The 144,179-nt window shown below is 35.1% G+C and overlaps 12 protein-coding genes across 16 annotated transcripts; 8 read left to right on the plus strand and 4 right to left on the minus strand.

The window, feature by feature from the left end:
• The first annotated feature begins 16,753 nt into the window (after positions 1-16,753).
• Positions 16,754-19,412, plus strand: LOC108322853 (probable serine/threonine-protein kinase WNK11). The gene is made up of 3 exons (XM_017555125.2): positions 16,754-16,884; positions 17,514-18,017; positions 18,709-19,412. The coding sequence occupies exons 2-3, from the start codon at positions 17,514-17,516 to the stop codon at positions 19,108-19,110; spliced, it is 906 nt and encodes a 301-aa protein (XP_017410614.1). The 5' UTR covers positions 16,754-16,884; the 3' UTR covers positions 19,111-19,412.
• A 3,919-nt stretch (positions 19,413-23,331) lies between these two features.
• Positions 23,332-25,782, plus strand: LOC108322852 (probable inactive receptor kinase At5g53320). Its single transcript, XM_017555124.2, has 2 exons — positions 23,332-24,490; positions 25,001-25,782. Exons 1-2 carry the CDS (start codon positions 23,332-23,334, stop codon positions 25,660-25,662), a joined length of 1,821 nt encoding a protein of 606 aa, XP_017410613.1. The 3' UTR covers positions 25,663-25,782.
• Positions 25,783-31,724: 5,942 nt separating this feature from the next.
• Positions 31,725-36,056, plus strand: LOC108322856 (heterogeneous nuclear ribonucleoprotein 1). 2 transcript variants are annotated; one of them, XM_017555129.2, is made up of 4 exons: positions 31,725-32,601; positions 32,922-33,148; positions 33,403-34,606; positions 35,557-36,056. In XM_017555129.2, the coding sequence occupies exons 2-4, from the start codon at positions 32,927-32,929 to the stop codon at positions 35,568-35,570; spliced, it is 1,440 nt and encodes a 479-aa protein (XP_017410618.1). In that variant the 5' UTR covers positions 31,725-32,601; positions 32,922-32,926; the 3' UTR covers positions 35,571-36,056. The 2 variants fall into 2 exon arrangements, with proteins under 2 accessions (XP_017410618.1, XP_017410617.1); XM_017555128.2 differs by having other exon boundaries at positions 31,731-32,601; positions 32,927-33,148.
• Positions 36,057-42,497: 6,441 nt separating this feature from the next.
• On the minus strand, positions 42,498-45,290 carry LOC108322862 (uncharacterized). 3 transcript variants are annotated; one of them, XM_052880402.1, is made up of 2 exons: positions 44,872-45,290; positions 42,498-44,070 (listed from the first exon to the last, which is right to left on the minus strand). In XM_052880402.1, exon 2 carries the CDS (start codon positions 44,030-44,032, stop codon positions 42,734-42,736), a length of 1,299 nt encoding a protein of 432 aa, XP_052736362.1. In that variant the 5' UTR covers positions 44,033-44,070; positions 44,872-45,290; the 3' UTR covers positions 42,498-42,733. The 3 variants fall into 3 exon arrangements, with proteins under 3 accessions (XP_052736362.1, XP_052736363.1, XP_017410626.1); XM_052880403.1 differs by having other exon boundaries at positions 42,498-44,073; XM_017555137.2 differs by having other exon boundaries at positions 42,498-44,052; positions 44,872-45,289.
• Positions 45,291-60,690: 15,400 nt separating this feature from the next.
• LOC108322868 (kinesin-like protein KIN-12F) lies at positions 60,691-66,463 on the plus strand. The gene is made up of 16 exons (XM_017555144.2): positions 60,691-61,093; positions 61,221-61,358; positions 61,645-61,728; positions 61,824-61,949; positions 62,041-62,100; positions 62,183-62,236; positions 62,342-62,434; positions 62,529-62,624; positions 62,773-62,921; positions 63,158-63,307; positions 63,404-63,533; positions 63,625-64,641; positions 64,733-64,831; positions 64,912-65,025; positions 65,119-65,919; positions 66,036-66,463. The coding sequence occupies exons 1-16, from the start codon at positions 60,812-60,814 to the stop codon at positions 66,276-66,278; spliced, it is 3,636 nt and encodes a 1,211-aa protein (XP_017410633.1). The 5' UTR covers positions 60,691-60,811; the 3' UTR covers positions 66,279-66,463.
• A 1,574-nt stretch (positions 66,464-68,037) lies between these two features.
• LOC108322859 (chloroplastic import inner membrane translocase subunit TIM22-2) lies at positions 68,038-70,145 on the plus strand. The gene is made up of 5 exons (XM_017555133.2): positions 68,038-68,339; positions 68,878-68,942; positions 69,062-69,134; positions 69,216-69,269; positions 69,656-70,145. Exons 1-5 carry the CDS (start codon positions 68,174-68,176, stop codon positions 69,907-69,909), a joined length of 612 nt encoding a protein of 203 aa, XP_017410622.1. The 5' UTR covers positions 68,038-68,173; the 3' UTR covers positions 69,910-70,145.
• A 683-nt stretch (positions 70,146-70,828) lies between these two features.
• LOC108322860 (tubulin-folding cofactor A) lies at positions 70,829-72,874 on the plus strand. Its single transcript, XM_017555135.2, has 4 exons — positions 70,829-70,987; positions 71,284-71,447; positions 71,592-71,678; positions 72,408-72,874. The coding sequence occupies exons 2-4, from the start codon at positions 71,295-71,297 to the stop codon at positions 72,507-72,509; spliced, it is 342 nt and encodes a 113-aa protein (XP_017410624.1). The 5' UTR covers positions 70,829-70,987; positions 71,284-71,294; the 3' UTR covers positions 72,510-72,874.
• A 1,836-nt stretch (positions 72,875-74,710) lies between these two features.
• Positions 74,711-77,973, minus strand: LOC108322854 (pirin-like protein). The gene is made up of 6 exons (XM_017555126.2): positions 77,740-77,973; positions 77,520-77,569; positions 77,373-77,411; positions 77,235-77,263; positions 76,474-76,640; positions 74,711-75,436 (listed from the first exon to the last, which is right to left on the minus strand). Exons 1-6 carry the CDS (start codon positions 77,853-77,855, stop codon positions 74,932-74,934), a joined length of 906 nt encoding a protein of 301 aa, XP_017410615.1. The 5' UTR covers positions 77,856-77,973; the 3' UTR covers positions 74,711-74,931.
• A 4,139-nt stretch (positions 77,974-82,112) lies between these two features.
• LOC108322855 (glycerophosphodiester phosphodiesterase GDPDL1) lies at positions 82,113-88,579 on the minus strand. Its single transcript, XM_017555127.2, has 9 exons — positions 88,319-88,579; positions 87,326-87,619; positions 87,054-87,172; positions 86,463-86,964; positions 84,864-84,902; positions 84,420-84,704; positions 83,941-84,083; positions 82,861-83,350; positions 82,113-82,773 (listed from the first exon to the last, which is right to left on the minus strand). Exons 1-9 carry the CDS (start codon positions 88,425-88,427, stop codon positions 82,478-82,480), a joined length of 2,277 nt encoding a protein of 758 aa, XP_017410616.2. The 5' UTR covers positions 88,428-88,579; the 3' UTR covers positions 82,113-82,477.
• Positions 88,580-94,060: 5,481 nt separating this feature from the next.
• LOC108322850 (glycerophosphodiester phosphodiesterase GDPDL3) lies at positions 94,061-100,613 on the minus strand. Its single transcript, XM_017555121.2, has 9 exons — positions 100,346-100,613; positions 97,529-97,822; positions 97,257-97,375; positions 96,666-97,167; positions 96,341-96,379; positions 95,945-96,229; positions 95,485-95,627; positions 94,797-95,286; positions 94,061-94,708 (listed from the first exon to the last, which is right to left on the minus strand). Exons 1-9 carry the CDS (start codon positions 100,449-100,451, stop codon positions 94,413-94,415), a joined length of 2,274 nt encoding a protein of 757 aa, XP_017410610.2. The 5' UTR covers positions 100,452-100,613; the 3' UTR covers positions 94,061-94,412.
• A 2,784-nt stretch (positions 100,614-103,397) lies between these two features.
• Positions 103,398-106,993, plus strand: LOC108322851 (receptor-like protein 9DC3). Its single transcript, XM_052880405.1, has one exon. The coding sequence runs from the start codon at positions 103,439-103,441 to the stop codon at positions 106,124-106,126; it is 2,688 nt and encodes an 895-aa protein (XP_052736365.1). The 5' UTR covers positions 103,398-103,438; the 3' UTR covers positions 106,127-106,993.
• Positions 106,994-125,457: 18,464 nt separating this feature from the next.
• Positions 125,458-128,674, plus strand: LOC108318728 (receptor-like protein 9DC3). Of its 2 annotated transcripts, none has more exons than XM_052880406.1 (2): positions 125,458-125,879; positions 126,018-128,674. In XM_052880406.1, exons 1-2 carry the CDS (start codon positions 125,552-125,554, stop codon positions 128,495-128,497), a joined length of 2,808 nt encoding a protein of 935 aa, XP_052736366.1. In that variant the 5' UTR covers positions 125,458-125,551; the 3' UTR covers positions 128,498-128,674. The 2 variants fall into 2 exon arrangements, with proteins under 2 accessions (XP_052736366.1, XP_052736367.1); XM_052880407.1 differs by having other exon boundaries at positions 125,472-125,879; positions 127,131-128,674.
• The last annotated feature ends 15,505 nt before the right edge of the window (positions 128,675-144,179 follow it).

Genomic DNA, 144,179 nt, shown 5'->3' on the forward strand with positions numbered 1-144,179 from the left:
CAGCGACGGATCTTCCTCCCAGGCCTTGACTTTCCTCTTGATCCGGAGGGGTGGAGACCTACAAAAGATTCTCCGATGCCAAAGTCAGTTTCAAAGCAATGGCTTTTCTCAAGGGACAGCAATAAATGTGCATGCAATCTAACCTCTCTACCACTCACCGCGAACCTGTATTTATAGTTTTCGCTATGGGCTTGGGCTTAGTGAAAAGTTAATCACGGCCCAATCAGCCCAATAGCTCCTGATTTCAATCATGGCCCAATCAGCCCAATAGCTCTTAACTTCTACTTACCTCTGAACCAGGTCAGTTTACTTGAGCCATAATGATTAATGAATTGGCCGGTCAGTGGAATATGGGCGTTCGTCTTTCCTGTGGACGACTTGGGGCACTGAATTGGGCGGACGATCCTCTATGTGGTCGTCCGGCGCATTGTTGCGGCGGACGATCCCTTATGCGGATGTCCGGCACTTCGTCGGGTGGACGATCCTTACGCGGACGTCCGACATTTCGTTGGGCGGACGATCCCTTAAGCGGTCGCCCGGCCTTTAGTGGGGCGGACGATCCCTTATGTGGTCGCCCGGCATTTCGTTGGGCGGACGATCCCTTAAGCGGTCGCCCGCCTTTAGTGGGGCGGACGATCCCTTATGTGGTCGCCCGGCATTTCGTTGGGCGGACGATCCCTTATGTGGTCGCCCGGCACTTCGTGATATCTATTATTCTGTAGAACACTTTTTGTGAGCATGAAGAGTGCGACGCTATGTCGTGGTGATGGGATTCTTTGTGAGTTCTTCAGTTTCTCTTAGGTTTGTGGTCGGCATTTGGGCGGCCAAGACTTGGGCGATCGAGCATTTGTCTGGGGCGGATGTGACGTGGGCGTCCTTTGGGCGGCCCCGGTCGCCTCAGGGGCGTCCTCTGTACGGCGCCCGGATCTCCTGGTACACAAGCCCCCTAAGTCCTAGTGCACGTAGTGAACGTAGGATTTTTGGATGCAGCGAACTTTGGATCTGGAGCTCGCTATTGGGCTTTATCCAGTGGCCTTTTTGAATTCGAAAATTAAGCGGGAAAACATGTGGCGCGTTTCTATTGGCGAGAGGTGAAACGTCGCTCAATCTGCGGCGTTGATCGTGTCAAATCTAAACGGCCAGGATATTTCTAACGGTTACTAACTTCTCCCTATAAATAGTGGGTTTGGACGGGGTCATTTTCACTTATCTTCCTTACTTCAGAGCTCGAGATTCTTTTTCCCTCAGGTAATAAATGGCGTCTATGTCCGTTGAGTTTGTTTCTGGGTCGTCGGGCGGAGTCCGGGAGGGGTCGGCGTGTGGCGACAGCAGCGATTCTCTTAGCTCGGTTTCTTCTCACTTTTTGGGGGAGGCGGTTGGATCTTCTGGGGGGGATCCTGAGTCACCGGTCTCGGGGAACGACCGGATCTTCCACGGCGTGCCTCTGTTCCTGATCAAGGGCGGTGTTCGTGTAGTCGGGTCGCCCTTCGAGCCGGATGGTCAAGGGATTGTGGCGTCCGAGCTGGCTCCCGTTGTTCCCAGCCGGTATGCTTCCTGCTATGCTTACCGCAAGGATTTAGAGTGGAGGGTCCGCCGTATCCACATCGTCCGGGATATGGAAGATGCGAGGTTGATTCTTGCTGGGGTGACCTTATTAAATGAAAGGGTCTTTCATGATGGGCGGTCTAGTCCATATGATTTCTTCTTCATGTACGTAGCCTTCTTCACCCATCTTTTTATCCGGGTGCCTTTTACTCAGTTTCAAACGGCCGTTCTTCGGGCGGTTAATGTGGCTCCTACGCAGCTGCACCCTAATTCATGGGCGGCTATACAGGCGTTTGTAGCGATGTGTTCGGCAGTGGGTGTCACCCCGACTGTCCCGGTCTTCTTTTACTATTTCGAAGTCCGCCCTTCTGCTTCTGGCGGTTGGATATCTTTCACGTCTGTGCGGGACAGGACTCTTTTCCGCCCTTTCTCTGACTCCTTCAAAAATTTTAAACAACATTATTTTAAAATAATCGTTGCAAAAGCCGGTCTTCATGAATTTTCTGATGGTGAAGGGAGGCCGCTGTTCCCCTTCTATTGGACGAGGGATCCTCGGCGAATAAGGGCGTCTTCTCTCGGGGATTTGACATCAGCCGACCTAGAGGCCGTGCGCACCATTAACACCCTCCCCCGCCGGATATCCGCCCGTCACTTGGTTGAATGCCTTAGTCTTGAGGATTGTGGACCAAAGGCGTTCGGTATGGTCTTGTCACATTGGGTGTGTTTGTTTTTCGCATACTGACGTTAATTTTTCTGAATTTCTTTGTTTTTTGCAGAACTAATGACGACTCCGGGTCCTCGCAAATCCAACTTCCTCACCATCAGGAAGAAGTCTGGGGCGAGCTCGTCGACCGCCCGTCCAACCAGTGTTCCAAAAGTGCCGCGCCCGCCTCCTGTCGGCGCATCGACTGGACGGGTCCCTCCCACTGACAGGGTTGGAGGTTCAGGAGTGAAGATTTCGGGTTCCGGTCTCCCGCCCGAAGTGGCTGCCGTCCAGGTAGGTCCAACTTCCGGGGTGGCCAAGACTTCCGCGGATCCTACTCGAAAGAGAAAAGATCCCGCTGCTGAGGGACGTAAAGATAAAGAGGGTTCTTCGTCTCGGTCAGCTTCAAAGAAGGCCCGGAAGGATAAGGGCAAAGAGAAGGATCGGGAGAGGGTATTGGCCGTCCCCCTACCTGGTGGCGTTTTCAGCCCGGAGTTCAACATGAGCGACCGGGCAAAATTCCACATGAGCTCTTCTCAAAGGGCGCTCATCGAACCCCTCTCTGAGCTGGAGTTAACCAACGCCATGTTGGAGATGTCTACCCGGACGTCCGCTTTGGCCTGGTATCTCAGGAATTTTGCTGACCGCCCCGGAGTTGCGAAGGTCAGGGCCGAGCTCGACCGGGAGAAGAAAAACGCAGCCTCCCTTCAGTTGACCCTGGAGCAAATGGTCCTCAACCAAGATGAATATGATAAGAAGATTGAGCAGTTGGAGGCCGCTCTTGAGAAGGCCAAAAAGGAGGCCGCAGAAGGTTTGACAGCCGCCCGGAGCGAGCGAGAACGTATGGCGGAGGAGGGTCGCCAGCTGAAGGCGGAGGTTGCCCGCCTAAAGGAGGCCGAAGCCGAGCGCGTCAAGGCAAATGAGGAGCTCACTCTTGAAGTTGCCAAGGCCAAGGAACAAATTGTTGAGCTAGAGTCAACAATTCTGTTCGAACATGAGGAAGGGTTCAACAAAGCCCTTCGCCAAGTAACTCTTTTGGCGGGTGTCCAGGATCCGTTTTCTCTGGGCGTGGATATAGAGAAGGATGTTTTCGACGGCGTCCTCGTGGATCTGAATGCCGCCGAGGAAAACGAACCGCCTGTGGAGGCCGCCGCCGGGGGAGATAATTAGATTTTTCCTTTTTTGATGTGATGTGTATTTTGTTGCCGCCCGCCCCAGCCTCTCGGATTGTCCGGAAGTAGGCCGGGCGGTAGTTTTGTAAATCGGGGCGTGTTTTAGCGTCAATGATTAATACACAATTGTGTTCTCATTTTGCATCTCTTTTTGTATGTCTTTGCTATTACCAAGTTTTGATGAGAATCCGGCAGTGGTGGGAGGTTCTTTCCGTCGCCTAACCAAGGTGAAGGGTGTTCTCGCCGGAACTCTTTAATCAGCTTGGAGTTTGGTAGGGCGGACGGTTCCTTCGCTTCGCCGCCCAACCAAGCCGAGAGTCGTTCTCGTTGGAACGCTCTTTAATCAGCTTGGAGTTTGGTAGGGCGGACGGTTCCTTCGCTTCGTCGCCCAACCAAGCCGAGAGTCGTTCTCGTTGGAACGCTCTTTAATCAGCTTGGAGTTTGGTAGGGCGGACGGTTCCTTCGCTTCGTCGCCCAACCAAGCCGAGAGTCGTTCTCGTTGGAACGATCTTTAATCAGCTTGGAGTTTGGTAGGGCGGACGGTTCCTTCGCTTCGTCGCCCAACCAAGCCGAGAGTCGTTCTCGTTGGAACGCTCTTTAATCAGCTTGGAGTTTGGTAGGGCGGACGGTTCCTTCGCTTCGTCGCCCAACCAAGCCGAGAGTCGTTCTCGTTGGAACGCTCTTTAATCAGCTTGGAGTTTGGTAGGGCGGACGGTTCCTTCGCTTCGTCGCCCAACCAAGCCGAGAGTCGTTCTCGTTGGAACGCTCTTTAATCAGCTTGGAGTTTGGTAGGGCGGACGGTTCCTTCGCTTCGTCGCCCAACCAAGCCGAGAGTCGTTCTCGTTGGAACGCTCTTTAATCAGCTTGGAGTTTGGTAGGGCGGACGGTTCCTTCGCCCCGTTAGCCGAGTTGAGAACGATTTTTGATATCTGCAAAATAACGTTCGTAGAATAGGAACATCTTTTCATTCATCTTGGAAATAAGTTATACATGATTAACTGAAGTAAAATTTTAGATGCGTAGCGTTCCAAGTGTTGGGGACCGGATGTCCGTTCATGCGTTGTAACCTGTAAGCCCCGTTTCCCATGGTTTCCACCACGCGGAATGGCCCTTCCCACTTGGCTGCAAACTTCCCATGCGCTGGGTTCCGGCGGGCATCCCCGGCTTTTCGCCATACGAGATCTCCCTCCTGGAAGCTCCTTGGCCGGACCTTGGAGTTGTACTTTCTTTCAACCATGCGCCTGCACGCTTCGGCCCTCAATGCGGCCCGCTCTCGTCGTTCATCTAGGGAGTCCAATTCGATCCTCAGCTCTTGGTCGTTGAGGTTCAGGTCATCGACTTGACGTCTAAAGGACGGCTCCCCCAGTTCGACTGGTAACATAGCGTCAGTACCGTAGGTTAAGTTGAAAGGGGTTTCGCCAGTGGTTCCATGGGGCGTGCATCTGTACGCCCATAGGACCTCTGGCAACTCGTCAACCCATGCTCCCTTCTTTTCTCCCAGGCGCCGTTTAAGCTCCGAGACTATGGTCTTATTCATCGCTTCCGCTTGCCCATTCGTCTGGGGGTGTTCGACCGAACTGGTGACGTGCCTAACTCCCAACCCTTTGAAGAACTCGGCCAGTTTCTTGTCAATGAACTGTCGGCCGTTATCCGTGATGATCGACCGAGGGAGGCCGAAACGACATACCAATTTCCAACAAAACTTCTGTACTTGGGCGGCCGTAATGGTTGCCAGTGGCTCGGCTTCTACCCATTTCGTGAAGTAGTCCACCGCCACCAGGAGGAACTTCTTCTGCGCCTGCCCTAATGGGAACGGTCCAACGATATCCATACCCCATTGTGCGAACGGCCACGGGGAAGTCATTGAGTGGAGGGCGTGCGGCGGTAGGTGAGAGTTGTTGGAATGCTGTTGGCATCGGACGCATTTCTGGACGAACGTTTTTGTGTCGGCTTCAACAGTAGGCCAGTAATATCCGGCTCTCAATATTCGGGCTTTTAGAGCTCGTCATCCTGTGTGAAAACCACAAATGCCGTTATGGAGTTCGTCCATAACGTAAAGTGCCTCTGCCTCTCCCAAGCACTTAAGGAGAGGGGAGGGGAATCCTCTGCGGTACAGATCGTCCCCCACGCTGAGATAACGGGCGACCCTCTTAGCTTCGCCCGGACCTACCGTCTCCCCCTTATCCTGGCGGTTCATGATTTCCCGGATTCCTGCCCGCCAATCTTGTCCCCCGCCGGATATCGCCGAGCATTCCACGGAAGGCTGTAGTAGGACCTGCCGTACGACAGTAGTCAACTGCCCCTTCTCCTTTCCCGAACTAAGCTTGGACAACACGTCCGCCCGTGTGTTTTGTTCCCTGGGAATGTGTCGTATATCCAACTTATCGAACGCTTTCGCGAGGTCCGTTGCTCGCTGGAAGTACCTCAATAAACGCTCCTCTCGAACTTGGAAGTTGCCATTCATCTGACCAACCACCAGCTCTGAGTCCGTTCGGCAAGTGATTCTTCTGGCCCCCATGTCTTTTGCCAGCTCGAGGCCGGCCACCAAGGCCTCATATTCGGCCTGATTGTTAGACACCTTGAACTTGAAGATCAAGGAATGCTCCAATAAGAATCCGTTGGGGCCCTCGAGTACGATGCCGGCCCCGCTGACCGATCGACCGGACGCTCCGTCTACATACAAACTCCACTCGTCCTGGCTGGACGGCGGTAACTCGGCCGCGAAATCTGCTAAGTGCTGGCCCCTAACCGATCCTCTGGGCTCATACCGTAAACCGAACTCTGAAAGTTCGACCGCCCAGGAGACCATCCGTCCGGCCAAGTCCGGCTTCCTCAGGATCTTGGAAATAGGGAAGTCGGTCCTGACTATCACCTGATGACTTTGGAAGTAAGGACGGAGCCTTCGGGAGGCGTTCAACAAAGCTAAGGCCACCTTCTCCACCCGTTGGTATCGGGTTTCGGCGTCGAGGAGCGTGCGACTCACAAAATAGATTAGCCTCGGCTGAGGCCGTTCCTGCATTAGCACGGCACTAATGGTCGTCTCCGACACTCCCAGGAAGACGTGAAGATCTCCCCCTGGGACTGGGCGGTTCATTACTGGCGGGTTAACAAGGAGTGTTTTTACGTCCTGAAACGCCCGTTCGCACTCGTCGTCCCAGGTTGGGCCACCCCCTTTTTTCAATTTCCGGAGGACCGGCCTCATCCTGTCCGCCAGGTTGGGGATAAAACGGGACAAGGCGGTGAGGCGTCCGATCAGTCTTTGAATCTCTTTCAGGGTGGTCGGACTTGGCATTTGCAATATCGCTTCGCACTTGTCCGGGTTGGCCTCAATCCCCCGGGATGTTAGCATGAAGCCCAAGAACTTTCCGGCAGCTACCCCAAATGTACATTTGGCGGGGTTTAGGCGCATGCCGAACTTCCTTACTTGTCGAAACACCTCCTCAAGGTCTTTGAGGTGTCCTTCTCCATCCGCGGACCGAACGACCATGTCGTCGACGTATACGTCCATGCACCGGCCTATCTGGTCTCGGAAAATCCGGTCCATTAAACGCTGATACGTCGCCCCGGCATTCTTTAGGCCGAACGGCATGACCTCATAACAGAAGTTGGACTTCTCCGTTATGAACGCCGTCTTCTCGATGTCCGGCCCATACATGGGTATCTGGTTGTATCCGGAATATGCATCTAGAAAACTTAGTACCCGATGTCCAGAAGCGCCGTCCACCAGGGCGTCTATGCTGGGTAGGGGGTGTGAATCTTTCGGGCAGGCTTTGTTCAGGTCCGTGTAGTCTGTGCACATGCGCCACTTTCCATTGGCCTTTTTCACCATGACCACGTTAGCCAGCCATGTGGTGTATGTGACTTCCCGCACAAAGCCAGCCTTTTTTAGCTTTCCTACTTCCTCCTCTACAGCTTGTCGTTTTTCATCGCCCATTCTTCTCTTCTTTTGCGCGACTGGGTGGGCGTTCTGGAAAAGGGAGAGCTTGTGGCACATTACCGCGGGATGGATGCCCGGCATGTCTGCTGCCGTCCACGCAAATAGATCCCGGTTCTTCCAAAGTAATGCCCTTAGCTCCTTTTCCATTTCAGGGTTCATCTCCCTGGCGATGAGGGTGGTCTGGGCAGGTTCCCTCCCTATCGAAATAGGTTGGGTTTCTCCAATGGGCTCGAGACGGTCCTCGGTATTCATCCTCGGATCGAGGTCTGCCATAGCAACCTCGGAGCCGACCGCTCTTCTTTTTATAGGTCGGACGTGCAGCTTCAAACCTGCCGCATAGCATTCCCGGGCTGTCTTCTGGTCCGCCTGGACCGTGCAAATAGTTCCCTTTGTGGAGGGGTACTTCATCGTGAGGTGAGGGGTAGAGATGATTGCCCCAAACGCGTTTAGGCATGGTCTTCCGAGCAGCGCATTGTACGATGTGTTCGCCTCTATTATTAGGTACCGGACCCTCTTCTCTTCGCTAGAGCGTCCGGTTCCTAACCTTGTTCTCAGCTCCACGTACCCCCTTGTATCCACCCTTTCCCCCGCAAAGCCTACTATCTGCCCATCATAAGGAACGATGAGGTCCTCGGATATATCCATCTGCAAGAAGGTCTTCCAGTAGAGGATGTTGACCGAACTTCCCTGGTCAACCAGAACCTTGCTGACTCCATACCGCGCTATCTCTGCAGTGATGACCATTGGGTCGTCCTGGTCCGGATCAGGAGCGTGGAAGTCTTCATCCGAAAAGGTGATGGGTGGCATGGAGCGGCGAGGTTTGTCCGCTAAATGCACGGACTGGAGGGATCGGACATGGCGTTTTCGAGCGGAGGAGGACGATCCTCCCCCCGCGAATCCTCCGGAAATGGTGTTAATATGCCCTCTCAAGGGGCGTTCCCTGCTATGGCTTCGGCTTCGGTTCGGTCGCCTCCCCGAGCGGGGTTGCTCGACCTTCGCGCTCCTTGTCTTATCCTTTCGATAGGCCGGCCTCTGAGTAGGCCGACTGGTTGGTTGCGGGGGGTGCTCATCACGGACGTATTTTTTGAGCTTTCCTCCCCGGATGAGCTCCTCTATCTTGTCTCTGAGGGTCCAACACTCTTCAGTGTCATGACCCATATTTTTGTGGTATGCACAGTGTTTGCTTCGGTCAGCGTTCTTCGTTGTCGGGAACCCCTCTGGTTCCGGTATCAATTCTGCGTTTAGGGCTCCTCGCAAGATTTTTTCCCTTGAGGCGTTCAAAGGTGTATACTGTTGGAAACGAGGTCCCCTATTCTGTTCCCTGGGCCTAGGACCGGACGTTTTTTCCGTCAACCGACTGGGCTTATTAACGTCCGTTCTTTCTCCTCTGGACTCCTGGTTCTCTTTTTTGTAAGAGAGTTTCATTTCTTCCACCTGTATCTCGTCTGCCGCTCTCTCTCTCAACTCTTCCATAGTTTTGGGCGCTCGCCTACAGACGCTATCCTTGAACGGTCCCGGCTTTAGAGCCGGCAGGATGTAATGAAGGGCGAGCTCTGGGGTCAGGCTTTTCACGCGCCGGACGGTCTTCTGATACCGGTCCATGAACGATCGCAGCGGTTCGTCCTTCCCCTGTTTGAGAGTCATCAATTCGAATACGGTCAGGTCCTGGGTACTACTGGCTGCGAATTGTTTAATGAATAGCTGTTTTAATCCGGTAAAGTTTCCTATTGAATTGGCGGGGAGGGTGTTAAACCATTCTAAAGCTTCTTCCTCAAGTGAGAGCGAGAACGCTCGGCACCAAATGGAGTCATTGCCGGTCCGGAACGCCATGGCGTTCGAGAATGTCTGGATATGGGACGCCGGATCCGTCGTTCCGTTATACATTTTGAATTGCGGTGCCATGAATTGCTCCGAGATTTGGACATTCATTATGCTTTGGGTGAATGGAAGTAACAGGGTGGATGAAGGTTCGGACTTAACCACCATCCGCCCGTCCTCGGCAGCGCTTTCCGCGTGTACCGATTTAGCTTGGCTTTCTTCGGCCTCCGACCCGGAGGGCCTCCAAGTCCTATCGCCCTCGGTATTTGGGGGCGTGCGTTCTTCCACACCCTTTCCTTTATCCTTCACTCGTTCTCCCCCGTCCATTCGTCCGGTCTCCCGGGCTATCCGAGCTTCGCAGTCGGCCCTTACGGCCGCCATCTCTTCCTCATGACGTTGCTGCATCTCGTCCATTTTCTGTTGTAACATGCGCATCGTCTCAGCGGGGTCGTCCATGCTCATGTTTCTCGTGGTCACCATTGGGTTTTTCAAGTCACACGGCCCCACGGTGGGCGCCAGATGTTTCGGTCGTGTCGGGCCGTGCGGTTCTGAACCTTCCAGCTCTCCTACGATCTGGTCCCAGCGACGGATCTTCCTCCCAGGCCTTGACTTTCCTCTTGATCCGGAGGGGTGGAGACCTACAAAAGATTCTCCGATGCCAAAGTCAGTTTCAAAGCAATGGCTTTTCTCAAGGGACAGCAATAAATGTGCATGCAATCTAACCTCCCTACCACTCACCGTGAACCTGTATTTATAGTTTTCGCTATGGGCTTGGGCTTAGTGAAAAGTTAATCACAGCCCAATCAGCCCAATAGCTCCTGATTTCAATCATGGCCCAATCAGCCCAATAGCTCTTAACTTCTACTTACCTCTGAACCAGGTCAGTTTACTTAAGCCATAATGATTAATGAATTGGCCGGTCAGTGGAATATGGGCGTTCGTCTTTCCTGTGGACGACTTGGGGCACTGAATTGGGCGGACGATCCTCTATGTGGTCGTCCGGCGCATTGTTGCGGCGGACGATCCCTTATGCGGATGTCCGGCACTTCGTCGGGTGGACGATCCCTTAAGCGGTCGCCCGGCCTTTAGTGGGGCGGACGATCGCTTATGTGGTCGCCCGGCATTTCGTTGGGCGGACGATCCCTTATGTGGTCGCCCGGCCTTTCGTTGGGCGGACGATCCCTTATGTGGTCGCCCGGCCTTTCGTTGGGCGGACGATCCCTTATGTGGTCGCCCGGCACTTCGTGATATCTATTATTCTGTAGAACACTTTTTGTGAGCATGAAGAGTGCGACGCTATGTCGTGGTGATGGGATTCTTTGTGAGTTCTTCAGTTTCTCTTAGGTTTGTGGTCGGCATTTGGGCGGCCCCGGTCGCCTCAGGGGCGTCCTCTGTACGGCGCCCGGATCTCCTGGTACATTAAGTATGGAAATATTTAATTAAGAAGGATATCTTTTTGTATTATTTTTTAGAATATCTAAGTTTTCATATTTATTTTTCTCAATTTGTTCGTACTATTAGGTTAAATCAAATCTTTCTATATATAAAAGATACTCGTTCTTATATCACTCTTCACCTTGAATTGTTTGCGTGGTTGCATTGAGAAATTTGATTAACAATTGTATTAATAGTTAATAGTATAAATAAACAAGTAACAATATGTAAATGTAGGATTTTTTTAGTCTAATATAACTTGAGTTTAATATTATTTATTTATTTGGTAGATTAATATTTTTTTTTTCTCCTATCATCAGATTTCATTAGTTAAATAATATTGTTAAAAGTGTTTTACTTGTTCAATGAATTATCGAAAAAAGGTGATATAATGCATCGTTTGACTAAAAAAAACAATTAAAGAAAGCATCTACAAATAGTATATGGTTTGACTTATATAAAAAATTATTTATTTTAAACTTACTTATAAGGGAATTGTTTATTTTCAACTTATATTATAGCACACTACAACATCACATGGGATTCATTAGTTTACAATAACAAAGAATAACGAAAAGGGGAAAAAAGGCAAGCAAATATCAGTCTAAATAATAATCAATATCTTCATAATTAAATTGCACTAAAATTTATATTAAAAAAACAGTATTTTTATAACTAATATTTAATAAATATATTTCCTTCATTTTGAGAATAATTGTGGTAGTCTAAATTAGTACAAACGAATTTTTGAGATGTTAAAAATGGGGTTATATACAATTATTTAAGTATAAATGAGTGTATGACACAATTTATGAGTGTTAGAAGTTGAGAAAAATGTATCTAATAGAATAAGGGTGATACATGGTACAAATTCTACAGTTTTGGTGCTGTAAAATTATGTATACTCGCTCAACGACCCAGCTCGTTGAGTGAGAGATTAGGGGGTCTGAATCACTGTCTTTGTATTCGCACATCGAGCCGAGTCGCTAAGCGAGAGGTTAGGGGGTTTAGACCACTGTCTTTGTATTCGCACAATAAGTCGGGTTATTGAGTAAGAAGACTCTGTGGTCGCCCAATGAGCTTGGTCGTTGAGCGACTAGTCCAAGATTTGTTTTGTTCTTTCCATATTGATTCCTTGATAACTTTAAGTTATGTTTTGATTCATTGTGAATGATGTATAAGTATTTATGAGATTATATGATTATCAATGTTACGTGTTGTGATTCAAAGTGAAAGTATACAAGTTAAATTATGGTTTCAAATGGTATGGACGAAAACTCCAATGAGGAATTTCTCAATGGTGGTTTCAAATGTTGTAAGTATGAATATAGGAAGCTTAGTATTGGAGTTCATTCTGACATTCTAATTGTCACATATTCTCAAGTAGAGAAGAATAAGACATGTGGTGATAATAACAAGAGGTCCTAATCTAGGGACATTACCTTGGCTAAGGCGAGTGATAACGAACTAACATTGTGTGTGGTAGCTTGGTGCGGGCCAACTGTTTCACCACAATAAGTGCACGAACTATCATAACTCAATATTCATACTAATCCAAATGGTCAAGTAAAATGGTGCTCATACATAAAGTGTAGTTTGGGTTAATGTACTGTGTGTATCTTAGATTAATGTTTAACATGTATTAATATAACTTTATTTGTTTTTATTTTAGCTTACTTTTCTATCTGTGTTTGTGTGTATGTTTTCCTTTGTTTCCTCTCTTTGCAATAATTATTTGGTGAGTGTGAACAGAGGAATACGGGTCTCTTTGGAGTATGCTTTGGAAGGAGATGATGTGGATGTTGAGGTTGTTGGGTTTAGTTTTTGTAGATAATTGACTCTTAAGCTAGTATTGTATATAAAGTTTATCTTTATAGTTATTTTGAAGATGACTGTAAATAACTTTATACTTTTTCTTCGTGTTAACTATTATTGTTAATTAAATTGTGATGACTCTTTAATATAGTATTTTATTATATTTTTGGATGTTACATTATTAATTTCATGAAATTATAATATATAAAAAGATACAAATTAATCTTATAAAATTAAATTATATTTCAATTTATTTTACTTTAATAATTAAATATATATCAATTTTAGAATTATAATGAATTTATTCTAAATCCAATGAGATACAATTATTTTATACTTTATTTTCTAATATAAATGAAAAGGAAAAAATCACACACGCAATAATATAAGAATAGAAAGTAAAAAACAATGAAAGAATATACATACATACATATATACATACATATATATATATATATATATGTATGTATATTAATGTGTGGAAACTAGAAATACACATATTTATTTTAAATAAATAAGTAAGTATTATAATATCGTAAAAGAAAATGAAAATTAACTTATAGGTTTAATACTGTATTTCTTATCAAAACTTATCACACCCTATTTAATAATTTATTTATTTAAAAAAACCATTCTTATTTTAGTTTTATGATACTTTAATGACTCAAATAATATATTATTATTACAACTATTACTATTGATATAATAGTTTCTTTTTTTTGTATGCCACGTGAAATGTATATAGTTAAACTTCAACAATGAATTATTTTGTGAAAATGTTTTAAAAAATATATGTAATTCCTTAAAAACATATATATGATAAGATATTTTCTTAAATAAAGGGTGAACTGCATTTTTTTTCCTTGTTACTTTTGATTTGTGAATTTGGTTATTTGTTTTTTTTATTGCTTTATTTCTAAAATTTTAGAACTTTCTCTTAGAAATATTTACTTAATTTGTTTATATTAATTTTTAAGATTTATTTATTTATTTTAAAACTGTTTTATATAAAAACAAAAATATATCTAGTTATTTAGATTTAGAAAATAAATATCAAAATATTATAAATATTTAATATTCTATCATATTCTGTTTCATGCTTTATATACAAAATATTTAAATAAAATAAAAATAGCAAACTTTTTCATATTTCTTTTATAAATTATCAATTTTTTATTAATTTGATAGTTATAGTATTTTTTTATAAATTTTATGTAGACTTATTTTTTATTTTTAAATTTTAATTAATTAATTAAGCTAATTTCTATCGCACTTCAAATAAACATGTTAAGTTCACTACAATTCAATTCAGCAGAATTAAATGAGATACAATGCATAATTCAAAGAAGAGATTAAAATTGTAATTTTTTTTTAAAATTTTAAACAAAAACTGTAGAAACCAAAAAAATCAAAATTAAAAATGAGAAATTAAAGAAAATGTAGTTAAAATTATACAAAATAAAAATGATAACAGACATATCTCACTTTAACTGTTAACTTTATTTTCTGATTTCTCTTTATTTAGATTCCTATCACCACCAACAGAATGTGATTCCGAAGCCACAAGCAAACTGTGTTTGTTCTGTTTTTTTTTTTTTGTTTAATGTCTCGGTAGGTCCCTATTTTTGGCGTGAATTTCAAATAGGTCCCTTTTCTTTTAGGCGTCTCAATTGGGTTTTTTTTGTGTAAAATTGGAGCAATTAGGGATCTGCCGTCAAATTACACAAACTGCCGTTTAAGTTTGCTTACGTGTTATTAAAAATGATTTTGAATTAAGTTTTGTATTAAAAAATGGAGGGCAAAAACGGCAACCGTCCTTTCACAAGTTCCTTTCTCTCTCTTTCTATCTCTCTGTGTTTTTCGTGACGAGGTTCTTGATATTTCTTTCACTTGGAGCGAAACGTGCGAACACCTTTCGTTCAAGGTTTCGAGATTATTGCTTTGCTCGCTCGCGCATTGCTGGAAAATGAGAAACAACAGAACGAATTAATCCACGTGTTAGAGATGCTATCAGATATGGGTGCGATTTTTCTAATCTTAGGTTTGTTAATTGTGTAGATCCTTTTCATGAGGTGAAGAGCAAGCGGGAAAAGAAAAAAGAGGTGGACGATTTTTTTTGTTGGTTTCAGCTGTTCAGGATTGATTCCATGATATCTTAAAAACAAGAAGAAAGAATCTGTCTTTGATATTCAGATAATCAAATTATCAATTCGGTTATTCCTCCAGCACGCGCATCACAGAACCTCATTCTCCCACCCAACTTCAACTTCATCTTCCAACTATCAAAAACCCCAAAGCCATCTTCGTTTTTTTCCACACAGAGACAGAAAAATATTGGATAATCATCTTTCACACTGTTTCCTCTCTATTCTCACAACAGCCATTTCTCACCCGCACAGAAAAACACCTCCCTCAGTATCAATTCATCTTTCATTCTCTCCTTCATCATGTTCAACACCTGAAAAACAGAGAGGAACACCCAAAACAGAAAATAGATATGGGAACAATTGTCGACAGCAAATTCTAGCGAAGGAGGGCAATTGTCGGAGCTAGATTAATGGCAGTGTCGTGTGAAAAATGAAGGGGAAAGGGAGTTCCTCCTTGCCAGCAAAGAAGAGAACGTCGGAGAGAGAGGAGTGCACCGTCGGCGACGGTGGCTGGGAATTGCATCACTGGCACGACCTTGGCTCACGGCTCGCGGTGGATGGCCTCATCGAGGGCGGCATCGGCGTGGCACAGAGAGGGATCGGAGAAAGCGCTGGCGGACTCTGCTCGGGCTGACGAGGGCTCCGGCGGCACAAGCGGTGGTCGGTCTGGCAGAAGCGGCAGTGTGCGCGCAGTGGTGGCTGGAAGCAGTGGTGATGGCCTCCAGGACGCGGCGGCCTGTGTGCGTGAGCCGGCGGACGGGACGAACCCCTCCCTGGGGTTGCCGATTTCAAAGGGAGACGGGAGATAGGGAAGGTGGTGGCGCGGTGGCCGGTTTCGCGGCACGCAGGGAAGACGCCCCTTCATCGGAGTTCTGGGCTGGGAGAGGAGTCAAGAGATGGCGTGGTGGCTGGATTCGAAGAAAAGAAGAACCGCGCTTCCAATCGAAGAAAAAAAGAAGAAAAGGGTTTCCCAGTTTGCCTTTTTTGCCCTTGAAGAACAAATCCATTTTTTAATACAAAAATTAATTCAAAATCATTTTTAATAACACGTAGGCAAACTTAAACGGCCGTTTGTGTAATTTGACGGCAGACCCCTAATTGCTCCAATTTTACACAAAAAAGAACCCAATTGAGACGCCGAAAAGAAAAGGGACCTATTTGAAATTCACGTCGAAAATAGGGACCTACCGACACATTAAACCTTTTTTTTTAATGTTTTGTCCGAAAAACGAACCGCCACTCTCCTCTTTCCGGGAAAATAAAGACATGAAATCATCTCATCTGGACACGCTCCTTCGTCTTTGTCGGGTCCTCACGCGCTACCATTAACTCTCTACGCGTTGACCGATACACCAAACGAAAATCACAAAACTAAAAGAGCCTAATCGAAACGCAGTCGTTTCAAGCCAGTTAATTCCCAGGTTGCAGGATTTGACTCGGTTTTCAACACCAAACAAACATGATTAACACAAGCATTTAATGCTTATATAATAATTATATATAAATGTATATAATAAATGTCTTGAAAACATTTAATAGTACTTTTCTATGCTTCATAAATAAATAAATACAAAAAATATTTATTAGTTATATAAAAAATACTTTTCTAATAGAAAAACTGATTAATAGTTATATATATAATAAATACTTTTTCTATGCTTCATAAATGATAAATAGAATATCACAAAGATACAATTATAGAAAAAAAAAACCTATTATTCTCTATACATTATTATAATATCATGTACATCTCCCATGACTCATGCGATGACGATTAAAATTGAAGAAGAAATTAATTTGTTACCTTTGTTGATTATTTTCTAAATTCTTTAATTTTTGAAAGTCGTAAAATTTAAGCAATTTAAAATTGAGCTTGAAATCAGTAAATGCTACCGATTTTTATTTGCAAAATTTTAATACGCCATCTATTTAAAGAAAAATAAAGTTAATATTTTCACTAACTATATGGAATTTAAACAACGAAACAATTTGCTTTAAAATAATGAAAGATATCGATTTTTATATTACAACCAATTTAGTGCGTACACCACCCAATTAAAAAATGTAGAAAAAGTTGAATTCGAAAAAGGATAAAATATAAAAAAAAACCAATAATATTTTATAGTATGATTTAATTTGGAATTTAATTATTTCTATATAAATATTCTAACGTATACACGTCTCTGACCTCTCTCAATTTTTTTGTGAGAAGATTGTTGAGGTTGGAGCGTAGTCAGCTTCTCTTTTTCTGCCGAAAGCTGCAGAATTTCATGCTTTTTCTCCTCTGGGGTTGAGCAATCGGTTCTCTTCAGGGTATTTAGTCTTCTTCTTCTTTCATGCATTATATTCATTTACCATTCTTCTCTTATAGACACATACTCACGTAGTTCACCAGATTTGAAGCAGAAAGTTTTCTGTTGTACTTATGTCTGATAAACTATTGTATGATCTGTGTTCTCAATTTCAGGTAGTATTCATGTCACAGATACTTGGTTTTATTGACTTTGTTGGGTATTCAAGAGTTTTGACTGCATGTTAAGTAAAGATGAATCAGAATTATGAATATTTGGCTAAATTAAAAATCAATGACCAGGTTTAAAGATAAAAAAAAATGTTTTTGGTCGCTAATTTTAGGTTGTTGCATTTTACTGCCAGATTTTTTAAATTTTTTAGAAAATGTTTTATCACTGATTTAATTTTTTTTTGTTTATCCCGTGATATACCATGATTTCTCCAGTGTGGCACAACGAATTTGTTCTTCTTTGTTAATTTTGAGTTTATTTTTGTTTGAATTTTTTTATTCCATTTGACAACTTTAATGGGGTTGTTTTGTTATTATTCGTTTCCTTTTTCTCTTAGAAAATTCTGTGACACGCTGAGTTTGGCTTGATCTGATTTGATTTTGGTGTTGTGGAGTTTCTGATTAGTGTTGCATGTGACAGATGCCGTTTGTTAACCCTGACCCTTCAGACAAAGATTCTGAACCATTTGTTGAGACTGATCCAACTGGTCGCTATGGTAGATACAGTGAGTTGCTTGGTTGTGGTGCTGTGAAAAAAGTGTACCGTGCATTTGATCAGGAAGAAGGAATAGAGGTGGCTTGGAACCAAGTGAAGCTGAGGAATTTCTGTGATGACCCTACCATGGTGGATAGGCTATACTCTGAAGTGAGGTTGCTCAGAAGCTTGACCGACAAAAACATCATCGCACTTTACAGTGTCTGGAGGGATGACCAGCGCAACACTCTGAATTTCATCACTGAGGTTTGTACCAGTGGTGATTTGAGGGAGTATAGGAAGAGGCACAGGCATGTTTCCATGAAGGCCCTCAAGAAGTGGTCTAAGCAGATTTTAAAAGGGCTGAACTATCTGCACTTGCATGATCCCTGCATCATTCACAGAGATCTCAATTGCAGCAATGTGTTTGTCAATGGAAATACTGGCCAGGTGAACCCTTTTACTCAATCATTGTTTTTCCTTCAGTTATGTGTTTGATAGATTGACTAAGTGAAACTTGATACAAAAAATAAAAGCATGAAAATTTGAAGAATGGGTTTAATCTTTTTGTTTATTTATTAAATTGCCGTTGATTCGAAACGCTCGGTGTGACATTTAAGTCATTAACTCCAGCACGTTATTATGTCTCCTGTTTGCCTGACAAAAACAAACGAATTACATTGTTCATAGAATAAGAATTTGACGACTACTTTGTTTTCTATTGTTCTAAAGTTTTTGGTATTACTGTGTATATTGCTTTCCACCTAACATTTGTCTTTCTAAGCTTTTGATGTTTTATCAAGTTGTCCAATAACTTGTTGTTATGTTTTATAAAATCTTAATTTTCAAAATCTAACTTTTGAAAGGCGATAGGAGAGATGAAGATAAGATGGAAGAGAGTAAATAGGGGAATAAGTTAGGATGGCAGAAAGAACGTGAGCAATGGAAATTGAAAGTAAAACACCACGATAGTCTGGGGATATTTTGATTTAAATTATCTTTAGAAACTGTTCTTATAAAGCATTATTTTGAAACGGAATTCAAACACCAAAAGTAAACAAGCCTTTATCCACATATCAAACCAAAGACAATCTTAATTATACTTCTATAAGATTAATCTTTTTTTGTCCGTTGTTATCAGGTTAAGATTGGTGACTTGGGTTTGGCAGCAATTGTGGGCAGGAGCCATTGTGCTCACACGATTCTTGGGACACCAGAATTCATGGCTCCGGAGTTATATGATGAAGACTACACTGAGTTGGTGGACATTTATTCATTTGGGATGTGTTTACTGGAAATGGTGACACTGGAGATTCCTTACAGTGAATGTGACAATGTTGCAAAGATATACAAGAAGGTGTGCTCTGGAGTTAGACCTGCAGCCCTGAACAAGGTGAAAGATCCAGAGGTGAAGGCCTTCATTGAGAAGTGCCTTGCTCAGCCAAGAGCTAGACCTTCTGCAGCTGACCTTCTCGAAGATCCCTTCTTTGATGAGATTATTGATGATGACGAAAATGATGACTGTTCTTCTTCTCACCAGTAAAATTGTCCTCAGTCCTTACATTGAGACAATATGTTGATTTGATCTAGTGGTTTAGGGTTCCTTAATTTGATTCACCTACCTATTTAGTTTGCATATCAATTTGGGGCAGGCTAGAAACTGATTTTTTTTTTCCAATTTGGAAGCTGTGAAATTGGACAAGGGTTGGGTTTGGGTTTAGCCAGGGGAGGGTTTGATTGGGGATGTTGTCATTTTGTACATAGGAAAATTTACAGTTGTGCAGCATATACTGAATGATGATTTGATTTGATTTGACAATAAATGCTAAAAAATATGTAATCAGCAGTCAATAGATCCGTGATGAAATATCAGTACAATAGACGAAATTTTTAGGAAAGGTTTATAAAGAAAATTGTGTTTTGAAAAGGTGCGTCGTCTCATTTTGAACAAAGGAACATGTGTTAACGATTTCGTCCAAACCAAACATAATTTAACAATTCAAAAACTACTTTTGTTATATATTATATATATAAGTCTTCATCCATGAAAATGAAAGAAGAAAACAATTTGTACTTCTTATTTGATCACCTTGTGTATTGTTAAAAATGTTTATGCAATCATTTTATACAAGTTCATTCAAGTAAACTCCAAATTTACTAGCCTGAGGTTTCAAGTAATAAAACTTTGTAATCTGTTTGAATATCATGATAGTAGCACTCGAGTATCTGTGATATATTCCTTTCATTGTCACCTTCAATCAGGGAAATGAGATCTTGAAGCAACCAAAAACAGTGTGAAGGTGAAAAGGGTTTCATGTTTTGAGGGCAAAGAAAAAAGTGAAGTCAAGGGTTTGAACGCAATTTGAGCAGCAAGAAATGTGGTTGGATATAACAACTACAACAAGCAAAATGGGTTGTTCATATTTAAAAAATAGGAGCAAAAGTAAGCTTATAATGATGAAGAGGAGTGGTGTGGACAAAAGGGTATTTAGATAGAAAAACATGTATCATGCAACCCCACCATTTTTTGTTGGGGAATTATTGTAGTGACCCGTTGGTACATCTTTTTTCTTCTTAAAGCAAATCCAGATTTTGACATTGACTTTTCTATCAAACCATTGTACTTTGCAAATTGCTCATAACGTTAAAAAACACTACAAAAAAAAAAATTACCAGCTTAGACCACTGATGAAGATTTTCTCATTATTTATCTTCTCATATCAAAACAAGTCATATAAGAATTGTTTCAGTTTACAGGATTCATATTAAGTCCGTGATTTCTAATCTTAAAAGTTAGGTCAAAGTTCTATCTTCTATCCATTCTAGTTATCATTCCATCGAACTTGAGTGTTACGTGTAGAAAGTACCCGATGCTAAAGTCAATATTTGTCTCATAACGCTAGCAATCAATATAACCAACTATATGAATATCAAACCTATATTTATAGTTTTTGGAATAAACTTTTAATTATTACTAGCTTAATTACGATTGAAACGGTGATAATCTAAGTTATAGTTAATGTAATTGTTTTTAACGTTAATTCTATTTTTAGTCCGACCAATTGATTTACTGATCGGTTCATGTGAGATTGTAGATTAGACTGTTTAGTTCATAGTAGACCAAATGGTCATACTATACTATTCAATGATACTCATCAAAAGATGTACTCTTCTTATACAAAGAAAGTGATGAATTTGGAGAGAAAGATTGTCTTTGCATAACAAAATGAATCAATAAATGTGTCCATTTTAAGCATTTCTGCTACACTTTGAAACCAAACACGTTGCCCTTTGAAGCTGCATTTGAGTAGAACAAGCTGCAATCATAGGTGGAGGGTTTCTTCTGTGGTAAATGCTTAGATCGTTTTTAAATTTTTATTTACATAATGCTGTTTGACAAAACTAAACTTGGACAATAATTTAAGTAGGTATATGATTGTGTAATGTTGTTTTCCATTCATTTTTCTTTATCTGTATCCTTTTTTTTCGTAATTTAAATCATTTCACTTTATTTCTATTTGTTTTTCTTATTCTTCCACTCTCCACTTTCTATATGAGATGTTTTTGTACTTGTACTTGAACAATGTTTTTGCACAGTGGAAAGTCAAAGAATGTTTTATACCGAATGATTGGTTGTCATGTGGAGCATATATATTCATGGTATGCCAGTTGCTAGTTATTCTAACCAGGTGTTTGACAGCTATTTGCCAAATTGTTAAGAAAAAGAAATCATTTTATTTTCAATTATGAAACTTTTCAAATTTTACTCCAAAAAAAGATGAAAGTTTCAAAATTTTCATTCTCTCATATCTCTCTTTGCTCTCATATTAAATATTTAAAATCAAGTAATATTGATATTAAAATTCATTTCTAAATATATATGTTATAAATATAAAATAAAATAGTTGAATTTTGACTGGATAAGCTTTTATGTTATTGATTGTTTGACTAATTTATTGGGACTATGATATAAAATTGTTTGAACTTATCAATGATTTCAAGTACAAATAAATACACATATATATTATTTCTTATAATACTCTTATTCTTCTTGAATAAGATTATATGTAAAAGATATGTTTGTCTCCTAAAAAGATAGAGTGAGTGTTATTTTCTTTCAAAAAGTTGAAGATTGTGATCAGACTATTAAATTAAAATGTGGAATTAATTATTTTCTTTTAATTTATATTGATTTGAGGTACAACTTTTTATGCATGGTCATGACCACAGCCACCACAAACAATGTAAAAGTTAAAAAAATGGTTTAATGTAATCTACCTCTTAGGTCTTGTTCACTTGAATGGATTTGGAGGAGAGTAATTGAGGAGATTTGAGAGAATTTGAAGATAAATTTTGTTGTTGTTTATTTAAGTGAATTTGGAGGTAAACGATGGTGGATTTGGAAGTAAATTTTTTTAATCTATCACGTCAATCAAATCTTGCACTAATTCTCACAAACTTTACTTCCAAATTCATTCTCACTTACCTACAAATTCATTCAAATAAACAACAAAAAAATTTATCTTCAAATCCTCTCAAATCCCTTCAATTACTCTCCCCCAAATCCCTTCAAGTGAACGAGGCCTTAATCTTTTTAATCAGAAGTAAAGTATGTTTTCTGTAACTTAATCTTTTTTATTCTATTCATTTCCTTTTATTTACTGTCTTCTTGTCTCGTTTTTCCCAAACACGGCCTCCTTTTTTTTCTCTTTGTGTCCCATTTATTCCATCTATTGGACATGATCATCAAATTTAAAGGAAAGAAAGCAAAATAAATAAATATAAATATAGCCAAAAACATCTATGTAGGAAGACATTATGATGTCTACAAGCTTTCTAATTTTAATTTTTAGTTTTGTGTGTTTTTTTTTAAATCTGCACACCTAAATGTTACACAAATAAATAAAAATTATTCTTTCTTTCTATTATACGTAAAATGAATATATATATATATATATATATATATATATATATATATATATATGTGTGTGTGTGTGTGTGTGTGTAATGATTTGAGTTTGGGTTTTGACCATTGTCTCTTTAATATGTTTGGAAATATTTCTTAACATTAGAATAACTCATCTAATTATTTTACCTAATAAATGATGTTTTTAGTATATTAATTTGATTCCTAACATGTTTATGTGATAAAGAATTTCTTTTATATATATATATATATATATATATATATATATATATATGTATACGTATGTATGTAGGTATGTATATAGAAAAGTATGTATAATGAATCTAACTCAATGAAGATATACTATTTATATCAAGTAATTATTTACATATCATGTCTTTATTATCTGTCAATGGTAAAATTTTGTATAAATAATGTTTCTGTTTATGAGATCCATTTATACAATTGCCAAAATTCATATAAAAACTGTTTCAATATACAGTAGTTTAAATTTAAAACTCGAATTGTTTTTAGTTAAAATCTCAAACTAAACACAATGGAAATTTTAGAAGTGTCTGTAAAATCACCTCCTAATAAATTCTAAGGATAAATATGCTTCAGACAAGATTTATTCTGATATCTTGGAGTTTTGCTGTAAATTCCAATATACGTCCATTCATCAATTTTAATTTTATAGATTGCAAAAATAGTTATTAACGAGTGCAGCGATGAGTTCAAGTAATACAAGTATCTATCGGTAGCTTCTATGAAGAGATATGTCGTTATCCAATGCACAAATAGAGAAGCATGCAGCATTAGCACCATTCATTTTGACAGCAGATAAAGAAGAAGCTGAAAATGCAGAACACAAGAGGTTTTTCTATGTTGAGGCTATTTCTCTTTGCTATCCTCTTCTTTATCATAGAATGTGCAAGAGGTGAGTTATCAGAATCTGAGTCTTTCTTCAATTTCCTGAGAGCAGTTGATCCCCAAAACGTGCTTAACAAAACTACCTTGGTTGGATCACCATCACATTCGTGCTTGGTCAAGTTGAATGGTGTAAGATGTGACTCAAATGCTACTAGTATTGTACATATAAAGCTTGAGAACTTGAACCTCAGTGGCACAATTGATGCAGATTCACTATGCAGGCTCAAAAAGTTAAGAGTGGTGAGCTTGGCTAACAACAGCATCAGAGGAACCATTCCACCTTCGATTTTGCATTGTACAAGGTTGACACATTTGAATTTAACCAGCAATCAATTGAGTGGGAGGTTGTCAAAGGCCTTAACAAAATTGAAACATCTTAGGAACTTAGACATCTCCAATAACAACTTTTCTGGTATGATCCCAAGTAAACAACAATATAGGCGATTGGTTACTTATCATGTGACACCAAATGTTAAGTTGGAAAGCAATAGTACCAAAGAGGGGCTAAAAGAAAGTGACAAAAACACAATGCAGCCACCGACACCAGATTCTTTATCAGACAGTATTCCTGATAAAGCCACAAGGTCAAAGAAAGGGACAGAAACTTTGGTGGTGTTACTTTTGGGCACTGTGGTGCTTTTTTCATCCGTTTACTTTATGGTAAGAAAGACATTAGATTTAACTGAAAGGAGAGAGGTAGTTAAAGAGAATCATGATGTGTCAAAGGCTCCGTCTAAAGAAGTTCAAGAGGTGAACCAAAAGGAAGGAGATTCTAAGCTTGTTTTCTTTGTTGAAGATCGTGAAAGGTTCACAATGGAGGACCTGCTTCGAGCCAATGCTGATTTGAGGAATGAAGGCTTTTGCAGCAGCCTTTACAAGGTGAAGCTGGAGAACAATGATCACTATGCAGTCAAAAGATTGAAGAATTTGCAGGTTTCCTTGGAAGAATTTGGTGAAACATTGAGGAAGATTAGTAACTTGAAGCATCAAAATATCCTCCCCCTTGTTGGTTATCGTTCCACCAGTGAAGAAAAATTCGTCATTTACAAATATCAGAACAATGGCAGCCTGCTTAATCTGTTAAAGGGTATGTTTAGATTAAAATTTTTCATCAGTTCCAATACTCTTTATCACTTTCTCTGTGTTCACAAAATATGTGTTGCAAGTGTAAATGTGTAAACATGTTTCTGCCTTTATCATTTGCTCAACACTTGTTGAAACCTCACATTACAACAGTAATACAAGGAACACTGATGCTAAAAAGGAGAACATTGATTATATCATGATATAAAAGTCATTCAGCAGTTAATCAATCAGTACAAATTTTGCTAATCATTGCCTTTGAAATGTATCAAAAGTGGATAAAATTTATTAACAGCACTTCATTTATTACTCTCTTAAGCATATTATATATATTACCCTCCTGATAGTAGTTAATAAAGTCATTTTAAGTAAGAATCATCTAACACAGATAATGTAACAAGTTCTTACACTCTTATCCAATCAAGCATTATATTCTACAGTAAAAGTCATGTCATTGGTAGTACAAATTATAAAAATCAAACGTTTTAAGTAACTGATTTTGCTTTTGTAGCAGATTACATAGCAGGTAGAAAAGATTTCCCATGGAAACTGCGTCTGAATATAGCATGTGGAATTGCACGGGGTTTAGCCTTCATGTATAGGAAGTCAGATAAGAAGGAGGAGGTCATTCCTCATGGAAATCTGAAGCCATCAAACATCCTTCTAGATGAGAACAATGAGCCACTAATAAGTGAGCATGGTTTATCAAAATTCATGGACCCAAATAGAGGTTTTCTGTTTTCCTCTCAGGGATATACAGCTCCTGAAAAGAGCCTAACAGAAAAGGGTGATGTCTACAGCTTTGGAATGATTTTGCTTGAACTGCTAACTGGAAAAAGCATAGAGGTGAGCAGAATAGACCTTGCAAGATGGGTGAGGTCCATTGTGAGGGAGGAATGGACAGGGGAAGTCTTTGACAAGGAAGTTAGGGAGAATGAGCATCAATGGGCGTTTCCTCTTCTGAACATTGCCCTCTTGTGTGTGTCACGTTTCCAAGAAACTAGGCCAACCACTCTGGAGATTTTGCAGAGGATAGAGGAGGTCATGGATCAACATGAACAATATCAGGAACGTTTTGCTTCCAAATGCTGTTCCAGTGGATCCAACCGTGATGAATGTTGTTCACTGCACAAAATCATACCTGAAACATGGGATTCTCCAGGATCAAATTATTGATTTAACTTCATCAATGCTCCCTATAGCATATTCACCTACTTATATATCATAAAGGCATCATCATCATCATCATCTAGTACATGAACATGTGATCATGTGTAGTGGTCTGTTTATTATTTAGGAATTAAGCCTATGTTGTGGAACTATGCTTTTGACTCACAGGTGCGCATGTTATTGTAATCTTTTGTTAGGTATGAGCTTTGTTTAACTATATCTGCTATATAAATATAAATGTGTTAGAGTTTAAGCGTAAGTTTGAGTAGAAGTGAAAAGATTGAATATGATATAATGAATAATGATAAGCATGCCATGCGTTTGAAACTAGTTGGGTTGAATTTTGAAAATCAATGAGCGAGTGCGAATGATAATGGCTGCTACAAAAGAGAAAAGCAATGGAATAGTTAATTGGAGAGTAATTATTATGTCCGCTGGAGTCAGTTCAAGTGAAATTGCAAAACAGTGAAATTCTGAGCACATGAATTTGATCTTATTTGCCTTTTGGATACTTTTTATGAACATGTTTAGATTGGTGGAAGGAACAGAATACGATAAAGTATATGGGAAGATAACATTATAATAGAGCTAAATGAGTTGTAGATAAAAAATAGATTAAAATGTGTACCTTTTTATTTAAGTATTTTATAATAGAATGGAACATGATTAACTGTGAATTCTTTTTATTTTCACGTGTTGTTAACATCGTTAGGAAGTGAGTAGGTAGGTTAAGAAGTGGATTTAAGTCTAAATCAATCTCACAAAATCGACTTGTAAAATGAGATTTGTATCCACTTATATATTATAAATTGATCTTATTTCTAGTCAATACAAGACTTCTAATAATATATAAGTTCAAACATTCTTTTCTCTCTCTAACTCCTTCTCTAGTGACATAATTTTAATGAGATCACCTTCTTCAAATATAAAATCTTTATTTTTGTCTATTACATTGTCAAAGATGGATACATAAACTCAGTTGAAACTTTTGTATTCACTTTCAAAACCATTTGAAAACGATGTTGCCAAAAAATGACCACATTGTCTATATGTAAAAGAACATAAAGATTGAATTGTGTGAGAAGAAAAATTTAGGAACCAAATTACTAATTAAGTTTTTTTATCATATTAACAATTACAATAATTTTATTTAATAAAAATTAGGACCAAATTGAATAAAAAATAATATAAAAATCAAAACAAATAAAAATATAAGCATTAAATTATTAATTAAAATTTTGTTTATTTATTTTATACAATCTTATTCTTATCACACAAAAAATCAATATTATCGACAATCAAAATTCGTTAGTAATGCATAAAATTTGTTGATAAATTAAAATTTTTGATGACTTATTGATAATAAAAAATTCATCGATAAATTTTATTAAAGACAAAATTTGTCAATAATTACCAACAAAAAAATTCATCAATAAAATTCGTTGATAATTATTGACAAAAAATTCATCCGTAATTACTGAAAAAAAAATTATTCATAGTATTTACTTAAAGAAAAGGTTAATCAATTATTAAATGAGATTGAATAATAAAATGAGGTATTTATGTTATATTTATATATTTAAAACCTGAAACTTCTAAAAAATATGTATATATTAAAATATAATTATATGACATATTATTTAAGATTCCAAATATAATTAAAATATAATGGAATAATATATTTTTAATAATTTTTTTCATTTTTACGACTTTCAATATATTTAGATTTATATTCTAAAGAGATTTACACCTATAAAGTATGAGATGTACTCACAGTACTATCTTCACCATAAAACCTTAATACTTACATATTGTGGATTTTTTTTTTCTTATGTCTCTTAGTTTTCTCCTTTTTACTCATTTTCTACTCATATTTACATTATTAACAATAAGTAAATTAAAATATTGTAAAATAACCATTTCCATGCATATGACTGTGCAGCACGTGGAGTTTTAGTGCAAGAAAGTGAAGTACACATTACAAGTGATTTTAAATATGTTTTTTTGCTAAAAGTGTTTTTTGTAATTTTGTTTAAAAAATAGTTGTCACAAAGGATGTTTATTGCAAACAAAGGATAAACCTAACTTATAATAATTTATGTAATAACTTTTATACATGACGATTCTAGTTATTAATGGAGTCAAAAGTTGTCGTTTTGGTTTTAGGTTCCCAGGTGTTATTGTTTATAAATTGTGTTTGAGTTTTTCTAGTAAGCACTTCAAAATGTTCTTTGGTTAGGATGTTATCAACCTAGGCTTTTAATTGGAAATGATATAGGATAGGTTATGACATTCAGCCTGTAGCCAACTGTAAAAAGGTGAAGATTATTTAAGTGTGTTAACTTCCATATGTGAAATTATTTATTCATTATTTTATTAATATAATTTGCTTACAAATAGTCTAGATTTAATTTTTTAATCTATTCTAATATATATATACTTATACCAAAATTATAAGATTAAGATTAAAAAAGTTGTAAAAGAAAATTTATTTGCGAGTTATACAAGTCAACCTATAAGTCATTAAGAAAAAATGAAGATTGAATTATGTACTGTTTCGTATTGGATAAATTTGTTTCAAAATGTATTTATAGTTTATATTATGTTAATTAATATAAGTATTATTTAGATTTGTCATTAATTAAGTTTATTTTTGAGAAATTTTTCATCAATTCTCAACTTTATTTGATATTTTTAGATATTTGAAAGTTGTTATTTTAGTTATGTATATTTGGTATCTACTTAAAAAATTAGAAATTATCAAATTTATTATTAATACTAATTTAATTGAAAAAAATAAAGTTAGTATTTAACGTAGGCCTTGTCAATCGTCTTTATATTCACAAGCTTGCACTCATAAGAGGTTAACATGTATTAATTGAGTGAGTTCATTACTATTTGAAACATCGTGAGCAAATATTCTTCCATATTGAAACATCTTAATTATAAAAAAGCTTAATTTAAAATGCTTCCTATTATTTAAACTAGTAATAAAAGAAGAATTAACGGTAGGATTATAGTTCTGTGTTAATAATACGTAGATACGTTTAAAATTTAATATCTATAGAATTTTGGCTAAAACATTAGGAACAAAATCTAACTGTTTATTACAATTAATTAAATATTATATGCTTTATATTGTAGTTTTAATATAATTGATCTACGATAACAAGTTGAAAATTTCAATCCAGTAATAATTTTAAAAAATCTCAACACCAATTATTTATTTAACGATCTTTTATTAAATATATTTATGACAAAATATAAAAACTGATCCAAATGATAACAAAAGCTTTTACTTGATTTTAAATTTATATTAAAGTAAAAGTGAAAATAAAATATTATTTATTTGTTTATATTTAATGAAAATTTAATAAAATAATAAATTCTTCTACTAGGAAATACTTTTAATTATGATTTGATTCACACGAGTACATCATGAGACAATTAATTTACCTGTAATTTTTTTTTCAACCATTGTCCTACTAAAAATTAATCTTAAATGTTGACTCTGACACTAATTATTAAGAGTAAAAGAATGAAAAAATAAAATAAAATGAAAACTTAATTTTTTTGATTCACAATGTGTTATTTAAATACAACTAAGGATTATCATGGATATATTTATAGTTACAAAATCTTTCTACTTAAGAAAAAAATACTAAGGTGAAAATCACCGAAATTAAGAAAAACATGTTAGATCTACTATTCTAAGTATTAAAATTAATAAGTGTTATGTTATATATTTACATATTTAAAGAATTATTTTATTTTATGTTCTGGTACGAGGTTGAGTCACTTAATCTGCACATTTTTTATCGCTTTTGTTTGTCCGACCTTAATATTTGTCGGGTACCGTATATTCACGCCGTCCGGAGATCATCTAGTATATTTTAATTTTTAATTAAAAAAATATTGATGGATCTCTCAAATTAGTGGATCAAATCAAGATGAGTTAGATTAACTTTTTATTCAAAACTAGTAATAATATTATAAATTTAATATCTTTGGTTCTAGTATTAATAATTATTCAATAATTTTTTACTTAATATCTCTTAATACTTTATAGAAAGAATCAATATATTCCCTTTTATTATTAGATTAATGTTAATGTTGTTAGTTGCAGAATGATATATTTGTATGTTCCTATCTTTTTATCAAGTTATCATCTTTCTAGAAACAACAACATCAAATGCTTCCAAATCCTGAGGTCAAACTTGGCTTTCCCTCTGATATTTATTGGTCTTGGCAGTGTTGATTCTTTATAGACATGTTTCTGATCCACACATGTAGCAACTGCAGTTAAAAGGGAACAATCATGATTCAGTCTTATAATGTTTATTTTCATTTTCAAAACATATCATATTTTTCTTTTTTCAGAATTTCTTACAGGGAAGTTTTGAAAATGAGAAAAGGAAAAAGATGAATAATAATGATTAGAATGTACGTTATGATGGGTTTGTTTTGGAAAAAATCCAAGGTAATAGGTTATAGTGTAGTTGAGTTTCAGATTTTGTGAGTCTGCCTATGTCTTTTAGAGTAACTTTCAAGGTGTCTATACAAATTATGTGACCAACCACTCTTTCTTTTCCTTCATTTTTCAACTTTCTTTTAACTCATTCTTCATTCTTTGCTAATCTACTCTCTCTTATGTTGCTTTTTCTCCCAACAAAACTAAATCTATCAATTTCATCTACCTCTAATATTCTTTATAGTTAAATTAGCCAACAAAAATTTAAAATGATTACTTCATCGTCCTTTTTTAAAAATTACACGACAACATTGAGTGAAAAATAAATTAAAAAGATTAATCATTGTTTTAAATATAAAGGCAAAAAAATGTTATTAAACATAATTTTCTTTTTGTCTTTATATTTGGTAATTTTGAAAATTTTATTTTTTATTCTAAGTAAATATATTGAAAATATTAGGATACAAGTTTCACATTAGATAAAATAAATAAATTTATATATACATAAAATATTTTATTAGTAAGAAATTTTTTGGAGTAATACTTGAAAACATAGAAGATGGAGTTTGTTGAATTATTATTAACAAAAAAAAGAAAGGTTTTTGGTGTTGTTTTGGTATTGGGTGTTATTGTAATGACACAAACGTTGTTGGTTTTTGCTTTGTTTATAGGAATTACCCGTTGGATTGCATTGCACTTTCAGTTGGTTCCTCCATCAAAACTCATTCAATTTTTTTAAATTAAATAAACACATAAGTTGATGCTCCATCTACTCCCACCATAACCTAACATTTTTAATATTTTTTTTCACTTTGTATCCTTAAAAAACTTGTAAAAATGTGAGACATTTATGCTAATTTTGTCATTTGTTGGTATTAGCTTCAACCATGCGTAGTGTGATGTTAAAGCCGAATACAAATTTCAAGGACGAAAAATGCTTATGACCATAAATTTAAAACGTTTTGAATTTTGTGTGAAAAAGCCAAAGAAAAAAAAAAGACCTATAATTTGAAGCGTAACGTACATATTCTTATGGTTTTTCTATTTCCAATCCAATGATTTGCTTCCCAAACAAAAATAGTTAATGAGTTATAATTTTGTGTTCAATTTTAGCAAACTACGTTATCAAAATCCAAAACACGATTTTGTACCCAATAATCATGGAGTTTGTTTCTCTGCTTTTTTAAAGAAAAAAAAACTATTTCTTTTAATAAAATAAACAAATTGTATTTTTTTATATCTTCATTTTTTTTAAAGCGACTTCGTTTCCAACTCGAAACAACATTTTTTCTTTTTTACATTCTTAAAATAAAAATAATTTTTTATTATTTCAACCAATCTACTCACTACATTTTCTAATATTTTATCAAAATCATTAGAGTCGCGTACATGTTCCATATACATCTATATATATATAACATGCATTCCAATAATAATAATAATAATAATTACTGTAACAACAATCTATTCAACAACTCCACTGCATATCTACACACATTCAGATGAATTTGTTTTGTGCAAATCTATGTTATTATTTGATTAAAGAAAAAAACAGGTGGTGATTTACATTTTTTTCCTTTTATACATAGTTAAATGAATTGATTCATAAAAGAAAAAACATGATCTGTTGTCATTTGCTGGCTCCTCCAAATATTCTTGCACGATTTGCAGTGTGTGTCTCTCTCTATCTCTCTTTCTTTGTGTGTGTAGAAGTATTTATATATAAATTGTGAAGTGTTTGTTTGGCCATGTTTGCTTGAAATTGCATTTCTTTTGAATTAATTAAGGGTGGGTAGTGGAAGCAAGCAAGGAAGCAACAAGATAAGAAAGCAGAAGAGGAGAGGAGAGAGGATGATATGCCATGCCACATCCTCTGTTTTCATTCCCATTCTTAGTTTTCCCTTCCATTCAATTTTTCACATAACCTCTCATTATTATTATTAGTTTTACTTTCTTTTCTTTTCTTTCCATCACCAACCATTCATCTTTGAATGGTGAATTTCCTTCCCATCTGGGTTCCTTTCATATTCCTTTGATCTCTTCGCCTCTCACAATCCCTTCTTCTCTGATCCCAGAAGGAAAAAAAAAATAAAAAACATAAAAATTAAAAATTTTATAAAAAAAAAAAGTACAGACAGCTGTTTGCTTGGTTTCTCTCTTTGCTGGATTAGAAAGTTGTTGATTGGTGCTCCGAAGATCCGATTAGATCGAATTTGAGATATCCCACTTCGTTTCTGATTTAAGCACCAACTGGGTTCTGGCTGAGATTCAATATAAGGTGACCCTTCTTCACAGATTTATCTAATCTGCATTTCTGATCGCTCTGCTTCGTTTCTCTCTTTGCTGGATTAGATATTTTGGTTCAGCTTTTGATTGATGCTCCGAAGATCCGATTCTCTTAGATCGAATTTGGCATAACCCACTTCATATCTGATTGAAGCACCAACTGGGTTCTGTCTGGGATTCAAGATAAGGTGACCCTTCTTCACAGATTTATCTAATCTGCATTTATGATCGTTTTGTTTTGTTTTTGCTCGTCAAAAATTGAATCTTTCTGGGGATTGAGCTCAATTATGCATTATTCGTTGAGCTGTGCATTTAGCTTGGTTCTGGGGCTGGAGCTTTGGCCATGACTCAGTAATCTACAATCTAGATTGTGTGCGATGAAATTTCTAATTTTTATGTCGTATTGTTTTTGTTTTGGCATGAGAATTTTGATTCCGTAAGAGTGGTTGGATTGGATTTGTTTGATGAAATGAATGATTGATAGCTAACTGGGCATGGTTGGTGGCAGAACAGATGGAATCGGATCTTGGCAAGCTCTTCATTGGGGGAATTTCCTGGGACACTGATGAGGAACGTCTCAGAGAGTATTTTGGGAAATATGGAGAGGTAATAGAGGCTGTGATCATGAGAGATCGCACAACAGGTCGTGCTCGTGGTTTCGGGTTTGTTGTCTTTTCGGATCCTGTTGTTGCTGAAAGAGTCATCATGGATAAGCACATAATTGATGGCCGCACAGTGAGTTTTTTATTATAGATTTACTAAGCATTATGTCAATACATGTTATTTGGATGGGCAGTGATGGGACCTATCTAAATTTATGTTTGTGATGGAGATCATTGTGTCCCTACGTTTATATTTTCTACTATGTTGGTTTGATATATAAATCGTGTTCGTTTGGGCTCCATTCACCTGAATTTATGGCTGCATTGTATTAAGCATGGACTTATTTTGCTTATAGGACCCATATGTGTTGTGCTCTCAATTTTCAGGTTGAAGCTAAGAAAGCTGTTCCTAGGGACGATCAGATCACTGTAAACAGACAGTCTGGTACCATCCAAGGATCTCCAGGTCCTGGTCGCACCAAAAAGATTTTTGTTGGAGGTTTACCATCAACAATCACAGAGAGTGATTTTAAAAAGTACTTTGATCAGTTTGGTACAATTACTGATGTTGTTGTAATGTATGATCACAATACCCAGAGGCCGAGAGGTTTTGGCTTCATCACATATGATTCAGAAGAAGCCGTGGACAGAGTTCTCTATAAAACCTTTCATGAACTCAATGGAAAGATGGTTGAGGTCAAGAGGGCAGTTCCCAAAGAGCTTTCGCCTGGACCTAGCCGGAGCCCATTGGTAGGATATAACTATAGCCTGAATAGGACCGGTAGCTTACTAAATAGTTATGCTCAGGGTTTCAATATGAGTCCAATTGGAAATTATGGTGTCAAAATGGAAGGAAGGTTCAGTCCACTTACTAGTGCTAGAAGTGGGTTTACCCCATTTGGCTCCAATGGTTATGGAATGGGAGTGAATTTGGATTCAGGATTGAACCCAAGCTATGGAGGGACTTCTGGTTATGGTGGCAGTCTTGGATATGGTCGGATAAATCCCTTATACAATGGCAACCCAAACAGATATACCACTCCTATTGGCAATAGTGGGGGAAGTGGGAGAAGTGATGCTCTAATGAACTCGGCTTCTCGGAGTGTTTGGGGAAATGGGGGCCTGAACAGTGCTGCTGCCAATAATCCATCCAGCCCTGGCAATTACTTGGGATCCGGAAGTGGGGCTTTTGGTGTTTCAATTGGAAATAGTGGCCCAAATTGGGGTTCATCAGTTCCAACCCAGGGAGGAGGGGCTGCTTCTGGGTATAGTACTTGGGGTAACACTTATGAAGATGGGGATAACAGCATTGGTTTAGGAGGGGGAGGGTATGGAAGGAACAGCAGTCCAAGTGTGCCTCAATCCTCAACATTTACTGCACCAACTGGTGGTTATGAAGGATCTTATGGGGACTTGTACCGCAGTGGTTCAGTTTACAGTGATTCAACTTGGCAGTCTGCTGCTTCTGAAATAGATGCTTCTGGTTCGTTTGGTTATGGTGGGATTGGTGTTATAGCTTCAGATGATCCAGTAAAGAGTTCTGAAGGTTTCATTGGAAACTACAATGTAATAAGTAGACAAACTAATAGAGGTAAGATCTTTGGCTACAATTCTTGACTTCTGAAGACAATTAGGTCATAGTTTATATACACTGTCTGTTGTTTATTTCCATTTGTGTGTTTTTGACTTCTATATTTCAGAATAGGAATTTCACTGAAGGAAGTCGATAACCAAATTTGTTTACTTTTACTGTGCTGTTACATACGTTATTAAGCGTACAACCATCATGCTTGTAATTGTGATGTAGATAAAGATAATATGGAAGCATTATTTATGTCTTCTTTTAATTATAACCAAACACTCTAGGTTCTTCACTTTCTTGACATGGTCCTTTATTCCTGAATTCTCGATATTGTCCTGGTAAATTCTTACTGCAGTCTAAAGGTATAAATGGCCCATTTGGTTTGTTTGAGAAAACATTTTATGTTCTCCTTTCTTATTGTCACAAGTGATTGCTAAAATGTCACTTTAATTATGTTTTCGCTGATTTATTTAGGAAGTGGTGAAAACAAAACAACCGAGAAGTGCAAATATTTGAAAAAACGGGAATAAGTAAAAGCATGGCGTTTTCTGTTGTTTTTAGTGAAGAGAATAAAATATTCTCAAACCAAGCATGCCCTTAGCTTGCTGTATTAGTGTTTCTTGATCACTGCCATTTAACGATATTGGAATTTGATGTTTAATGTGAAGTTATACAAACTTGCAAGATGCTAGAGATGTAGGCATAGATCTCACTATTGGTAATTGTGTGTGTATGGTTAGTTTTTCAATAATTGGTATTTGACAGGTTCTGACTGTAGCAAAATACAGATGCAGATTGCACCCCTTTAATTCTTATGGAAAATGAGTTCTGATTATACTTTCTCGTGTTATATTATTGTTAAAGGGTTGGCATTTGAGCATTTCCATTGCATTTTTGACCTGTTCTGGTTCAAGTTCATTTTGTACTGATTTTCTTTTGCTGATGCCTACTTGTTTCAGGAATTGCTGCGTAGGAGATATGTTAATTGGATATGTTATGGTAACATTAGATCAAGGAAAACTGGTTAAAGAAAAGGAGGTATTGTGAAACCATACAGAAGCTAAATCAGTCAAAAGGGATTTTGTGTAAGGTTTGGGATTTTTGTTTTGTCTTTATTTTTCAAGGCTAGGATTCCTTTCATGGAATTTGATTGAGGTGTAACATCAGATTGCGGGATATACTCAGGAAGATTGGTTCCAGTAGTTTGATAGTGCAATGCTGGAGAGGTGCACCATCGTTAGTATGCTTAATGATAGTTTATTAATTTTTGAATTTTTTCTGCCACTGTAATGCTTGGCAAAGCTGTTTGTTCTTGTCACCATCTTTTTCATGGGACACGTTTCTGATCAAATTGTAAGTGAAGTTCAGTTTGATTTATCAGGTTTGATACATTAGAGGGGCACCCATCTTGGATCCCCCATCAAATAATTAGTTACTGGACAGATATTATTTTTTCTTAGTCTTTTCTTATACAACTTCATACCTTCCTTATTGTTACATTACATTCCAAATCTGCTTCCTACTGATATTATATTACCACTATCCATATCAGTTACTTTCCTGTTCTGTTTGGTTTTTGTAACTTTGTGGTGAAAACATTGAGCATGTTATAACATCCATTTATAGATCAAAATTGATTGGTTGAAAAAAGGGTGCTTTTTTCAAGATTCTTTTCTGGCATATGTTTGCCAATAGTAAATGGTAACTTGTAGTTTTTTGGTTGTTTCTCTCTTGCTGTTCCTTCCTAATAATAGCAATTCAGATTTGGATCTTGGATAGAATTTGTGTGTGGCCATGCTGACTCTTATCCTTATATGGATCAGGATTTGTCTTGTATCACTTTCGATTTTTCCCCTGAAAAAATCCCATTACAGTGTGGTCCTTTCTCTACAGACACACATAATTGTATGTGTGTGTGTGTATAGTTGTAGCTATTAAACAGCTTGCATTAACTTGGATATGAGCAATAATTAGTGTAATATTTGTTTAAAATATCATGATTAGTCCAGGCCATGCAAGCCTGTCTTGGAGATTTTAGACTATTGTGTCACATGCTAATCCATACAAATGCACATGCTTCAATTATGTTGAAGGTTGTGGTTGTAGAAATATGGTGGAATCTTTAATTTGAAGACAATAGCTTGTGGTAATGTTGGGTTTTAGACATCCTTGGATATTGAATTGGAAAGCAAAGCATGAATGAATGAGACTCCATGATTAGGATGTTTGAGATATTTAAATATGTGAGATACAAAACTGGTTTCAAAGTTACATGGGACATGTTTTTGTTTTTTCATTTTGAGACATTTTTTAACTTTTATATCATAAAATTAGGTTAACTTAAATGCATATTTTTACTTGATAAACAATGAAATATTGGCAATCTGTTATGATGATAATGTGTTAACTTTTATAAGTTAAATGTGTAATGAAAACTTAATATCAAATCTACAGTTCAACATTTACTGCGAATCTTAAACCTAAACTTGCACGTAAGATATTTCAACCCAAACATGAAGTTGTTGAAACTGGTTTCAAAGAAAACTAGGAGGTTGTTCAACACTTCAACTACTCCACTTTTACAGTTCAACATAGAATGTTTTTAATTTTATTACTGAAAACATAACACTAAATAAGCTTTCAGAAACTCTTTCAATTTTGCATTTAAAGATACTAATAGCAAAAGGATGTCACCAACACCATCTTCAGAATAGTGAAACACCATTATGGTTGTTTAAAAATCATATTACTCTCTAAAATATAGAATTATTTTCTTACTTTACAGATAAAAATTTGTGTCAAATTATTTTTTTCAATACCTAAATTAATGAATTTTTTTTTATCCTTAGAACTCCAATTTTTTTAAAGACTTAAATATCTTTTTACTAGTTTATAGATTTGTTTGTTTGTTTCAACTTAGTTATTGATATATACCACTTTCAATTCATTATAGGTAAAATATTATATAAAAGTACATAAACCTAACATACTGATATGATCATGCTCTTGGTGAATTTATACTTTAACATAAACTATTTACTCTTTATCTTTTTAGGATTAAATATGTGCCTTGGTGAATTTATACTTGAACATAAACTGTTTACTCTTATATCTTTTATGATTAAATATTTTTAATTTTTAAATTTTGATACATAATTAAAATTAACACTGATTAACAAGTCCAACAAAATCAATATCATTATATTAAAAGAATATATCCATTCATTTATTAAATTTGAAGACTAAATTGTATCAAAATTTGAAAAATAAAGGAATTCTAATTTAAACCATATTTAAATTTTCTTTTATTAAACTGTTAATTGAGATTGAATTAGCTTTGGCCATAATCTTAAAATATACAGTGAAAAGAAGCAAGAATTTCATATTCCAAGTTGGGCTGTACAATAGTAAGCTTTCATAGTCTGTGTCTGTCTTTGACAGCAAATGTGCTTGTTCCTTCCAAACTTATCATCACTTTGCAAGCAATCAAATTGCATGGTTGATGCCACAAATGAACTGTTACAACGAGTTTACAACTTTTTGCCACCCTTTGGTTCCTATTAGTCATCTTCATTCACATGGTCCCCATCCACAGGCCATAATTGTTCAAGCACTATTCTCAAATCAAACCAATTCTAGACGACAATTATAACATAAACAAAACCCAAATTGTCTAATGAAAAGAAGCTAAAGTTGAAATAGAACCTCATCAAACTTTAACTTTGATGTGCCACTTTCTCTATAAAGTTGTGACAGTAGCAATTTGACAATTTGACAGATAGAAAATATCTTATCATCGAATGAACAACAAACAACGGATAGGTAACGTGATCAAGGATATCACAGTGTTGAAAACGTTTTGAAAATGTTTAATGGCAGCAGCAGTGATAAATTGCTACTTTTAATATTATTTTTTGTCATTTTCCAAAAAAGCTTAAAACTATACAGAATTTAAAAAATCTATACCAATATATAAAGAAAATTTCTCCTTTTTTTCACACTTATTTTCTAATTTTACATTTTAAATAATTATTTTATTAATATTACCTTCTTCACAATTTAATGTTTTTTTAAATTTAACTATCTTTTAATTAAAACATTATCTACAAAATAAATAAAAACTACTTACAATAAAATTATAAAAATTGTTTATATTTCATTTTGTTATACTTTCAAATTTTAATTACAATTTTTATTAAAAATTATTTATATTTTATTGATATTAACTCATTTTTTTCACCTTTTACTAATTTAAAAAGGGTTAAATATGTTTTTAGTTCCTAAACTATCAAACAAGTTTGTTTTTAGTCTCTCTTTCAAAATAAGATACATTTTAGTCCTCATCCTTGTTGGAAGTCCCACATCAACTAGAGATAAGGCCAAATTAAAGTATATAAGTGGGTGCAGACCTCACCTTACAAGTCGGTTTTGTGGGGATGAGTTAGGCCTCAAGTCCACTTCTAACATGGTATCAGAGCTATGGTTAGAGTTGTTTGTTGGGCATATTGTTCCACCCATTATCGGGCCGCTATTGGACCACCCATTAATGTCTAATCTCACGCTCGAGATGTATATACCTCGGCGTGAGGGGGGTGTGTTGGAAGTCCCACATCGACTAGAGATAAGGCCAAATTAAAGTATATAACTGGGTGCAGACCTCACCTTACAAGCCGGTTTTGTGGGGATGAGTTAGGCCTCAAGTCCACTTCTAACAATCCTTAACGAAAGCTTAATTTTCCTCATCCTTAACGAAAGCTTAATTTTGATCCTCCAAAATCAACGGTGTTAAAAAAAAAGCTGACATGCCTAACATCTGAACACATGTTGACATCTTTTCTTTCTATCGTTTACACGTTGGATTTCTTTCTCTGTGAGACCAGCAGCACTCACCGAGCCAGCACCCATCGAACCAGCACCCCCTCTGGTCGGCCAAAGGTGTCTCCGGCAACGCCGCTCGTCGACAGACTCATAGTCAGCGACCGCGGAAGCCCTTCTTTTATGTCTTCTTCTTGTGTGCGAGAGAGAAACACCCTCACTCAACGTGATGCATTCTCTCGGCCAGCCATCGCCGGTGCCTCCGCAATGATCTTGGCCATAATCAACACTGCAAAACACTTTTGAAAGTGAACACTGTGGTTGTCTTCTGCTTGGTCTTGAACAGGCCGGAGAGATCAAAGTCTGATGACATGGAAGAGATGAACCGAACAGGCCGGAGAGAGCACAAGTTTTTCTTCGATTTACGTGTTTTATTGATTAGAGGTTTTCTTTGTGATTTCGAGTTTTCATGGCATTTGGCAAACCTCTGTTCCTGGCGGCGATGTTGTGCGGCCACTGAATTCAGTAGCGCGGAGTATGGCGGAAGAGTTTCTCGTTTTGCCGATGTCTACGGCGGTTCGTGGCGCGATGCCGATTTTCTGTACTGCGCCTGTCTCTAATGCTGGCTTGGTTGGAATGGGGTATGGGAATGTGACTTCGGGAGTTGGCGGTGGTGCTGCGACGTTGTGTGTGTGGCCTGCTATGCCAATTCATAACCACAATCCCTCTGTGAATCCTGCTGTTGGGTTTGTTCATGCTCCTAATTTTACCAATAGGGTTGGTGCTGTGGGTGGCAATGCTGTTAATGTTTCGAGTAGTTTTGTGGTTGTTACTCATGAGTTTTCTATGAATTTGGGGGGTAACTGGGTTGCATCGGTAATGGCTCGGATAGTATTAATTGTGAGTTTTAATGATTTGGCCCGTATAGTATAATGTGGTTATCAAATATCAACTCCCTGATGAGGATCTGGATGCATTGGTTTCAGTTTCCTGCCCTCTGTTGATGAAGCTTGGGAACCTTGGAATTGTCTAGACCTTCTAGCCCCCTTGATGAAGCTCCTTGTCCTATGACAGCTACCAAAATACATCTAATAACCTGTTTGATGTTCAACCATTTAGAACCATTAGAAGGGGCGACTTGCGCACGGTGGAAGTATTCGAGGTGGCGTCGGAGGTGATTGTGGTAGAGTCGGAGAGAGAAGAAGCGAGAGGATCGAGGAAAGATTAACCGTTTTTAGAAAAAAAAAATTACGTGTCACACCACCATTAGGCACGTTAACTTTTTTTTTTTAATGCAGTTTGACAGAGAGACTAAAAATAAATTCGCTTGATAGTTTAGGGACTAAAAACATATTTTCTATTTTGTGCACTCATAATTTTATAGTTTCAAAACTTTTATTTTTTTTCTAATAATTTTATTAATTATTCATTATTTTTAAATATTTTTAGCATCTCACTTTGCTTTATTGTTTATGAATCAAATTAACTAAATTTAGAAAATTATAAATAAAAAATATTTAAAAATGTGCGTGTTCAAAAAATATTTACAAATTAAATATTTGGTGGGTATGGAAATATTTTGGAACATGAAACAGCCAGATTGATAAATTTACTAAAAAAAAATATTCATTTTATTTATTTAGATAATTTTGAATAGAGTTGAAGTGTAAAAGAATATGTTAAAATATTTTAAAACAAAAGAAGAAAGTCACTGCATAGTTATACATGTTAAATTAATAAAAAGTTAAACAAAATGCACAATCAAACTGATAATTGATCATTCCTTTATTGCATTTCATTTTTTTTTTTACAAATTAGCCATCAAAAACACCTTTTTTAAGAGTTTGTAACTTGATATGACTATCAAAGAAGAGATAGTAATAAATTGTTCACCCTAAAACCTAAATTCTAAAGATATAATATCATATACTATATATTATATTAAAATATTAGTATATTAAAACTATTTCTTATAAATTACAATTTCACATTGCATTGAGTTCTGAATTGTACTTTTCAAGTTACCTGATCCAAAGAGTTGGACATTTAGATCTCTACAAGGAGGAATTCACACCTTTTTTCACCAACATTTCTCTCGTTACTGATGGCTTATTTTGAGTGAATTTAAGAAGATTTGAAAATAAATTTTTTTATTATTTATTTGAGTGAATTTGGAGATAAATGATAGTGAATTTGGAAATAAATTTTTTTAATTTATCACGTCAATACAATTCTATACTAATTCTCATAAATTTTATTTTCAAATTCATTCTCATTTACTTTAAATTTACTCAAATAAACGATAAAAAAAATTTATCTTCAAATTCCCTCTAAAGAACAATACCTACGGATTTCAAAATCAAAGCCTTGCTTGGTCCCAACTTCTGTTCAAATATTGAATCAGTTTTTATCTTTATCAGTTTCTTAATATTGGTTTACTGATCATATAAGCTCAGTCTAATTACATAAAAAAAATTGACATTATTCTCTGAAAAAAAATTTAACTTTAAGATAAGTTAACGAATCTTTGTCTTTATATAGTATTCAACTTTTTTATTTTATCTTACTTTTTTATTTTATCTTACGTGAGATTTAAATTTACACTTAAAATTCTAACACTGTCAACAAGAAATTTATGAAGGAACTTTGAAGGTATGGAGCAAGCTGAACTTGAAAAAACTAGGAATATATTTTCTGATGTTAAATTCTCTTATGATGAAATACCAAAAAGCTTCGGTTTTAGATTATATTTTGTTCACCCAGAATTTCTAACATAGTTGACATTCTGGAGTATTTACTTTACCTTAAGCACCATCATTCCAAGAATCCAAAGCTGTTGAAGTTGGATACAAAGGAGAAACAGATCGATGATGATTCTGTACGGAAATCTTGTTCGTGTGAAACAGACGAAAGCAAAATCATAGATGATTTGGCCCGCCATCAACTTTAGTATTGGCCATGTGAAACGTGGGACCATGTTATGTTACCACTCGTGATTATACACAGAATGAACCTTTTGATAGATGAATCCGCTTTCACAAAATGTTGACATCCAAATCAAAAAGAAACACAAGAAAATGAAGACTGAGACAGAAAAAGAAAAAGTTCATGTAGCAGTTAAGATAGGACCAGGCCTGTGAGAGTACAAAGTTAAGATTCCCTGTTGCCTATATCAGATCAAGAAGTACACAAGCTGAGAATCTCACTGGACAATGCATTATTTCATTCACTACTGATATCAGTTTCCTTTTTTTTTCTTTTTTTCATTCTAAAATCTAAGTCACCTGAAAGTATTCCCATGAACCAAAGCAGACTAAAAGTTCAGAAGAAAGCCCTGCTGCCGTAAAACACACGGGAGTTAGAGCTCTTTGGTGTCTGTATCTTCTGTTCGGAGCTTGAGTTTCCTGAACTAGTTGGTCCACTTTCAAAGTCCATAGGAAGCTTCATTTTCGCCAACGACTCTGTGAACTGCTGCATGCTTTTCATGTACATGTCGACTATGTCCTGCTGCACCACATTTGACTCAGGCTCGATGTTAACGGTCACAACAGGCTTAGGGAATGACTCCTTCACCACCCCATTTGAGGAATCAGTCTCACCATTGTTGTCCTCCCCATTTTTCTCTTTGTTGGCCGAAACTTGTTCCTGATTTGGAGACTTGGAAGCAGCAGCAACAGCAGCAGCAGCATCAGATGAGCCTGAGCTTGCAGCCACTGAAGGAGATGAAACTCCATCTGTTGACACACTTGTAGGTGGTGAATCAACCTTAGGAGGTTGTGCAGACTCAACACTGCATGCTGAGAAGCTCTCCACAAGCTGAACACCTGCTTCAGAACTCAGATTTTCAGTATCATTGGTGGTCAAGCTGGCAGAACACTGACTGTCCTCACATGGAATACTTAAGTATTCTGAAACCATCAAGTGGTCTTCATTTACAATTTTTGGATCCGGGAATTCAATCTTGTCTAAATCTCTGACCAGTGATTCGCAAGTTTCAGAGTCCTTGTCAGTGCCATTTGCAGCCAACTCAGTAGGCATTGCAGAAATTGCAATAACATCAGGCGAAGTGCCAGTGTATGCAAGAGACAACTGCACAAAACCGGCCGGTGAATGGAATAGATCAGTTGAGGAAAGAGAGAACTCTTTCTCTAGTTTGCCGTCCTTCATCAGCACTTCTGACAAAGGCACCAAAGCAAAGCCAAGCAATTGATCTTCAAGATAATTCTTCACCCTGCTCAGCATCCAGATTTCACATTTTACAGCAGAATCAACTGTCCTGACGCTTAGACGAAGATTCTCATTAAAGACAGGGTTCCTTCCTCCTCCATTGATGGTCTTGGTAGAGACGGTATTCTCGGGATTACTAGTCAGGCTAATTTTAGCATAAACATCTTGCTTGTGGTATATGCAGATGTTATGAATGTCCCTGGCCTGATGAATGTAAACATCAACAGCACCAATGAACTCCTCTGAGTTGGACCTGACAGCTTCCTTTCCATTGACTTCAATGTCCTTAGAGAAAGGACCCGAGCTTTGCTTGTAAATATCAGACTTGTACTTCTCAGCCTCACCCAAGACAGAGTTCTTGAATGGTGACACAACAGACTGTGGGGATTCCATGATATCAATAATTTGGGAACCTGACAGAACACAAAATACTTCTACAAAATCAAGTCAACCTATACAAAAAACTTCAACGTAAAACCACATGATTATTTGAACTTCAACCCAATACTCAACCAGAAATTGGATAGAATTAGCAAAACCAGGAAGAACACAAAATCCACAGTTCCATGAGCAAGACAACTAAACTCACCTTGAAAAAAGTAACCAGTTACAACCTTCGAAGGCTTAAGCAGATCCAAAATAGACAGATTTTCTAGTATGTTTGCACATAAAAAAATAAAAGCAAAGAAAGGCAACAGTCAAGCCCCAAATGTGAAAGAGAAATAGGAAGCTTCAATTTGAATTGCTCTTGAGCGTTGCCGTGTGAGCTGTTAACTCACGGGAAAGAGGTCAACTCAGAAACAGCAACCTCAGTTCAAACCTGACTTTTACACCTGAGAGCCGACAAATACGGAATTGAGAATCAAGGTGCACACAACTCAAGCAGAGAAAAACGAATTCCCAACAACCAGAACCCCAGCTTCAAAATTGAAACTTTACACTTTCTAGCGAGACACTAAAATACCCAGAACCGGCCAAAACTTAGAACCTATCAATAAGAATAAAGGGTAGTGCCAGATTTGACCAGATTCTAATAAAGCTACGAGCTTCTGTCTGCTGCTCTCGGCCCAAAAAACTACCACAAGAATCCAAGGGAGAGAAACAGTGAAAGCAAAACCAAAACCAAAACACAAAAACAGAAATTCAGAGACAAACAGGAGCCAAAACAAAACCAAAACACAAAGAAAAACTTTAATTAAAAACACGGATCACGTTGTTGTGGCTTCACATACCTGTCGTAGGTCCTCGGAGAATTAGTTAGCCTCCAAAGTTAAAATGTGCTATCTTTGTGGCTCTAAACCAGGACGAAGGACACCCACCGTGTTAGAGATGAGAAGGAAAAAAAAAACAAAACTAGCTTGTTTAAAGAAAGGGAAGGATGGTGTGAAAGGAAAAGGAGAAAACAGTGTGAATAATAGTGAAGAAAACAAAAATCTAGAGGTGATGATGTATGATGTAGTGTTATTGTGTCTGGTTTATGACTCTGTTGTGTGTATTTGGAGTATGTATATTCTGAGTATATATGAGTGACAACCTTGGTGGTATTCATACACAGACATTTATTGTAATTGTTGAAAGGATATTTTGTGGGGATAGAGAGTGAAAGGATAAGGTATGGAAATGGAAGGGATTTGCAGCAACCCCGCGCGACTGGCTCTGACAGACCAATGAGAGAAGATTTGTATGCATTTTGCAGTTGGAAGTGGGGTATGCTGCTTATGACTTTTTTCTTCTTTTTTCTCTTTCTCTCTAACACTGTCCCCACCTACGACTTTCACTCGCTGCAATTCTGTCATCTTCTTCCATTTCTTCATTGTTTATTTTTTGTTGAAAGAAAATATAAAAGTCTCATTTTGATGATAAAAAAGAAGATGCTGTGCAGAGAATGCATTGATGATTATCATTATGTGAGTCTAGAACATGAGAGTATTCCTGGCATGATACCAACGGTCGCCCACTTAAAGGGTAGAGCTTTTGCGCTTTAGTTCTAGAAATTTGCTCTTTTCCTTTGTTTTGCACCAAAGTTGTACCTTAAATCAAAGATTAATGATGGTGGGTTCTTCTGCCTTGTTTGAAAATGACTCTGAGACTTCCATTAAAAAAACAAACTTGAAGGTAGACAACAGGGATGTCATTGATTCACTGCTCAACAACCCCAAATTCTGTCTTTGAAATTTAAATAATACTTAAATGCTATGCATTCGTTTTATCACATTACCATAATTAATTGAGCTGACTCTTTGTCTCAGCAATGGGATTGTTTTCTCTTATTATTTTGACAAGTTGCTTGAAATAAAAATAAAAAAATAAATCTGTATTGTCTTCTCCCTTTGTCTGTTTCTCTTTTGCTTTTGATAAGGATGGGTGTGAGACCTGGTTAAGCACAACAAGGTGCTTTCATGTGTTTTGTTTTTCTACTTTTGCCTATCAATATCCTCTTTTTCTTCTTTCACATATAATACATGTCGTAATTTGCGCTACAAGATTTCATATTTTATACACTTCAATCAAAATTGTTGAATTATAAACCTATTTATAAACACTAAATTAATGATATATTTCAATTTCTTCTTTGATTATTACATGAACATATTCCTACTACCATGCAATACATTGTTGCAATTACAACAAAAATATTTATATTTACAAAAATATCTATATGTGTCTATGTTTTTCGGAGATGTATTGCCTTGATTTTTTCTTTTGTTGCTAATTTTATAATAAATATGTTCACTTTAAGCTGAACAGGGAGATTGATACGTAATAAACATTTTGACGCTCAAGTCATAAAAAAGTGTTTTTTACTTTGACACTAAACTCATATTTATAAGATCTAACATCACAATGTAATCAAATTTGATGATTGCCCATTAATGATTATTACTAGTTCCATTGATGACTCATTAATGACCTTTATTACTTAATAATTAACCTTAAATCTTCTCAATATGTGTCTTTACCGTTCGGTTCCCTTGCAGATCTACAGATAAACATTTGGTCTCTGGTAGAGTCGAACATCCCTATAATACAATACGTGTTTGATATTTATAAGTATTTATTATTATACATAAAAAATAAGTATTTTAATATTTGTTTAAAATTGTAACATCCCAATATCTCACATTGGATAATTCATAATTTATATATTGTAACATTACATTTACGGTAACATCCCGTAATTTCACACTTAAAATTTTAACAGTTGATATATTTTAAACTCAGATTTCAACTATAAACTTCTAAATATAATTTGAATTCTTCTAAATTATTCTTCTGTCTCTCACTTCATTGGCATTGGATCAGACGACATTCCTTCATCTGCTCCCGTATAACGAATTATACGATCATCGCACATACCCAAACAAAAACAAACACAAACAAGTAGGGTAAGCTAACATGCGACCAATCATTTATGAAACATGCATGCAAACCTCATATAATAATTATGTCATACATACTCATACTATCATACAACAATCACATCATACATACTCATCCATTACTTTGATACACATGGTAAAATGACATCACAAGACTTGTTACTTTATAACCCGACTCGTCCGGACTAGAATGATTACCGAGCTATGGCGGGTCTTGCACTCGTGGTGGCTTTTATGAAACTTGGCACTACCGCCTTATGAAACTTGGCACTACCGCCTTATGAAACTTTTATGAAACTTGGGCACTACCGCCCGGTGGAACTTTAGGCACTACCGCCTGGTGGAACTTTATGAAACTTGGGCACTACCGCCCGGTGGAACTTTAGGCACTACCGCCTGGCCACAGTCACGAGGTTAATCCGTTATCACTCACCTTGGATCTTATGGAAGCATCCAAGACTAGGACCTCCTGCTACTCCTCACCACATGGTTCAATCCTCTCTACATGAGAAGAAAGACCATTGGAGTTTCAGGATGACCCCCAAAACTGAGCTACCATGCAATCATTCTATACACCCCCAAATTACCACCATGTATCCTCTCCTTGAGGATCATGGAATTACGTTCATGAATCATACTATTACCTTGAAACTTAACCCAAGACATGAATAACCATATACCATCATATTATCACAGTGAATCTAACATATCTCATACATTCACATAAATAACATCATTATAGTTCACAATCATGTTCAGATGCATAAATTCAAATGTAATAAAATCCAATCATTTCAGAAATCATACAAACTGAATATATTCCAACAAGATATATTACACAATAATTTAATAATACATAATCTGTTCAATAGGATTTAAGTTAAAAACTTGTCGAGTAGACTTCCAGGAAAGAGAGGTGCGTCACAATGGACAACTTAAGTACCAAGTCTTTCCTTAGCCAAAGTGTTCCTCAACTAGTTTTTAACAAATTTCTTATTTACATATTCAAAATAACAGCATACAATATTTACACCGAATTTCAACATAGATAAACATACAGTAAGCATTAACAGCATTTACACAGAATTTCAATATATGAATAGTAATAAAACAATATTAAATCATAATATAAAAGCATAGAAATACTAAATCATAATATAAAAGCATAGAAAAGTTAGCTCCCCTACCTCTATTCCAGACTTAATCTCCTGCTCCGAATTTGTTTCCCCGAAAAACCCTTCAGAACCTCTACTCTTCTTGCAAGTAAAAATTTCTCCCTAACTCTTTCTTCTCTATTTCTCGATCTCTCACTTGATTCCTCTTTTCTTGGTGCAAAATACCCTTCCCTCCCATGGCTATTTATAGTAAAAAAATTTTACTATTCATTAATATTTTAATATTATTTATTATTTTAATATTATTTAAAAATAATATTTCAATCATTTTCTCACCAAATCTGATCCTAATTTCTACCTACTACTTTCTTCCATGCTAAGGAATCTTAATGCTGAAAATTTATTTTTACTATTTACTTTTTACTATTTACTATTTACTTTTTACTATTCAATTTAAAAAAATTTACTAAATAAGTTACCAAAAATTTGAACCTCTCCTTCTAAAATTACTATAATTTTATATCCAAAATTTACATTTTTCTATCCATAAAAAAAATTATTATTACTAATAAAATACTACAATTTACTACTATAAATATTTTTTTTTTTCATGGGTCTTACATTCTCCCCAACAACAAAAATTTTCGTCCTCGAAAATTCAATACATCAAGAAAATAGTTGAGGGTATAATTGCTTCATTTCTTCTTCTAACTCCCATGTAGAGTCATCTGTTCTCCTATCCCAAACTACCCTGACTAAATTGATAATTTTTTCTCTAAGTTCCTTTGTTTTAGTGTCTCTTATAGAAACAGGTTCGAATTTGAATATCTTCTATTTCTAAAATGTGGGAAGGATCAGGTAGATACTTTCTCAGTTAAGTAACATTAAAACTAAATTAATGTTGACTAATGTGCTTAAGAGAGATTTCCTCGTGCGAAGAGTTTCTCCCATGATTGAACTTACTAACAAGAAGATATCACTCTAACGATTTTCTCCTAAAATCAACATACGACTTCTACCCACTGAGATTCCTAAGTCATAATTGACTTAATAATAGACCCAAAATCTCCTCCTTTTACAAAAACTTTTTAATTTAAAATCTCATCACCTAAATATAAAATAATCAACCATTAACTTCCATACCAGATTTATGTAACCTAACCACTTATGCCAAATCATTACTTATAGCTCAAAACTTCCAATTTACCAACTTCCAACTTTGTACTCTAACCTATAATTCTAACTTTGTACTCTAACCTATATATATATATATATATATATATATATATATATATATATATATATATATATATATATATATATTTTTAAAGAAGGATGACCGGTACTGTGACAACAGTTTCGGTGGCAATGACCGAAACTGTAGCTACAGTGGGAAAATTTTGGCTATAAAAGGGCCAGTCCTCTGCGTCGAGTGACATTTCTGACTGCTCACTCTCTCTCTCTCTCATTTCTCTCCTCTGAACGTCTAGAATTTGCGCGGAGCCTCTGCTTCAGTGTGCCTTAGAAGCGTCTGAGATCTGCGTCAAGCTTCTGTAAGCCCTACTACTCTGGGTAAGTCCTCAGAACCTTGGATCTCCCTTTCCTTCTTTCCTCTTTAAGCTTTTCCGTTCTTCTTTATGCTTTCTCTCCTTTTCTTCCTTTCTTTGCTTTAAACTTTTCCGTGTTTCCCTTTCCTTATTCCCTTTAAATTTTCCGTTTGTTGTTCTTTCTGCCTTCATGTTGTTTTCTTCATTCCCTTATGCGTTCCAGTTTTTCTTTTAAGCTTTCATTTGCTTTCTTTTTTTTCTTTTTTTTTTTATATATATATATTTTTCTTTCAGTATTATTTGTCCTCTTCCTTTCCTGCCTCCTTTATTTGCTTTCTTCTTCTTTTTCTTTGTTCTCTTTTTATTAACTTAAAAATAAGAACACACTGTCGTAAACTAAGGGGTATATAGGCTGGAAACCAGACGTTAATCTCCCTTCGTTTGAAGGTATGGCAGAGACAATCGGGTAGAACAACGCCACGTACCCCATAAAAACAGAAAACTTAAAAGAGAATTTTATTTGTATGAACTGGACATGGACAATATGGACAGAAGATTTTATTTGTATGAACTGAACATGGACAATATGGACATAGATTCGTTTAGGAACCTTTGCGAGGACCATGAAACAGATCACAAACTGGACAATAAGACTCGAAAGACCCATTACAAAGAACAATATTAGCTTAAAAGAAACATAATGGAAGAAGACATTAGACAATGAACATAGTATTTTTGTTATTTATTGTTTGTTTTGTTTTTTTTTTATTATTATTATTATTATTATTATTATTCATTTAGACAAATTATAGAAGAGAAATGAATGAGAAGGGAATGGAGATGGAGAGACAGACTTGCTCAAAGTGGCGTCCGACAGACGACCAAATCAGGATACTGACAAACATTTACAATTACGGAGTCTCCCACCCAAGTCGAGCTCAGATTTTTGAGATCGTTGCTCGACTCAGAGCATTCGGAGAAGCGGGGGAGTACAATTTCCAGTGCTGGTTTAACAACCATGGGAACAGAGTAAGACGTTGGCAAGCAGAATTGGACCCTACCGGCACTATCTTTTCTTTGCTGCCGCGATACATGTATGGTAAGACCCTAACTTCATCCCTGTTTATTTAATTTTTTTTTTCTCTCTCTCCCTTCTTTTGACACAATTTTTTTTTTTATTTTTTTTTTATTTTGGAGAAACCGATTGGGTAGTTATGAGGGCACCGAAGCTGCTGGATTTGTTCCTCATTCCGATCATCATTGATGACGAAAGAGATGAACGACAAATCCCTCCACCTATGCCTCTAGCATTCCGTACCAGAGCTCCCTCGACGGAGCTTACCTTAAGATCGCCACCCAGTAACCACTTTCCATTTTAAAGTTTTATATTTTTAGTTTTTTTTTTTTATATATTTTATTTTATTTATCTCTAACTACTATTATTTTTGCACCACTAGAGATCCTTCATTGGTAATTCCACAGGCTCCAAGGCTCCTAGATCTCTTTCTCATCCCCGTTATACATAAAGAAGAAGAGAAAGTTACTCAACTCATGCCGTTTCGTATCAAAGCCCCTTCCACAGAGCTTTCTTTGAGATTGTCGTTCGCCGATCAATAGTTTCCTTAAGGAGACTATTTTTATTTATTTATTATATTTTTATGGACTGTACTCTTAACGGTCACTTGTGGCCGACACTTGAACATTTTATTTTTATTTATGTACTGTGATCTTTATCTGCTTTGTTTTATATTCTAGTTAATGATTTTTTTTTTTCATAATGAAATTAATATTATCTTATGTTTTTCCTTGATTCATTTAGTCTAAACATCTTCTTATTATCTTTATATGTGTCTTAGCTGATTTAATTTGCAATGGTAGTTATTACTTAATTCACTTAACTGGTATCTACACTTAAAATTTTAAGACCTATTCTAATATAATTTAGTACACTATCCAGAATTACTTTAGCTTTATAACTCGTAATCCTTATACCCTAAAATTATAAATTACACAAGTAACTGACAAATAATAGTTGAGAATGCATCAAACATGTTTATAAATTTGAAGTTCACTCAAAACAACCACGAATCGCTATACCATAACAAGCAGTATATGTTCATCATATGAATTATGAAAACATGAGCATTCGTATACTAGACATAATATATGTAAATTTCACATAAACTAATAATCAAAGATAATATCATGTGAAAACCAGTAGCAAAAGATTGACTTCATTTACTTAATTAATTTATAATCCATAAATAGTTAAACATATACGCATCGTAATTCCCTAGTAATTAATTTCAATTTTCTCATTCGGTACACATACTAAAAACTAGATGAGTTCACTCCCCAAACCCTTGCCAAGCTAAGTATATTACATGTTTCACGGTTGGGTTGGGTGCGGGTTATTTCTCTGTTCACACAGAGAATTATTGTTATTACGTTTTATAATGAGTTCGTAGGATAATTTCACTCCTCACACCACTGATATACAGAACATGGTTGATTCCTTTAACCTTGTTACACTAATGCTTTCCCAAAGCTCTTTTTATTCTAGCCTTTGAACTCAACTCTTCTTATGCAACGTAAGATATCTCACCTTCTCATTTTGTTCTCGAAAACTTCTTAAAACATTACTTCTAAACACTAACATCTTCACTCATCCTAAACTCTAGTATTATATCTTCCTATTTTCGAAGGTTTTAACTAATTGTAATATCTTTCCTCAAACCTTCAGAATTTAAGAAAGGAAAATCATCTCTTGTAAGAGTCATGAGTAGTTAGACACAATATTCTACTATATAGACTTGGAGGAAATGGTAAATTATACCATTTAGACTCAATTCTTCACAGAGAAGACACGACAGACCCACAACATAGAGGTCATCCTAAGGACGAACTGCTCTGATACCATTAATGTAACATCCCAATATCTCACATTGGATAATTCATAATTTATATATTGTAACATTACATTTACGGTAACATCCCGTAATTTCACACTTAAAATTTTAACAGTTGATATATTTTAAACTCAGATTTCAACTATAAACTCCTAAATATAATTTGAATTCTTCTAAATTATTCTTCTGTCTCTCTCTTCATTGGCATTGGATCAGACGACATTCCTTCATCTGCTCCCGTATAACGAATTATACGATCATCGCACATACCCAAACAAAAACAAACACAAACAAGTAGGGTAAGCTAACATGCGACCAATCATTTATGAAACATGCATGCAAACCTCATATAATAATTATGTCATACATACTCATACTATCATACAACAATCACATCATACATACTCATCCATTACTTTGATACACATGGTAAAATGACATCACAAGACTTGTTACTTTATAACCCGACTCGTCCGGACTAGAATGATTACCGAGCTATGGCGGGTCTTGCACTCGTGGTGGCTTTTATGAAACTTGGCACTACCGCCTTATGAAACTTGGCACTACCGCCTTATGAAACTTTTATGAAACTTGGGCACTACCGCCCGGTGGAACTTTAGGCACTACCGCCTGGTGGAACTTTATGAAACTTGGGCACTACCGCCCGGTGGAACTTTAGGCACTACCGCCTGGCCACAGTCACGAGGTTAATCCGTTATCACTCACCTTGGATCTTATGGAAGCATCCAAGACTAGGACCTCCTGCTACTCCTCACCACATGGTTCAATCCTCTCTACATGAGAAGAAAGACCATTGGAGTTTCAGGATGACCCCCAAAACTGAGCTACCATGCAATCATTCTATACACCCCCAAATCACCACCATGTATCCTCTCCTTGAGGATCATGGAATTACGTTCATGAATCATACTATTACCTTGAAACTTAACCCAAGACATGAATAACCATATACCATCATATTATCACAGTGAATCTAACATATCTCATACATTCACATATTTTCCACATAAATAACATCATTATAGTTCACAATCATGTTCAGATGCATAAATTCAAATGTAATAAAATCCAATCATTTCAGAAATCATACAAACTGAATATATTCCAACAAGATATATTACACAATAATTTAACAATACATAATCTGTTCAATAGGATTTAAGTTAAAAACTTGTTGAGTAGACTTCCAGGAAAGAGAGGTGCGTCACAATGGACAACTTAAGTACCAAGTCTTTCCTTAGCCAAAGTGTTCCTCAACTAGTTTTTAACAAATTTCTTATTTACAGATTCAAAATAACAGCATACAATATTTACACCGAATTTCAACATAGATAAACATACAGTAAGCATTAACAGCATTTACACAGAATTTCAATATATGAATAGTAATAAAACAATATTAAATCATAATATAAAAGCATAGAAATACTAAATCATAATATAAAAGCATAGAAAAGTTAGCTCCCCTACCTCTATTCCAGACTTAATCTCCTGCTCCGAATTTGTTTCCCCGAAAAACCCTTCAGAACCTCTACTCTTCTTGCAAGTAAAAATTTCTCCCTAACTCTTTCTTCTCTATTTCTCGATCTCTCACTTGATTCCTCTTTTCTTGGTGTAAAATACCCTTCCCTCCCATGGCTATTTATAGTAAAAACTTTTTACTATTCATTAATATTTTAATATTATTTATTATTTTAATATTATTTAAAAATAATATTTCAATCATTTTCTCACCAAATCTGATCCTAATTTCTACCTACTACTTTCTTCCATGCTAAGGAATCTTAATGCTGAAAATTTATTTTTACTATTTACTTTTTACTATTTACTATTTACTTTTTACTATTCAATTTAAAAAAATTTACTAAATAAGTTACCAAAAATTTGAACCTCTCCTTCTAAAATTACTATAATTTTATATCCAAAATTTACATTTTTCTATCCATAAAAAAAATTATTATTACTAATAAAATACTACAATTTACTACTATAAATATTTTTTTTTTTCATGGGTCTTACAATAATCGTATGGAATATAAATATCAGTCTATTCTATCGTGTGTATTTATTATCTAAAAAAAATCAAATTTAAAAATAAATGTATTTTATTAAGTTAAACTTTATTAAATTAAATTCAATCAAAAATATATTTTAATTTATTTTCAATTTAACTTATATTATATTTTATATATTTTTTGTAATTTTATTTATATTTTATTTTAAAAATTCATAATATATTTTTTCAAAATACTCACAAGAAATTATTTTAACAAGAATAACAAATGAATTTCTTTTATAAATAAAATGACGGATAAATACTTTAATACTCGATTCGACTAGTTATGATACTGAAATACATCCTTGGGTGTTGCTCCCTCCACCACCACAGCCTTCTCCCTCCACCTCCCCTTTACTATTTTGCCCCTCAGTAAAATTTTATTTTTAGAATTATTGTTTTTTAATTTTACTCATTTATAACATATTTCACTGATAACGTACATAGTTTCTTTTATGAGTAAAATATTTTTCTGCAAAGCTAAGTGATGAATTATCAAGCAATCTTCCTCTTGCTTTCGGTGCAGTATGTGGTGCAGTGCGTTTGTGGTGTAGTGTGCTTGTCGTGGTTCCTCTCCAGGTACGTAGTCATAATCCTTCCAATAATCCTAAACCTTAAACCCTTCCAATAATCCTTCTAATAATCTTTCCAATAATCCTTTAACCCTAAAACGTAAAATGAAAACGAAGCCTGAACGGATGACATCCTTCAACGGATGTCAACATCCGTTTAAGGCAAAACGGATGTCGACATTCGTTTTGCCTTAAACAGATGTTGACATCCGTTGAAGGATGTCATCCGTTTAAGCTTTGTTTTAATTTTATGTTTCTATTATTATTTTATTAGATATTTTAATATTTTGATTTATTATTTTTGAATATCTTTTTAAATGTATTTTAATAATGTATATTTATATTATTAGTTTATATTTAAATATTAAAATATTAAAATAATAAAATAATAAAAGTAAAAAATTTTAACTTTAAGGATATAATTGGAAATTGGGAAGGTGGAGGGAGAAAGCTGTGGAGGTGGAGGGAGCAACACCCTACATCCTTCCCATACATATAAGAACAAATACAGCATCACGAAAAATCAACTTTTTTTTGGTAATTATTTGGGTGCATTATTATCAATTAGAAAGTTAGTTTTTGGCAAATATTGATATTATTATTGAACTTTGTCTTCCCAAAATCGTTTTCAATCAAACTATTTCACAAACATATTCACGGGCCGGCACCGACCCAATCCTATTTTCTTTATATGCAAAAGAACAAACAGGAGAAAGTTTGACACTTTTTTATCTCTGTGTTCTTAATAAAAATAAAATAAAACGATACAGATGAATTTATATAGTTACCTAACTAAATTCTTGATTATAAATATTTGTTTTTAACTTTATACACTCTAAATTTGAATTGAACTCGAATTTTATGTTTTGATTTATTGAAGATGTTAAGATGTGAAAATTTTTTTAATCAAATTTTCCCGACAACTTTAAGCACAGAATTAAAATTAAAGGAAAAAAAAGGTTAACTGAATATAAATACATTTTAACTATTTTTATTTATTATAAACTACACCCTATTAACTGATATTTCATTTTCAATGCAATTTTTTACTCTTGATAACAAATTTTAACAAAAAGATATTTTAGAAAAACATATATAGTGAAAAAAAATTAAAGGATGCTGACTAGGTATTTCTTTGGCATAAAAATTAGTTAAATTTTATTCCATTTGACTGGGAGAAAGAATCTATCTTTTAACAGTATAACGGTACTAAACTTTGTACAGTACTATATTATGCACTTTTCTCATGGAAATCAACTGTATATAAATTATCAACTTCTTTTTTAAGTAAAAGATGAAAGGTAATTATATTAATTCAAGTTATTATTATATAACATCATTGTCTGACACTAACCTTAACCTTGATATAATCAATAATACAAATACCCTATTTTTCATAACTAATTATATTTATTTTGAAACATTTTAAAAAAAATATATTCATATATAATATCATGTCTTTTGTACCCGAATAAATATGCACTCTTAATAAACTTACTTTTATAAGTGAAGAAGTATGCACTCTCAATAAACTTACTTATGTTTTATCAGTTTGAATATAATTACATTTCATAATATAGATGTTAAAAAATATGCAAGTCTAAATCTCATATTGAGTCTAAATCTTAATATAAATTAAAAAATCAAACTACGTATAAGAAAGAAAATTTACAAATATAATAGTTTAAGATTTTGAGTTGAAGGTGATAATAATATTTTATTGTATAACTTAAGTTATTAATAAAATATAATTAAATTAATATTATATAAATATATATTTTATTATTTATTTATAATTAATTAATATTTTTAAATAATTAAATATTGAATTATTAAAAAATTAATTAAAATCATAAAAAAATCTCTAAATAACAATCATTTTTCAACAAAAAATAAATAATTATTGACTAATTTAAATATCAATTTTTAAATTAAAAATTATTAATATCTAAAATAGTTTATAATATGAATAAAAAATAATAACTGTATTTTGAATTAATTTTTAAATTAATTACTAACATTAGTTACCAAAATTTTCACTAAAAATAAAATTAGAAATCAATTTAAACATTAATTTATTTGGTAAATAATGTTTATAACAAATTTAGAAACTAATTCACAACCTATAATTACATTTTCTTTTATTTATATATTTACGTCCCAAACTATAGCATAAAACTATATAATAGTTATCACATAATTAATATAAAAGATCAGTTAAAGAAAGAAGTATTATTTACTATCATTCCAAAATAACTATAAATTATAAACTTTATATACAAGGTAATTCAACCAAAACTATCCATAAGAATCTAGACTAAGCAAGCTAAACATCCGCAACTCCTCCATCCAAGGCTTGCTCCAAAGCAATCTCACCTCATCTGCTCACACCCACCGGATGATCATAGCAAAGAGAAGAAGCAAAGAAAATACAATCACAAACACAAGAAAAATGGTAAGCTAAAATACAAACAATTAAAGATATACATATAAACATTTAATCATTTCACACAAGACATTAATATATCACATTGGAACAACCAGACATATTAATGCATGACTATACTTGACTAGACTATCCGGACTTAGAATGAATGCTTTGGCGGGTTGTGCACTTATGGTGGCTTGAACTGCTTTGCACAGTCATTGCCAATGAGTTTCACCCTACCATACTCACAAGATTAGTTTGTTCCACGCCTTGGATCATACTAGAAGCACCTAAGACTAAGACCTCATATTCCTCTCACCATATGTGTCAAACTTCTCTATGTGAGAATGTATGACCACTAGAGTGTCAGGATAACTCCCAATACTGAGCTTTCTACATTTAGACTAACACACTTGAAACTTCCATTGAGAAGTTCCTCCTTGGAACTCTCTTCCATACCATTGAAACCATTTATATCCATATGTCCATACACTTCCACATTTGAATATCAACATATATAATCACTGATCATACATCAAAGTACCATAAATAATCCAACAATGCATCACAATTTAATTAAAACATAAGCATGGAAGTAAACAGGGTGATCCAAACCTTGAAACCAAAGAGGTCCACAACCTAGCTGTGAACATTTCCACAACCTGTTAATTTATCTCGAGAGAAACAAATTGAAAACCAGCAAGTTCAACAACTGAGTTGTGGCTTTTTCCACAACTTGTGGATTTATTTAGGAAGTATGAAATCGATAACAGAGAAGAGCACAAGCAGATTATGGATTTTTCCATGAGCAGTGAAAATTTTCAGAGTAGTTACTAACCTTTCATTGATACACTTCAAATCTCAACTTGGATGCTCTCCCCACACATTCTAATGTTCCTTAAGACCTCATATGCACTAAGCAACATTGAAAAACACTTTCTTAACTCAAATTTGTTATCTCAAGCCAACTTAACTACTTTAAACCACTCAAACTCAATTATATACCTTTCAACACAAATTTTCTACAACTAACAGCTTGAACAAGTCTTGATAGACTTAACAAAAGTCCTAAAACCACCATATTTATTCCAGACCATCTAATTCAGAATTTTACAAGTGAAAACCCTTGAAAATGAACAAAAAACCATACAAAACACACTAAAAAAGCTAACAACCAGTTCTACATCAGAATTTTGCTGTCATAACATTAAAACAAGTATTAATCAACCCTTAGACTGATCCTAAAACACTGTATTTCCAGGATAACTTTTATCGTAACTTTTCATATGTTAAAACCCCCTTTTAGCCTAAAAATGACCTATTTCTTCCGCTGAATATAAAACAAAGACTTGTGACAGTTTGGCAACTCATATCTAATCTAATTTAGTATCTCAAATTCATCACACACAACATTTACATCAGAAATCACATTTCACCTTATCAATCATCAGTTTTCACATCAATACACAACATATACAAACAACTCAACACACTATATTTCTTAATTCAATGCAATTTCACAATTAAATCAATATTTTACCATACAAACATTGATTATAACTTGCCTAACAAACAAAATCAAATAAAACTAGCTTTCCTTACCTCACAAGAAACAACCTGACTCTAACACCAAATTGGAGGCAGACATAGTTCTTAAAACTCTAGATTAACCAAGAACAAGGAGGAGAAATATGATCACACATGCAACAACCTTTATCTCTTCTAAAAATAGATTAGGAACGAGAGAGTAAAAATGAGTCAAAACTTACTTGCTTTATAAAAAAAATTGATCGGTTAGAAAGGTAGACCTTGTCGCTGTGATTGATTAGACACCTCTTAATTGTCAAATAAATGACTCAGGAATCAGAATTCTTGGAGAGAAGTTATAGAAGAAAAGGAGAAAAAGTTTTAGAGAGATAAAATATGTTTTAAGTAATGAGACATGTTAAGAAAATTTTATTTGTATTATTTAATTATTTTAAAATAAAATAATCAGTCTTATTTTAAAATACTTACCAACTCTAATACTTTATTTTCTAGGTCTCACACTACCTGAAAATTTTAGATATTAATAATTTTTAATTTAAAAATTAGTATTTAAATTAGTCATTATAATAATTTATTATTCTTTATTTAAAATTAGTTACTATTTATATTTATTTATAATGAATATAAATAAATATTTCAAACATTAATAATCTTATTAAGCTGATAATATTATATTAAAATTCTAAAATAATCATTGTAAATAATATTATTTAATTATAACTAAATTGTAAAATGATTACAATGTACTTTATATAATTAAAATGTATGCATTGTATAAAGTAGAATATTTTTTAAAAATAACTATTGCCTTGGTTGTAGTGCAAATTTTTCGTCATTAAATATCTTCATAATATTTCCTTCACAATTTACATTATTAATAAAATAAATTTTAGATTATTATAATTAAAACATAATAAATATCATAAAAATTAATAATTTTAATAAAATAGATAAAGTTTTTTCATATTCGTGGAGTGTCCGCATCTGATTAAAACAAGTTTACTACTTTTTTTCTTAATAAATAATTATTATACATAGTAATGAAGAGTAGAGATTAAAAATTTGTAGAAAAAATATTAATGATTTTGGAGAAAGAATTAATTGTAATTAATTTTAACAGTTAATTTAAAATAAAATAAAAAATTAAAAGTAAGATTAAGTAATTTTTTTTTATTTTTTATTCTCTCTCGAGATATATATATATATATATATATATATATATATATATATATATATATATATATATATATATATATATTTGATTAATGCTTAAATTGTATAATCGAGATGTTTTGCCAATGCCAGAGGAGAAGAAAAAGAAATTAGCATGGATAAATCACAGTCGCTCGCAATTTAAATTCTAGTGTTCAGAAGAGACGAAGGGTGATTTGGTCATTTCAGTCGCAGTTATTCTTTTGCAACGGTCATCTAAACATAACTGGATTCAAAAACTTGTTTCTCTTATCCCTGTCTTCACTCTTGTGAACGTTTGAATCCAAAATTCTTATTCTTTATCTGTTTTTCTCTCTTTCATTCTCTTTCTGTTGTGTATAGATCCATTGCTAGTTTATCTACCTGCTCTGCAAAGCCTTAACCATGAGGCAATTCAGTAATGCACAGACATCAGAGACTCGCTTTTCTGGCACCATTTCTTCCACATCTCTCAGAAACTTTCTTCCCAGATCATTCTCTTCCAAGCACAAAACCACTTCAATCTCTAAAATCCCAAATTCAGATGCAGAGAACACTCCTCCCACCGATCCCAACATCTTGAACAACCATGACCAATCGTTGCCTTCTACAATCAAGGAATCACTCTCAAAAACCTCAACTTCTCACCAATCGAAAACCCCCTTTGAATTAGACCCCCCAGTGAAGGTAAGTACAATATCTTTTTCTTTATCTTGAGCTTAGTTTTTAAATGAAGTTGTAATGTGTGAGTCTGAAGATGGGTAAGTGCAAAATTTCTGCTTTTTTTTTTGCTTATAATTTAATTTTGACACAGGTTGTAGTTCGAATCAGACCTACCAACAACAATGGAATAGAGGGAGATCGAACTGTTAAGAAGGTTTCTTCTGACGCCTTGTGTGTCGGGGATAGGCAATTTACCTTTGATTCAGTTTTTGATTCGAACACCAGTCAGGTAAAAAGATTTGTGATTTATATATTTCTATTATCCTTCATTAATTTTGTAAGATAGTATTAAGGTAACTTAGTTACTATTTATGTGAGTTGCTTTTATAAATGAACACCAAACCCAATATCTTTTATATTTTAGTATTTTTTTCTTACAGGTTTAAGGCACTTAGTTGCTATTTATAATGACTTATGAGGGAAACTGCTAGGAATTCATTTTTTTGCTTCCAAGTTGTTGCTTCACACTCATAAAAGTAGATAAGTGTGATTTATATTTGCTTTTGTTTGCTCAGGAAGATATATTTCGGTCAGTGGGTGTCCCATTGGTTAAAAATGCTTTGGAGGGTTACAACACTTCAATTCTGTCATATGGCCAGGTACTACTTCATGTTTGCTATATATAACGGTATTCTTGATTGACTATTAAGTGTTGAGCATTTTTTTTTCTAATTTTCCTTTAATCCTTCGTTAGTCTGGAAGTGGAAAGACTTATACAATGTGGGGTCCCCCAAGTGCCATGTTTGAGGAGCCCTCGCCTCAAAGTCACAAGGGAATTGTTCCTCGGATCTTCCAAATGTTGTTTTCTGAGCTTGATAGAGTACGTTTTACTTCCTGCTTAAACCACTAAATCTACGTTTTATGTAATATTTTGAGTATTAACTATTTTTCATTTTCAATTACTATTTTAGGAGCAGCAGGCGTCTGATGGTAAACAATTCAACTATCAATGTCGATGTTCTTTTCTTGAGGTAATTATTTTATAAAACTTCTCATCTTGGCTCCATTGCTTATATAATACTGATCTTATTTTTATTCTGTTGTTTGAAACAGATATACAATGAACAAATTGGGGACTTACTCGATCCAACCCAGCGCAATCTTGAGGCATGTCATCCTTTTGTATTACAACAATATCTCATTAAACATTATTTACTAATACATTTGTTTTTCATTACTGCATGTTCTTATGTCTGGTCCAAATTATTGCAGATGAAAGACGATTCCAAAAATGCGTTGTATATAGAGAATCTGACTGAGGAATATGTTACTAGCTATGATGATGTGACACAAATTCTGATTAAGGTAGTAGCAAAGTAAATATACTGCTCTGAAGATTAGATATCTACATGCTTTATGTACTTTATCAGCTAACTAATTTGGTCATTATATGCTTCAGGGACTTTCAAGCAGAAAAGTTGGAGCAACAAGCTTAAATTCCAAGAGCTCTAGATCACATATCATTTTCACTTTTGTCATTGAATCTTGGTGCAAGGTATTACCACTATAATTGTATTTAACATGCTTAGCTGCAGATAGTTAACATATTTTTTTCTTATGTAACATTGAGACAAATGCATATTGATACTTCCACTCTTATTGAATTGCTGCTTTTGGTTTTCTTTCTTTGATTGGTGCTGCAGGGAATATCATCAAAGGGTTTCAGTAGTTCAAAATCTAGCAGAATTAGCCTTATCGATCTTGCTGGACTGGACAGAAACAAAATTGAGGATGCAGGCAAGCAATGTCTAAAGGAAAGCAAAAATGTAAAGAAGTCCTTATCTCAGCTCGGGTAAGTTTCCATGCCATGAGACTATATTACATTTGGTTCATATACTCTGCAGTTTGGGTTGCTAGTTTCTCTTAATTTCCTTTTCTGATGATATTTAGTTTTTTTCTTTTATTTGTGATTTTAACTGTTTATTGCAAATTTAAGTCTCTGAGTCCAAAGTGCATGGGGTGGCATCTAGTTTGGTCTTTTTTTATTTAATGGGTGAACTTAACCTCTATTTTATTTCACTACTGTAGGCATTTAGTGGATGTCCTGACTAAAGAATCACTCTCCGGAAAAGCAGAAGAAATTTCAAACAGGAATTCCTGTTTAACACATTTACTGCAAGAATCACTTGGTGGAAATGCCAAACTCTCGTTAATATGTTCCATCTCCCCCGATAACAAGTAATTTACCTGGACCAAGGAGCATTACTTAATCACTTGTATGCCTGACATATTATATTTGTTTCTAGTGGTAACCATTGTATCTGTTGATTGTAGGAATACTGGCGAAACTTTGCGCACACTCAGGTTTGGACAGCGAGTAAGAACCATTAGAAATGAACCTGTTATCAATGAGATAAAGGAGGATGATGTTAATGATTTAAGTGATCAAATCCGGCAACTGAAGGTATTGTTTTCCCCCAAGACTTTGTTTGAATAGTTTTTAACAGGGGTTGTTGCAGATATAACATCCAAGAATTACTCATGTTTGATTACAGGAAGAACTTATTAGAGCAAAGGCTGAGGTTCGTTGCTCCGATGGGATTAAAAATGGATACTTCCAAGGACGTAACGTACGGGACAGTCTCAATCAGCTGCGTGTCAGCTTAAACCGCTCTATACTCCTACCCTGTATTGACAAAGACACTGATGAAGAGGTGAATGTGGACGAGGAAGACATTAGACAGTTACGCCAGCAGATTGATGAATTGTATCATTCATGTGAAGGGAATCCTAAAAACATATCTGTCAGTGAAGATAGTGTCCAATTTTATTCTGTTGCAGAAATTTGTGATGCAGATATGACCAGTGGTGATGAAATTGAAATAGAGGAGGAAGGATGTTTCGAAGACACACTGTGTAAGCCTTGTCCCGAGGAAAGTGAGGGATCAACTACCATCTTGTATACTTCAGCTGATGACTTTGCAAGTACAGCTAGTGCCTCAAGGTCAATTAAATCTACTTTCAGAGATAGCATTTCAGTTAGCTCATGTGGCCGATCTCCAATACTTGAGGAACCAACGTTGTCCGAGTCTCCAAAAATAAAAAATGTCCAGAGGAAAAGTATGGCTTATACATCAAGTTGTCTGGGAAGTTGGAACAATGTGGCAGAGGAGAATTTGAGTTCAAGTAAAGAGGGTGAGAAGATGCGATTGTCGCTACGATCAAGCAAGGTTTTTGCAGGTCCTACAGAATCCTTGGCCGCAAGCCTTCAAAGGGGATTGCAGATAATTGATTATCATCAGCGAAACTCAACATTGAACAAATCTTCATCTTCCTTCTCTTTTGATCACTTAACCTTGAGACCTTGTTCAGAAATAGACAAGGACGATTCTGGTGATCAAATAACGCAACAGAAGAAATATTCTGTCGACGAAAGTACTGCCACCTTGCTTTGTGAACCTTGCCGTAAGAGAATATGCAATCAGGATACTACTGAGGTTCAAGGAAACGTAAAATCAAGGATTGAAACTGAAGCAGAAAATCCAGATGGACTGACAGATAAAGTTTCAGAAGTATGTGTTGTAGAAAATTCCCAGAAAGTTCTTCGATTAGTAGTTATCTTGTCAAACTCATTTATCTTATTGTTGTTGTTTTTGCTTCAAGGATTCCCAGAGTATAATGGAAAAAGCGATCACAAGAGAAAAGGAGCTAGAGAATGTTTGCAAGGAGCAAGCTGCTAGAATTGAAGAACTAAATCAATTGGTATAAAGAGCAATTTCATTCATGAATTATTGTTTGCAGTGTGAATTTACAGTACTGACAATTTAGTTTGGTTTGCCTAGGTGGAGAAATTGAAAGGAGAAAAAGAACTAAAATCTTCCATCATTGTGTATGATCCTGAGAGAAACAAACAGACTAGACATGAAGATAGTAACTTGTTGAATGATGAAGACAGGGTGAGTTGTTGGTTTTGTAATTTACAATATAGTTCTATCCATTTGAAGGTTTTATATCTCACGCTTGTGCTCAACCTCTTATGTTGTTTGCAGCTTCCAAGAGGCACTTCATTAGACAAATATTTACCAGATATTGTAGAGGAAAAATGTGAAATTAAGGAAGTAAAGGAAGTACAGGAACTAGTAACTAATGGAGACAGCTCTTTTGATGCAGCTGAGAAGGAAGAACTTCTCAAGGAGATTCAAAATCTAAGAAGCAAGCTGCAAATATGTAGCGATGCACCGGTTAGAAAGTCCACCGACAAACTAAGATCGTCATTATCTTTAATGTCAAGATCCATTCAACAACGAAAAAGTGCTGTATTTTCTCAAGATAATAACGGAGATGAGCTAGAGAAAGAGAGACAGAGATGGACAGAAATGGAAAGTGAGTGGATTTGTTTGACTGATGAACTAAGAGTTGATCTCGAGTCCAACCGTCAGCGGGCGGAGAGAGTGGAGATGGAACTGAGTTTAGAGAAAAAGTGCACTGAAGAGTTAGACGATGCACTAAAAAGAGCAGTTCTTGGACATGCCAGAATGGTGGAACACTATGCCGACCTGCAAGAAAAATATAACGATTTAGTTGCAAAGCACAATGCCATAATGGAAGGCATAGCAGAGGTGAAGAGAGCAGCGGCCAAGGCTGGAAAGAAGGGTCGTGCTCGCTTTGCCAAATCTCTTGCTGCTGAGCTTTCTGCATTGAGGGTGGAGAGAGAAAGGGAAGCAAAATTCTTAAAAAAGGAGAACATGAATCTCAAGATTCAACTTAAAGAAACTGCAGAAGCTGTTCATGCTGCTGGTGAACTACTTGTCAGACTAAGAGAAGCTGAGCATGCAGCTTCTATTGCAGAGGTAAAAATCTCATCATCAATTCTTTTAAAATGCATCAAAAAATGTTCTGTGAAAAGAAAGGACTCTATATTTTGGGTATTTCTATGTTTTTTTCTTGACTTTTGCATTTCTTACAGGAGAATTCAACAAAGGTGCAACAAGATAATGAAAAGCTAAAAAAGCAAATGGACAAGCTGAAAAGAAAACATAAGATGGAGATGATTACCATGAAGCAGTACCTTGCAGAGAGCAAATTACCAGAGTCCGCACTGCAGCCACTATTTAGAGAGGATTCTGATGTGGTTCAAGACAATGCAACTTCCCGTGAGGATCAGGCATGGAGAGTAGAGTTTGGAGCAATCTATCAACAGCACTATTAATTCCACATTTCTTGGATTAACAATTGATGATGACTTGCTTTGTCTGGCATCAGATCCTTCTTGGATTACTAAGTCTATTCTTATATTTCTTGTACTGTTTTAAAATTCATTATTTTTTCTGTCTGCTTGTACTGACAGTAGGTGAGTAGCAACATTTGAATGGTTTAATTGATATGTTTGAATTATTTGGGGAATGGAAATAATGTCTAAAATACAGGCACAACTTGCAAGCATGAAAGGACATCTAACACGTGAAAACGTTAACTATTGTCTCAACCATTTATCGAGGTATTAATTTAAACTTACACCATACTAGTTTGAAAAAATATACTTTAATTAACCCTATACATTAATGCTAATTAATTCTATATATGAAATAATTAATTCTTAGATATAAAATATGATATTTGAAGTTATCCTATAAAATAATTCAGTATGTTTATTTATCAATTTCAAACATGTCTATCGGCTCGGTTTGATTTGATTCGACTCGATTTAGTTTGGTCCAACTTTGCTTAGTTCGGTTTGGTTCGGTTCGGTTTGTTTTTGTTCAATTTGGTTTGGTTTGGTTTGATTCATATCAGTTCGGTTCGATTCAGTTAGGCCTAGATCGGTTTGGTTCAGTTCGACTCAGTTAGGTTAGGTTTGGCTCATTTCGGTTCAGTTCGGTTCGACTTAGCTCGGTTTAGTTTGACTTAGTTCGGTTCGGTTTGACTCAGCTCGGTTTGGTTAGGTTCGACTCAGCTCGGTTTGGTTAGGTTCGACTCACTTCGGTTCGATTCAGGTCAGTCCAGTTTGGTTTAGCTCAGTTAGGTTCAATTTTGTTCATTTCGATTCAACTCAGTTGGTTTCGGTTCTGTTCGATTCGACTCGACTCGATATAACTCGTTCGGCTCGACTCAGTTTGATTTGATTCACACTGTTATTTTTGCAACGTGACACTACCATCTTTGCCATTTTAGTACCAAACTCACCATAAAGATTTAATTACTCTAATTTTTCAAAAAAAAAATCTAATTTATTAAAAAAATTGAGAAACTTATTTAAGAAAAGAATTAAGGAACTAATTATATGATTAAACCAATATATTATACATATAAAAAAATTTCACGTCTTCTATGATCAGCGAAGGGATACATATATAATATAAATTAACAGTTTAATATCTAAATATTTTAAAATAATAGGTCGATGACGGTGATCTTGTCATGCTTTTAATTCTGGACATACTTTGAAAAATTTGTTTTCAACCATTTAAATAATTTTTAGCACATTTAAAAATATCTTTAAATGATTTGCTTATTATTATGATTATTATTAGAAAATCTCAACCGTTATTCCAAACACAGATTATTTTGCAAATAGTTTTTCTTTTCCATAAAAATAGCCGAAGACATGCTGAAAGAGATAAATACAACAAAAGAAATGTATAATTATTTTTGAACCAGTTCGTCATTAATTTAAGACTTGTGTAGATTACTCCTAAGAAAAATAAATATTGAATAATTATTTTGTAACTAGATCATGATTAAATGACCAATGCTTGAATCCATAAATTGAAATCAATTGTAAAACATCGCGTGTTGTTTACATTTTTCAAAAGAATTTTTTTACCATAAAGTAAATAGTTGAAAAAGGTGAAAACAAGTTAAAATATTTTATTATTTATTTCTAATTATACAGTATTTTTTTGGTTTAACTAATTTGCTATTTTGTTGGTTTAACTAATTTGCTCAGGGTTTATTTTTGAGAGCATTGGGAGATGAGAAAACGACGTCGTGTAGAGCGTTAGAAAGGGATAACATCACAGTCTCGCAGTCACCTACAACAGAATTGAGAAGAGAAGAACCTGAAGAGTAAAACGAAGGAAGAAGAGAGGTTTAACTTCTTCATCTATGGCGACGCCAGATTCTGACGCTACTATTCAGCCTCAAGATTCTGATTCTCTATCCAATCCTAGTCCTCCCAACGCTCTCGTCCCCGCCGCTCCTGCCGTTTGCCTCCTCCGCTTCGCAACTGACTCAGCCGGTGGCGCTCTCATGGGCTCTGTCTTTGGATACGGTCCTCCTCTTCTCATTTATTCGTATTATCGCATCACGCCGCCGTTTTATCAACTAATTTCCGTTTATTAAGCCTGATTTCTTTGCTCACCTTTTAATCGAAGATTCGTGGTTTCTGTTGATAGTGTATGTGTGTGTTGCGGATATAGTGCTTGAATTCTTGTTCGTTGTGTTGACTGGCTTTTTTTTATTGTCGATTGGTTCGTTTTAGCTATGATTTGTAGTGACTGGACGATTGACGCTTAGTTTATTGGAACTCTGAAGGAGTGAATGTGTTATTTACTCGGTTTATTGGAGCAGGTGTCTGGTGTTAGGTTAAATTCAAGTATGTTTAGGTTTTTTAACTAATTAGTTTAGTTTTCTAAGTAATGTAGGTTTGAGTGAAAAAAAAACCGGCACGAGTATTTTGAATGTGTTTTTATCCTAAAAGAAGCTCGTGTATAGGGAAAAAAAATCATGGAACTATGACTTTTGATGGCCTAGTTGTGAGTTGATTTTTCTGAAATTTGATTAGAGATTCTTAATGTGGTCTGTTTCAGGTGCTGGATTGTTTAAGAAGAAAGGTTTTAAAGGCTCCTTTGTAGAAGCGGGGTCTTATGCAAAGGTGCATTGGCATCTCGGTGCTCTTTTCCTTGGTTATTTTAGTTCGCTACTTGATTATATTTAATTTTGTTGTTTGTTTTAATTTAGCTTGTAATTAATGTTTGTTTTCTTTGTTACTAGACATTTGCAGTTTTGTCTGGAGTTCATAGTTTGGTTGTTTGCATCTTGAAAAGACTTAGAGGAAAGGATGATGGTATGAAAATTTAACTTCAAAATGGCACTTTTACTTTTTAGTGATCTTGCACTGGTAATATGAACTCTTTTGTATCTGCAGTCATTAATGCGGGGGTAGCTGGTTGTTGCACTGGTCTTGCTCTAAGTTTTCCAGGTATCTTTTGTTTATTTTATACTAATAAATTAACAAATTTGAGCTTTCTTTTGAAACTTTTAAGAAAAGAGGATAAAGGCCTTGCCAATGTGGCTATTCTGAATAAGTTTTCTAGTCATTCTTGATATCATAATCACGTGATCTTAAATCAAAGGTAATTTTTTCTATAGTCAGTGAATGTGGCACTTTTTTGAGAAGTATTACTCTGGATTCCTCTGTCTGCATACCATAACCTTAAAAGAAGGATTGGAAAAAAATTGCTGACGTAGAATGCCTTCCAATCATTGCTAATTTTAAAAACTGTTTGTCTAAATAAACTTGTAAATTTAATTTTTTGTACTTGTTTTGTATTTTGTTATTAGGACTTATCATCTATTGTTTCGCAGGTTCTCCACAAGCTCTTTTGCAGAGCTGTCTTACCTTTGGGGCATTTTCTTTTATTATGGAAGGGCTAAACAAGCAGCAACCAGCACTTGCAGTTCCCATGTCCTTGAAAAAACGATCTGTGCAATACAATGCTCGTCCTCCCCTGGCACTCTCCCTTCAACTCCCTCTTCCAGAAGAACTAAAAGAAGCCTTCTCTTTTTTCTCCGAGTCACTGAAGCAGCGCAGCAAGGGATCTTACCCAACATCTCAATAAGAAATCGGGTTTCATGGTGGTCTGGTATCATGTAGATAAGTTGTCACCCTTTCGCTTTTATTTTTTAGGTTCGTTGTAGCCTTCATCAACATTTTTTTTTTAACTTAAGGATGACTACAAATTGTCTAAGGACGACATGGATTGTTTACATGTTACTGACCTCCCATATGGTTTATTTAACTTGGATGGCCTATCGTATGATGATATAGTCTGCTACAACCACTTACAATCCCAAACACGGGTACCATCTAGTATAGTGTTATTTGGAAGCGATTTTTGTTTGACAACCAAACTATGCAATTTTGCAATTCCGCCTAACTGACTAAACTTTATTATTTAGTTATTAGATCCGAATTCCAATACCTACATCGCGTAAAGTTTCTTGTAACCCATGCAATTCACGGATTTACCATTTTTAATTAGAAAACTATCTTTCCCATCGTTGTTAGAATTCTAAAGAGCGTTCAAGCACTGGGTTTCCTTCCTGGGTATCCAGCAATGTCTTGACTTGAATTATACATTTATATTGCCGACATCCCATAATATCAAACTTGGTACGAATTGAACCTGTTCATGCGCTTAAATTTAGACAATTTAACTCTTAACTGCATGTACTCAACGGAAATTACGGTATAGCTACGCTGCAGTTAAATAAGCATTTGAGCTAATTTATCCCAAGTGGTGAGAGAATTGGACTTTCGACACATGGGTCTGAAGGAAGAACTTAAAAAAAGAAAAGAAACCATGAAACGATTAAGGTTTTTCTTCCTGCACCTCAAATATTACTAACGACACTCCAATATTAAGAGAAATCATGTTTAGGAAATTCCAAGAAACTTGTTTCTAAGTATTTCTAGAACAGATAATCCTGAAGTAACTTTTATGAAGGATAAAATAGTTGTTTTAAAAATATGAAGGGTACTTAGAAATTATGGGGATGCAGAAAGTAAAAGCAAACGATGCGTTTTAGAGAGAGAAAAGGAAAGGTCCTTTTCAATCTTGGCCTCGTTCAACCTGCATCTGCGCTAGGGCACTGCTAACAGGAACAACATAGTGAGCAAGATCACTCAAACAGAAGGTAAAATTGAACACCGTCGCTCCGTTTTTCTTATCCTTAATTCAATCCTAATTATTCAGTCACAATAATAACTTGGAGCGAATCTCTGGTGCTTTTTTTATGTTTTAGTCTGATAATCTTTCATTTTTCTTTTGGATTCGGAATTTCGATTGACATTTTAAGCGTTCAGAAAGCGGTTAATGCTGGACGGGAAACATCGCGATGAGATTACATTGCGAACTTTTATGATTTTTTATTTGGAAGCAAAATTTGATGAGACTTTTCTTTCTATATTCGTTTTTTTTGGTTTTATGTAGGGATTAATTCAATGGCTACTTTGAAAAGTCTGAAGATCAAGACAAGTACTTGCAAGCGATTAGTGAAGGAGTTGCATTCATATGAGAAGGAGGTTGAGAGAGAAGCTGCCAAAACTGCTGACATGAAGGAAAAGGGAGCTGACCCTCATGATCTCAAGCAGCAGGTATATCCTAAACAATCTGCCTCTGCATTTTCATTCTTTAATTTTTGAAACTAATCTTACGTATGTGTTGTTTACTTTTCTCAGCTAAAACCAAGATTGTAGAATTGCTTGTATCTTTTGTTGAACTAATTTGGATATGAACAGGAAAATGTGTTGGCTGAGTCTAGGATGATGATTCCTGACTGCCGCAAGCGCCTTGATGCCTCTTTGACAGACTTGAAAACAATATTGGTACTTTTTATTTCTTGCTTCTGTGCTTGCTGTATCTCAGTTTCTGCTGTCATTCATATTTTTTGTAATCTTGACATTCTCAGCATTTGATGCCTTGGCTCTCACCCTGCTAACTTAGTAGTTTTCACCCTTAATTGGTCTGATGGAAGATGGTACCTGTTAGTGATGTATGTACTGTGACCAAATCGATTGGGATAGGAATATACCTATCTTACTTATCATTCCTGGTCTTGCCAGTTCAATGTTTAATAGAAATGCGTGTTTCTTAGTTCCTACTGTTTTCTTCTCGTCTGGGTCAATGTGTCTCTCTTCAACTAGTCCACCCTTTCTCAATGAATTCCATCAACTTCCTCTTTATCTCATTTAATCCTTAGGAGGAAGTTAGAGAACTATTGACTGGTTGGGGATTGTCGGATCTTTATTTGAAATAAGAAGAAATTACAACTAAAAAGACTTCCATACTGTGTTAAATTATTTTGTATTTTGTATTTTTATAGATATTTGCTGCAAGTATTTTTATGAATATCAACGCACTTGTGTATATTTGAAGCTGGAACTTCAAAACAAACCAATTTATTTTCATTTATGCTCAAAACTCTTTGCTTTTTGTCCCAGGGGGCTTCTCTGGTTTAAAAATCAACTTGATATGTTTAATTTAAGCGTTTGTTGAATTGGATGGTAACTTTTTATTACGTTGGCATTTTCTTTTATTTTATTTCCCACTTTTAGAATGAGTTGGAGGACTCTGATGAGAAGACAGCTCCTGAAATTGAAGATGCTCGAAACACCATTGTAGAAGTTGAAAAAGTATTTGAAACAACAAAAGCTTAAGGGTGAGTTTGATTAATGCTCTTGATGAGGATATTGTACCTGTGTTACATGAGCCCTCTCCTCCCCTGTTTAGTTTTGTGCTGCTATGAAACTTCTGAAACTGAATGGACATGAAGTTGCTTACTTTTCCAGGCTTGAAAACACGGTATCAATTTGTCAAAGCTTTTGTTTCTAATTTTCTCTATTTCTATATGGTATGCCATCTAAAAATCATTAGGTCTGTAATTTCGGCAGTGTTGTGTGTTTGCAGATAAAGGAGTTGTAAAATTGAATGAAATTCTATCTTCATTCTGGCAATAGTTGTAAACCTACTTTTGTTAGTCAATTCCATAGACCGCGTAATATAATTAGCAACTTTTAATCAATTTATTAGCGGCTGGTTGATATTTTGTCCCATTAGAGTTAGTATTAAGTGGTCGAAGGCCAATGTATGACACAAGAAAATGCAGGGAGCTTTCCAACTATAATCATATTGAAACATTGATGGAGAAAAAAAAATCACATAAACGTGTTATAGCAGAAGGAGACCAATGTCAACTTTTCTTGCTTTCACTTTAGTCTTCTTGTGAGTTCAACAAGCGTTGGCAAGACTAATTTTGAACGAATTTTGAGATGAGTTTAATTCTCATTAAATCAATTCTCAAAATCAATTCTCATTAAATCAAATGCACATAAGCAAATAAACATTTGCAAGGGAATAACATAATAAAGAGTAGAGCCTTAACTATTATGTTTTATATTATTTTTGTTATTGTGAATAAATTGTTTTTTATTACGTATAATTTACATATTTACTGAAACATAGTGTGTGTGTGTGTATATTAAATATTATTAAAGGCTAACTTTTTAAATACAAGTACTCTCTCCACAATTGCTTAAGATTTTTTATAAAATAAAATTTACTTTAAAAACATTGGGTGACACCAACTATCATTATTATCATTTAAACACTAATACATGTTGAATTTCACTACATGCAGCTATAAATACTTTATAATTAATATAAATAAATATAAATTATTTAGTTTTTTTATTGATGATTAAACGTAAATAGTTTAACGGTTGAGAAATTAGATGATAAAATGTTAAACAATGCATGATATTTTAAAAGGCAATGTAATGATAATAATGAAAAACATGAGATGGCAAAGATTATTTGATATTGATTTCTCGTGAATATTAAAAATTAGGAGTATTCGGCGGGTTGAGTTGGGCAGAAATTAGTCAACTTCATTATTTAATCCACTGAAAAGTATCCGGTTTAGTTTTTTGTAATTTTTTTATTTTAGATTGAATCAAATCCAATCCTTTTAAGTTGGATTAGATCGAGTCAAGATGATGAATATACTTAAAAAGTAACATAATTTTTATAAAAATTAATTCATGACTTCAAGTCAACAAATAAATAAATTATAAAAAATTTGCCTATACTAATTCAAAACATTATAAAAACATAACAAAATTTATTAATAACACAAATAATCCGTATGAGAGTGAGTTAGTTTGAATTAAATAAGATTTGATTTAATAAACGAAACCTAAAGCAATCTAATTAGATTAAATCAAATTAGATCATAAAAAAAGTACAATTAGAAAAAATATATTAAAATATACTGAAGAAAGTTTTGCAACCCTTAAACTTTTATTTAAGTCAACCGGAATAAAATAAATCAATCCAAACATACACACAGAAAAAGGCTGTTTGGTGAATACTAATATACTAATGTTCAAATTATGACTAAAGCTAAGTCTATGTTTTTTTGGTATGCATGCTGCAAGCCTGATGCAACACAAACGTGGATTTAGGATGATTGACCACATTTATTCAAACTTAATACTACAACTTATTTTAATGTAATGTCGTTTTCACTTCCAAATGTTAAGCGTACTAAGAAACATGAAGACATCTGAATACATTTTATATTACTATGGTAGTCATCAAATTACACAACACAAGCTTGTGTTAGCTTCTTAATGGATTAATTACATTGAAATCAATAATCTCAAATCATTTTTCAAATTAAGGGTGATGTTCATCAACGTTATAAAACCTTTTTATACCATTAATGGAGATATTCAGGTAATTTGCAATTTTCCTTATATTTTCTGAAACAACTTTATCTAAATGAAGAGTTAGATATGGTACAAGAATAAAAAGGTTACTTTATCAACACAATAGTTGATTGATATAAGAAAGAAAATTAAAAATGAAAAGGGTAATTAACTATAATTTCACTGTTCTTTTTTACCTGCTACTACATTTGGATTTTAATTTAAGCCTTCAAACAGTATAGTATAAACATAATATAAAGTTAAAAAGGATAGAAATACTTGACCTAATCGATACATTCCAATTTACATCAGAACTTATTATTGTTCCCATCTTTCCCAAATCAACCAACAAATGTGACCTAATACAAAATCAATAATCAAGGCTAAGTGAAGTTTCAGATCTCCAGTGTCTTGCTTTCTCAAATCCATTGGTATAATTCTCAAAATCATCAATTGTTTGGTCAATCTCTTCTTGAGTGTTCATCACAAAAGGTCCAAATTGCACCACAGGTTCCCCCAAAGGTTCCCCTCCAACCAAAATGAACCTAAGAACCTTTGAAAATTTGTTCCATGCTTCAAGGCCATCCCCAGAACCAAGAAGAAGTATATGATGAGAAGTCACAGGTTGAGACTTTTGGTTCCCAAAAACACCCTCTCCTTCCAATATGTACACAAAAGCATTCCAAGATTTTGGTATAAGTTGCTGCAAGTGAGCACCAGGTTTGAGGGAAAAATCCAAGTACATGGTTGGTGTTCTTGTGTAGATTGGAGACTTTATTCCAAGAGCTTCCCCTGCTATCACTCTGACTTTGATTCCATCTATCATAGTTTCTGCTATGTCCTTGCTCAGCATTTCTTGGTACCTTGGCTCAATCCTAAGATAACAGTACAAACACATATCAGACCAAAGCATTAGAGTCTTAACTAAGAAACAACTTTACCAATATAACGTAAACTTTAAGGTAGACAATGATTTTTTTCTTAAAGGATCACAAACAGTACTTCCAAGATGAAAAAGTTGAATTCTTTTATAGTGGGTCATTCAGAACCAGACAAAGTAATTTGAAACTAGCATTTACAACATGTTATGGTTGCCCTTTTTATCATTGGAACTTCCATCATCACCATGGGAAATATGGGGTGGTGAGAGGCACTTTTTTTATGCTGGCCATTTCAGGCCATTTTGCACACTTGCTTCCTCAAATGCTCAATTGAAAAGCACTTCTAGGAAATGGTATATGATGGCAAATCATGAGAAAAAAAGTCACATGTGAAAGTGAGGAAGCCATATCTTAATGAAGAAAGTTTAAAAAGATTTCACTGTTTCCTTGTGAAGAGTGCAGTTCCTTTTGTCTCACTGATATTTGGTGAAGAGCATTATCCAAAAAACTATACCCCAAATCAATGATGATGATCTTCACTGACGCAAAAGGTACGTCATCAAAATAAGGCTAACGTTGTGATTTCAGTATTTCATTAAGAAATAAATCCTGGTTAGTGGTTTCTCTTATTTGAAGGTTTTTACATTAAAATTTTGAACAACACTAAGTAAAGATAAATCATTTAGTACACTTCTGGTTTTGTATTGATTTCGAGCAAGATGTATGACCTGAAATAGCAAAAAGTAGTTTTTGCATTTTTAAATTCATTTGATATGATTTTGTTGATAAACATCTACAGTTGATGCTTATCCAAAACTCAGTTTTAAAAAGGAGTAATGACTTTCTACAAGTTCAATCAGTACTTAATTAAGTTGTTTACTAGTTTTGACCTTTTAAAAGGGCGATAAGTAATTAATTAATATATATATATATATATATATATATATATATATATATATATATATATATATATATATATATATATATTCGAAAGTGACTCTTTGATTGGTTTAGAAGGATTTTGCACCTACATTTTATGTTTTGAAGAGAGGTTGATCCACAGCTGAAGACCCTTTTGAGTTCCTTGAGCTGCAGGCATTTCTGAGTGAACTATCCCTCTTCCTGCAGTCATCCACTGCAAGTCACCAGCTTCAATTGTTCCCTTTCGTCCATCAAAATCTTCATGTGTTATGGCTCCCTGAATTGTGCAAAAAAGTTGCATTCAGGTGAGGTTAGCACATCAGCACAAGCATGTGTCATCAGTACACAACTTTGGATACATTACATTGCACTCAACATGGTAGTTGGCATTCTAGAAAAATAAACCAGACAGCAACATGTGGGGTCACTTTTGTCTTTGTGCTATTACTATTAAGTCATAACCAACTACTATGGTAATAAGGACATCATCTTTAATGGTTTAGTTTCTGTGGCACTAATCTAAATGGCTCAATTGGTAACGAATCATTAATTTGTGACTAACATGTTGCCACACCACCAGCACACAGATTGTCACCATTTTTAGCTGATACTTTGCTCAACTAAAACTATGAGCTGATATAGATAAAGCGAACTAGTACTGCTATTTAGTTTACTTCTAATTTTTGGTTTTTCAACTATGTTGATTTGCACAGTAACCTTTATATTATGTGATTTTGACTTTGTAACACGGATGGCAATCAAAAGTAAAATAACTTAATACAAGGTTCTTTCAAATGTTAGAAAACTGTTTCATGATGAATGAGCAAAGGAGGAAAAGGCAACGAACTGAAACAGTAAAAATTTGCTCTACCTGCAACATGTATGTGACTGTCTCAAATCCTGCAAAAGAAAAGTGAAAAGACAATACAAGGAACAAGGAGTCAGAAGATTAACAAACTATATCACTGAAGAACATTACATCAATGACATATAAATCTCATTGACAAACCTCTGTGTGGATGATCAGGAAACCCAGCAGGAGCCGTGACTGCAATATTTCAGAATTTCACATTCTTAGAAAAAACAAAACAAGATTGACCCTGATGTATTTTTTCAGTATTGAAGTTAAAAAACAGAAAATTACAGAGATGCCCACCCGAGAATTCATCCAAGACAAGGAAAGGATCGAAGTTCTTGAGCTCAAATCTGAACATACCCACATAACGAATCAATTCAAAAAGCTCAACTTTTAAAAACTTGCAATGCAATATACATTTAAAGTTTATCTACACATCTCATCAAAATTAGTTTCAGTTAAACAGAATCTCATGTATGCAGAATGGCTAAAGAACAGCTGCGATATCATTATCTCTTACCTCCCTATGCTTCTTCTAACAACTGCCCCAACACCCTCATGTTGAGGTCTGGCCAAGAACTTTCTGGCCACAAGACGAGGTTCTTTAAGGTAGCTGCTAATATCTTGGTTCGGCATTTTGTGGAAAAGAGAAGAAAAAGTTGTTGAATGATGGAAATGTGAGGAGCAAGACAAAGATTGTTTAAGGTATATATAGGAAAGTGGGGGGTGTCGCGTGAGAGGTAGATACAGAGGCAGAGGTTTTCACTATTAGGAAAGTCAAACCTCAAAACGTATAGTGTTGGCTGCCAATGAAGGCCCACATCGAATAGAATAAGGAACACTTTGCTTCAGCTCAAGGTTCTTTTGCTTTCCTTATTCCCCCCAACGTCAGCATAACGCACTCGTGATGTGTGTCGTGGGCATAAGCTTACCACCTTATTATTACTATTATCAATTTTTCTAATTATCATGATAATACAAAGTATTTAGTATTTTTTTTAATTACCAAGAGCTAAATTATATTTTTTTACATTTAACATATAATTCAAAATGTTCATTTATAAAAAAAAAACAAAAATTTCTCCACCTCATGTTTCCCAAGATGGGAATTAAACATCAATTCTAAACTTTTATAAGAATTTAATATTCTTTTTCTAATTATTATGACATTTTTTTTTCCTTTTGTGACATTATTTTGAATGTTTTTAATTTGATCTCACTCCTTTTAAAAACGTTTCTTGACGACGAATGTAACACTCGAATATCACGAATTTAATAAAGGTTATATTACGTTGATTCATTTCCTAAAAATATAAATCAATTTTAGAACAATAATAATTAAAAAATATATATTAAATCTTCAGAAAGTTTTTAAAAGGATTTTTGTTTTGCACAGTATATACTTTATCATCTACAGAAAAATCCCAGAGGTTTATATAAAAATCTAATTCTAGAAATAATTGGCGTCATGACAATTTGGACTTAGCATTGTTTAATTATGAGTGGTTACATGAGTAGCACCTGTGATGTTAAATTGTTTCGTTTTATATTAAAATGAAAGTTAAGGTTCATAAATATATATATATATATATATATATATATATATATATATATATATATATATATATATATATATATATATATATATATATATATATATATATAAATTGTTGGATGATAGCTGGAGTTTTGCATCACCCACGTTTCAGAATCGCTTAATTTAAGTCTTGACTTCTTTTAATAATCTATTTATATATCTTTTCTTTCTCTATTTACTCTATCATTTTTTTAAATCACGTTTAAGTGCTTCTCAAGTTGAGTTTTTTTCTTCTTCTTCTTTTTCTTTTTAGTTTTATTCATTGTCCTATACTCGTTGCCATGTATTTAAATATGAATGAAGACGTGGTGGTCCTACGAATAAGATAGTATACAAATAAATTTACTTGGTAAGTATAAATATTAAAATAAAATGTTTTCTCAATTAATTTTTTCAATAACTTTCCAAAAATTAATAATAGACTAACAAGTGTAAAATTTTTTAATATATTTATTCAAATCAATGTACTTTATATATTTTTTTAAAAATGTTTGTTAAACGAAATAATATTATGCTAATGAAAATTGATTATATATTAAGTAGACTTTATATTAAGAATTGAATTTTAAACTTATTTAGTTTTGAAAAATTAAGTCGTAAAATAAAATCTGCAATAACTTATATAATCTAAATTACTCTTAAAATTAATTTAATATCATATATAATGTATAACAAAATAAAATTTGATGCAATTTTAAGTATAGAAAAAAATGACTCTTGTTACTTTTTTTTTCCAAACGATGATTAAAAGAGTTAATTTAAGTAAACATATTAAATGGTTAATGAGATATTTAAAGAAGATCCATTGTTGGAGAAGTGTTTGTGTGGTGAGAATGCATGATGATTAGAATTAGTGTTTGAATGACATCTTTCATTGTCACAACCACATGTGGAAGGAATTAATCAAAAGGTTGAAAAAATGGTTCTTATGGGAAAATCTAAGTCACCTTCGTTCTTGCATCAAGGTAAGTAAGTACAACAAACAAAGACATAGAAAGAAAAAATGACAACAAAAAAAACAAAGACCACACAAATAAGAGTTTCTTTCAATCTTAACATTGCAAATTAGGTTTTATTTAAATTAAAAAGTAATTTAGAATCATTAATTATAAATAATTAAAATTTTAGTAATCATAAATGTGACTCCTTTATAAAAAAATGTAGTAAAAGTGGGTTGTTGACTGTGTTGATTTAAAAAATAGGTGGTTTGACCTTAACTTGACGTGGCCTACATGGCAACTCATTTAATTTCTTTCTCCTTTTCAATAACAACAAAATGAAATTTCCGTCAGAATTAATGTCAGCATAAGATTGCCAACTCAAATAATAACAATTTTGACATCATTAGAACAAAAGCATGACGCTTCTAATCAATCAAACTATTAAATTCGTAAAGCTCTTCCACTTTATCGACACAACAAACATACCTACTTATTAAATATATTTCTTTCTTAATTTTCATTACAAAACTATTAATATTATCAATTTATCTTTTCATTACAAACATACCTTTTTATTAGATATAAGTGATTATCATCTCTAACAAATGACCCTTATCTAACATAAGGAATAACAATTTTTTTTTTAAAAAAAGAAATATATAAAACATATTATGTAAAAAATAAATGAAAAGAAAAAATTGAATCATTACTGTATATATGTAATGCTGTTAAATCTGAAAATTATTTGTTAATATATTTATGCACTTTCTGAAAAGTACATGTTAAAAAATATTTCAATTATAACTTCGGCCTCGCATTTTTAGAATATTTCTGCATAATCTAATTAAGCAGTGTTTTTAAATACTCAAAGAATATTCTTTAATCTTATTGTGCTAAATATGGTAAACTATATATATTAAATAAACTTTTCATGGATGATACCGATGAACAATATTTTAATGCAAGAATCGTTCATGTATGAAGAACAAAATAAGAAATTGAAGGAGTGGTGGGATAATGTTGAATTTTAGTGTATCTTTTTCCCCTCGGTTCTTTTAATGAGTTCCTATGAGCTAGATAAGCATGCTGAGATGTTTATAAACAAATATTAGCTATCATTATGATAATTAACCCTACCTGGGACGAGAACGCAAGAAAAATGGAAACAAAACATGTAACATGACAATGTACGACGAGGCTTGTGCTACCAAAATCATGCCCAACTCAAATTGAAACTGCAATTATGTAGGAGAATCCGACATACTTTAGGTCTTTTTAGATGGGTACATGTTTCTCAAATCCACAGAAAAAATGAATTATTCCAGTTGTTTAACGTAATCCACCACAATTCGCCATTATTGCTCTCAATGCTTTGTGACTTTGTCTCATTTCTACATGATACAATCTCGTACAGAGACTCCTCTACAGTGTTCATAGAAGCTGTCTGAAGTAGGTGTAGGATGGGAAGTATTTCTTTTTTTATTCGTTAATTTTTGTTATACAACTTCTTCCATCTTTTTTTTTCAAACTCTTCGAATCAATCTTATATCTTCTAAATGGTAGTAGAGGAAGTTGAACACACAATCTCTTTTATTCTTTCTTCTTTCAATTTTTATTGCTAGACTAACCTTATACCTCTATGGACTTTCCTGTATCAATTCCTGTTGTGCAATCTTTGGAGATTCTGAGTATAATTTAAAGAAATCTCAACAGAAACTGACACCATTATTAACTCATTAATGTGCGTTGATCCGAAAAGATGATGCCAAATCTTCTTTGGTAGTGCCTAGTGAAATCATGAATTGAAAATCCAGGTAAAGATCCGCAATTTTGTTTGGGATTGTCAAATTGGGGTCACCGACCCATTTCTGCCACTCATTGTGAGTGAAGTCAAATGCATTCATTAGGTGCATATTGTTAGCTTAAATAGTACATAATTGTATTTTAAATTAAATGCATTCATTAGATGCATGTATTCTTAGCTTAAAAAAAAATCACTCTTTAAGTTAGAAGTATTCATATTATTGTTTCTTTTTTCTCTATGGAATCAACAAAACTTGAATTTAAGATCTTGTGTAAGTTATACAAATCCTTTGTTAAGGTAACTCAAGTGGGTGGTTTCGGTTGCATTGGATCATAGTACATCATGATTATTTTATTCTTCTAAGAGTGCGTTTTGCTCATTTTCCACTTTCTGCACTTCCAACACTCATTGGCCTTCAATCAGAGAGAACAGCCTTCAAAGACGCCCATATGTTTTGTATTCGACAATGCTGTGATTTCTGTAAATTGTAAGATCAGGAGAGAAAATAGCAGTTTACTGTGAATAATTCTCAGAAAAACATGATCAGGACCTCAACTTGTTAATCTCGTCAAATGCATAAAAATATAAATATATCTTACAACAGGAGATACAAAATACACGTCTGAAAAGAATTCGTAGATATATACTACGCGAGCTTATGGCCACGATATAAACCCGAGAAGCAATTGGGGAGCTAAGAATGGACAATCATAGCTACAACAAATTAGATTGAAAGAATTTGCTCCTTTTAAAAAGAACAAAAAATGTGGATTGTTCATGTACTCAATCTGAAGCCAAAAGCTTTCATGCCACTCAATCCTAGAAGGGATGTGCATATAAGGGGTTGAAACCAGCAAAAGGAACCGTTTTCACCTTTTTTTTTTTCTTTTAGAAGGAAGTTTAGAGATGATTTATCTCAAAGCACAAGAAGGGAAGCTATGAACACAGCCAGAGAGGAAAAGAAGAAGCAGACAGCAACCTTAGGCTGTGCATTTCTTTTTGGTGCTGGGCTTCCAGAACTGGGGCTGGAAGCTGGGGCTATTTTAGCAACAGGAGGCAAAGGTGGCTCTGCAACTTCAGATTCTGTCAAGGGTGGGAGTGGAGCTTGAGCTGGAGGCAAGAAATCTGGGGTAATGAGAGAAAAGAGACCACCTGGTGCAACAGGGTCCATGTAAGTAGGTCTCTTGTCACCCAAATTTAAGCATTTGTTCCCTGCAGTAAAATGGACAAAAAATGTTTCAGTAATGTAGAGGCTCATAAAATACAGCCACAGGTACAGCAGAATTTGCTAGCACTTACTTCTGTATCTGTCGGCAGTTTTAGGGAAGTCCGTGATGATACCATCAATTTTTAGGCCATCAGCATTTAGATATGAGTTTATCTCAACAGTTGCATCTGAGAAGAAATCCCACGCTTGAGAAACAAACTCATTGCTGAATGTCTCTACAAAAACTGAGAGGTTGGCAGCGTTTAGCTTCGGCACAGTTTTCGTAGTGCTAGTCAGGAATTGATCATTATTAGAAAATACAGAGTTCTTGTTGACAATCACAGCACTAGCAAATTTCTTTATATCCTCAACAGCTGCATTAGCAGCATCACCGACAGTCTCGTCAATCTTGTACACAAGCTCATAACTGGTTTTCTCTTTGAACTTTAGCAGTACAGAGCTATCAGTGGATTGGATATAAACCGTTTGGGATCCGGGTTTATCATAACCTGCCTCGCTCAAAGCATTGATTACTGCATCAATCACATTTAATCCTTGCTTCTCAGCAAGATAGGCTGCATTCTGATAACATGAACAACATCACAATATCGATGTTGGTAAATTGAAGATGAAAAGGACAAAGAATCATTTACACGCTCGAAACATACAACATTATTTATGGTTACCGTCACCATAAAACAAAACTATTCTTTACTTGGTAGAAATAAATCATGGTGAAGAAGAGTCAGTAAATAAATATTTAATGTGAAATTCACATATATACAAATTTTGGGCAGGTGAGCCATCAGGTTTTTGGTTTCCAAAGAGAAATAGTCAGCGGCGCAAAGTACTAGAACTCTACAGTTAAAAATTGTATATTTCATAATCTTTTGGCATGGTTATACAAGACTTTAGAACGAACATATGGTCAGCAAAAACAAGTGCAACAGGTCTTTTAACCATTTGATAAAAATAATGCATGATAGTCTTAACATTCCATATTTCTATTTGTCCCCTTTGACGGAGCAATCAATCATAAGAATTGTTAAATAACTAAGTGACCCCAAACCATTTCACAAAATCTTGCTTTATTAGTACAAAAAAAGACTAAATGTTCAAATAACAGCCGATATAATGAATCTAATAGAGTTTACAGCTATGAAATAACGCACCTCAACAGCGATAGAGACACCGGAGAGAGAAGAGTGACTTTTTGTCAAAGACAAGAAATCTGATAACGCCATCAAGTTCCCAGAATTCTTAGATTTTGGATTTCTGAACAATCTGTATTTGGCAAAAGGATTCAATATTGAGGCTGCAGGGAAAATAAAGAGAATAATGTCAAATATTTGCTGTAACACGTTCTGGAGGAAGCCAAGTGAAAGACAACACTATGAAGGGGAGACATTTGCCGTGGTAGTTTATCAGTGGCACATGATTGTCCTTTATAAAGCGAAGATTTAAACTAATTTCCTCTTGATTCCCAAAACACGATTTGTACCAATGTGCAAATATCTCCTAAATTTTGGCTAATTGAAAGTATAGTCAAATAAGCTTTGACAAGTCTGGATTAACTCCATGCAAATACAGAAATATAGAAGACCATTTGACCTAATTGAATAGCAAACAACTACAGAAATTTCTGACTTACGGGTCAAAGTTTTTATATCACTCCAAGTGAGGTTGAACGCAAATATGCCACTGCCTGATTTGATCTGAGGGATATTCATGGCAAATTTGCTGAAGCTTGATTGGGCAACTGTCGTACTCTCTATAAGATCAATGGAGTTTAAGCAAAATGGTATTCCATCCTTTGATATTTGAACCGGACAGTCAAGAACATCCACACCATACTCTATGGCCTTAATATATGATAAGTTGGTACAAGCAGGATATTCCCCACTTGCTCCATATTTTGAGATAATCAAAGCTTTATCTGAAACACACAATAAAAAAATTAAAGAAACAAATCAACAATGATGCAAGCTTTGGTTCCATCAGATGATTAAAAATCACAAAAAAAAAAAAGAAGAAAGAAAAACTTGAAATATCTAAGAACATGAGAATACATATTTCAAATTGTAACTACGTGTACCTTGTTTTGTGGCATTGGTGCCTAACTGAGAAAAGCAACCTGCATTACAAGAAGACAACCCAATATATACTTAATACAGAAAATAAGAATTGTTAACACAAGCATACATACATGTTTTAAGGTTACAATTTCAGTATGCAAAATGCAGAAGGTGTTGGTTCTCAAGTGATTAATCACTAAAGTTCCAAATTGAATAATATGAAGAAGTGAAAAGTAGAAACTAAGTTGATTTGAGAGTTATCATCAGAACTCAACTAGTTCATTAGATAAACAAAGGACTTTAGCAGCTGTGTTATTGGAAGATTTACAATTTTGTTAAAAAAAATTTATGAGAAGGAGACAACTTGTTATTTACTTTCATGAAGTAAGTAAATGAACATAGTTTATTGTGGGAGCATGAAAGCATGAACATTCCAGCATGAAATCCTCTAGTCAAAGTCAACACAATTTTTATCCTTATCCTTCCTAAAGGTTTGTATAACTATCTTAGTGGCATCCTCATGAAAAGTGCACATTACTCCTTACCATGACTCAGAATAAACTAGCTTATGAATATACCAGTTCCGGGCAAATTGATCACTAGATTACTGGATAATGCATCATTTGACATGTTGATTCACACAATAAATCCTATTTTCGAATAGATCAAAACAATTTAAAACAGTGTTGGAAGTCTCACATCAACTAAAGATAAGACAAATTAACAATAATATATAAATTGATGCAAACCTCATCTTAAAAGTTAGTTTTATAGGATTGAGTTAAACTTAAAGTTCCCTTATTAACATACATGAAGAAAATTGAGGATATGGCCATCCATGGTCATTCTAAAATTGGACGTGCATGCAAACACAAGAGGCAAGAGGCACATTCAAGGAGATTCACTCAGACAATATGAACTTTAGGATGATTTCATTTGGTGAAACCTTAGAGCTGCATCAACTCCATTACAGGGAGGAATATTATGAATTAGACTTAAAGTCCATTTCTTAACACAAAAAATTGAGGATTAGCCCATCCATGGTCATTTTAAAATTGGAGATGAACGCAAACACAAGAGGCACATTTAAGGAGATTCACTCAGACACTATGAACTTTAGGATAATTTCTTCAGTTAAAATTAACTTACACATGAATTAATTTATAGATGTTATATCCTATTAACTACAAAATCTGACTTTTAACTCGTGAATAAAGCTAAGCTTAGGTTATACGGAAGTTAATTTCATTTTTATTTTAATTTTGGTTTTTATCCTAAAAGTATTTATGGAAAATATTCCTTCAAACAGAACCTACGTATCAGTGAAGGGGATGGGATGACAGCAGATTTTTCATTTCTAGATCTAGAAACACATAGAAAAATTAGAAAACAGAACAAGTGATGATGATTGGTAATTTACATAATCTCTGATTTTATTCTTCAAGTTCTGTTATTTTAAGAAATTCACGAATGTTTACATAAAACAAATACTTTTTTTTTGGCTGTCCCCTAATCTATTCTATCCAAAAAATACACTACGTAAACAGGATTTTGATCAGACAAAATATATGCTATTTGTGACAGGCTATCCGACATGGGAGAAAAATAGACAAAATTACCTATTGCTTCAAATGGAGTAACGGGGAAATCAGACAGCACACCATCAACAGAGAAGTCACCGTTGTCTATGAACTGGAGGTACTCGGTAAGTGGATCATAACTGTAATTGAAGCTAGATGGAACATCATTCACAAAATCTGATCCAAAAACTTCCAGCCCCGCTTTATGTGCATCCGAGACCAAAGATGTATTTGGTTGTAGATAAAGGTTTGCATCTACTGGCCATATGTATTCCTTTGGAACAAGAATTCCAGAAGCAAATGTCTTGATAAATGTAAGATTCGTTAAAAGAGATTCATAAGTCTGATTGGTCGATGGATCTACGTCCTTCTTTGCCATGAACCGGAAGACCAGTTTTGTTCTCTTAGGGTTGAAGAGTGATGATATATTTCTCAGAAAATTAACCTCGGGTGATGAGATATGACTGAAAACTATTCTTTTAGAAGCTGAAATCACAAAGCTTCTCATACTCAACTTGTGCTCTGCGTAGAATGCATCGTGCTTTAAAATAAAAGAGATATCAAGAGTTAGTTTTAAAACAAACAAGGAGACTAAATCATGAGAATGGATTATGCTTTCATTCCATTTACCTGAATATTCAACCATATTCCTTTTGGTTTTTGTTTAGATGTAAGCAAATCATCGACAGTAAGAATTGGAAAAACATTGCCATCAAACCGGTTGGTTCGAGAGTATACTCCCTGAGTTACTGTCCAGAAACAACAAACAGTCAGCAGCTATACAAAATAAGAACTGTCAGCAACACACATGCACTGCAGAAAAGAATCATTTAGTCCATCAAATACCAAAAATCTGTAACTATTAAATACAAAACTAAGTGTTTTAAATAAATTAAACTCACAGGCGACACTGTTTAGCTGCTTCATAGTGTAATCCAGAGAAAAATAGCCATCGGTGGCTACTCCATTAACCAAGTAAGTCTTGGTTTGATTAGGGTAAGTGATAGCAATGTAAGTAGAATTTAAAAGGTTTATGTCTGGCAGGCAAATCCCAACTTTATCTTTTGTTAACTGCACGTCACACCACACATAGACATCCGGTCCACACGTTATTACTGCCAAATTATATGCACTATCACTGGAATCAGGAAACATCCCTGAAAATCCACCACGTGCCACAACCAACGGCGGAGCTCCTGCGAAACAAGAACACAAGTAAGTTTCAAAACACCTAGCTCAGTGAAAAAAAGTCGCAACAATCTTTGACATTATGTCGACAATCGTATTCACTCAGAGATTGGCCTCCAGATTGCATGCAAAAAAAAACGTTAATGCGGAAAATCCCACTTTCACAAGTGAAGTGATACGCCTAGAAAAGAGTATTCGGTTCAGTTAGAACTAAACCCAGATTCTAAAATAGTTTCAAAACTTATATTAACAATTTTTGGTAAGTATATCAAGTCACCCTTAGACTGTTATCCGCCATTAACTTAAGGAACTGTTACAGATTCCACATCAACTACCGATGGTATGGTTAAAAACGAGTGTATGTCATATCTTGAGCCAAAACCATAATTCTATGAGGTGAATCGGGAAATATTTCATTCATCCAAAACTTTCGCTAACAAATGATAATAAGCTTGAGAAACGCCAAACTATGTAGAAGCACTACATCAATTATCCACAAGCCAACTCAGAGCATAGCTTGGCCATTTATCCAAATCCGTACTCAGCTCAAACTAAGCAATGAAAGTTGAGAGAAAAGAAACGCACAGATCCTACACTTGCTAGCAAGTTGGTTAGTATCGGTTGCAAAAATAGAAAGTGAAGAGAAAGAGAAGCAAAGATCGAAGTAAGAGAGGATACATTAGAAGAATGAGAGAGACAAGTTATACCGCTGAGTGTCTTCCAGGCAGATCTCTGAGCAGAGACGGTAGCAAGGAGACAGTGAAGAAGAAGAAGAAGCACCGCGAGTGGAGCAGATAGAGCGCGTGGATTCCACATCCCGGCAACGGTGGCAGATTACGACGAACTGAAAAACCCAACCACCTCAAAAATGCAAAGAGGAGAGAGTAACTGTTTCTATGCGTGACACAATGAGGTCTTAACTCAGAAGCTGAACTTTTCTAAAGTGCTAATGGCTTTTGTTATTTTCTTTCTTGGGGTTATATCATTGTGGAATTATATTTTTATATATTATTTAATTATATTTAATATTGTTGTGTGGAAAAATAAAATAAAAGAAAAATATAGGGGAAAGTGGACAAGCTGGCTTGAGCTAAGCCGCGGTTTTGACCGATGTAGCAGGTGGTGCGGTCTGGGGTCCACAACGTGGTTGTCAAAACTCTGGCAAGGGACACGTGGCTTCGCTTTATTGGTACCAAGTGAGTGATTTTAGAAAACGCGCAAAACGGCGACGTTGTGCGTGGGTGCCTGAGTGTGTGTCCACCGTGGACGGACAACGTGCGACCGTGAATTGCGACTGCGATTTGATTTGATGGTCGTGTTTGATATTACAATGAATGAAGCCTTCTGCTCCATTCCCTATCTGAACTTTGTTTCTACTGCGCTACAATTAATTTACTGCAATAATTAATTATAAGACTAAACACGCATTAAAGTCTAAACCTAAAACATCAAATACACTATAACCCATTTCCATTTCCAACATTAACCTAATCTATTGTTTTATATTAAGTTCAAACAGATGAATGACGAAGTAAGATCAATGAATGAAAGTTTTCTTCTTCATAGTTATGGTCGTTAAAATTTTAATGTTGTCAATTAACAAACATGTATTAATGAAGTTTATAACAGGAAAAAAAATTATGACTTGCATTAATTAGGTATGCTGTTTTAGATGCTAATTTTGTTTGTTGTTCACCTCATTTAAGACAGTTGTACTTTATACTTTCCTATTTGGTATAGAAAAAATAAAAGAAAAAATAATCAGTTATTAGATTCTATATTTTCAGTTGATTTTATTGGTTGTCACCTCAATCAGTAATTTGAAATTATATTTTCTTAATTGGTATAAGAAAAAAAGGAAAAAGATGGTTCGTAGATTTTATATTTTCGGGTAATTTTTGTTGGTTGGTCACCTCATTTAAAGTAATTTAATTTCCCCTTATATTTTATTAATCGGTATAAAGAAGAAAAGAAAAAAAAATGGTCCTTAGATTCTGTATTGCCACCAAATCTATCAAGGGCATTAATTGTGACGTTATATTTATATACTAAAATCTGTAATTAAAGTTGTGGATTTAATTTTCAATTAATTTTTCATGCAAAAATGTTTACATATCGGTAAGAAGTGAGAATCAATTTTTAAAAAAAAAATTAGCACTCAAGTCATTTTATATACACATGATAATAAATATGTAATAAATAGCAGTGGATAAGATTGCTTACTTGTAATTTGTTTAAGGGTTTGGTTATCTTATTTTTGCATGTCATGTTCTAATAATATTTCTTTAATATATTTTTTTCTCATTTGAACTGGTCATCATTTTCTTTCTAATCTCCTGTTATACGTGTAAGGTTGAGTTAAAATAACTAAAATCACTTATTTTTCTCTTTTAATATTTGGTTAATTAACTAAATTCTCATTTAATTTTATGCTTTATTAAATGTTTTGGTCTTTTCGTTCTCATGATTTTATTTTACAAAGTCTTTATATATTTTGGTCTTAATCAATGGTCAATCTAGTGTGGCATAGTTAACCATTATCATTGTCACGTCAAAATCAAATAACAATACTAAATTATCAACTAACATATATATAAATAAAAATCGTTGAAAATTGTAACCCATTCAAGCAACTATATCTTTTGTTTATTTAACTCATGGATTAAAAAAAATGTATATAATTATTGTAGAGTGACCTGAGGAAAGGAATAAATAAATGAGAAAAAAGAGATAATTGTTTTTTTTTGTTGTTGAAAACAAGAATAATTATAAAGGAATAAGTGATTCTTACACTTATTTATTGAAATTGAAAAAGATATACATAAAAAATGTTACAAGTATTTAAAAAGAAAAAGTGAGTATGAAATCAATAATGTATACAGACGTATTTATGTATAATTTAATCGTCTGTTTTTTTTCCATTAAATTTAAATTTTAACTAAAAATATATTTATGTCATATATTAAAATCATATTTGCAACTTTGGTAATTAATGCAACTGTCTACTTTAATAAAATTTTAAAATAGGAAATATTTCAAAGAAAAGTTTTAAAGGGACGATTGCATATTCATCATTTCCAGCATTAGTGTGTTAATAATTAAAAGGAATGCAATTGTTACTTATTATTTGCAAGGTGATGTAGTGAGAGAAATTCGTTAACACTATCATGTGATCATGTGGCCAGTAAAAAAAATTTTAACTTTCCGTGAATGTTAGACATTGAAATTATAATTAATTTGATTATATTATTTTAATTCTAAAATTATTAGTAAAATTCTACTTATGATTATAATGTTAGCTACTCTGTTTATAATTGTGATTAACACAGTTCTAACCACTATTTCTATTATTATTATTATTATTATTAATTAATTAAGACGATGAAGTTTATCACCGTCTAAATCTACTTGTGACGGAAAAAGTGTAATATACCTGATGTAATTTATGATAATTGTAGCGTTAAAAATAATAAATTAATTTTAAGTCTAATTTAATTTTATAAAATTAATTTATCAAATAATATTTATGTTTATTTGTATATTATAAATTTGTTTTATTTTTAGTCGATTTAAAATTTTTAATATATTTTTTTATGTTGATATAAATGTGATTAAATATTAATAAATATTTCATTCTCGTATAATAAAAAGTAAGACGATGGATTTAATAAATAATAAATATTTCTATGACTAACTTTTACAAGTAAAACGTATATTTAAGAAATATCCAATTACTACAACAAATAATAGTTATGAAAATAAAAATACAAAAATAACCTATAAAACTATTATTTTTGTATTACAAAATTTTATAAAAAAAGTGATTGGGCTAAACAACATGAATGCTAAAAGACGAAGACTTTTCCTTTAAAGACAGAGAGACGAAGACTTGTTCTTTATATACTACAGAGAGATATGACCGCTGTATTCATTTCAGACATAAAACAACAATTTTGATTTTAAAACATCACATATAGCATTAAGACCTAAAAACAAAAACAGAACAGAAGTTTCTGATAAACTAATGTGTATGACAGAGTATTGTGGCCATCAATTTCAATTCCGATGATGATGCTGCTGTCCCACTTTTCCCATAGATTAACTTATCACTATCTCTTCTTAATACAAATCATTGTCCTGCTGTGACATTTGGAGTTTCAAAACCGTTTTTCAGAGACCAAGACCATTTCAAAACACCATTTTCTACTTAACTATCTTCATACTTTTCTCTCTCAAAAATTTTCTTTTTCAATGCTTGAATGTAAAAGATAATACAAGAGTTATGACTTATATGTGTATTTTTCATTATCTGAGCTGGCAGGGTCCCTCCTTATTCTTAAACCAATGGCCATGAAAAAAGAAAGCTTCTTTAAATATATTCCTTAAACTATAGACAAAGTATATCTGGCATCACTTTTGAAATGTATTGTCACCCCCCTTGTCCAAGTGGTTTCAATATATATATATATATATATATATGATTGGAAATAATAAACTTTTTATTTGGAAAAAAGGGGTTTGTTAGGTTAAACATTTTTGGTGCTTAAAGTTGACCCATGAGAGGTTTAAAGTATGAAAATATATGTATATTGGTATTGTTCGTAAAATGTTTTTATTTAAATTAATGACCAGCAATTTTTCTTTTTAATTTTATGTGAGTATGGGAGACGGTGGAATTTTCGTGGCAATAATGCTTTTAATGCAAGGGCCAATGGAAAATGACGTTGTGCATAATGACTAAAATTAATTTAAGTTACGCTGAATGGTTCCAAAATGGAAAATTTTGATGTTGTAATGAAAGGATCGGAATAGATAATGTTTGATAGAGTTAAGGATGGGCTGTTGAAGTGTAGAAGCTGGGATAATGAAGGTTTGATTTAGTCACGAAAACCGCGTCTCGTGTTTTAAACTTGGTTATAGATATTTTGGCTGCTTGTTCATGTAATTTTTCTTTTCAGAGTGTGAAAACTTTTGAGTTGCAAACACAATGGAGTCAAAAACATTGGTGAGTTGGTTTCTTTTTTCATCCTCTCATTCTTTGTGACAGTTTTGTCTTGCTTCATTTGAAAACTAATGTACAAGAGTTTGTTCTATACGTCTAGGAGCATATATAACAAACAAACGAATAAAAATAGCTAAGTCAATAATATAGAAGATAACAAATATCTATCTTCAAAATAGGATCACCATAAATGATGAGTTGAATGAATCCTAGGATGGGACATGTTTGTGCTTAGAAAAACTATATTTGGGGCTTAAATCTATCTTGACATGTTTAGTTTTGATTTATTCAAGTTGTGGTGAGAAAAACTCTAACATCAAAACATCTTTCATTGAAAAATTTTACATGTCAAAATATCCACAGAACCTATGATCCATTTATGAGCTTTCTTTTTAGAAAAAGTATTTGTTTTGAAAATACAAGAAAAAATTCATTTAACTTTAATTTGTCAGTGTTATTAATTTATTAAATAATTATATACAAATATTTAAATCAGGTTAACATAAACTTTGTAAAAGATTTCAATAAAGTTAACTACTTGTTTATATAGAAAAATTGTGTAGAATATAAGAAACCGAATTTTTGACTAAATATATTTAATTTTTCTTGACGGATTAAACATATATAAACATCTCAAATTAAAAGTTTAAAATAATAAATTTATAAATAATAAATTTGTGGATTTTTTAATTATATGTTATTTATGTTTTTCTTTTTTTAATGTATGACTTAAATTTATACTTAAATTCTATCAATATTTTCTCAATAATTAATATATATAATATATACATATATATATATAATAAAAATGTACACATAAATAAATATATATTTTGTAATTATAAAATAAAATTAGTGTGAATTTTATTAGAATTAATTCAATATTTTTACAATTTCACTAGACTTTATGTTTCTTTTGTTATGTTTGAAATCTTTATTAAATGTTACAAGTTTTGTTCTCTAATAAATTGACAAATTTATATTTAAATTCTACTAATTATTATTGAAATAAAAATATTGTTAAATTTATCAAACAAATGTTCTTAAATATACTTATAAAATAGTACATAATTTTATTTTAAATTAAATGCATTCATTAGATGCATGTATTCTTAGCTTAATTCCTATAAATTAATAAATAAATCCCTCTTTTTACGTTAGAAGTATTCATGTTATTGTCTCTTTTTCTCTATGGTAACAACAAAATTCGAATTTAAGATCTTATGTAAGTTAAACAAATCCTTAGTTAAGGTAACTCAAGTGGGTGGTTTCGGTTGCATTGGATCATAGTACATCATGATTATTTTATTTTTCTGAGAGTGCGTTTTGCTCATTTTCCACTTTCTGCACTTCCAACACTCATTAGCCTTCAATCAAAGAGAACAGCATTCAAAGACGCCCATATGTTTTGTATTCGACAATGCTGTGATTTCTGTAAATTGTAAGATCAGGAGAGAAATAGCAGTTTATTGTGGATAATTCTCAGAAAATATATCTTACAACAAGAGATACAAAATACACGTCTGAAAAGAATTCATGCATATATAACACGCTAACTTATGGCCACAGCATAACCCCTCGAAGCAATTGGGGAGCTAGGAACGGACAATCATAGCTACAACAAATTAGATCGAAAGAATTTGCTCCTTTTAAGAAGCACAAAAAGTGTGGATTGTTCATGTACTCAATCTGAAGCCAAAAGCTTTCATGCCACTCAATCCTAAAAGGGATTTGCAATAAGGGGTTGAAACCAGCAAAAGGAACCGTTTTCTTAGAAGGAAGTTTAGAGATGATTTTGCTCAAAGCACAAGAAGGGAAGCTATGAACACAGCCAGAGAGGAAAAGAAGAAGCAGACAGCAACCTTAGGCTGTGCATTTCTTTGTGGTGCTGGGGTTCCAGAACTGGGGCTGGAAGCTGGGGCTATTTTAGCAACAGGAGGAAAAGGTGGCTCTGCAACTTCAGATTCTGTCAAGGGTCGGAGTGGAGCTTGAGCTGGAGGCAAGTATTCTGCGGTAATGAGAGAAAAGAAAGCACCTGGTGTAGCAGGGTCCATGTAAGTAGGTCTCTTGTCACCCAAATTTAAGCATTTGTTCCCTGCAGTAAAATGAAGAAAAAATGTTTCAGTAATGAAGAGGGTCATAAAAGACAACAACATGGTACGGCAGAAATTGCTGGCACTTACTTCTGTATCTGTTGGCAGTTTTAGGGAAGTCCGTGATGATACCATCAATTTTTAGGCCCTCAGCATTTAGATATGAGTTTATCTCAACAGTTGCATCTGAGAAGAAATCCCACGCTTGAGAAACAAACTCATTGCTGAATGTCTCTACAAAAACTGAGAGGTTGGCAGCGTTTAGCTTCGCCACAGTTTTCGTAGTGCTTGTCAGGAATTGATCATTATTAGAAAATACAGAGTTCTTGTTGACAATCACAGCACTAGCAAATTTCTTTATATCCTCAACAGCTGCACTATCAGCATCACCGACAGTCTCGTCAATCTTGTACACAAGCTCATAACTGGTTTTCTCTTTGAACTTTAGCAGTACAGAGCTATCAGTGGATTGGATATAAACCTTTTGGGATCCGGGGTTATCATAACCTGCCTCGCTCAAAGCATTGATTACTGCATCAATCACATTTAATCCTTGCTTCTCAGCAAGATAGGCTGCATTCTGATAACATGAACAGCAACACAATATCGATGTTGGTAAATTGAAGATGAAAAGGACAAAAAACCATTTACACGCTGGAAACATACAAAAATTATTTATGTTTATCATCACAATAAGAAAAAGCAATATTCTTCACAAAAACTTGCTTTATTATTACAAAAAAGATTAAACAGCGTTAACAGGTATGAAAGAATGCACCTCAACAGCGATAGAGACACCAGATAGAGAAGGGTGACTTTTTGTCAAGGACAAGAAATCTGATAACGCCACCAAGTACCCTGAATTCTTAGATTCTGGATTCCTGAACAACCTGTACTTTGAAAAAGGATTCAATATTGAGGCTGCAGGGAAAATAAAGAGAAAAATGTCAAATATTTGTTGTAACAGGTTCTGGAGGCAGCCAAGTGAAAGGCATCACTATGAAGGGGAGAAATTTGCCGTGGTAGTTTATCAGTGACACATGATTGTCTTTCATAAAGCTAATTTCCTCAAAACACGATTTGTACCAATTTGCAAATATCTCCTAAATTTTGGCTGATTGAAAATGTAGTCAAATAAGGTTTGACGAGGCTGGATTAACTCAATGAAAATACAGAAATATAGAAGAACATTTGACCTAATTGAATAGCGAACAGCTACGGAAATTTCTGTGACTTACGGGTCAAAGTTTTTATATCACTCCACGTGAGGTTGAATGCAAATATGCCACTGGTGGGTTTGATCTGAGGGATAGTCATGGCAAATTTGCTGAAGCTTGATTGGGCAACTGTCGTACTCTCTATAAGATCAATGGAGTTTAAGCAAAATGGTGTTCCATCTTTTGATATTTGAACCGGACAGTCAAGAACATCCACACCGTACTCTATGGCCTTATTATATGCTAAATCGGTACAAGCAGGATAATCCCCACTTGCTCCATATTTTGAGATAATCAAGGTTTTATCTGAAACACAAGAAGAAAATTAAAGAAACAAATCAACAATGATGCAAGCTTTGATTCCATCAGATGATAAAAAATCACACACACATATTTCAAAATTGTAACTACGTGTACCTTGTTTCGTGGCATTGGTGCCTAACTGAGAAAAACAACCTGCATTACAAGAAGACAATCCAATATATACTTAAAAGAGAAAATAAGAATTGTTAAAACAAGCGATGATGATTGGTAATTTACATAATAATCTCTGATTTTATTCTTCAAGTTCTGTTATTTTAAGAAATTTTACGAATGTTTACATAAAACAAATACTTTTTTTTGGCTGTCCCCCAATCTATTCTATCCAAAAAGTACACTACGTAAACAGGATTTTGATCAGACAAAATATATGCTATTTGTGACAGGCTATCCGACATGGGAGAAAAATAGACAAACTTACCTATTGCTTCAAATGGAGTAACGGGGAAATCAGACAGCACACCATCAACAGAGAAGTTACCGTTGTCTATGAACTGGAGGTACTCGGTAAGTGGATCATAACTGTAATTGAAGCTAGATGGAACATCATTCACAAAATCTGATCCAAAAACTTCCAGCCCCGCTTTATGTGCATCCGAGACCAAAGATGTATGTGGTTGTAGATAAAGGCTTGCATCTACTGGCCATATGTATCCCCTCGGAACAAGAATTCCAGAAGCAAATGTCTTGATAAATGTAAGATTCGTTAAAAGAGATTCATAAGTCTGATTGGTCGATGGTTCTACGTCATTCTTTGCCATGAACCGGAAGACCAGTTTTGTTCTCTTCGGGTTGAAGCGTGATGATATACCTCTCAGAAAATTAACCTCGGGTGATGAGATATGACTGAAAACTATTCTTTTAGAAGCTGAAAGCACAAAGCTTCTCATACTCAAATTGTGCTCTGCGTAGAATGCATCGTGCTTTAAAATGAAAGAGATAACAAGAGTTAGTTTTAAAACAAACAAGGAGACTAAATCATGAGAATGGATTATGCATTCATTCCATTCACCTGAATATTCAACCATATTCCTTTTGGTTTTTGTTTAGATGTAAGCAAATCATCGACAGTAAGAATTAGAAAATCATTGCCATCAAACCGGTTGGTTCGAGAGTACACTCCCTGAGTTACTGTCCAGAAACAACGAACAGTCAGCAACTATATAAAATAAGAACTGTCAGCAACACACATTCACTGCAGAAAAGAATCATTTAGTCCATCAAATACCAAAAATCTGTAACTATTAAATACAAAACTACGTGTTTTAAATAAATTAAACTCACAGTTGACATTGCTAAGCTGCATCATAGTGTAATCCAGAGAAAAATAGCCAGTGGTGACTACTCCATTAACCGAGTAACTTACGGTTTGATTAGGGTAAGGGATATTAATGTAAGTAGAATTTAAAAGGTTTATGTCTGGTAGGCAAATCCCAACTGCATCTTTTGTTAACTGCACATCACACCATACATAGACATCCGGTCCACACGTTATTACTGCCAAATTATATGCACTATCACTGGAATCAGGAAACATCCCTGAAAATCCACCACGTGCCACAACCAACGGCGGAGCTCCTGCGAAACAAGAACACAAGTAAGTTTCAAAACACCTAGCTCAGTGAAAAAAGTCGCAACAATCTTTGACATTATGTCGACAATCGTATTCACTCAGAGATTGGCCTCCAGATTGCATGCAAAAAATTGTTAATGCTGAAAATCCCACTTTCACAAGTGAAGTGATATGACTAGAAAAGAGTATTCGGTTCAGTTAGAACTAAACCAGATTCTAAAATAGTTTCAAAACTTGTATTAACAATTTTTGGTAAGTTTATCAAGTCACCCTTAGACCGTTATCCGCCACTGTAATTTAAGGAACTGTTACAGATTCAACATCAACTACCCATGGTATGGTTAAAAACGAGTGTATGTCATATCTTGAGCCAAAACCATAATTCTATGAGGTGAATCGACTAAGATTTCATTCATCCAAAACTTTCGCTAATTAACAAATGATAACAAGCTTGAGAAACGCCAAACTATGTAGAAGCACTACATCAATTATCCACAAGCCAACTCAGAGCACAGCTTGGCCATTTATCCAAATCCGTACTCAGCTCAAACTACGCAACGAAAGTTGAGAGAACAGAAACGCACAGATCCTACACTTGCTAGCAAATTGGTTAATGTTAGAAATTAAACCTTAGTTTCTCTTTCATTATTTGATCATTCCAGCGATTCTCGTTTTGTTTGGAAGTCGCTGCCTCAATTTTTTTTTCTCATTCCTATTTTTTTAAAATGTTTTTTTTTAATTATTTTTATTTTTACTTTTTAAATCATTAGAAGGTGTCAACGTATTACGTTGTACCTGTGGTAACGAAGTGTAATGTGACTATGATAACGTATTAAATTTTATTATATTAGTTTCAATTTAGTTATTTTAATTGAGTTTTAAATTATTTTAAAAATTAAACAATTTTGTTTTTCTCTGTATTTAAATAAAATTTAATTTGTAAATAAATGTTATATAAATATTGCGATGAGTAGTCATTTGCGACGCCGCGGTTGGCGGTTTTGATGGTGGAATCAGTGAGCTTGGAGCTGGGTAGTTCAGAGGCCGGGCGACGCAGCAAGGTTGACGGTGATGAGTGTTAGGGTTTGCATTGGTAGCAGAAGAAGGGTTTGGAAGAGGTTTTAGGTCTTTTAAGAATGGATATTTTCAGGAAAAAAAAAAAAGTAATTTAAGTATAGCAATTATAGAATGACCCACGTTGATATTCATTTAACAAATCTAATAATGATAAAATGATATTAAAAAAATAAATTTTTATAATTTTGTCAAATGAATCTAAAATATCATTTTTCATTTAAGTAATAATAATAATAAATATATAAAAATAATAGTAATAATAGGAAAATTACAAATCAGAAACTAGATAAATGGGCTGGGCTTGCTCTCTTTTTCCCTCTTTTTTTGTTATGTTCTCATCTGCCAACATTTATTGGCATGGACTTGACCCATTTCAGTTATTCTTTTTGAATCCTTTTTCATGTTTACATAATTTACACCTTGCATTTCTATATTTTAATGGTTGTAAATTCACAAAATACAAAGTTTTATAATAAAATTTGAAAGAATTAAGTCTCAAACTTGATAATTAAAATTTTCATTTTTAATAAATTTTTATAATATTAAGTTCTAAACTTACTTGAAAATTATATTTTCAAAATTATTAGTTATCATGTGAAATCTTGAATTTTTTAATAATTAAAATTTTTATTTTTATAAATTTTATGTTAAGTCTTGATAATTTTAAAAAATTAATAATTATCATGTTAAATTTTAGATTTGTTTGATAATTAAATTTTTTTATCATGTTAAGTTTCCAACTTAATAGATAATTATAATTTTCAAATTAATAACTATAATTTTTTCATCATATTAAGTCTCATAGTCCTTTATATTATTTTAAAATAAAAGAATATTAATAAGATCAATATTTCTTCCATTAATCTTTTTTTAAAGAGAACTATCTGATTTTTCTTTTTTGAGAATATGTATGGCCAAAGTTAATCATTCTTGAGCTAAAATAATTTTAATTTTTTTATCATTTTATATATGTTTTATTTGATCATTTTTGAGAAAAACAAATATTTTAAAAAATCACAATAATTCTAGGCACTTAATTAAAAGGAAGTTTTTTTTGTATGGAAGTTGTGGAGTGCGACCTTTCTCTCACATAAATAATTTGAACTCAATTTTGGTTTTCCGTAGTTTTTTTTAGTATACTGTGGAGGCGACTCTTTTCATAATTTTTTGTTCTTATTTTACAAAAGTTTTCATGTTTTCAGTTCCATCATGATGTCTTGCAAAAGAAGCTATAAGTTAAAGTTAGTGTAGTTCACGAATTCAAGTTGATGTAATGAACAAATAACTTGAGTTGGAGTAATTCTCAAAGTTGCAGAATAAGGTGACATTTTCAAAAAACAGATAAAATTTTATCTGTGTATTTATCGTTAATATCGGTTGCGAAAATAGAAAGTGAAGAGAAAGAGAAGCAAAGATGGAAGTAAGAGAAGAATGAGAGAGACAAGTTATACCGCTGAGTGTCTTCCAGGCAGATCTCTGAGCAGAGACGGTAGCAAGGAGACAGTGAAGAAGAAGAAGCACCGCGAGGGGAGCAGAGAGAGCGCGTGGATTCCACATCCCGGCAACGGTGGCAGATTACGACGAACCGAAAAACCCAACCACCTCAAAAAATGCAAAGAGGAGAGAGTAACTGTTTCTGCGCGTGACACAATGAGGTCTTAACTCAGAAGCTGAACTTTTTTAAAGTTCTAATAATGGCTTTTGGTTTTTTCTCTCTTGGGGTTAGGGATTGTGGAATTACATTTTTATATTATTTAATTAGATTTAATATCGTTGTTGAAAAAAATAAAAAAAAAGGAAAAATATTATGAAAACTCTTTTACATGTTAATTTATTTTGTCTTGATGTCTTTTGCATGTTGAAATGTTTATAGTAAAAGACACTGATGCAATAGAATTTGATATAAATTTATTTTGTTTTATTAATTTTATAATATTTTATTTTATCATTTATAAATTATTAAAATTGGTACGTTACATTTCTATATAAAACATTCATTACTTATCATCAACCTTTTATTTTAACTGTTGATACTATCCATTCATTTATATTTTTGTATTACAAAATTTTATAAAAAAAAGTGATTGGGCTAAACAACATGAGTACTAAAAGACGAAGACTTTTCCTTTAAAGAGACGAAGACTTATTCTTTACACCAAGAGATATGACCGCTGTATTCGTTTCAGACATAAAACAAAGATTTTGATTTTGAAACATCACATATACAATTAAGACCTAAAAACAAAAACATAACAGAAGTTTTGATAAACTAATGTGTATGACAGCGAGTTTTGTGGTTCAATTACGATGATGCTGCTGCCCCCATTTTTCCATATGATTAGATTTTTAACAAACAAACCAATAATAATTGCTAAGTCAATAATATAGAAAATAACAAATATCTATCTTCAAAATAGGATCACCATAAATGACTTTTAATCTGTGTTGAATGAATTTTAATTATTTTGTTTAATAGTCTTTCGTGGTATAAAAATTAAGAGGGAGTTGCTCCCTCCACCCCTACACGTCTCTTCCTCCACCTCCCCAAATTTTTAAAATGCCAATTATATCCTTCTAAAATGACAATTATATCCTCAAAAGTTAAAAGGAACACTATCTCTGGACGGATGACATCCTTCAACGGATGTCATCCGTCCAGAGGCAGTGTTCCTTTTAGGTTTCGTTTTTATTTTACTACGTTTTGCGGCTCATGCAAGGATTATAGGCTTGGATATTCAAAGGATTATTGGAAATATGGGAAGGGTTTAGGGTTTAGAATTATAGGAAGGATTATGACTACGTACCTGGAGAAGAACCACGACAAGGACACTACACCATAAACGCACTGCACCACGTATTGCACCGAGAACAAGAGGAAGATTGCTTGATAATTCTTTTCACGATCACCAAGCTTTGCAGAAAAATATTTTACTCATACAAGGAACTACGTAGGTTATCAGTGAAATATGTTATAAATGAATAAAATTAAAAAACAATAATTTTAAAAATAAAATTTTACTGAGGGGCAAGATAGTAAAGGAAAGGTGGAGGAAGGGGCAAAAAGGTAAAGGGGAGGTGGAGGAAGAGATGTGTGGGGGTGGAGGGAGCAACTCCCAAATTAAGATTTAATACAGTTTAAATAATTTTTTCTCTTTTCGTCTTTTAAAGATATAAAAACTATATTGTAAGCTTAAGCCTAAGTTAATTTATGTCGATCATCTAAACAACTTTAATAATGGTAGCATCAAATTTTCACTATTCTCCAAGCTTCGAAATTTGATATTGGTTGCATGAAATATGGGCTTCGTATTTTTTGAACCTATCCCAAAGCTTACTAACAAGAAAAGACCAATTCGTCAATTCTCAAGACAAACTTAGATTCCTTCATCTTAGTTTTGCAAATTGCTTACTGCACCCCCATCAAATTTCGAACCAATACCGGAGAGGAAGAAGAGAGAAAATGCCAAAAGAACTCGTGTTCTGAAAAAACTTTATTCGAAACACATTTATAATTGTATAAAAATGAATTTCGGAAGGTATTATATATGTGTTTCAGAATGTACTTCACACGTTTCGAAAATTTTATTTTAAAAATATTATTTCAGAAATTCTATTTTGGAATATTTTATTCCGGAAATGTTATTACCGAAAATTTTGGAAATCGTGTTCCAGAATTAATAAAAAATCTTGTAATTTTTCTTCAAAATTTAAGCTTCTATTTTATAGCAACCGAAGCGTATAAACGAATAAATTTTAGTTAAGTCAATAATAATTAATAAAATTTTTAAAATTGTCAGTGTACCTTTTTTTTTTATAAAATGAAAACACATAATACGGGTTTAAAACCCAAAACTGTTAGCTAGTACATAGTATTTATAATTAAGTTTATTTTGTTCAAGAAGTTTAATAACCAACTTTTATTTCTTAAATAATTATAATAAAATCAATATATTTAGTTTTGTTTAAAATGTTATCATTATATATAGGTTAACAGATGAAAAATAAATAAAGAATATTGAAAAAATAAAAACACTACGAAAAGATATAAAATGTATCTGAAAAGATTAAAAGAAAAGCATTTCCTTTGAAGTAAAGATTATAGGAAAGAATAAAATATATGAAGAGTGAAACAATGTGGTGGGTTTATTTTTTGGATAATAAATGAGATGTAGTTGGAGTATTAAACGCAAGTCCCATTTTTTTGGGGCATTGACTCCTCAGTCAATTTCATTTTTGTGGATAAGATAGAGACTACAATAAATTTGTGGAAATCAAACCTATAGGCCCCATTTTTGTCGAAATTGACTCCAACAAGTCAATTCCATTGACAATGCAGGTTCAATATTAGAAGCTGTGCCATTTTTTGTTTACAAGTCACAATCAAAGAACCCCATCTCCTATTTTAATTTGGCTATAAATCTTCATCTTTGATACTTAGCTATATGCACATTTTTCCTTTAAAGTAAATCCCAGCGAACACTTGCACTTAAACAGAGTTAGATATGGAGTCATGGGTGGGGTGGTTGCTTCTTCTATGTTTCCATATGTTATTCTTTCACTTCTCATTCTCCCATTCCTTATGTCATCCTCACGATAATATTGCCTTGCTCCAATTCAAAACCTCTCTCAATTTTTCTGATAGCTATTATTTCAATTGTGGTAATGTTGATCCAAAGATAGCAACTTGGGAAAATGGAACACAATGTTGTTCATGGGTTGGGGTTACTTGTCATCCCATTTCTGGTCGTGTCATAGGCCTCGACGTCTCATGTAGTGGTCTTTACGGTGAAATCCTTCCAAACAATACCTTTTTCTATCTTTCTCATCTCCAATCACTTAATCTTGCTTTCAATTATATCGACTTTCAACTTTCATCTCTTTTTGGTGGATTTGTGAGTCTCACACACCTCAATTTGTCTTCTTGTGGTTTTAAAGGTGAAATTCCTTCCCAAATCTCACAACTTTCCAAATTGGAATCACTTGATCTCTCTCATAATTTTATGTTAAGGTGGAAAGAAAACAATTGGAAGAAGTTCCTCCAAAACACAACATTTTTAAAGGAGCTTATTTTGGATGATGTAGACATGACTTTAAGTTTGATGAGTCCGCTCAACCTGTCTACCTCTTTGGTCGGTCTTAGTCTCAGTTCCACTCATATTCGAGGAAGCTTTAAAAATGACATCTTATGCTTACCAAAACTTCAACAGTTGGACTTGTCAGATAATTACGGCCTCAATGGCCGCCATCATCTTCCCAGCTTGAGTTGTAGTGCTGCTTCTCTCACTATATTAGATCTTTCATCTAATGACTTTGAGGGGTCAATCCCTACGTCTTTCTCAAACCTTACGCATCTTACTGTCCTTGATCTCTCATATAACATCTATCTCAACGGTTCAATTCCCTCCTCCCTCTTAATCTTTCCCAGTCTAACTCTTTTGGATCTTCAATTTAATCAATTCAGTGGCCAAATCCCAAATGTCTTTCCCCAGGCAAACAGTTTTGAAAAACTAGATTTGAGTGATAACAATATAGAAGGAGAGCTACCATCAACACTTTCAAATCTCCAATGGCTTGTTTTCTTGGATCTTTCAATGAATAAATTGAGTGGTCAAATTCCATTGTCAATTCTAAATCTTCAATATCTTGTTTTCTTAGATCTTTCACATAATAGATTGGAGGGTCCTATGCCTAACAAAATAATAAGTCTTTCAAACCTAACTCGGTTATACTTGAATGACAACTTACTAAATGAAACAATTCCTGTTTGGTGTTTATCTTTGCCATATTTGCTAGAGCTAGATCTATCAGATAATCAGTTCACAGGACATATAAGTGCTATGGTGTCACAGTCCTTTGAATTTCTGTATTTGTGCAACAACAAGCTACAGGGCAATATTCCACAATCAATCTTCACTATTGTAAATCTTGGTCAATTATGTTTATCATCAAACAACTTTAGTGGTTTTCACAACGTCAATTACAATTTCCCCAGGTTAGAGAGATTGTATTTATCTTCTTTAGGTCTGACTGAGTTTCCAAAATTGGCAGGAAAAGTCCCAAGGTTGATAGAACTTGATCTATCCAACAACAAATTGAATGGAACAGTTCCCAAGTGGTTACATGAAATCGATTCATTAGGTTATTTATACCTATCCCAAAACTTGTTGACGACTCCAATGAAGCAATTCTCAAGGAACTACAACCTTCAATTCCTTGATCTTAGCTTCAATTTACTCACTGGCGACATCTCTTCCTCCATTTGTAATGTAAGTTCACTTGAGAGTCTTGTCTTGTCTCACAATAAGTTGGTAGGTGTCATTCCACCATGCCTTGCAAACTTGTCTTCCCTTGCTATTTTGGATTTACAAAGGAACAAACTAAATGGCACATTACCAAGTAATTTCTCAATGAATAGTTTTCTCACCGTTATGAATCTCAATGACAACCAATTAGAAGGTATTTTGCCAAAATCTTTGTCAAATTGCACACTATTGGTGGTCTTGAATCTTGCCAACAATCAAATTGAGGACAAATTTCCTGACTGGCTTCAAACTCTACCAATGTTGACAATATTGGTATTGCGTGCCAACAAATTGTACGGTCCCCTTCCAAGTTTAAAGATGAAACATGGATTTTCAAGTTTACTAATTTTTGATATCTCATCAAACTACTTCAATGGTTCAATACCAAAAACCTATATACAAAATTTTCAAGCCATGAAGAATGTTATTCGTTACGAAGTGGGCGAGCTATGCATACGACCTTACAGTAGATCTGTAACTGAATTTGCAACCGTAACAACAAAAGCCACAAACATGACATTCAAAAAATTTCCAAAAAACTTTATAAACATTGATTTATCCAGAAACAAATTTGAAGGAGAGATTCCATATGAAATTGGAGAGCTTCATGCTCTTAGAGGACTCAACTTTTCCCATAATAGACTCAGTGGTTCTATTCCCCAATCCATTGGAAATTTGACAAATTTGGAATCATTGGATCTCTCCTCAAATATATTGATTGGTAGGATACCCTTTGTATTAACCAATTTGAACTTTCTTGAAGTCCTGAATCTTTCCTATAATCATCTTGTTGGAGAAATACCTGAAGGAAAACAGTTCAACACTTTTGAAAATAACTCCTACATTGGAAACTCAGGACTATGTGGGTTCCCATTGTCAAAGAAATGCAACAACACTAAACAACAATCTTCATCTTTGTTAGCAAAATGATGAAGATGAAGTTTTGATGATGTCCAAATCAAGTCAAGAGAAATCAAGATTCAAGATGTTATGAAGACTTGTATTGCTATGGAAAGCTTTTGTAATAATTATGGTTTAGTATCTAGGACTTAGATAGTTAGTAGTTTTATGTATGCATTCAAAAGTGATGTAAAAATAAGCCAAACAGCAAAAACTGTGCAGTGCTAATCGATTAACAGAGGGTGTTAATCGATTGTTCCAGTGCGCCGTGAAGAAGCCCAGCATTGCAGTGTTAATCGATTAACAGAGGGTGTTAATCGATTAACGTTAATCGATTAACAAGGGCTGTTAATCGATTAACACAGGAGCCGTTTGAAAAACTAGCCGTTTTAAGAGCCGTTGGACTATCCGTTGGAGTGCTAATCGATTAACCACTGTAGCTAATCGATTAACACAGTGTGAAAGGCTGAAAACGAAAAATGGAAGAGTCTTTGGATGAGTCTATAAATAGACTCTCATTTTCTCTCAAGAACATGATCCAGGAACTGGAGAAACTCTTCCCTTGTGCTCAAATACTCAGAAACTCTTGAGAATTGTGTGCTCTTGCTCAGCTAAGGAAACTCTGTCTGTAGAGTTGGTGATATACTGCTACGGTGATAGAGGAATAGCTGGTTCATCCTTGGTGTGTCTAAGGAGGTGTCTGGAAGAGGAAGTTCATCCTTCGTGAAGTATTCGGAGGAGGTGTTCATCCTTCGTGAAGTATTCGGAGGAAGTGTTTCATCCTTTGTGAAGATTCAAAGGAGGTGTTGTCTCATCTCTTGTGGCATCAAGAGAGGTGGTTTCTAAACTTTTACAAATTGTATCTTTGTGATTGTAGTTTGTAATTGTTTTGTGTTAGTGAAACTGTTTATCTTGTTTTGAGATAAGCGACTGGACGTAGGATTGGTAAGATCCGAACCAGGATAAAATCATCTGTGCAAATTTCTCTCAACCTTACTCTCTTTGTTTGTCAATATTAATTGCTAAGTAAGTTTAACTGAGTAGAAATTAAAAGGCACAAGTTAGTATTAAAAACCCTCTTGGTTTGTTATTCCACGCTAACCATTCCGCTGCAGCCGCTCCTGACAATTGGTATCAGAGCTTGCTTTGATAGTCATTCAAATGGCGGGATCACATCAAACCTTTGCAGAGGGTGCTTCTATCAATAGACCACCACTATTCACAGGTGAAAATTACGCATTCTGGAAGGTTAGAATGCAAATTTTTATGGAATCTATTGATATAGATATTTGGGATGCTGTTGCATTTGGTCCTTTTGTTCCAACTAACAATATGCAGGAACCAAAGCCCCGTGACCAATGGACTGCTCAAGATAAGAAAAAGTTTGGTAATGATGTAAAAGCTCGTAATATTATTTCATCTGCTTTAACTGTTGATGAGTTTTACAGGATTTCTGTTTGTAAAACTGCACAAGAAATGTGGGAAGTACTAAGAGTAACCCATGAAGGTACAGATGATGTTAAGAGAGCTAGAAAGAATAACTTAATCCAGGAATACGAGATGTTCAGGATGAAGCAAGGGGAAACAATAGTAGATGTTCAAAAACGCTTCACCAACATTGTCAATCATCTCATTGGACTAGGTAAATCTTTCGACACTGATGAGCTTAATATAAAAATTCTGAAATCTTTAGACAGGTCTTGGCAACCAAAAGTGACTGCAATTTCTGAGTCACAAAATCTCAACACAATGACTATGGCGGCATTATTTGGAAAGTTGAGGGAACATGAACTTGACCTCGGAAGACTAGATGAAGAAGAAGCAAAAGCCAAAAACAACAAGAAGAGTTTGGCATTAAAGTCGGAGGTTGAAAGAAGCAAAGGTAAATCGGAAGATGAAGACTCAGACGAAGAAGAAGAATTGAGACTCATGATAAAAAGGCTCAACAGGTTCATGAAGTCTAAAGGTAAAGGAAAATTTAAATACGAAAAGAAAGATAATCCAGTATCTTCCTCAAATTACCGATGCTATGGTTGCGGAGAAAAGGGGCATTTAAAAGCAGACTGCCCAAATCAAAAGAAGAGTGAAGAAAAGAAATTCTTCAAGAAAAAGAAAGCGTACATCGCATGGGAAGACGACAATGAGACCATTTCAGATTCAAGCTACTCAGATGAAGAAGCAAACATCTGTTTAGTGGTGAACGACGACGCTGGAAGCCAAGTAAGTACATCTAGCGATTCTGATAATTCTAGTCAAATTAGTGAAAATGAATTGCATGAAATTTATGCTGCTTTAATAGTAGAATCTGAAAAATTAGATAAAGCCCATCAGAAATTGAAAAAGGATTTCAAAAATTTAAAATTAAATTTTGAAAATATTTCTGAACAAAATAAAAATTTGAAATCAGACTTTGAAAATATTCTTGAAGAAAATAAGAATTTAAAATTAAATTTTGAAAATATTTCTGAAGAAAATAAAGATTTGAAAAATAAAGTTTTATTTTTTGAAAAGGGTAAATTTACTAGTAGTGATAAATGTGCATCTTGTGTTAATCATAAGAAACTACTAGATGAAACAACCTTAGGAGAATGTAGTAAAAATAATGAAAAAAAGGTTGTTAAAAATAAGTATGTTCCTAGAATTAAAAATAAACACAATCATAGAACCCATAGAACTTGGGTAGAAAAAGGAACAACTTATAGGAACACAAACTTTGTATCATGCTTTTATTGTATGAAAAAGGGTCATACATCTAACAAATGTAAAATTAAGCATTATGGTGTTCCAAGTGGTAGATATATTTGGGTTGTAAAATGATTTCAAATTTTCAAACTAACCCAAAGGACCCATACAAAATAGTTGGGTACCTATTGTTTAAAATTTAAAATTTCTTTAAAACAATTTTTGTTTTAATTTTTTGAAAAGAAGAATTAAGAAATTTTATTTCAAAGAAAATGTTTATATTTTTATATATACAAAGTATATATAGTTTTCAAACGGAAAATAGTTGAAATAGAAGAATGTGTGCATGTTGCCTTTGATGAAATTGTAGACCTTGAGGTAAAACCTCTTGAGTCATTTTGAATTACATGCAGACAATGATGAAGATTTGTGGAAGACAACAAATGAAGTGAAGAATGATGACAATCCTCAAGATGAAGATCTAAACAAAATGTGGAAACAACCTAGAGGATTCTCATTTGAAATCAAAGGCATATCTAAAGGGGTGCTTTATGTTTCTATGTTTTTATTAGTATGTGCCCTTTATATTTCATTGCATGCTTACCTCTTTAAAATTCAATAAAAGGTATGTTGGTTTTCCTTAATATTTCTATGCATACATGCTTTTATTAAGGGGGAGTATAATTTCTAATTAATTTAGGGGGAGCAATTCTACATCACTTTTTAATAATGATCAAAAAGGGGGAGAAATATTTAAAGTCTTAAACTTATTTCTAAGTTTACTAACTATTGTTTCTTCCTTAAGTTGTATTTTAAATACAGATTATTATCAAAAGCTTTAAATCAAGAAGGTTTTGATCATCATCAAAAAGGGGGAGATTGTTAGCAAAATGATGAAGATGAAGTTTTGATGATGTCCAAATCAAGTCAAGAGAAATCAAGATTCAAGATGTTATGAAGACTTGTATTGCTATGGAAAGCTTTTGTAATAATTATGGTTTAGTATCTAGGACTTAGATAGTTAGTAGTTTTATGTATGCATTCAAAAGTGATGTAAAAATAAGCCAAACAGCAAAAACTGTGCAGTGCTAATCGATTAACAGAGGGTGTTAATCGATTGTTCCAGTGCGCCGTGAAGAAGCCCAGCATTGCAGTGTTAATCGATTAACAGAGGGTGTTAATCGATTAACGTTAATCGATTAACAAGGGCTGTTAATCGATTAACACAGGAGCCGTTTGAAAAACTAGCCGTTTTAAGAGCCGTTGGACTATCCGTTGGAGTGCTAATCGATTAACCACTGTAGCTAATCGATTAACACAGTGTGAAAGGCTGAAAACGAAAAATGGAAGAGTCTTTGGATGAGTCTATAAATAGACTCTCATTTTCTCTCAAGAACATGATCCAGGAACTGGAGAAACTCTTCCCTTGTGCTCAAATACTCAGAAACTCTTGAGAATTGTGTGCTCTTGCTCAGCTAAGGAAACTCTGTCTGTAGAGTTGGTGATATACTGCTACGGTGATAGAGGAATAGCTGGTTCATCCTTGGTGTGTCTAAGGAGGTGTCTGGAAGAGGAAGTTCATCCTTCGTGAAGTATTCGGAGGAGGTGTTCATCCTTCGTGAAGTATTCGGAGGAAGTGTTTCATCCTTTGTGAAGATTCAAAGGAGGTGTTGTGTCATCTCTTGTGGCATCAAGAGAGGTGGTTTCTAAACTTTTACAAATTGTATCTTTGTGATTGTAGTTTGTAATTGTTTTGTGTTAGTGAAACTGTTTATCTTGTTTTGAGATAAGCGACTGGACGTAGGATTGGTAAGATCCGAACCAGGATAAAATCATCTGTGCAAATTTCTCTCAACCTTACTCTCTTTGTTTGTCAATATTAATTGCTAAGTAAGTTTAACTGAGTAGAAATTAAAAGGCACAAGTTAGTATTAAAAACCCTCTTGGTTTGTTATTCCACGCTAACCATTCCGCTGCAGCCGCTCCTGACAATCTTCTCCAAGCTTTTGGCGAGAAGAGAGATTTGAATTTGGATGGGAAGCAGTTGTTATAGGATATGGATGTGGAATAATATTTGGAATTGGCCTAGGATCTTTTGTATTGTTCATTGGAAAGCCTGAATGGCTTGTAAAAATGGTCGGAGGTGGTCTTCTAAAAAGATGAGAAGAAAGTGAAATATTTGAAGTAGTGAAAAGTGACATAATAAATGAGTGGATATGTGGCATGATAGCAAAAAGTTCCATGCACTTGTTCTTGTTCAATTTCAGTTTTGTTGGAAAAAAAATTGTAAGTCAAGAATCTTATCACACCATGTTGTATGGAAGATTTGATCAATGTTTAGTTGTAAAATAAATGCGTTCTACTTTTGTTGCCATATTTTTCAAATTTTATTTGTAGGATGAACGAACTCATTTAATCAAGTCACAATATTGAGATAATAATACATACAAAATTTTAAAATAAATAACAAAAAATTTAAACTAATTTATCTAAAATACCTTATACTTGTTCATATTATGAAACACATAACAAATAAAGAAATAAAATAATTCACGTTGTGTGTGTTTTGGCCCTACTCGATAAGCATTATAAATTTAATACCAATTGTTAAAAGATAATTAAGATAGAAGACAACGAATTAGCTAGGACGTGGGGTCGTGGGGCACATATTATTGGGATTTACAATTTACTTTTGTACCAGTTTAACCTTTTAATTTTCTTTAGTTTCTAATTGAAATATTAATAGGCGTAAACTTTTAAATATTGTTTTTGATAAAATATTTATTAATTCAATGTTTTGATAAAATAAATCTTGCAATGACAAACCTATTCATATTTAAATTGTTTTCCTAGTACATCAACCTTTGGCCAAAAAGTTTCACAAATAACTATATATCAACCATATTGTTTTCCTATGACATCAACGTTTGGCCTAGAAGTTTCACAAATAACTATATTGCCTATAAAATTTATTTTTAGCTAACAAAACGATGTGTTTATTAATGAGAATAGTCACAAAATAGAGTAAAAGGCAAGTCTATGTTATATTCGAGAAACTCTAAAACTATTCCATCAAAAGAATATGCATTTCATAGGACCATGGGAGTATTAGCAATGTTATACACAATGGTATGTTAAGACCGTATTCATTGACTTAAAGCATTTTTTTTCATTATCCAATAAGATATTTTTTTAATCTCATTAAGTAATTTGTCGGCTTTTCAGGTTTTAATGATTTAAAGATTAAGCCATGGAAAATTGTGAGGACTCAACAAAAAAAAAAAACGTGCGTCCACGTGGCGGCGGGAGAGCGCGCCACGTCAGCAGTCTGCATGGCCGACAACAGTGCCCGACAGCCATTGACGGACGTCAGCTGCCGCACGACCGGGTGAGTCAGCAGCGTCAGTGGAGCGTCGACTGAGCGAGCGTCCGGCGTAGTGGAGTACACGTGGCGACCGCAGAATGGACGTCCGGTAGTGGGGAACAATGTGTCGGCCAGCTGAACGTGCGTCGGCGATAGTGGAGAACGCGTGGCAACAGTGCATTGGTCGACCGTCAGTTGTGGGCGGCTGAGGCGTAGTGGACGTGCGCTGGTGGGTGTGGACGTGTGCTGGCGGAGTGCGGACGTGCGCTGGCAGGGTGGAAAGCAAATCTGAGAATTTCTGAAATACTCTCCACCCTCTGTACGCACCCCTCTTTCCTTCATTTCTGAAACTCAAATTCTCTCCTCCTTCTCTCTACACCTGAACCTCTTTCTCTCTCTAAGATACCACCGTTCTCCTCCTCCGATCAGTATCTCCGGCGCCGTTGAAGGACGCTCGGCGTCAAGGACTTCCAGTGAAGGACGCTCGGCGTCAAGAGTTTTCCGAAGAACCGTTGGTTATTTTCGTGAAGCTGAGCAGGTAAGTTCCTCCTTTCTCTACGGCGTTCGTTTTCTATGCACGTGAACTCAAATCTGAGTGTACGTTCGTTATTTTCTTAGAGCGGTTGGGTTTGATCTTGTGGTTCATTTGAATAGTGGATTAACGAGCGTTGGCTAGTGGAATTTGAGTAGAGAAGCGTCTGTGTGCGTTTGTGAACGTTCGTTCATTTCCGGGTAAGGGAAGCTTACTTAATTTAACTATTTTGGTGTATGTGTGCGTGAACGTTCGTTGAATAATGCATGATGGATGATATAAATGATGGTATGAATGTTCGTTATTTCACTGTATGATGTTGCTATGCTTGATTTGCATGAACGTTCGTTATTTGATTTTATGAAGTTGATATACTTGATTTATGTGAACGTTCGTTTTTATGGAATGAGAATGATATATGACTAAGTTACGTATGATGCATGAGATGTTGGGTAAAATGAAATATATGAAATTTGAGATTTTGGATTGATATGAACGAATGAAATGATATGAATTTGATGAGAGATGAACTTTCCATGAAAAGTTGTGCGTTCGTTCTGGATGGTCATTGACCGTTCGGTTTTTCCTTGGAAATATGGTTGAAATATTGATTCTGTCATTTGACTAAATCTGTGGTTGAGGACGAACGTCCTCATCCTAGAATGCTCTGCTTGAGCGTTCGTTTTTGGCACTGTTGAATCTTATACGTTTTATAAATCCCTTTCTTTTTGTACTTATATATATATATATATATATATATATATATATATATATATATATATATATATATATATATATATATATATATATATATGAAACAGTGCATATTCCGTTCGTATTACTTCTTCAAAATTTTTTAGTTTAATTTCAAGATCTATCAAATCCGAGTTATTGAACGTTCGGTCTTATACCTGACGTTCGCCCAGAATAGCGTTCGGTCTTACACCGGACGATCGTACTGGGAAGCGTTCGGTCTTACACTGAACGTACGTTAAAAGGGACGTTCGGTCTTATATCGAGCGTTCGTTATAAATGAGGCTCGGTTTTATACTGAGCGCTCGTTCTAAATGGTGTTCGGCCTTATGTCTAACGCTCGCTCTAATTGGTGTTCGGTCTCACACTGAGCGTTCGTCCTAAAATGGGGCTCGGTCTTTTACTGAGCGCTCGCTCAAACTGAGGCTCGGCTTTATGCTGGGCGTTCGTCTTAAATGACGCTCGTTATTATTTTGAGCGCTCGTACTCTTTTTCCGCGAAGTGGCGTTCGTTCAATAAACAGTACCAGACTTGGCCATTTCCGTACTTAACTATAACTCTGCCGTTCGTTCCTTTATACAACGAGCGTCTTTCGGTCTCGCTTTTAGCGTTCGGTCTTTGATCCGACGAGCGTCTTTTGGTCTCGCGGATAGCGTTCGTCCTCGTTCCCCTGGTGATGGAACGTTCGGTATTTAAATGATGAATAGTTCATGATGAACAGTAAATGATGAATAGTAAAATGACAAATAGTAAATGCGAAACAGTTTTACACTAAAAGTTAAAGAAATGCGAAACCACGAACGATCAAGGACGAACGTCCTTGAGTACAAATCCAACATAACGAACGAATGTGCAAAAGTCGCACGCCACACATAAGAGTTTACAAATTAAAGCCAAACGTACAAGAAATCTGAGCGAACGGTTTACACAGGATAAATTACCGAACGGTCGAATTAACTTAAAGGAAAACAAGAGATGGTCGAACGACCACTCAGTTCGACTAAACACAATACTGGCCGAGCGGTCTCACTGCTCGATCTTCACTTCAACATCAACCAGGTTCTCTTCATTCAACGCCTCTTCCAAACGTTCGTCTCCCTCTGCTCACATCCACACGGATGATCATTGCAATGACAAGACGGACGTACAAGGACAGACAACACAAGGAAAACGAAAGGGTAAGCTTACGTAATTTAACTCATGCATCAACATGCAATTTCAAGTAAACAATTCAACATACATGCATATCTCAACATACACATTCATTAAATAACAACCCACTTTAACGTATTCACAAATTAAAACTCAACACGACTGACTGTCCGGACTACAAGGATCCTGTGTAGCTTCGGTGTTCGTGCACCCGGGTGATGTAGTAACTGAAACTCTCATCAGCTGCCACCCGAGGTTAATCCTATCTGTCCAATTAATTACCAGGACTAGGACCTCCTGCCATTCCCACACATGACGTACCCTCTCTACGTGAGAACGAATACTCACGGAACATCAGGATGAACGACCGGCTAAGCTTACCACATTCATACATTACAAATCTTAATAATCAATTCTTGAGTCGTTCCTCCCCGGAACGCTCTTTCAAAAGTCACAATATTTCCATTCATCTCATGCAATCTTCATCATTTACTATTTGTCATTTTACTATTCATCATTTACTGTTCATCATGAACTATTCATCATTTAAATACCGAACGTTCCATCACTAGGGGAACGAGGACGAACGCTATCCGCGAGACCAAAAGACGCTCGTCGGATCAAAGACCGAACGCTAAAAGCGAGACCGAAAGACGCTCGTTGTATAAAGGAACGAACGGCAGAGTTATAGTTAAGTACGGAAATGGCCAAGTCTGGTACTGTTTATTGAACGAACGCCACTTCGCGGAAAAAGAGTACGAGCGCTCAAAATAATAACGAGCGTCATTTAGGACGAACGCCCAGCATAAAGCCGAGCCTCAGTTTGAGCGAGTGCTCAGTAAAAGACCGAGCCCCATTTTAGGACGAACGCTCAGTGTGAGACCGAACACCAATTAGAGCGAGCGTTAGGCATAAGGCCGAACACCATTTAGAACGAGCGCTCAGTATAAAACCGAGCCTCATTTATAACGAACGCTCGATATAAGACCGAACGTCCCTTTTAACGTACGTTCAGTGTAAGACCGAACGCTTCCCAGTACGATCGTCCGGTGTAAGACCGAACGCTATTCTGGGCGAACGTCAGGTATAAGACCGAACGTTCAATAACTCGGATTTGATAGATCTTGAAATTAAACTAAAAAATTTTGAAGAAGTAATACGAACGGAATATGCACTGTTTCATATATATATATATATATATATATATATATATATATATATATATATATAAGTACAAAAAGAAAGGGATTTATAAAACGTATAAGATTCAACAGTGCCAAAAACGAACGCTCAAGCAGAGCATTCTAGGATGAGGACGTTCGTCCTCAACCACAGATTTAGTCAAATGACAGAATCAATATTTCAACCATATTTCCAAGGAAAAACCGAACGGTCAATGACCATCCAGAACGAACGCACAACTTTTCATGGAAAGTTCATCTCTCATCAAATTCATATCATTTCATTCGTTCATATCAATCCAAAATCTCAAATTTCATATATTTCATTTTACCCAACATCTCATGCATCATACGTAACTTAGTCATATATCATTCTCATTCCATAAAAACGAACGTTCACATAAATCAAGTATATCAACTTCATAAAATCAAATAACGAACGTTCATGCAAATCAAGCATAGCAACATCATACAGTGAAATAACGAACATTCATACCATCATTTATATCATCCATCATGCATTATTCAACGAACGTTCACGCACACATACACCAAAATAGTTAAATTAAGTAAGCTTCCCTTACCCGGAAATGAACGAACGTTCACAGACGCACACAGACGCTTCTCTACTCAAATTCCACTAGCCAACGCTCGTTAATCCACTATTCAAATGAACCACAAGATCAAACCCAACCGCTCTAAGAAAATAACGAACGTACACTCAGATTTGAGTTCACGTGCATAGAAAACGAACGCCGTAGAGAAAGGAGGAACTTACCTGCTCAGCTTCACGAAAATAACCAACGGTTCTTCGGAAAACTCTTGACGCCGAGCGTCCTTCACTGGAAGTCCTTGACGCCGAGCGTCCTTCAACGGCGCCGGAGATACTGATCGGAGGAGGAGAACGGTGGTATCTTAGAGAGAGAAAGAGGTTCAGGTGTAGAGAGAAGGAGGAGAGAATTTGAGTTTCAGAAATGAAGGAAAGAGGGGTGCGTACAGAGGGTGGAGAGTATTTCAGAAATTCTCAGATTTGCTTTCCACCCTGCCAGCGCACGTCCGCACTCCGCCAGCACACGTCCACACCCACCAGCGCACGTCCACTACGCCTCAGCCGCCCACAACTGACGGTCGACCAATGCACTGTTGCCACGCGTTCTCCACTATCGCCGACGCACGTTCAGCTGGCCGACACACTGTTCCCCACTACCGGACGTCCATTCTGCGGTCGCCACGTGTACTCCACTACGCCGGACGCTCGCTCAGTCGGCGCTCCACTAACGCTGCTGACTCACCCGGTCGTGCGGCAGCTGGCGTCCGTCAGTGGCTGTCGGGCACTGTTGTCGGCCATGCAGACTGCTGACGTGGCGCGCTCTCCCGCCGCCACGTGGAAGCACGTTTTTTTTTTTGAGTCCTCACATTTTCCCTTTTAACTACATAATTATATTCATTCTAATATTAGTTTAATTCCATTATTTTATTTATTTTAAATCCATTATTTTATTTATAAATTTTTAATAATTCATCTCCAATAAAAGTTTCAGACATTGAAAACACTAAAACCACATGAGTTTTTTTTAAGTGTTAGTGAATTGTAGAAATTTGACAACAATTTAATAGTATATTTAGGTTAATGTAATATTTGAATTTAATATATAGTTTTATGTATCAATAATGTATAAATATTATTAGACAATTTAATATATTAAAATGAATTTCATTTTGTTTATTGATAATAAATTAATTATAATACAGGATATATTGATATTGGATGAGATGATAATAGAAGTAAAAATTTGATTAGATGTTAAATGTACACAATTTTTGTTTTTTAAAAAACAACATTTTATGACACATGTATTATTAAAAATATGTATTATGACACGTGAACAATTACCTATTATAATATATGAGAAATATTATGACAGGTAAAAATAAATACATCATATTAGCCCACATATTATGTGATAAATAAAATTCTATCATAATAGACTGTACATATTATGACAAGTGATAGAAAATATGTCATAATATGTTAAACATATTATGACGTATTTTTTCGCTATGTCATCAAAAAGCGTAGACCTATTTATATTGTCAGACCAATGATGGCAATTCATATGTTATAATAGGTTAATTTTACCTATCATAAAAGTCATTTCCTTGTGACGAATGTTCCTTGACATATGCATGTGTTAGATTGTGACGTCTCCAACATTGATTCTTATTAAAGATAACAATCTTTGTGATGAATTGTCACTGAATTATTAATCTACTACATTGTAACGTCTCCATCTCTATCTTATTTCACACTCTTCTTTTATTTTTATTTCTATCTCTAGAAAATTCAAATACATATCAATCATATTATTTTCTAGATAGAATCTTTTCATCTGACATGGGCGTATCATTTGACATCCATGTTTTTTAAGTCTATAGACTACAAATTTTTCCTAATTCATAGTCTATTATGTATTATAAACTACACTTTTTAACCATAGCCTATAACTAACTCTTTTTTTCTAAATATACTATGATTCATTAATCATGGTTTAAGGTTAAAAATAATCATAATCACATCCTCGCGCTGTACTAGTCATCTTTAACAAGTTAATTTGAAGAATTAGATGAATTGAATCAAAACTTAATAGTTTAACATTTTCAACTAGTTCATCAAATTTTACAACGGGAAGGGATAACTAGAAGATCGTTTTCGAATGTCCCTCATAATCTTGATATTGCATTATTTGTTAAATTAATAGTTGCTGCTCCTCCTTATAATGTATTGTTTAATCTTATATTTATCTTACCATTAATTTCAACTCACTACTTGTTCCAAAAAGTTGAAGTTCCTTACCTAATTCTTCTTTTAATTTTGAAATAAATGAAACCACTAACAGGAAAGGCTAATCACTAGGAAAGCATATATATTCACTAATTATGCTGATTCACATATTTGGCGATTCATCAACTTCAAACCATTCAAAAAGAGAAGAGAAATGGGTGCAAGGGACCAATAATGTATTAAAGTTAAAGTGTTTGAGTCTACACTCTCAAAACTAAAAAACATGTTAGGACCTATAAAACAATACTTAAAAAGATAAAAAAAGAAAAAAATAATGGCAAAGAATTGATTGAAAAAATATATCTGTTACTGTATGGCAAACTTCTGACTCTTCAGCTCGTACAGAGTATTTATAATTAAGTTTATTCTGTTCAACAAGTTTGATGACCAACCTTTATTTCTTAAATAATTATAAACAAATCAATATATTTAATTTTGTTTAAAATGCTATCATTTAAAGAAATCAATATATACAGTTAACAAATGACAAATTATTACATAGTATTAAAAAAATTAAAAATACTACAAAAAGAAATAGAAAGTGTATCTGAAAAAAATAAAGAGAATAACATTTTCTTTAAAGTAAATATTATAGGGAAGAATAAAATATTTTCTTAATTACACTTTTGACAGTTAAATTATCATCATTTTACAAATTCTATTATCCATGTTTTCCATGCATTTTATCATCAAAAGTTTTTATTTCATTAATTTTACAGCAGTGACTTGATATCAGAAATGTTTTTAGAAGATAAAAGAAGTAGCTAATTCTTGAAAAATCATGTCATATTAAACTCATTTTATTGATTTAAAAAAAAATCCTGGCATATCTTTATTAGAAACTTAATAGATTGATTTATAAGAATGGGTATAGTAAAATATGTTTTGGATTATAAAATGTATAAAATAACGATAGTTGAATAGTAAAATATTATTAAACTTTCAAAATCCTTTGTCAGAATAGCATACATTTGAAGATGAAAATCAAAGCCATATGACCCGTTTTTGCAGGCAATGACTCGAAGTCAATTCCACTAGCAATTTTGGGACAATCTCAAGTGGGTTATGGAAAATTTAGACTCTAAATTTTGTATGTAAGAAATAAAAGTGTTAGTGGAGTTATGTCCAATCACTTTCCAAGTGGGAGTGATGCGCACTAAATTGGAAAAATGGGAACGATCTTGAAAGCGTAAAGAAAGGATTAGAAGATATTGTGTTTGATTTGATAAGATATTGTCCGTTCAAAATCCTCAAAATTTGTTTTTGGTATCATTCTAAAAAACCTCTTAACAATGAAGATATGTTATGTATATATAAATCCATGTTCATCTCTTATTTTATCTGATGTGAGACTTTGTTTGTATCCAACAAAAAATATTCCAAGGAAAACAGTTTAATACTTTTTCATATGACTCCTATGTAGGAAACTCGAGATTACGTGGCTTCCATCTTCTCCGAGCTTCTGGAGAAAAGAGAATTTTGGATCCTTTGTTTGAAACAAAGCTGCATATATTTAAGAAATAGGAAGTTCCTTAAGCTTTTCCTAAATGCCTAAATTGATTCTGCATCAGATTTAAAAGAAAACCAGAGGCAACCTTCTTCCCCTTCTAATTGAAAGTAACGTATTATACCTGGATTTCTTGATGATTTGTGATACTTGATCTGTAATACATGTTTTCCTAGCTATATATTTTTACCTTGCTGCATGAATGTTTTTATTAAACGAAAAACTAGATGATAGTGATCGAATGATGTATCTTTGTATGTGCTTTGTTGATTTGAGCTTGTGGAAGAACGGAAACTTGGTTGCCATGTTATGATTACTTACACTTTATTTTTATTTTTTTGGAAATGCTTTATGTCTCACCTTACACTTAAATGGGCACACTGTTAATTGATTGACTGGGTATAGGAAACTTGGGTGGTTCAGTGAGTTTTATGAATATGAAGTTCTAAAAGTTTCTTTTAAATAAACATGAAAGATAAATAAAATAGCAAATATGGTGTTAAGCTATTGGAGTTTACAAAATAATTGACGCATGGGAGGAAGGATTAAATATGGAAATTTTATATGGGTGCGTAAAACAAAATGTTTTCTTTTGTAATGGCTAATATGATGATAAGCTGCTGGAATTTATTTTTAATGGACGCATAGTAAAGAGTATTGAATCTGGAAAATGATTTATTATGTGGCAATAAAATAAATTTGAATATTTTGGACATGACGAATTCGTAAACGACATCATATCAGGAGACGTTAAATTTACGTCGAATTTAAAAAAAATGACGTTAAATTAATGTCGAATTTGGTTAATATACGAGATTAACTTAACGTCGAATTTTGTCAATATTCAAAGTTAATCAATTTTTTTTAATTAACTATGATTCTTTCTTACAACTCTAAAAACAAAAAAACAACAAATTTCAGTTTTTTGATATTTTATAAAGCATAAACTATGAACGTGTAGTCTGGTATCAACAACAAACAATAATAACTAACAACAAACAAGTTCAATCAAACAACAACAATAACAAACAAGTTCAACTAAACAACAACAAATAAGTTCAACAAAAAAACTACAAACAAGTTCAACAAAAAGTTCTTCAAAACGAAAACGAAAACTAACCTTCAAAAGGTGGGTTCGTCGGAATAAAGTTTCGTCATAGTGAGAGAAAAAATAGAATGCGCCTACGAAGGACAAGAGCACAAAAATAATCGGTTAAAACAAACAAAAATCAAACATAAAGTAATTAATTAACATGTATTTGTATCAAATGAAAAAAGGATTACATGTGATACTCGTTCGAGAAAAATTTAAGAAGAGAAGAAAGTATCATGCGCTGTATTTTCAATCTCCCGTTCAAATTTTTATTGAATTCTTACTAACCTTTCGACGTCGAATTTAAGAGTCATTCGACATTTTATATCCTTTTACGTCGAATTACAATTTTAAACGACGATTAATAATTACATTTATTTACAAAAATGTCTCCGCTCATTTTTAACGTTGGTTAACGACGATTAATAATTACATTTATTTACAAAAATGTCTCCGCTCATTTTTAACGTTGGTTATTTAGTAGTTGAATGTTGAACGCGTGACGTTATACGTTGTTTTTGTACTAATGTGTAATGGCTAATAAGATGATAAACTGCTGGAATTTATTTTTAATGGATGCATAATAAGGAGTATTGAATCTGGAAAATGGTTTATTATGTGACAATTCTTTTGTTGTAAAATAAATTTGATGTATATGTCATAAGGACTTAAGGTGTGCAACATAATTGGTTAAGTTCATTTTAATAAATAATGTATGGTTAACATGTATGGTGTTCTGAGTCTGAACTTCAAACCTTATAATTTGTACGTGACGTGAATATTTTACCGTGAAGGACTAAGTAAAGATTAATTTACTATTGTGCAGAATTTAATTGATTTGGTATGTCTTCAAAGTTGAATTAAATTTTCTTTGATACGATTGTAGGTACATGTATATCTTGTTATCTTAAAAATGTTTGATTTATTGAATGTTTATTAAAATGTTATCTTCAACTGTGTATTTTGTCTGTGAGTGTGCCTGCGATCATTATATAATGTATGTTATACGGAAGCTCGTATAAAAATGCAGATTTTGTGCAAAGACTTCAGAGGATGCGTTACAAGAGGAGAGTAGAAGTTTTGAGGGAATTATATTTCGTTTTTAAAAGGAGTTTCAAGCTTTATGTATGTTTATTAAATCAAAGTGAACATACAGGTTGTAAAGATTTATTTAATCTTTAGTTTATATGGAATCAATTTAAATAAAAAAAAAATCTTATGAATTGAATAATAAAATTTGAAATTGTGATAACTTTATATTCGAAAAAGTTTGTTTATGACCCAATTCAAAAAAAAAAATCATTAACGCTTTTAGTGACATTCAAACTAGGGACGTTACACTTAAATGACATAAATGGAGTGGGTTTCAATGGTGGAAATGGAGGTCCTTTAGCGACACCGACGGACATGAAGGCTTCAACGACATCTCAACTAAGAAGGCACAGCGGAGGAAAAACTTGTTGCAGTCAAGGTAGAGCCTATGGCGCTCACAAAACTACATGACTTTCGTGTTGCAAAAATGAAATTGGCCAAGGAGAAAGTTTCAAAAATTAATCCTAGGTAGGGTTTTAGGCTTTGGTTATTAATAAAACCAAAACATAACACTTAATAGGCTTAAATTTTATTAAAACTCGAAGTCTAATCCTCATAACTTAGTGACAATCTTGTAATTTTTCTTCAACATTTAAGTTTCTATTCTATACCTAATGTAGCATACAGGCTTTATGACTTCGATTCTCCAAAAATTCAATCCTAGGTCTTTATGTTAAGTTAAAATTATTTTTATAAAAATGATATTTTTAGAAAATTTTATAGTTTATTTTTATTACAGTGACTCTCAAACAATGATTTCTTTATTATGTTAATAATGCATTCTTTAATAATGATTTGCAAGAAGAAATTTATATAGAACAACCTCTCAATTTGTTGTTCAGGAAACTCTCTCGGGTTGGTATTTCGTTTTTATGTCGTCTTGCAAATTATTAACAATTTAATGTCACTTGAGTGCAAAAACAAATATTTTCACTATATTAATAACAAGTTTGGTACATAAGATACGTATACACTAACTTGTTATTATTTTGAACTTAATTCATATTTTTTTATTATAAATAAAAGATATATTCAACACAAACGATTGATTCGATATATAGTTTTTACTATTAAATATAATATCTTTATTTGATATTTATTTAACACTTACTGTATCTTTATTTTTCTTCTTTTACTATAAAATCCAAACATATAATACCAGTTTAAAACCCAAAATTGTCACTAGTGCAGAATTGATCTTTAACGTCACCCCATAGATGTCCGTCCACCAAAACCCCAACGTAAATGATTGACTGGTGACATAAATGTAAATAATTGAGTGTGGAGACGTCCGTCCTAGAGGGGGCCGGACGTCTATACTATAGTAGACGTCCGACCCCTCTAACGGACGTTCAAAAGCCTGACGGGAGAGTTAATGATTCGGCCTTTTGAACGTCCGTCCTGGAGGGGGACGGACGTTCAAGGGCTGACAGGGTAGTTGAACCCATCAGTCTCTTGAACGTCCGTCCTGGAGGGGGATGTACGTCTATATATAGTGAACGTCCGTCCCCTTCCAGGACGGACGTTCAAGAGGCTGACGGGTTGAACTACTCTGTCAGCCTCTTGAACGTCCGTCTTGGAGGGGGACGGACGTTTACTATATATAGACGTTCGTCCCCCTCCAGGACGGACGTTCAAGAGACTGATGGGTTCAACTACCCTGTCAGCCCTTGAACGTCCGTCCTAGAGGGGGACGGACGTCTATATATAGTAAACGTCCGTCCCCCTCCAGGACAGACGTTCAAGAGACTGACAGGGTAGTTCAACCCGTCAGCCCTTGAACGTCCGTCCTGGAGGGGGCCGGACGTCTACTATATATAGACGTCCGTCCCCCGCCACAACGGACGTTCAAAAGACCTTTAAAATAAGGACATACACACCAAAACGCGAACCCGCGAGGAGTTATGCGAACCCGTGAGAGTTCCCTCTGCGCCTTGCATTTCCAAGTTGGTTTTTATCTGTTTTGGACCATTTAATCTTACTTTTATTCCGATTAAATTGTTCAGTGATGAAATATCTTTCATTTGGACCGATTAAAAATCATTTTCGGTGCATTTTGGTGCAGTTTGTTGCGTGTTCTTGGGTGGCGTTTTTTGGCCTACGTTTTAGGTCGTTTACTCCTCCATCTTCCTCCATTTTCATTTCGAATCTACTCTTCAGACGTGTTGCAGTGCACAAACAAACGTCCAAACCCTGTAATCCTAAATAACCCTAAATAACTCGTAAATAACCCTAAATAACCCGTCTAATAAAGCCCTTTTTGCAGTAGTGTATAGACGTCCGAGAGGTTCACAGCGAACGCCTATATAAACATCCGGCCTGACATAGCGGACGTCTATATAAACGTCCGTCCTGGCACAACGGATGTTTATATAAACGTCCGTCCTGGCACAACGGACGTTTATATAAACGTCCGTCCTGGCACAACGAACGTCTACATAACGTCACCCACATAGACGTCCGACCTCCCCCGGACGTCAAAAGGCCCACAGAACGGACGTCTATAGCCCGTTCTGCACTAGTGTGTTAGCTCCTACATAGTATTTATAATTAAGTTTATTCTGTTCAACAAGTTCAGTAACCAACTTTTATTTCTTAAATAATTAGAATCAAATCAATATATTTAGTTTTGTTTAAAATGCTACCATTATATATAGGTTAACCGATGAAAAATAAATCAATAATATTGAAAAAAATAAAAATACTAGGAAAAGATATAAAATGTATCTGAAAAGCTTAAAAGAATAACATTTCATTTGCAGTAAAGATTATAGGAAAGAATAAAATATATGAAGAGTGAAACAATGTGGTGGGTTTATTTTTGGATAATTATTAGTTAAAAAATAAAAAATAAAAGTATTTGATAAAAAATGAGATATGTTGTTGCGATAACTGTTGGTAGTTGGAATATTAAAGCGAAGTCCCATTTTTTTGGGCATTGACTCGAAGTCAATTCCGTTTTTGTGGATAAGATAGAGACTACAATAAATTTGAAGAAGGAAATCAAACCTATAGGCCCCATTTTTATCAAAATGACTCCAACAAGTCAATTCCATTGACAATGCTGCCACAATATTAGAAGCTGAGCCATGTTTTGTTTAGAAGCCACGATCAAACATTAATATGATCACAATCAAAGAACTCCATCTCCCCATTTTAATTTTGCTATAAATGCTCATCTTTGATTACTTAGCCGTATGCACCTTTTTCCTTTAAAGTAAATCCCAGCGAACACTTGCACTTAAACAGAGTTAGATATGGAGTCATGGGTGGGGTGGTTGCTTCTTCTATGTTTCCATATGTTCTTCTTTCACTTCTCATTCTCCCATTCCTTATGTCATCCTCACGATAATATTGCCTTGCTTCAATTCAAAAACTCTGACACTCGTTCTTTTGGGTTAGACACCTCTCCCACTTATGATGATGTCACTTATGCTTTTTTCACGTATGCTGAATGCAGTGATATGGATCCAAAGACAGCAACATGGGAAAATGGAACAGATTGTTGCTCATGGGTTGGCGTTACTTGCCACCCTATTTCTGGTCGTGTCATAGGTCTCGATGTCTCATGCAGTGGTCTTTACGGTAAAATCCTTACCTTTTTCTATTTTTCTCATCTTCAATCACTTAATCTTGCTTTCAATTATATTGACTTTCAATTTTCATCTCTCTTTGGTGGTTTTATGAGTCTCACACACTTCAATTTGTCTTGTTTCTTTGAAGGTGAAATTCCTTCTCAAATCTCACAACTTTCTAAATTAGAATCACTTGATCTCTCTCATAATCTCCGGTTAAGGTGGAAAGAAAGAAGTTGGAAGAAGTTCATCCAAAATGCAACATTTTTAAAGGAGCTAATTTTGGATGATGTAGATATGACTCAAAGTTCAATGAGACCACTCAATCAGTCTACCTCTTTAGTTAGTCTTAGTCTCAGTAGAACTAGAGTATGGGGAAACTTGAAAAGTGACATCTTATGCTTTCCAAAACTTGAACAATTCCACTTGTCAGATAATAGTTACAGTCTCAATGGTCAGCATCTTCCCAGCTTGAGTTGTAGTGCTGCTTCTCTCACTATATTGGATCTTTCATATAATTATTTTGAGGGATCAATCCCAATCTCTTTCTCCAACTTCACGCATCTTACTGTCCTTGATCTCTCACATAACGTCTATCTCAACGGTTCAATTCCCTCCTCCCTCTTAACCTTTCCGAGTCTAACTTTTCTAGATCTTGGATTCAATCAATTCAGTGGCCAAATCCCAAATGTTTTTCTCCAATCAAACAATTTTAAAACACTATATTTGAGTCATAACAATGTAGAAGGTGAGCTACCATCAACACTTTCAAATCTTCAACATCTCATTCACTTGGATCTTTCATTGAATAAATTGAGTGGTCAAATTCCATTGTCAATTCTAAATTTTCAATATCTTGTTTCCTTAGATCTTTCACATAATAGATTGGAGGGTCCTCTGCCTAACAAAATAAAAAGTCTTTCAAACCTAACTCGGTTATACTTCAATGACAACTTACTAAATGAAACAATCCCAGTTTGGTGTTTATCTTTGCCATCTTTGCTAGAACTAGATCTATCAGATAATCAGTTCACAGGACATATTAGTGCTATCGTGTCACAGTCTTTTGAGTTTCTGTATTTGTGCAACAATAAGCTACAGGGCAATATTCCAACATCAATCTTCACTCTTGTAAATCTTCGCCAATTAAGTTTATCATCAAACAACTTTAGTGGTTTTCACAACGTCAATTACAATTTCCCTAAGTTAGAGAGATTGTATTTATCTTCTTTAGGTCTAACTGAATTTCCAAAAATTGTAGGAAAAGTTCCAATGTTGAGAGACCTTGATCTATCCAACAACAAATTGAATGGAACAGTTCCCAAGTGGTTACATGAAATGGATTCATTATCTTTTTTGAACCTATCCCAAAACTTGTTGACAACTCCAATCAAGCAATTCTTAAGGAACTACAAACTCCAATTCCTTGATCTTAGTTTCAATTTACTCACTGGTGACATCTCTTCCTCCATTTGTAATGTAAGTTCCCTTAATGTTCTCCTCTTGTCTCACAATAAGTTGGTAGGTGTCATTCCACCATGCCTTGCAAACTTATCTTCCCTTTCTATTTTGGATTTACAAAGGAACGAACTAAATGGCACATTACCAAGTAGTTTCTCAATGAATAGTCTTCTCAGCGTTATAAATCTCAATGACAACAATTTAGAAGGTATTTTGCCAAAATCTTTGTCCAATTGTATACTATTGGAGATCTTGAATCTTGCCAACAATCAAATAGAGGACAAATTTCCTGACTGGCTTCAAACTCTACCAATGTTGAAAGTACTAGTATTGCGTGCCAACAAATTATACGGTCATATTCCAAGTAAGATGAAACATGGATTTTCAAGTTTACTTATTTTTGATATCTCATCCAACTACTTCAATGGTTCAATACCCAAAAGCTATATACAAAATTTTCAAGCCATGAAGAACGTTATTCGTTACACAGTGGACGAGCTATACATGCAACCTTTCAATAATGCATCTATAAATGATTTTGCAACTGTAACTGAATTTGCAACCATAACAACAAAAGCCATAACTATGGCATTCAAAAAAATTCCAAAAAACTTTATGACCATTGATTTATCCAGAAACAAATTTGAAGGAGAGATTCCATACGTGATTGGAGAGCTTCATGCTCTTAAAGGACTCAACTTTTCCCATAATAGACTGAGTGGTTATATTCCCCAATCCATTGGAAATTTGACAAATTTGGAATCATTGGATCTCTCCTCAAATATGGTCATGGGTAGGATACCCACAGAATTAACTAATTTGAACTTTCTTGAAGTCCTGAATCTTTCCTATAATCATCTTGTTGGAAAAATACCTGAAGGAAAACAGTTCAACACTTTTGAAAATAACTCCTACATTGGAAACTTAGGACTATGTGCGTTCCCATTGTCAAAGAAGTGCAACAACACTAAACAACAATCTCCATCTTCTCTGAACTTCTGGCGAGAAGAGGGATTTGAATTTGGATGGGAAGCAGTTGTTATAGGATATGGATGTGGAATAATATTTGGAATTGGCCTTGGAATTTTTGTATTATTCATTGGAAAGCCTGAATGGCTTGTGAAAATGGTCGGAGGTGGTCTTCGTAAAAAGATGAGAAGAAGGTGAAATATATGAAGTAGTGAAAAGTGACCGAATAAATGAGTGGATATGTGGCATGACTGCAAAAAGTTTCATGCACTTGTTCTTGTTCACACCATGTTGTATGGAAGATTTGATCAATGTTTAGATGTACAATAAATGTATTCTACTTTTGTTGTCATATATTTCAAATTTTATTTGAGATGAATGGACTCATTTAATCAAGTCATAATATTGAGATAATAACACATACCAAATTTTAAAATAAACAATAAAAAAATTAAACTAATTTATCAAAAACACCTTATAATTGATCATTATGAAACATAACAAAAAAAAGAAATAATGCAATTCACATTGTGTGTGTGTTTTGACCCTACCCGAAAAGAATTATGAATTTAATACTAATTAATAAGAATTATGAATTTAATACTAATTATTAAAATATAATTAAGATAGAAGACAACAAATTAGAACGTGGGGTCGTGGGGCACATATTATTGGGATTTACAATTTATTTTTGTACCATTTTAACCTTTTAATTTTCTGTAGTTTCTAATCAAAATTTTAATAGACATAAACTTTTAATTATTTTTTGATAAATTATTTATTCATTCAACATTTAGATAATATAAATCCTGGAATGACAAACCTACTCATATTTAAGTTGTTTTCCTAGTACATCAACTCGTTTGGTCAAAAAGTTTCACAAATAACTATATTGGCTATAAAATTTATTTAGTCTCCTAAAATCTCATAGCTAACAAAACATAGATGTATTTATTAATGAGAATATTCACAAAATAGAGTAAAATTTTATGTTATATTTGAGAAACTGTAAAACCATTCCATCAAAGAGTATGCATTTCATAGCATTCTGAAATCCTAACTACTTTATCATCCCTTTAAATGTCAACATAACAAAAAAAAAGAGACAAAAAAAAGAGTCATGAAACTGGAGGAAATGATTTTCAAAACAAACAACAAATAATCTTCGGGGTTAAATATGTTTTTAGTCCCTAAACTATCAAACGAATTTGTTTTTAGTCCCTCTTTCAAACTATAGTACATTTTGATCATTCTCCTTAAGAAAGCCGTAATTTTTCGTCCTCAAAAACTAACGGCGTTAAAAAAAACTGAGCTGGCTAACGGTTTCGCCACATCATTCTTTCTTTTTCTGACACTGAATTGGGCGTAGCGAGATGCTGTCGTGGTCTTTGGGTTTCTGCTATGGTGAATCTGATTTCTGGGTTTTCTATTCTTTCTGTATAGGTTCGCACTAGGGTTTCTTTGCAGGTTGATGGTGAAAGACTCTTGCGGTAATGGTCACAGAGGTGCGACTTAGGGTTTCTGCGTGATTGGGACTAGCTTGCACAAGGATGGTTTAAGATGGCAGCGATTTGCGACTGGATTTTAGGGTTCTGTTCTGGGTTTGATTTGGGGTTCTTGGGCTGGTTTGTCTTTGGGTTTTGTCTTTTCTAATCTCAGGGTTGGAGATGGTTGAGGAAGCGCGACGAAGGAGAACGAATATGGCAACGGCAAGGAGGAGGTGGTTGGAGAATGGCTCAGAGGAGAGAAGGTGACGATTGAGAAGGAGGGGTGACCAGCGGAGGGCGGTGACGAAGGGAGCAACGGATGAAGGCGGGGGAGGGATGGGGGAAGGAGGTGAGTAACTGCATGGAACGGGTGTCAACGATGGAGATGGAGCTGCCGGAGGGGAATGCTGTGAGACCGTTCAGGCTCAGATCTGCGGATCCAAAGTTGTTGCGGTTGGGTGGGCATGAGAGCATTGATTCCCATGAATCTTGTGGCTGGGCAGTTACTGTTGGTGGTACTCTCGGACTTCCCTGCATAATTCACTTCTCTCCACTCTGATTTCGATCCACACCGTACCACCACCCACTCCACTATTTCTATGTTGAAACGTCTTCCGTTGCATTATGGTTTTCCTTTGATCTTCCCTTCCGATTTCTGTTGCTTTGCTTCTTGCTATGTTCTTGCTTCTTTTGAATTGGGTTGTGTTCTTGAAGATGCCTATGACGAGAATGAGGCTTTGATGAGAAGCCTTATAAGTATGCTCAGGTCGACCAAATGGAACATGATCCCGAGGTGGAAGACCACCATTTTACTTGATTTTTTTGAGTTAGTTGCATTGTGGGAAGACAAATGTTTGGTTAGTGTATACACTTTGACACTCGAAGACGGAGGGAGAGCGGAGGGAGAGGGAGGGAGAGAAACTCGAAGATGCAAGGGAGACAAATGTTATTTATTTTTTGTTAAAATAAATAACAAAAAATTTAAACTAATTTATCTAAAATACCTTATACTTGTTCATATTATGAAACACATAACAAATAAAGAAATAAAATAATTCACGTTGTGTGTGTTTTGGTCCTACTCGATAAGCATTATAAATTTAATACTAATTGTTAAAAAATAATTAAGATAGGAGACAAAGAATTAGCTAGGACGTGGGATCGTGGGGCACATATTATTCGGATTTACAATTTACTTTTGTACCAGTTTAACCTTTTAATTTTCTTTAGTTTCTAATTGAAATATTAATAGGCGTAAACTTTTAAATATTATTTTTGATAAAATATTTATTAATTCAATGTTTTGATAAAATAAATCTTGCAATGACAAACCTATTCATATTTAAATTGTTTTCCTAGTACATCAACCTTTGGCCAAAAAGTTTCACAAATAACTATATCAACTATATTGTTTTCCGAGTACATCAACGTTTGGCCTAGAAGTTTCCCAAATAACTATATTGCCTATAAAATTTATTTTTAGCTAACAAAACGATGTTTTTATTAATGAGAATAGTCACAAAATAGAGTAAAAGGTGTAAGACCCGTATTTTTAGATGGTAGGGGACATGGTGGGGACATGGTGGTCACCCACCTCTTTGACTATTGGGAGTGCATTATTGGAGTGCAATGAGAGGAATGAGAGAATGAGGTGGGAATGGTCTCAGTAGGGGCATCTACTCTCTGATGCCATGGCCATGTACTTCTTCATTCACGGTTGCAGCTGCTGGTGTGCTGGACTTCTCTTCTTTGCTTCCAAACTATAATTTCTTGTGAAGGTCGTGAAGCTTTCTTCACGCTGCTGCTGGATGCTTTCGGAAGTCCTCTCCTTTATTCCAAAACTTAGTGCTTTGGTGTATGCTTACCACAAGGGGAGAACAACCCAGAGGAAGGAAATCCTTTCTTCCTTTTTTCAACCGTCCAGGAGCACCCAAGGGAAGCAGTACCAATTTTAGAAGAGCTGAGAGGAGGATCTGGGTTGAGTATCTTGTAAGGGTGGAGTTCTTGCACCAAGATCTGGGAGAGGAAGTGAAGAGCTGTTGAAGTTGCTAGGAGATCTTGATCTGCACGTCTAGGAGGAGATTGTTCCCAAAACTTACAAGGAAGTCTTCAAGAGGTAAGGGGAGCTTGATTTATTTCCTTAATTTTTGAGATATTAGTGTTTGCTGCAAATCTGGGTAAAATCTAAGAAGAAGGGGTTGAATTTGGGGTTTCTGGAAATCTGACGCGATTCTGCAAAATTCGGCAGAATGCGCGTTCGTCCAATTTTGGTGAGTCAAAATTGGACATTCGTCCCAACAGTGCTCGACCAAATAGTGGTCGGCCTAACGTTCGTCCAATTCTGGTGAAATTGGACGTTCGTCCAAATTGCTCAGTTGTGAGCGTTCGGTTCTGAACGAACGTCCGCGTTCGTTCGTCATAATATATGGGACACTCGTCCAAATCGTATTTAAACAGTACATTAATGAGCGTTCGTCCGTAACTTAGTGTTTTGGTGGAGTAATCTTGAACGTTCGGCCTTGGTCTCAAGACGAACGTCCATAGGATGTAATGAGCGTTCGGTCATACTATGGGTTAACGAACGATTCGTTCTTTGAGGATGTTTGATCTTTAAGCGTTCGTCCTTGGTTTTGTGAGCGTTCGTCCTTGGTGTTGTGAGCGTTCGTCCTTGGTTTTGTGAGCGTTCGTCCTTGGTGTTGTGAGCGTTCGTCCTTGGTGTTGTGAGCGTTCGTCCTTGGGGGTTGTGAGCGTTCGTCCTTGGTGTTGTGAGCGTTCGTCCTTGGTGTTGTGAGCGTTCGTCCTTGGTGTTGTGAGCGTTCGTCCTTGGTGTTGTGAGCGTTCGTCCTTGGTTTTGTGAGCGTTCGTCCTTGGTTTTGTGAGCGTTCGTCCTTGGTTTTGTGAGCGTTCGTCCTTGGTGTCGTGAGCGTTCGTCCTTGGTGTCGTGAGCGTTCGTCCTTGGTGTCGTGAGCGTTCGTCCTTGGTGTTGTGAGCGTTCGTCCTTGGTGTTGTGAGCGTTCGTCCTTGGTGTTGTGAGCGTTTGTCCTTGGTGTTGTGAGCGTTCGTCCTTGGTTTTGTGAGCGTTCGTCCTTGGTGTTGTGAGCGTTCGTTCTTGGTTTTGTGAGCGTTCGTCCTTGGTGTTGTGAGCGTTCGTCCTTGGTTTTGTGAGCGTTCGTCCTTGGTTTGTGAGCATTCGGCCTATGATGAGGATTGATTCCAGAACGTTCGTTCAGACAGCATGAGAGTTGGAAATAGCGTTCGGCAATAATGCATAAATCCGTGGGTGTATTTTGAAGCAATTATTGAGAATTGTTGGTTATTTCCTTGATCCAATATTGGTTTAGTTATACATATTATTGAGAATATGTATGACTTCGTGATTGAGCACGTTTATTCTATTGGTTTAGTTATACATATTAATGAGAATATGTATGACTTCGTGATTGAGCACGTTTATTCTGTTGGAGGTGGTACATACACTATGTTATTTACTTGTAACTTTGTCGGTCTTTTTAGCATTTTGCTAGTCTCACGCGTGAGACGGAGATTCGAGTGTCACCTTCTTCTGCGCGAGGAGGTGAATGTCTCGCCCAATGACTTCGGCTCGTGTTGAGTATAGTGCATCGTTACGCGTAGTATCGATGTTTTTACTCGTTAGTCCTTGAGGAGTCGGGGAGATAGGTCTGAAGTCGCGATGGATGACGGCTCGGGTCGCCTGTTATTAAGAGCAGGTTATGACGACGAATTACAAGTAAACGACATCAGTTTATGAAAGACTAGTCTGCAATGTCATGTGAGTCGATTTATCATGGGAATTGTTATAATATTTGTAGTGGGTTTATAGTGTGATAATTCTGGTTATTCATCTTGCATGTTGTGGCTGTGGTTTCTAACCGTGATGGTCGTACGGATACGAGAGAGATGGTAGTGTAGATAAAGTTGGATTTGGAATACTTCGAGAGAGAGACGGGGAGTAAAACTTGTTGGGTCTATAGGTAGTAACGAGCGTTCTTACTAGTGACGTTCGGTCTTGGTGTTATTTATTTTCAGGTAGCGAGCGTTATTAGATAACAGTTGATCTTGATGTTAGTGGATCTGAGGTAGCTAGCGTCCGATCTTAATTTGGTAACCTGAGGTTTAGTTTGATTACGTTCGGTTAGTACTGAGGTGTTCAGCAGAGTACTCTAGGCGTTTAACCCAGACTCAAGCGTTCCTTATTATAGTGTTCTGTCTCGTAGCGATGGTTCTTAGGGAATGATCTTTATTGGTGATGTTGCTTTGAGGTTGTAATCATTTATAGGGAGTGACCGACCTTGATAGTCGTTAAGGTATCGATCGATTGATAAATAGTGATTAGTCGTGATGATACATGATTCAGGAAGTGATCATTCATAGGTAGTGCTCGGGTCGGATGATGCCTGTCTCAGGTAAGGATCATTAATAGTTAGTGGTTGTACGTAGGGAACATCCGGTCTCGATGAGGTTACTCTCAGATAGAATTAAATTCAGTAAAGTGATCAATTAAGTGTTCGTCCGAATGGTACTTAATCTGTGGTGTGCGAGATTTGATCTTTGAGCAATCCTTCGAATAGTGTTCGAAATAATAGTAGTACACTGTCTTAACGTGAAGTCTAAGTACTTGATCTTAATTAGCGTTTGATCTTTTGGTATTCGACCTAATGGTATTCGGTATAATGGCGTTTGATGCTCAGTTTCTAGCTTAAGTGATCAATCTTAATGTTCGTGTAAACAATATCCGATGTAATATAAGTTCGTTGTTTTATCGTTTGATTCAGTAATGTTATGATATCTGGGTATGTATTGAGGTTGAGGGTACTGTAGTAGGATGTCTTGATCTGTGGTTGATTGTGGACATATTGAGGAGACTAAGAATGAAATCACAAGTGGGGCACCTTCCGTTGATTTGCTCATCAACGTATCATCCGGATGAGAGTTTATTGTGTATTGGGTTGATTATTAGGTACTATGGAATGAGTGTCCAACAGGAATTGTGGTACGTTGGTTTGAGGATGTCGGACTTAATTATTATATGATATTTGTATTGAAATAACTATGCATGTTTTATAAATGATGTGTTTCAGGTTAGCTCACCCTTACTTTGCTTGTTTGTGCATGTGAATGCGATGATCGTATAATGTGTGATGTTATACGGGAGCAGTTGAAGGATTGTCACGTAATCCTGTGCAAATGGAGGAAGAGATGGAAGATCGAATTAGAAGGATTCAAGGTTATCTTTGCTGTTGCGTTTGAGCTTAAGACTGATGTATAGATTTTAGTTTATGCTCGGGATGTTATGTATTATTACAACATTTAAGTTTTGAAAAATTTATTTGTTTTTAGGGTGAATTTTTTTTTGGGATGTTACAAAAGGCAAGTCAATGTTATATTCGAGAAACTCTAAAACTATTCCATCAAAAGAGTATGCATTTCATAGGACCATGGGAGTATTAGCAATGTTATACACAATGGTATGTTAAGACCGTATTCATTGACTTAAAGCATTTTTTTTTCATTATCCAATAAGATATTTTTTTAATCTCATTAAGTAATTTGTCGGCTTTTCAGGTTTTAATGATTTAAAGATTAAGCCATGGAAAATCAAGCTCCTTTAATTATATCAATGCAGGTATGCACGCATTTTTTAATGGTCTTCTCAAAGCACCTTTGTTTCTTTTAACTATTGTTGTTGGATAATGTAAATCATAGTAGCACCTTTGTTTTGGAGAAGCCAAAGGTGTTTTCCCTTTTAACTAAATAATTATCTAATTGTTCATTCTAATATTATTTTAACTCCATTATTTTATTTGTAGATTTTTAATGATTCATCTCCAATAAAAGCTTTATTGAAGACATTAAAATCACATGAGTTTTTTCTTTTAAGTATTAATAAGTTGTAGAAACTTGACAACAATTAGTATATTTAGGTTAATATAATATTTGAATTTAATATATAGTTTTATTAACCAATAATGTATAAATATTATTAGACAATTTAATATATTGAAATGAATTTCGTTTTGTTTATTGATAATAAATTCATTATAATACATGGTATATTGATAATAAATTGATTGAATGAGATGATAATAGAAGTAAAAATTAATTGGATGTCAAATGTTCACAATTTAAGTTTTTTAAAAAACATTTTATGACATACATATATTATGAAAAATATGTATTATGACAGGTGAACAATTACCTGTCATAGTACATGAGAAATATTATGACAGGTAAAAATAAATACATCATATTAGTGTCAACACCCAATTTCGTCCGGGTACGTTAAAAAAAATGTGTGTCAGAATGTATATTTTTTTTTTTTTCTTTTCTCTTTATTTTCTTTTTTGTTTTATCTTCATTTAGTTTATTTTCATACAGAATAAAAAAAAATCAAATCAAATAAAAATAATAAATCTTTTCTGTTTTAACTTAATTTTATCTCTATTTCATCTTTTATTTTCTTTTTGTTTTTTATTAACTTTGTTTTACTTTAGTTGCATTTTTATAAAATCAAAAAATTATACACATACGAAATACAAAAAAATACATAAAATATAAAAATACAAAAAAATATATATATATATATATTTATAAAATAATAAAAAGGGATGCCACGGTGGTTTCCTAATCTTTGCAGAGAAGATGCTTTCCCGCCTCACATGGCAGCCATCATGCACACCTGCAGTTTCCAGTCGCACAAGTTTGACTCCATGGCAGCCGCTAGTGGTTACCTCCCATGTGCCTGGCATGTTTGGATGCTGCAGACTTTATTCCACTTGCCTCCCGGAAGCTACTGAAAAAAGGCTTGAAAGAAAAGAGGAGACTGAAAAAGAGCAAAGACGAGGAAACTACTCTGAGAAGTTACAGAAAGCTTCAAGAGTATCTACCAATTCTCGGTTCAATCACAACAAAAATACAAGGCTTCGGCCGAAACTTCTCGTCATTTATGTTTCCCTCCATTCATCTCTTTCAATATATTTCACTCATCACACGACCATTGTAACCACCATATCGGTAGCCAAGGCACAGTGTCACCCATATCCAGCCATCATGAAGCTGAACGCAACCCATCATTCCATCACAACCATTTCACAATCTCAGACCAACCCACTTCGCTATCATCGTCTACCTCTGACCTCACCACCTCCAGCACCGGACCTGCAAACAACCACACCCGTGAATCACCACATCACCACCATTCAACCCAATCTCACCGTCCTCATCATCTCCTTCTGCGTTCAACCTCCCTGCCACCACGACACTCATCTTCTTCCTCTCCTCCAACCACGGCAGCTACCATCACCAGCCAACACTCCACGTCCAATCCAGCAGCTGCCACGGTCCACCATCCAGCAGTTGAGAAGCTCACGGCCTGCAGCAACAAATTTCATCCAGCTTGAGACGCACATGGCAGCAAAACAAAGGGGCATGGCAGCACGTGAAGATGGTAAGAAGCATGCAGAAAAATAGTGTAAGTGCACTGGCAAGGAGGTGCTGCCGCGTGAAAGTGAGCTGGAGGCACATTGAAGTAATGGCTTCCTTTGAATAAAGAAAGAGCAGCTGCTATGTTTTTTTTTTGTATTCACTTTCGTTTGGTTTGGTGAGCATGTGACGGACAGCAGAGGTTCCCACCTATCATCATTAACCTCCATGCTCCAACTCTGTCACGTCCAGAGCAACAGCTCTAAGACACACACAGCAGTAAGCAGGTTTTCCCAGGAACACATGTGTAAGTGGATGCAGTTTGGTCAGCACATGCACGTGAAGGTGGAGGGACATGGAAGAAGGAGAATAAAATGGTGTTCTGATGACATAGAAGAACCACTTGACAAGAAGGCGGTCAATGAGCACACCGAGAGGGAGAGTGAATAACAACCACCACTTGCCGCTTATTTTGGAGAATGATGGGGATGTGTTGAAGCAGCTCCAGCAGAGTGCAGAGAGGGTCACGGATGAAGGCAGCAGAAAGCATGTCCAGCAAGCAGAGAACTGGGACGTTTGGGACCAGCTGCAACGTGATTGCACGGTGAAGCAAGGAAGATGAAGTGGTGTCGTGATAGAAGCTTGACAAATGAAGCTACGGTGGTGATGAATGGAAGATGATGGCACGCTGATTCTGGACTGGAGCTGCACCTAGCCGAGAAGGGAAGCACCGTGATAAGAATGGAGGGCCCTCCCTCCATGTACAATGTGGTGATTAATTAATTGTATGAAGTCACTAGAGATAAAACTGTATTGAAGCTGAGTACATTTTATTAAAATATTGGAGCATGGAATGCGGGAATAGAATGTATCAGAGCATGACCCACACACACATTCTTGTTCCAGTGGGCAACAAAGAAGGAGCTTTGATTGAAGAAAGTGTGCTGAAGATAAATGAAGGAGAGGTCACGGGAAGTAATTAGAAGTCACGGGAGTTGTTTTTTTTTGGAAGTGGGGAGCAAGAAAACGTCCGTGATTCTATTGTATTTGGCATCATGCAAGCTTGAAAGATAAAAGGAGGAGACTAGAACGAAGGAGGGGGATCATCCATTTTTCTGAGGAGGAGGACTCGAGGTTTAACAAAGAGGAACCAATCTTCAAGAGCCATCTCCCATAACTACTTCGAAACCCCAAATCTGTGAACCCATCATACGGGTCTTGTAACAGATGCCACCAAACTCATCTTCCATCAGCAATCATACACCTCTGCCGTCATCACCATTCCATTCCCCACTGGAACCTCCCTCCAAACACACGCATAAACTGCCCTTGGAACGTACACAACCAGCTGCACTACTAAGGGAAGAACACGGTCATTCTTGTAACGTTGCATGGGAGAAGAAGCAAGTTGAGTTTGGTCTACAAGCCACCTAGAAAGCACACGTTCAGCAGCCACTACCATTCTCGGTTGAGGGAGAGAGGATTCACAGCAAAGAGAAGGGAGAAGTCGGCTACCTAAGGGAGGAGGGGATTCATTGGAAACACAAGCTTACCATAAAAAAAAACGGATCTTCGAGAGGTAAGTAATGTTGTTTTAACGAGTTGTTTGCTTGCTCTTGCACGTATGCATGTATGTCTGTTGAAGTTGCTAGGTTTGCCTGTGACTGTCTCTGATTCCTCTGGTTGTGGATATTGGTTTATGTTCACTGTTATCATCATCATCATCTCCCCGGACCCACTTTTACCCGCTTCTTTTGTGCCATTTCGATCAAAAATAGGCTTACACCTCTCTGTCCATTTCCTACGATCAACATTTTGAAACAGTAAATGGGATGACAAAGATAGTAGAACAGTGTTTTCATCCTCACTGAACCATTCCGTCCTCCACTGGAACCGCTCTCCCAACCACCGAGAACTCTCTCGGCGCGGTACTCTCCCTCCCTCAATCATCAACCATACTCATTTGCCACCCCTCGGCTCATCATTCCCAACCATGCGCCCCCGCCAAATCCATTTTCTTCCCCGTGCAACACCTCCTTCGAATCCCACATCTTCCTCTGCCTTCATCTCCGATTCCTTCAGGTCCCCAACACCCACCATCTTCATTGTCACCATTCGGCCAACAGCTTCAACTTCTTCTTCATCATCTCCAATACCTGGGGGGCACTGACTCCCTCTACTTCTCCATCCTGACCTCACAGCCTTTACTTCCAACTGAATCTTCATCATTTCAAAAACACCTCACGGCCGAACTCCAACCTCTGGCCATCGTCACCACCTCCATCATCTTCAACCCATACCTCACGGCTATCACCCCTCATCTTTCTCTGTCAATACCGAAAGAACCCCAGGAAACAACTCACGGCCTAACCTCCGAACGGCCAACATCACCACCAGCCACCGTGAGTGTCACCAACATCCCTATAGCACCTCCACTGTCAAACAGCCTCCATCCCAGCCACCATCAACTTCTTCTCCCGTCACCACTACACCCACCACCTTCACGCTTCCACTTCAAACTTCCACCATCTTCATATTCATCTTCATCGTCTTCAACTCCGCCATCTACTATACGTCCGACATCTTCCACAACGAACGTCCGTCCCCATCTCCCCAACGAACGCTCGCCCATGCGAGCGCTCATCATTAAGCCTCCTCTTCCCGTCCGACATTTTCCACAACGAACGCTCGTCCGAACGAACGCTCGTCCAAACGAACGCTCGTCATTCAACCCGTTTCCCAGCGTCCGTTCGCATATGCTCCAACGAACGCTCGTCATTCAACCCGTTTCCCAGCGTCCGTTCGCATATGCTCCAACGAACGCTCGTCATTCAACCCATTTCTCAGCATCCGTCCTTCATCGAACGCTCGTCCCCAACGAGCGCTCGTCATTAAGTCTCCTCTTCCAGCGTCCGTCCGACATCTTCCACAACGAACGTCCGTCCCCATTTCCCCAACGAACGCTCGCCCATGCGAGCGCTCGTCATTAAGTCTCCTCTTCCAGCGTCCGTCCGACATCTTCCACAACGAACGTCCGTCCCCATTTCCCCAACGAACGCTCGCCCATGCGAGCGCTCGTCATTAGGTCTCCTCTTCCAGCGTCCATCCGACATCTTCCACAACGAACGTCTGTCCCCATTTCCCCAACGAACGCTCGCCCATGCGAGCGCTCGTCATTAAGTCTCCTCTTCCAGCGTCCGTCCGACATCTTCCACAACGAACGTCCGTCCCCATTGTCCCCAACGAGCGCTCGTCATTAAGCCTCCTCTTCCAGCGTCCGTCCGACATCTCCACCAACGAGCGCTCGTCATCCACTCTCCTGTTCTCAACGTCCGCTCGTTATCTCCACCTACGAACGTTCATCATCGCCCAACGAACGCTCGTCCCCAACGAGCGCTCGTCATTCACCTCCTTTCCCAACGTACGTTCGGTCTCTACCACGAACTGCACGATCGCCTGCGACGGAACGTTCGGCATCCCTATTCACGTCGGGCTTTGTTTTTTTTATGTTTTTTTTTTATTATTATTTTTCTCACCCCTTGTACGGTAACTCTCACCCCTTTGTTTTATTTAGTAAACTTATTTGTGCTGTTTTACTTAAAAATTATAAAAATTGTAAATAGAAAAATATATAAAACAAAAAAAAACATTTAATGTAATAAATCTCGGTATGAGTACTCGTGCGATCGTACGCATCAGCCTAGTACTTATTGCCCAAATATAAAATAAATAAAAAGCCGTGTGAGTGCTTGTGCGATCGTACGCATCAGCCTAGTACTCATTACGCAAAACAATAAAAGAGAAAGCCGTGTGAGTGCTCGTGCGATCGTACGCATCAGCCTAGTACTCATTACGCAAAACAGTAAGGAAAAAAGCCGTGTGAGTGCTCGTGCGATCGTACGCATCAGCCTAGTACTCATTACGCAAAAAATATGTTTCAAAGGTTTAGGCACATGTGTGATCGCACGCATCGTCCTTGTGCTACAAACCTTTTCTCTTTTCTAAAATAAAAAATACCAAAAAATATAAAATCTTTAAAAACTAAAAAACATCTACTTTTTCAAATAACAAACAATATTGCCTTTGCCAGAACTACGTGATCCTTGATTCTCCATCAAAAGTGGAGATACGTAGGAGCAAGGCCAGTCCTTGTCAGGCTCACTCTCCCAAAAATCCAAATCATTTTCCAAACAATTTCTCAAACAAATTTTCAAACAAGTTTCTCAAGAAGTTTCTAAAAGAACTACGTAACCCTGATTTCTCATTCTGCATGAGAATACGTAGGAGCAAGGTCAATCCTTGTCGGGCCCAAAAAGCTAAAAAATATTGTTTGTTTCTTTTGAGTTTTATTTTAAGGGGAAGTTAAATACTTTGAAAACCACATCCACATTCGCACATTTAGTTAAAGGTACTGCCTTAGGGCAGGCGTTGTAGGGTGCTAATACCTTCCCTACACGTAACCGACTCCCGAACCAAGAATCTGGTTCAATTTGACCATGCCTTATCATTTTATGGTTTTTCCGTAGTTTTCCAGAATAAACTATGGTGGCGACTCCAAAATCTCTTTTTTCAAAATTAAAAATTTATTCTTTTTATTGGATCGTCGTCCCGTCGCGATTCCGGTTGCGACAGATGGCGACTCCGCTGGGGACTACAGAGAGTCAGGCCATTTAATTAGATGTGCGAATTTAATGTGGTTTTTCTTTGTGTTTTTCTTTGTCTTTGTTTGATATTGGTCATTATTGTATATGTGTTGTTTTGATTATATTGAACCCTAGGGTAGAAAACATGTTATATCTGCCTGGGAATTTTCTGGTTGTTTTGCAGGTGAGGGTTTGGGGTGTTCAGTTGCATGCTCCCTTCACACACACACATCATATGCATATCATGAGTGAGACCCTATACCCGGGTCTGAGCGCAACTTAGAAATAGAGGGGTTGTGTAGCGGTGTCACTCTGGGATGTACTTCCTGTTTGGCTATCGTGAGAACCCCAGCCAGAGTCTGTTCTTTTCATTTGTGTCTCCACACCTAGTTGATTACTCTGACTGTTGTGGAGAAACAGTGAAAAGAGCCATAGCTCTGGTGGCCTGATTTAAGCATTAGGAAGCCGTCCCTATGAGTGCATATATTTGGCCTTAGAACTTTAGTCATTCAACCTTTGATAGGCCACGAAGGGAGAAATGTGTATTCCTCTAACCCTCATACTGTTCATTCTATTTCAAAAAAAAAAAAATAAAAAAAATAAAAAAAATAAATACATAATATTGTTTTTGCATTCTCATGTTATGCATGCATTTTTGTTAATCATTTTATTTTACCTCACTTTACCATGCATCATTCGGTAACATGCTAATTTTAGGGGAAATCATCCAGTATTCACTTGATATCGCGAAGATGGAAGTCGATATAAGATCGGGTGCTACACAACATACTGAGTCCCTCATGTTAAGAAATAAATCTCACCTGAAGACTCACGGTGGAAACTTGACAAGTCTGATAAAGTTGGGCAGAAGGCTAAAAACCATAAAGAGACAAACCTTTAAGAAGAGATATGGTAACCTGTTGAGTCTGATGGAGGTAGAAGTGTCGTCGCCTGCTATCACAGCCTTCGCACAGTATTATGATTCCCCGCTAAGATGCTTCACCTTTCAAGATTTTCAGCTAGCACCAACTATAGAGGAGTTTGAGCACATTCTGGGAATGCCACTTGAGGATACCACGCCATATCAGCATTTGGAACATCATGCCTCTATCGCGACTATTGCTGCCATAATGAAACTACATCCCAAAGAACTTGAAGACAGGTTGGTAACAAGGAATCAAGTACGTGGACTGACACAAGGATTTTTGGAGCAGCACTTGCATTATCTAGCAGAGGGGGAAGATTGGGAGACTTTCATGGACGTGTTAGCTCTTACCGTGTATGGTATCGTGTTGTTTCCTAAAGTAGAGGGCTTTGTGGATTATACCGCTATTGATGTTTTCGTGGCAAAAAAGACGAGATCCGAGAATCCCGTAACAGCGGTCCTTGCGGATGTTTATGGGACCATGAGTTTTTGCCACGAGAGAAAAGGGAAGAAAATACTTTGCTGTCTATCGGCGTTGTATCTATGGATGACTGCGCGTCTGTGTAAGCGGTCGGGTGATATCAGGCGTCCGATGGAAGATCCTTCACACCAGGGGCTCAAAGACAAAGGAGGGAATGAATGGGCCCAATTCTTTGCCAGTTTGAATGGAGGAAAAGTAAGATGGCGTCTCCCTTGGCTTGAAACTAAGCCCTCTATCCATTATTGTAGCCCATTTTCCAATGTACCCCTCATAGGTACCCGATATTGCATAAATTATAACCCTATTTTGGTTCAAAGGCAATTCGGACGTCCCATGAAAGGGGCACCCTCGCCGGAATACCTTACAACGTTGTTCATCTATTACGAGGATGGGCACTTCACTGAAATATTGAGGAAAGTCAGAAGTGCTTGGGAAAATGTTATGCGAGCAGAAAAGGATATAAGATTGGGGGTGATGGACGACAAAATTAATTATCACAAATGGATTTGGGAAAGAGTAAAGGAAGTCAAATTGCCTTTCAAACCGATCGTTCATCAGCTAGCTAACGAAGGGCCATCCCAAGAACTAGAAAGCGATGAGGTGAAGCAATTGAAGATAGAGATGGAAAAACTGAGGGAGCAGAATGATAAGTTAGGAAAAGAATTGCAGACTGCGCGCAATGATTTGGTTGATATGAGGAATGATAAAGAAGAAAAAGCACAGGCCTATGAAGAAATTGTCAAAAGTCAAAAGGCTGAAAGAGTTTATGCATTCCAATTGAAACAGGACCTCTTAACTGCAAGCAAAGAACTGGCCATGAGAATGGAGGAAAAGAATTCAGCATTAGAAGAAGGAAAACAATGGAGGCTCCTCTACGAAGAGGCTAAAAGAGATAAGCGAGAGG

This window comes from Vigna angularis, chromosome 7 (assembly GCF_016808095.1).
Source record: "Vigna angularis cultivar LongXiaoDou No.4 chromosome 7, ASM1680809v1, whole genome shotgun sequence".
Classification (NCBI taxonomy): domain Eukaryota; kingdom Viridiplantae; phylum Streptophyta; class Magnoliopsida; order Fabales; family Fabaceae; genus Vigna; species Vigna angularis.

Coding starts and splice junctions, on each gene's coding strand:
- LOC108322853 (XM_017555125.2), top strand. CDS start 17,514: ATGCCGTTTGTTAACCCTGACCCTTCAGACAAAGATTCTGAACCATTT. Junction 18,018..18,708: donor TCAATGGAAATACTGGCCAG/GTGAACCCTTTT, acceptor CGTTGTTATCAG/GTTAAGATTGGTGACTTGGG.
- LOC108322852 (XM_017555124.2), top strand. CDS start 23,332: ATGCAGAACACAAGAGGTTTTTCTATGTTGAGGCTATTTCTCTTTGCT. Junction 24,491..25,000: donor CCTGCTTAATCTGTTAAAGG/GTATGTTTAGAT, acceptor CTTTTGTAGCAG/ATTACATAGCAGGTAGAAAA.
- LOC108322856 (XM_017555129.2), top strand. CDS start 32,927: ATGGAATCGGATCTTGGCAAGCTCTTCATTGGGGGAATTTCCTGGGAC. Junction 33,149..33,402: donor ACATAATTGATGGCCGCACA/GTGAGTTTTTTA, acceptor CTCAATTTTCAG/GTTGAAGCTAAGAAAGCTGT.
- LOC108322862 (XM_052880402.1), bottom strand. CDS start 44,032: ATGGAATCCCCACAGTCTGTTGTGTCACCATTCAAGAACTCTGTCTTG.
- LOC108322868 (XM_017555144.2), top strand. CDS start 60,812: ATGAGGCAATTCAGTAATGCACAGACATCAGAGACTCGCTTTTCTGGC. Junction 62,625..62,772: donor TCATTGAATCTTGGTGCAAG/GTATTACCACTA, acceptor TTGGTGCTGCAG/GGAATATCATCAAAGGGTTT. Junction 63,308..63,403: donor TCCATCTCCCCCGATAACAA/GTAATTTACCTG, acceptor TGTTGATTGTAG/GAATACTGGCGAAACTTTGC.
- LOC108322859 (XM_017555133.2), top strand. CDS start 68,174: ATGGCGACGCCAGATTCTGACGCTACTATTCAGCCTCAAGATTCTGAT. Junction 68,340..68,877: donor GGGCTCTGTCTTTGGATACG/GTCCTCCTCTTC, acceptor GGTCTGTTTCAG/GTGCTGGATTGTTTAAGAAG. Junction 69,135..69,215: donor ACTTAGAGGAAAGGATGATG/GTATGAAAATTT, acceptor TTGTATCTGCAG/TCATTAATGCGGGGGTAGCT.
- LOC108322860 (XM_017555135.2), top strand. CDS start 71,295: ATGGCTACTTTGAAAAGTCTGAAGATCAAGACAAGTACTTGCAAGCGA. Junction 71,448..71,591: donor CTCATGATCTCAAGCAGCAG/GTATATCCTAAA, acceptor GGATATGAACAG/GAAAATGTGTTGGCTGAGTC. Junction 71,679..72,407: donor CAGACTTGAAAACAATATTG/GTACTTTTTATT, acceptor TCCCACTTTTAG/AATGAGTTGGAGGACTCTGA.
- LOC108322854 (XM_017555126.2), bottom strand. CDS start 77,855: ATGCCGAACCAAGATATTAGCAGCTACCTTAAAGAACCTCGTCTTGTG. Junction 77,412..77,519: donor TGTCTTGGATGAATTCTCGG/GTGGGCATCTCT, acceptor GAAATATTGCAG/TCACGGCTCCTGCTGGGTTT. Junction 77,264..77,372: donor TCCTGATCATCCACACAGAG/GTTTGTCAATGA, acceptor TTTCTTTTGCAG/GATTTGAGACAGTCACATAC.
- LOC108322855 (XM_017555127.2), bottom strand. CDS start 88,427: ATGTGGAATCCACGCGCTCTATCTGCTCCACTCGCGGTGCTTCTTCTT. Junction 86,965..87,053: donor GAATATGGTTGAATATTCAG/GTAAATGGAATG, acceptor TTTATTTTAAAG/CACGATGCATTCTACGCAGA. Junction 84,084..84,419: donor TGATATAAAAACTTTGACCC/GTAAGTCAGAAA, acceptor TTTTCCCTGCAG/CCTCAATATTGAATCCTTTT.
- LOC108322850 (XM_017555121.2), bottom strand. CDS start 100,451: ATGTGGAATCCACGCGCTCTCTCTGCTCCCCTCGCGGTGCTTCTTCTT. Junction 96,230..96,340: donor CACCAATGCCACGAAACAAG/GTACACGTAGTT, acceptor CTTGTGTTTCAG/ATAAAACCTTGATTATCTCA. Junction 95,628..95,944: donor TGATATAAAAACTTTGACCC/GTAAGTCACAGA, acceptor TTTTCCCTGCAG/CCTCAATATTGAATCCTTTT.
- LOC108322851 (XM_052880405.1), top strand. CDS start 103,439: ATGTTATTCTTTCACTTCTCATTCTCCCATTCCTTATGTCATCCTCAC.
- LOC108318728 (XM_052880406.1), top strand. CDS start 125,552: ATGGAGTCATGGGTGGGGTGGTTGCTTCTTCTATGTTTCCATATGTTC. Junction 125,880..126,017: donor CTCATGCAGTGGTCTTTACG/GTAAAATCCTTA, acceptor GTTTCTTTGAAG/GTGAAATTCCTTCTCAAATC.